The sequence below is a fragment of the Sylvia atricapilla genome, chromosome 3, assembly GCF_009819655.1.
Source record: "Sylvia atricapilla isolate bSylAtr1 chromosome 3, bSylAtr1.pri, whole genome shotgun sequence".
Classification (NCBI taxonomy): Eukaryota; Metazoa; Chordata; class Aves; order Passeriformes; family Sylviidae; genus Sylvia; species Sylvia atricapilla.
Genome location: NC_089142.1, coordinates 59,116,225 through 59,237,836, shown reverse-complemented (window position 1 = coordinate 59,237,836; position 121,612 = coordinate 59,116,225). Strand labels below are relative to the sequence as shown.

At 40.3% G+C, this 121,612-nt stretch overlaps 2 protein-coding genes across 3 annotated transcripts; one reads left to right on the top strand and one right to left on the bottom strand.

Moving 5' to 3' along the window:
- The first annotated feature begins 5,209 nt into the window (after nucleotides 1-5,209).
- On the top strand, nucleotides 5,210-83,132 carry IPCEF1 (interaction protein for cytohesin exchange factors 1). The gene is made up of 11 exons (XM_066315506.1): nucleotides 5,210-5,294; nucleotides 42,105-42,155; nucleotides 47,764-47,800; nucleotides 48,462-48,631; nucleotides 56,455-56,528; nucleotides 57,676-57,747; nucleotides 60,694-60,755; nucleotides 64,444-64,532; nucleotides 70,127-70,493; nucleotides 78,209-78,402; nucleotides 81,934-83,132. The coding sequence occupies exons 2-11, from the start codon at nucleotides 42,132-42,134 to the stop codon at nucleotides 82,132-82,134; spliced, it is 1,290 nt and encodes a 429-aa protein (XP_066171603.1). The 5' UTR covers nucleotides 5,210-5,294; nucleotides 42,105-42,131; the 3' UTR covers nucleotides 82,135-83,132.
- A 14,941-nt stretch (nucleotides 83,133-98,073) lies between these two features.
- Nucleotides 98,074-120,286, bottom strand: OPRM1 (opioid receptor mu 1). Of its 2 annotated transcripts, none has more exons than XM_066315502.1 (4): nucleotides 119,970-120,286; nucleotides 105,293-105,645; nucleotides 103,831-104,351; nucleotides 98,074-98,743 (listed from the first exon to the last, which is right to left on the bottom strand). In XM_066315502.1, the coding sequence occupies exons 1-4, from the start codon at nucleotides 120,284-120,286 to the stop codon at nucleotides 98,705-98,707; spliced, it is 1,230 nt and encodes a 409-aa protein (XP_066171599.1). In that variant the 3' UTR covers nucleotides 98,074-98,704. The 2 variants fall into 2 exon arrangements, with proteins under 2 accessions (XP_066171599.1, XP_066171601.1); XM_066315504.1 differs by having other exon boundaries at nucleotides 98,074-98,238.
- Nucleotides 120,287-121,612: the final 1,326 nt, after the last annotated feature.

The window sequence follows — 121,612 nt, the reverse complement described above, 5'->3', positions numbered from 1 at the left end:
AGAAATGCCTTTGCCAGCAGGATTGGTATCTCAGAGGAGTGTGAATGTTGGCTTCTGCTTGTGTTTTCTGCACTAAAATATTCATCCCCCAATTTCCACCGTACATCCTAGTGCACCATTTCAAAGTGTGAGATGGAAATGTTCATGGGCAATTCGAAAGAAGTGTTGTGTCCTTTGGAGTAACCTTGGTCCTGCTGTACAGCTGTGGCTTCTTTCTTCTCTGTAGCCTGAGCTTTACTTTGCTGTGGTTATGGAGCATGTGCTCTTTCTGGCTGTTACATGAGAATGCTTTTGTCTCCTTGCAGGCTGTAAGGTTTTTATAATGGACAAGAGCTCTTGAAGAAGCCACTGACTCAACTCAGCATATTCTGTGATTCACTTAAAATGTAGAAAGAGTGCTCAAATAAACCTCAGTTTGGAGAATGAAAAAGAGGGGTCAGGCTAAGCTAATTGTATGGGTCTGTGTTGTGTCAAATGCTGCTTCAGCTGTGTGGCAGTAACTGCAGACACCCCACACAACTGCAGTATGCACATTTGTTTCTACCACTACATTTGTATGATGCTAGAATATTAAAAAAGAGCAGTCTTTCAAAGCAGTTTTATATAGTTCCACAAATCACACTTGAGTTGTAAGATGTATGACAAAAGCAGTCAAGAGGTGCTGTCAGTGTGTCACTTCACCAAATTCTGCTGCCTCAGTTTAAAATAGTAACCTCTGTTTATCCTGTTGCCTGCACAATGCAAGTCCCTTAACCATCAGTCTTCCTTTGTGATAGTTAGCAACTGCTGGTAAGATTGTGTCCTTGCCACAGGGCCTTGTGCAGTGGTCCAAAAGCTCAGTTAGGCTGGGTTAGTCTGGACCTTATCCAAAAGTGGAAAGTCAAATTTAAAAATATTTCTGCTCCAACATCACTTAGAGTTGGGATTTTTTTTTTTTATACATACTAAATATGAAACAGGCAGGAGTTGTTTGTTGCACATATTTTGCTAGTGGAAGAAAAAAAGGAGGATTACATACTCAGTGGAGGAAAAACCCCAGAACTCTGGGTGTCCTCCAGTTCCTGCCAGTGGGAGAAATGTGTTTGTTTTAGCATGACATAGAATAGATGTAAACATTTCTTTTTAAACCTCCCTGTGTGGCCACCTCAGTTATTCAGGGTGATGTAAGCCACTGACTTTCTCCCTTAAGTGGTTATGGAGTTACTCAATATATTTTTTTGAGAGAGGACAAAGATGTCTTAGGCAATTACATGATTGATTAACAGAGTACGGAGACAGAGTAATTTAGCATAAAATAAGTGCCAGGGAGTGCAGAGTTGTAGGGAGAATCCTTGGGGTCAGTTTATGATTGTGGTTTTTGTTTGTTCTCTGGTGAGGGTGAATATTCACTGTTGCCAGACAGCAGCCAAGGAATCAGAGGACAAGAAGTCCAGTTTACTGTGCCATCTACCCATACCAGAGGGGTAGTTACTTGGGCTTTTTTTGGTTTGTTGGTTGGTTGTTTCTAACACCCCATACCCTCCTTGGTAAGTGTAGCCCTTTTTCAGTACAAGTGAGCCAGAGGAGGAATTGTTGAAACCTGTGGGGCAAACCTGACAAGATCCTGATGGGTCACTGAACTGTGCTGACTGATGGTGCTCAGCCACCACACGTTTAGCTGTGCTCTGGGAGTGCCTTTGCAGGTGAGGAGCCTCAGACCCTTGTGCCCTTTGCCTAGAGGCTTTTTTGTTTGGGTAATATTTACTGAGAGGCATAAAATATGCCTCAGTCTAAACTGGTGTTTAATGCTTTGGGTTTTTTCCCTCAAGTAATTGCATGCTTCTCAGTGCTGCTTATTAACGTGTTTTCCTCTTTCATCCCCATTAGCTGTTTTCAATGTTTCTAATGAAATCCTCCCATATTTCCAGTGACAATGTTCATAATGCCCAGTAGCCACAAATAAGCCATAAAATTTTAATCTAAACTGTAAAAGAACCCCAACCAAACAAAACTCCATTAGCAAAACACAAGAAAAAAACACTTTTTCTGCCTTGTGAATATCAACTTCATGAATGATAATGAATAATAATGAAACTAAGGATTTTCATCCAGATAAAAGATCAGCTGAACTTTAGTGGCAGCATCTTGGATGATTTTTTGATTTTATTATATGATAATAGAAAGTGAGGGCTGTCATTCAGGTCTTGTAGATTCTTGCAGAGCAACTGTGGTGTTTAAATGTGTCTCCACAGAACATGACCAAAGGCTTTCTTAGGTGTTACACAGTTTTAGCTGAAATTCTTTCCCACATCACTGAATGTCCTATTGAACATGCAGAAGTCTTAATATTGTCAGGCATAGTTCTTGACCAGTGGTTTCCAGGGGGAAGTTGCTATAAGTTCCTATAGTGAGTAGGATGAGAGCAAAATAAATGATGTCCTAAACTAATTATTTCCCTTTTCCTGTGTCCTTCTTCCTCTCTGACCTTTCCCTCCCTACATTAAGGCTAAGGCACTCTCCAAGAATTTATTTCACAAACAAATAGCTATAAATTCTTTAATATTTATAGCATAATCAATTTGTTTTGATGTCTCATAGTTCTGGCCAGAGCCTTCCAGCAAAAATAGTGCTGCCCACAGGACAACTTTTCTAAGTTCTTGATTTAAGAATTCCTCTCTGCTTAATAAGCTGTTGGCTTGGATTCCACCTTGAAGTTACTTAGACTATCACCCCAAGCAGTGCTTGGGTCTTTTAGGTCCAGACACATCAGCTTCTTATCATTGGGGAGGAAGAAAGGTCTGTTTTTTCTCCTCTTTCAGAGTTTTGTAAGCCTGGATTCAACAGTGGCTGCACTGGAGAGATGGTGTGGACCTCCTGCCCTTCCCTGCCTGCCCTCTACTGCTTTCTGTGCAGTGGCTGTGTGGGGTGCAGGGTCAAGAAGGTGAAGAGAAACCCATCAGCTAAAGCAGCAGCCCCTCTCTTCCCTCCATCGTGCTCAGGATATGAGTGACAGGCTTCCAAATGAAAGGCTAATGGGGCATGATGCGTGATTTGCAAAGTTTGTTTTCCTGTGGAAGCATGGGGACATTGTGGAGGGATGATGTGTCACACAGTGTTAGCACAGAGGTAATATGAGGGAGCCATTATCTAAAACCCAAAAAGGTTTGGCAGCAAATGAGCTCCTGGTATGGCACAGGGGTGTTTCACCTAGTGCTGCACAGAGAGGCCTTGATTAAAGCCAAGGGGACAAGTGAGCTGGGGCTGTCTGGGAGAGGCAGCTACCCCGGGGTGCTCACACATGGGTGAATCTGGCCACAAGAAATGCATTTGCCCTGCTGCTGACCGTGGCTGGCTGCTGTGCTTGGAATGTCTGTGGTCTGTGTGGGAAATCAGGCTTTTAAAAGGATGTGGAAGAGGCTCAGGTTTCGGCCTCGTGACTCATTTTCCCAGCGGTTGACCAAAGCGGGGGAGGTGTGATGGGTAGCTGTGATGAGCAGTACTCCTATCTTTCTCCCTGTCAAGAAATGTCAGGGAGTGAAAACATCAGCAGAAAATCTGAAGTTCAAAAAACCTGAATCAAGAATCCATGACTTCTTCCCATGAAGTCCATGACTTCACTCCTGCAACTGTGGATTTTTCATCTAGTTTGCAATGAAGTATTTGGTCTGTTTTCAAAATGCAAAAGATTTTGGACACCCTCTGGTCTCACACAGTGTTTGCTGTTCATGTGGCTGGCTGTGAAGAGAGGTATCTTGGCTAGAGAGGCTGACTCTGGCAGTGTTGTCTCAGGGCAGGAGCTGTAAGGTGAGAATTACATCACCCTGACTAGTTCAATACAAGCTTTTTAGGTTGGACGTACATAACATGCCTACATTTTAAAATGGAGTGGAAGTCAGTTATAAAATCACAAAAAAACATACAAAAGCCATTAGTGGGAGAAGAGATGCTGCCAAAGCATTGTCCTCTGGTTGCTTTCCAGTACTCTTGCCTAGTTTGCTCCCATAAGACAGAATTCCAGGTGCTGCCCTAGTGGGAAGTAGCACATTATGTGACCCCAAAGGCTCATTTCCATTGTTCAAAGCACAGGCTCAGCGACATTTCTGAGTGATTTCCAGTGATGCCAAGTCTATTCAGTCTGTTGCCACCTTCTCCCTTTGCTGAAGGTGCCTTTGCTGAGCACCTCAGGTAGTTCTGCTATTGTCATACTTGGGTGCCTGCTGAAGGTAGTGTTGTGTTCAACAGGCTTGTGCTGCTTTTCTACTAGAGCATAAATAAATTCTGCTGCTAAGTAAACATTTTTTTTTTTTTTTTTTTTTTTAGCAAGAGGTTCTGTCCTCAGCACTAGGTCTGATCGTTCCTTCTACTTTTTGTGTCAAATCTGATCGGTTGATTGGAGCTGTTTCTGATTTATGATTGAAAGGGTGAAATGAAAATAGGATCTTGTTGATGAAGATGATTCAAATGAACATTTGAACAAATTAATAAAGGCCAAAGAAACTAGAGAAGTAAAACCAGGCACTAATTCTTTATCTGAGCAGTGCTAAAAAAAATACACATAGTAAATGTGTATGCGTTTTGCATTTGTGTGGGATTTCATATCTCGGCCTACTGTCTGGAAACTTTTAATATTATTCTCCTACAAGTTTCTTGACAATGAGCTGCAGGTAACTGTGGGATGCTTATGATCAAGCTGCTGCTGTATTATTGTGCTGTTGTATTTTGGGAGAGCAGACTGCTTGCTACACCTGGGTTTTCTGTTCCTTCCCAGCCCTCCCACTCTAAAACCAATGCACATCACATCAAGTGGCTTTCAAAATTATAAGCTTGTCACTAGATCCTCTTTTCACTGTCCTACTCAGTTCAACTTTTGAGAACAATATGAAATGTATTTTTAAAGGCTGAAGATGCTGCAATACATAAGCACAGGTAGATGTAATTATTGATTGGTTTGAGAACTGGAGCCATTGTAAGGTAACAGATACGCTGCTGTGTTTAAGATGAAAAGTTGTTCTTCAAGTAGAAATTGTGTTATGTACTTGGACTATTAAATACACGCTTGATTCAGAAATGCACAAAGCACCATTTATGCCACTTAAAGTTCACATGGAAAAGCTGAATCATCCAAGCCAATTGAATGATGCACACTATTTGGTGGTTGTTTTCTTCAGCAGGCAGCTGGTGATCTCTCTTCCTGTATTCAGGGCTTGGGTGGGGGAGGAAAAGGAAGACAGAAAGGAGTCTCTGGGGTGGGGGGAGAAGTTATTTCTTCATGTGTGCAAACTTTATGATTTTCCTGAGATCTCCCTAAATTTTTGGTAAGTTAAAACTAAATTAAGAGGATTGGAGAGGCAATATATATTGCAACTAGGTTATAAAGTGTATTTATTTTAAAGTAATAATGTTTGATGAACATTTAGGCATGACTTATTTATTATATTTCAAGCAGTTCTTGATGGGAGAAGACATGGGATATATGCTAGGCCTGGGGGATTCTTGAGTCAGTAGCTTCTGTTCTGATCCCCTCTTGAAATAAGAAGGTGAACTGTGAGATTCCTTGCCTCAGTCACCAGCCAAAAAATGGTAACTCAATTTCTCTTGTGTTGCTCATGTTGTAACACCCAATTTACATGTTTGCCTACTAAAGCTCAGTGGTAATGAAGTGCTGACAAAACTCCCAGGTCAGGAGCTGGACAGACATGTGACGGGGCTGGGGGGAGCAGTAGTTTTGCAGAAAAGCCCACATGTACTCCCTGCAGCTACATCCTTAGTTTTCTACATTTAGGATGTATTTATTTTTCTGTGGGTATTTTCTTTATATTGACATTGTTGAAGAAGTTTTTTTTCTTCCTTTTTAATGACCTATCGATTTATTACACTCTGTCTTACCTATTTAGATGGTAAGATTTTCTTTTTTTTTAGAAAGCCTTGTCTTATAGTTTTAACTTCCTGAGTGTGCTGGGTTGGGGATTTAATTGTTCTCTCTTGTACTTTTTTAGTACAGTTGAAAGGGTCTAAAGAGAAGCAGAATGGAAAAAACAGTGCAGAGAGGCTTTGCTCAGCTCTTATTTGTTTGACTTTTCTTTGGGTTTTTTTTTCTTTTTTCCCAAAGCTGAAGAGGGGCACAGCCAGCAGACATTCAAATCTTTTGAATCTAAACCAAACTGTGTGTGTCTGTCAGTGTGAGTTATGATCTGCCTAGGAACTGATGGCAAATTACTTGTATTTCTAACCAACACAGAACAGGAAAAAAGGGCTTGGGCTCTGGTTCTCACATTCTTCGAGAGAGCCTCTCATTAACTGTGCAAGGGGGGCACTTCCATTCCTGTTGGTGACTGTCATTTTAGGGCTAGCAGTGCCTGCAATTACCACAGCAGGTAGTTTCAGTGAGGGGGCAACAGCCCCTCTTGCTTAGAAAACATTGGCCTTTGAGAAAATATTAAATGTTGCATAGTCTTAAGAAAAGATGACTTGCTTTGGTGTCATAAGGACAAACATTAAAAGACTTAAGTAAGAAATTTATAGGACAAGAGACAATAAGCTTAAATTACAGTACAGAGCTTGAGTTTGGTTGAAAAACTTGATGTCAAGGAGAATTAAGCATTGGTTTGAGATTCTGAAGGGAGTTGTGGAACCTCCACTGGTGTCTTAGAGAACGGGTTAGGTGGCCTCTGTCAGAAGTAGCCCAAGTATAATTGATCCTGCTGGGAGGAACAGACTTTATGATCGCTTGATGTCTCTACAAGCTCATGAATTTGCAGAGATGTGAGTAGGCTGTGTTTGATTGCATCCTGGTAGAGTTCATCAAGTGCTTTCAGGCCCTTCTGAGTAAAAGCCACCATGCACACTTCACCATAACCCTAGTGAAATTTGGAGGTTTAAGGGACCCTGAAGCAATCAAATGAATGCATGAGAAGATGCAGTTCAGGGATACCACACAGGAAAGAGAGACAGGGAGCAGTGACATTCAGAATCAGTAATTTTGCAGTTTTAGTACTTATCTAGAGCAAAATCATCATTGAAAATTACCATTGTTATTCCTTCAGTTGAGGCACTCACAAAACATTACAAAAACACCACTTTTTGTTTTGAAGAACTATGGGAGTTTTCCTCTTAATTGAAAGAAAATATTAGGGATTGTGATACACTTCTGACAAGGGAAAGCATATTGATAGCTCTAAAATATAGTTTGGAATTTTAAAATCAAGACAATAGACATACAAAATCTACTCTTTTATACTGCTTCCTGATTGAGTTGAAAGACATATTCCCACATCTGTGCCATTTCTAATGTAATTTTTAATTTTTAAGAAGGAAAATAACTTGCAGACAGGTAGGGCAGCTCTGTGCTCATGGAAATAACTTGTTTCTGAATATAAATTCCTTGTTATAACAAGCTGTGAAGGAAAAAAGTACCCACCTTCATCTTTAAACCAGTGGGTGGCCCGGGGTATGAACTTTATGGGGAGACACATGGGTGGCATGATATCAAGAAATTAATTTCTTATGCAGTGCACATTGTCTGTGGCCAGAGTCTCCAGAAAGCAGCACCAGATGTCCTGAATATTTTGACATTCAAGTCTGTAGAAAGCTCCAAAGAGGAGGAAGTGAAAGAATGGTGGCAAGTGTCTTGCAATCAATTTTAAGGATGTGGGACTTCATTTGCACATGTGTGTGACAGCTCTTTTCAGAAAAAAGCACGGGATAGACTTTGTCTTCACTACCACTCAAAGGGCTGAGCCATCTGCTTTTCCATGTCATCAAGGAACATTGTCTGGTCTAACCCTTTATCTCTTCTGTGGAATATTTACTATTTCCATAAGTAACACGTGCTTCTTCAGACCTGTCAGTATTGCCCTCACTATGATTCAGAGTGCACATAATGTCAGTAGTTATTTTAGGAAGCAATAGCTGAGTCTCTGCATCAGATTTCAAGATACATTTTTGGGCAAGTTTTCCGATAATCCATTTATATGCAGTTGAAGTGCTTTGAAGATATAAAGTGTCGTGTTACAGATAAGTACTGATTATTCATGCAAATAAATGGAGATACTTTAATTAGGGCAATTTCAACATGACTCGTACTGTGGAAAAGAGCCTATGTAAACATATTAAATAGATAATTTGTTAGTGGGAGCAACCTGTGATTCAGGGTGTTCTGTTTTGATTTTGGGGGGCAATGATATACTTTGCAAAGTAACAATGCAAGAGGGTAACAGCCTGATAAGCTAAAAAACAACGAATAGCCTCTGTTTTTCAAAGTATTCATAAAATTATAAATGAGATATTTGTGTCTCTTCCTGTCTGCTTAAGCCACAGTACAAATAAGCTGGGCATGCTTGAGTATGTACTGCATGAAATGTGGCAGTCTTGCCAGCTGGTCAGTCTGAGACTACTTACATATGCTGTGGTGCTATAGTAGCTTTGTTCTGGGACTTGCCGTCACTTTTCTGCCAGGACCCTATCTTGCAGTAAGTTTTTTTTTGAGTGTGTGATCTGTCAGCATCCTGACTGGGAATGGCAGCAAGTGACTGGGGTGCTTGCCACGAGGCTTTCTGGTGTTATGTAGGAGGTGTGTGAAGTGTTGCTGGTTCATTCTAAATCTACTTCAGAATCACTTTTGTGTGTGTGTACAATTATATGTAAGCTCAAGAGACATAGGGGTCAGGATGAAGGTACTGTTTTGCTATTCATGCTCAGGAAGGCTTCTGAGAATTAGAGCCAGACTTATCATGTTCTTAGAAATGGTTGCACACTGCTCTGTTCCTTTCCTTGGAATCAGGATTGGGTACCTTTGTGTGAGGAATGGAGCAGAAAATCAGACTGTTGTTATTGATATGTCTGTGTTTATCACCTTTGACAATATATCTGAGCAATGTAAGTGATGAATATTTGATGAACTATGGGAATACATCCATGAAATGATTCCTTGTCTCTTTGTTTTTAGTGCCAGGACTTGTTTATAGTGGAGTGTGCCAGAGTTAACCTCCAATTAAAAATCAGGAGAGGCAATAGTTTACCCCATGGTAAACGCCACGTAGTGGCTCAGTTTACTCTCTGTCAGTTAGTCACAACACCCACAGTCTTTTTAATTTATGACTAAAATGCAAAGGTGTAATGTAAGTGGATTTTCCAGTCTGGTTTCCTAGTTTCAGTGGAATTTGCCTGAGCTTTATATAAGTATAAAAGTATTTACATGTGTGTATGCCTGTGGGTGTATATACCCATGCACTGAATTCTGTTTAAACTACTCAACCATAATATTTGGGATGGAATGGCATGACTTGTCAGCTCTGTCTTTCTGATTCAGTCTTTTACCCTTGCTAAAAACCTTCCAAGGAGCTTAGACTTACAAACTATAGTCAAGGAACATGAGTCTGCTGTTGCCATATTTCCCTGTCCACACAGCCTCCTTACCTAGGAAGAGGATAAAACCAGGCTCAAGTGAAAGTTTAGTGTAACAGCTTATGTGTAACTTCTCACTTTATGCTTATATAAGAGGTGTATTTCTCTTTTTCTTTTTTTTTTTCTTTAAACTGAGAATATATAAGAATAAATTTTCACAATCATTGAGATTGTAATTCCTACTTAGTAGTATTTGAAGCACCTACAAAAGCTCAGTGCAAAACCTATTTTTAATCCTTGCTAGTCTCCCAGTGTAGAGGTTGCACTCCAAGTGCAGCTGTGTCTATCTCTGCCTTTTTAAAAAGAAGTCAAATTTCACTTAGAGTTGAGCTTTGAAAAAAACCTAAACAGCTGCTGTGACTTCATGACCTTTCTAAAATGTGTTCTCTGCCTTTTAAATAGGGACTTTCACTTGAAGGAATTTACAACAGATTTTCCTCTCAGTCTTTCACACTTAGATCTTGGCTTCATTTCGGAGTGTAGAAACTAAAATGGTAATTGCCGTATTTACTAGGTAGGGTTTCCCCTTCTCCTTGTTTGCGTAACTTGTCAGATTGAAGGCTATCAGGTGCCACTTAACCTTCTTAAAAAATGTTTTATTTCTATTCCTTTTCTGATAAATATCTGTTTGTTCTCCTGAAAAAAAACATCAGAATGAACAGAAAAATGGGTTGTTTGGAATTTGATTTGTAATATAAGAGACTGGCTTTAACAGAATGGAAGAAATTAGATAAAGTGGCCCTCAAATTGATTAGAAAATAATTTGACTTAAAATTCCTGTTGCATTTTTTCTCCCAAAAAATTATTGATTTTGATAAAATTTGGGTAAAACAGTGATCTGAAATTCCATTCCAGGCTTTAAACAAAGCTCAAGCACGGTAAATGTTTTGGGGAACAAAACCATTTTTTCCAGTGGCTTTTGGCTTGAGATGGTGGGATAATTATTTATTTTTACCATCAGTCTCTGCCTCCTGGGTACCTGGCTGAGTATCCTGGATACCCTGGCTGGGTATCTGGCTGGGTTATGCAGAACCAGCACAGGACACTTTTTGGGAGCACTTGTGCTTTCAGGACATCCTTGAGCCTTTCTCTCTCAAATGTGCCATCATGTGCCGTTTTGCTTCCTCACTATACAAAACAGGTCCTTGTCAGTACTTTACTCTTCCCAACGATCCTATCAGTAGGAAGAGAAAGTTAATGGGTGAGAGGTCCTGAGTGTGTTTTGGGACCAACAGTCCGTAAGAGAGATCCAGAGTGAGCTGTTTATCTTCCCATTGTCTTCTCCACTGGACTCCTCCCACTGCAGGAAAGGGCTGCAGCAGCTCCAGGTCGTGCTCACAGGGGTGTAGGCGGAGGAGGAATGATGCCTCTTCCTTGCCAAGGTAAGGCTGTGCCGTGGATCCATGCAGAAGGCTAGTCCTCATCTGGATTTTCTGGACAGTGTTTTGCTGCTGTGTTATATAACCTTTTTTCAAGTATCATTGTGTGAGCAGCTGGCACTTGCTGTCTGACTGGTGGTGCCATTAGGCTTTTATCTGTGTGACTCTGCTGTAGGAGAGCACCACAGGAATTACTCAACTGGTGGGGTTGATGAGGACTTGTCAGTGGTGACTAACCCTGTTAGATTTTCTAGTCCTCTCAGCCTCCTCTTTCTTCTTATCTCAAATAGATTGAGAAAACATTCTGAATGGTAAAAATTGACTTGTCCATAACAGTGCAACAAGCAGATTATGTATCGCAGCCTGGTGTACAAGTCCTTTGGAAATTGTTTGCCTGCTTGGTTTCCTATGTTGATTTTTTTGTGGCATTTGACTGCTTGGCTGAGCTGTGTGGGTCTCTGCTCCAGACAAACTTTTGCAGTGAGAGAAAGACGTTTTATTGTTCCTGTGGATGAATGCTGGTATTCATACAAAACACAGCCTGTCTAGCCATGCACATAAATAAAAATCCATTCAAGATAATGATGACAAAAAGGGAGCATACTTATGTCGGATAGATCATATTCTGTAAACACAGACAATAATGAGATTTGTAGGATCTACTTAACTTAGGTCTTGGTCTTGCAGGCAGTTATCAGCATGTGAATACATTTATGTAGCACTGTTGACTTTTAGGACTGCTCGAGTTTATAGGATTAGTGCAGAGGCTGTGGAACACACATAGTCATTTTGTTAAACTTATTTAGTTTAAAGTGTTACCGTCTTCAGGCTGTGGCCATATGTGTTTTGTATTTCCTCACTGGGGGAAGGCCACCCCAGAGGTGGCTGTAGCTGTTTATTGGGAACTGGCAAGTTGTGAGTGCAGGTCTCAGGGCTGCTGCAGTCTGCCTGCCTTCCCTTCTTGCATCTTGGCCTTAGGAAAAGGAAGGTCATGGTGGAGAAAGTAATATTTAACTCTCATACTCTCAAGTCTTAGAAGAGTGAATACTTTCAGAAATGTGGAGCCATCAAGAACCAACCATGGCTCTTTGTGTTTCCTATTTGAGGCCAATAGGGTGACTGACTTTTTATACTGCGTGTAGTTTACTGCAAGACTCAGGTGTGAAAATTCTTATAAATGCCTTCAAGTTTGACATCTGGAAGGAAACTTAGAATGGCTTGTTGGGCCTCATCTGCAAGCTAAAACAACCAAATTAAAAAAAAAAAAAAAAAAAAGACTTTGGAGCTAAAGCACTGTTAAAAACCATTAAAAACAAGACTAAATTTATTAGATTTACTCTTTTCTTTTTCTGTTTAGAGAAGACATTTAAAGCACATATATGTTCAATATGGTGACGGTGAGCACTGATATTGTTTTGTAACTATAATTTTTGATACTTTGAAGGCTTATGAGGTGTGGTCTCTCAGCAGGCATTGAGCTGAGCCTCATTCCCACACCATCACTGTTGTTGAATTGGCTGAAATGTGAAAGTCCAGATATCTCCCTAGGGGATAGTCTCATGCTTTATCATGTGCATGTGTGTTATCAGAATTCAGGTTTGATTGATTTCATGCCAGGAAAAAATAATGTGTAGCTGAGTGGTAATGGAAACCTGGATACAATGAATAGCAAGAGAAGAACTTAAAGGGGAAAGAATGAGAACAGGAAGCCTAATCTTCAGCTTTTCTATATATAGAAAACACCTCAAGGGTAAGCACATACTGTGTTATATAAATACATTTAAAATGTGTTTTGTAGGCACATATTTTCAATGTGTTGTCATGATCAGAAACACATGTAGACTCTGAAAAGTTATGTGAAGCATGCAGAACCCTTGCTCGTGCACGTAAGTAAAAGCTGTGCACCGTGTATATGTCTGTAAACACCCAGCTGGAGAAACAGCCACATAGGAACTATTTCAGAACCATCCCTAAGTCAGGAAGCCACAAATTATAGGTCTGAAATTTACCGCGCTGGCACGTCTACATAAATAAAACCAACTGCAAAGATAGGAGAGGGGAAAAACACATTTACAAATAGTATTAGGTTAGAGAAGAGGAAAAATGCTAAAGCCTTTTCTTGACTCCAGTCAGAAGGCAGGAAGATTATTACAGGCAGGAGCTTGCAGACTTTAGCTAAACAGCTTCCTAGTGCTGACTGTGAGTCTTGATTTTTATTTACGTATATGCATACAATCAGGGCTTTACACATAATCATTATTTTGATAGAGGCCAAGAGGGAACATGGTTGGATTTGTTTTTTCCCTTTCCAGGTACTTTGTCATCATCTTATTTTCTTTTTATCTTTGCCAAGTCTTTGGAATGGGATGATGTCATCATCTTTATCTACCTGGTATCTACCATGATGAGCCCTTGATCCTGACCAAGGGTGTTGGCTGTTTCACGAATGTTGAATTGAGAAGCAGCCATAGGAAAGCTGAATTTCTATTGCAGACAGTAACACTTGAGCTAGAGTAAATACAACTGATACTTGTAAAACCACTGAGTCAACTGCTAGTTTTCACAAAGCCTTATATAGGTCTCGTTACGTCAGTCCTCTTCCAGTCCTCCCAGCCTTAGCTTGTGCCAGAGCGAAATTCCCAGAGCTTCTCTCCTCACTCGGTTGTCACTCTTGCAACTTGGATTCTGCTGCAGCTGGGCTGATGGAGGCTTGTGAAAAGTAGCTGCTCTGAATGACTGGTCGCTTCTCAGCCCCAGATGTTCCTGGAACTGAAGTGCACTCGGCAGGTAAAACACAATTCTTGGAACTGAAGAGTAAGAAAAGGGGGTGTCAGTAGATCTGAAGAAAGAAAGCAAAGTCACCCTTTGTGTTTGTTTGGAGTTGTCTCTTCTTTCTGTCTCTCTGAAGAGACTTGCTGAGCAGAAGTGTAATTGACTCTGATGTAGAGCATCTCCACATAGTAGAGAAACTCTGTTGCTCACTTCATCTCCTGCTCGTGTCTGGGAGGTCTGTAGCACAACCGGTGAGAAGGTAGCAAGGATCACTGCTCCTCCTACTGCAGTCTTCTTGGAGCCCTGCTCGTGTCCTCTGCTTCATCAGCTTGGAGGATGTAAGGGAAGAGGAACAGAAGGGAAAGCATTATGTAAGTTGAGAAAACTTCCTTACTATCTAGCAATGTCTGAAATTTTTAAATGGTGGGGTAAAAGGAAGAATTTTCTTGAATTTGAATGTTATGAAACTAGAATTTAGCACACAAGTTCAGCTCCATCATCTGACTTCTCTGCAAAAAAAAAAAAAAAAAAAAAAAAAAAAAAAAAAAAAAAAAAAAGGAGGATGTTCCTCTCTAAGTGTCTGGAAACTGGAGGCTTTCTATAGGAGAAGGATGGGTATGTTTAAAGAATTTAGTTTTTCCTCAGGCTCTGCTGTCAGACATCGTAAGCAGATGTTGCACATAACCCTAAGGAAAATGAGTGCCAAGAATGCATCAGCATTAATGCTGTTATGTGAGGACTGGAGCACTGGTAGCCCCTGGACCAGAGTTGTTTCTGTGGGAGAGTCCCTCCTGCTCTTGTTCCGAGTGCTGACTTCTGTGTCATTGTAGCTATGGCATTGCCACCAGCTTCATTAACTTAAAATCATGAGAGTTTGCTCAGCAATTTTGAGTCTTTGCATATTTTTATTTGCTGTGTTGAAAGGCTAATTGCTGCTGTTAATGAGGTGGATAGATCTCAGGCAGCATTTATTAACAAGTCCTTGTTTTGGATGCTGACTGGGGACTGCAATCCCCACGTCTGGGGAGCAAAGTTCCCTAGTGTTTTGGGGATTTACATCTGCCCTTCACAACACTTCCATCTGCAGGAGAGAACAGCCATTGCTTTCTTTGGATGATCTGAGGAACTGAGAGGTAAACCAAGATTGCTCAGCATCACAAAGCAAATGGGGGAATGGAAAGGCCTTGAACTGTAAACCAGTGCTCTTCTGCAGCTGGACTATCTTCTCTGCTTTCATTCTCCTAACTATTTCTTTGGTGTGGATAATGCAGTAGTGCGTGGCAGTGGTCACCACTCCATTATTCAGTCTTTGAAATTGTGAACCTGTGCTTAATGGGGTTTCTGTTCCTGAAGAAGATTCAGCTGAACTGTATTTAGTGAAGAACTTAAAAAATTAAGTCTGCAAATTACCCTAAGGAAAAAATATGGTTGGGTATTTCTCTGTCCAGGATGAGTTTAAATTTTCTTTCAAGATTTTTAGCCCCACTCTGATCTGTTAGAAGTGATTCTACTTTTCTTTTTTTTTTTTTTTTTTTTTTTGGTAACAGAAATGGTCGATGTCTAAATCAAATTTTTTGAGTTCTTGTGGATTAGAATGCAGAGTTCTCATTACTGGAGAAGAGGGAAGAAAATGATTTGAGCTGTGGAATGGAAAAGTTGTGTAAAGAGAGGGTTTGTGTTTTCTGTTGTTTTCACTGCTCCATTGTGTATGCACAGAGTACCATGTCCTTGGGGACAAGATGCCCATACTGCTGTCACTTTCTGCAGCAGAAGGTTGAGCAAACAGCTGTGGGAAGGGGGAGCCTCTGATGGGTGTAATCATTGAAATGAACCTGTTATCTCTTACAGATTTTGGTACAGTCAGATCTATATGTGGCATTTCTTCTAAAATATCTTCATACCTAGTTCCTAAAAGCTTTTTAGCTATGTGTAATGTTCCCTTTGAGTTTCTCCAAAAAGAAGAGTAATATGTGATAAGGCAAGATTAGAAAAGTACATTTAAATATTTAATTTGACTATCATTTTTGGGATTAAAAATTGGGTGTAACTAGTGATTTATTTAATACCTTGTTTACTTGTAGTCTCTAACATTTTACTCAAATGAATGCAGTTCCACATTACCAACTTCCACCATGCTTTGGTTAGGTGGAGTTCCTGGATTCATGCACAGGAACTAGGTGTCTTTTTAGACTCTCCTTGTCTCCTCTCAGAAGATAAGATGTTCCAAGGAGCATCCTTAATGCCATGGCTGGACCAGGAAAAGTGCTGCTGATACAAATCTACTGTAATCCAACAAATAGTTAATGGTTAAACACTCCGTGGCCTAAGAAGGCTGGGTCACATTGGTTCAGATTTTTAATGTGGGGTTAGTCTGTAGAGAAACCTACAGCTGAGTGTTTCTGGCAGACAGCCTAAGGGGTGGGAAAGAAAGGCTTTTGCAAATTCACTGCTTTACAAATGTATGCTTAATGTGTGCATGAGACATAGTATTTATTAAACAAGTAGGTTTTCCTAGCAGGAGAGATGAGCAGATGTTCTGCATATGGCTGGGGCATGGTGCTGCTTCCCAGCAGAGCCTGACCCGTGTCCTCTCCTGTCAGGTGTCACCAGCCCCAGTGTCCTGCTGCCTCCTGCAGCCTCCCTGCCTTGGCTTTGGGGTAAAACTGTTATTGTTGCTTTTATTATTACTGTTAATTTTCCAGCTCAGGACTTCTGAGAAAACTAACATCAATACTTAATATGTAGGGATCTTCTTTTCATGATGGACAAAAACTTTTCTGTTATCAAAATTGTTTAGTAGGAAGTGCTTATAAGAAACTGAAAAGCAACATCCTGGATAAAATTTATATTCCATATGGCAGAGGTTAAGGGGAGTGCCAAAGAAAGTATTATAAATTGCATCTTAATTAGGTTAAACAAATGTAGGAACCACAGTGACTTCAAATTCAGCATCAATCTGGTAGCTCAGAAATCAAGTATAGTAACTTTAAAAAGTGGACCTAAATAATGTGACAGTGTGTGTTGAGAGAAAAATAAGATGAACAGCTAAAAGGACAAGCTGTTTGAAATGGCATCAAGTCTCTTTAATATTGTGCTATTAGTAGAAACTAAGAATAAATATGTATATGTCAAGGAAGACTTTAAAAATACCAATAATAACATGAAAAAGATGGTATGTGCAAACAGCAAGTTACAGCAGTCTGTTAAAAATAGGAAGGATTTTTTTCCAGAAATTGGGAGTCATATCCAGTAAAATAAAAATGGAAAAGACTGTAAATTCTGGTAAATATTTTTGTCTTTTTGATTTTATTGCTGATGTCATGAAAAATTGGGAGGAAGTCACTGCAAAATCCTTTCAGATTATTAGAAACAGAAACCAAAGAAAGATTTTGATCCTGTTTGAGCTGTAAAAGTAGGAAAAGGTGATAAGACTAAGAAACAGTATTATGTGAGCTTGTACTAGATATTTCTAGAGAAAAGATGTTTTTTTTTTTTTGGTGGAGGAAATCTAAGGAGCTATCCCAAAGTGAGCTACTACAAGAATGAATTTTAAAACAAATACGTAAAAAAAGGTTGTAAATCATGAGCACCCATTAGTGTTCATGGAGAATTCTAGAGCAACTGGGAAAAGGAAATGCTAAAATATACACTGAGGCCCTTAATTTATTGGCTGAATTAGTACTAGAGGAATAAGAAGAGGCAAATTAATAAACAGGTGGATTCATGTGTATCAAGGGAGACATGATTTTGGGGTTTTTTGAGGTAGAGATGATGCTCTTCATAAATCCAGCATTCTTTGGCATTACGAGCCTACCTGACTTGAAGGTGCATCCAGTTGGTAGGAGAGGTTTTGATGCAGGTGTGTTAATTCAGATAAGGAGTGCATTTCTGAAGCAAATCTCCAGATTATCCTCACTTATCTTGCTGTAGTTCACATGGCAGACAGATCTTGCATTATACAAAATGAGCATCCTTTGAATAAAATTAACCAGATGTGCGCCAGGAGTGCACTGCTGATCACTCCACAAGACTGGACTTCTGATACTTGTCTGCTTTTATTTGTGTGCATGGCAGATCCTTGGCACTTCACATTTTGCTCTATAGATTCATTGTTGGGAGCCTAGTGCACTGCTTGCCTGTGTGTGTATCACTGCAGCAGGCTTGGATTTCCAGACACCTTTTGGCAGGGCTGTAGCCAAAGGCCCGTGACAGCTAAGGCAGCTCTTTTGTGGGCTAACAGCTGATTAAATCATGGGAAACAAAGGCTGGAAACGAGCTATGGGAAAGAGGAACTTCAGTGCACTGGGGCTCCTCAGCTTGAAAAAAGAGGATTGGGAGGTAATGTGAGAGGTCTGAAAATTATGACGGCCACAGAGGTGGTTACAAAATGGCAGTGAATTCCCATTTTTTCCACAGGAAAACTAGTTTGCACCATTTATTAAAACAATACAAACAACAAGCCACAACCAATACCTCAAAAAAACTCAAACAAAAGACTCCAACAAAACTGGCAGTAAATTTAAAGGAATAAAAAATGCTTTTTCACACACTGCAAAATTAAATTGTGGGAGTTAGTGTAGATTTCATTTTGCTGAATGTATAAATGGGTTCAAAAAGCAAAAAGAAAAGTTTATGGAAGAACAAGCTCTTGAGAAATGAAGCTCTTCATACAATGAAGCTTTTCAAATCTTCCTTCATGATGTGCCCAGACTGTGGAATGGCAGAATTCCTCATGGAGACCTCACATTGTTTTTGTTTTTGACTTTTCCTGTACTCTGTTGATTTCCACTTTACATTTATTCTGACACAGTTTGAGGACCAAATAAAAATGCCACTCTTATTTCCTCTCAAAGTCTGGCACATAATTAAGTAAATAAGAAAAAGTAATAATCCATGAGATCAAATTTCTTCAGCTTGTTGCTGAAGATACAAATACTTCCTCTCTGCATCCCTTATCTGAATTAACACATCCAGATTATCCATACTTCTTCTTATGTAGCAGTCTTGAGTCGAGCTCTCTAGAAAGAGCTAAGGGTGAAATTGGCATGTGTACTTTATTCTCTAACAATATTGCATTGTCTTGCAATGCCAAAGGAAGCTTGCTTTAATTCTGGGGATGCTGCTGGGGCTGTGAGGGCTTGCACGGGGCCTTGTGCACCACCTGTGACCTCACTTGCAGAGTGCTGCTGTAGTTTCTAGCTTTGGGCAGTGGCCTGCACGTGCTGCTTCTGTGTCAGCCCTAGCAACAATGCTGATGTGGGTATTTGGGACAAAGCTCAATGGCAGCAGGGAGGTGGCATAGGGTGGGTGGAGGGGTGCTGTGGGACCAAGACAACTGAGAACACCCAAAGGGCATTCAGTGATTTCTAACTCTGAGAAGTTACAGATGTGGTTACAGATGTTGCAGCATGCTGTAATACAGCAAGGGAACTTCTTTTAAGTGATGACACTGGATAAAATGTAGGGATCTTCTTAGAGAACTGAAATTGTAAGACCAGGTGTCCTGGTAAGCAGAGACTGCCTGACAATCTGTGGAGAGCTCCTCAAGATGTGGTGCTCTCCTAAGTTTCAAAGGTCCTTTGAACTTTGCAGCCAAGAACTTGTGCAGGCTCTTGGAAGAAACATGTGTAGCAAAGTGGGAATCTGTGCCACTGGCTTTTCTAATCACATCTTCTCTCTTGCCTTCTCACTTGTTATTTTTCACTCTTTCTGTAATCATTCACCTTTGTTCCCCTCAGTTTTTTTTTTTTTGTTTTTTTTTTTTTTTTTTTTTTTTTTTTTTTTTAATAGACAGGGAATTCCTCTATAATGGGACCTGTAGGAACATTTAATACATGAGTGTGAAGAGATTGTTGCAGTGCTGTTAAGCCCAAGGCCTCACATAACAACTTTCTTGGGTTTCAGAAGCTGTTTATAGTGGTGGAACAAATGTGTACGAGTAGCAGTGGGGTTGGGGAGTTCCGAGCCCTTCTTGAAGTGTCAAAAGACATGTGTGGTAATGTCACTGAGTCATGTTGGCCACAGGGGTGGAGGACAGTGGGAGGGTTCTTTATCTGCTTTATTACCAAATAAAAACATTAAGGTTGGAAAAGACCTCCAAGACTGTTGAATCCTCTGTTCAACCAAATACCACGTTGTCAACTCAGCCACAGCATGAAGTACCGTGTCCAGTCACTTCTTGAACATCTCCAGGGGTAGTGACTCCACCACCTCCCTGGGCAGCCCATTCCAATGCTTAACCACCCTTTCTATGAAGGAATTCTTTCTGGTGTCCAACCTTAACATCCCCCGGTGCAGCTTGAGGAATTCCTCTTGTTCTATTGCTGGTTCCCTGGGAGAAGAGACCAATCCTCACCTGGCTACACCCTCCCTTCAGGGAGTTGTAGAGGCTGACCCTCAGCCTCCCTTTCTCCAGGCTATATACCCCCAGCTCTCTTAGCTGCTCTTCACAAGATTTGTGCTCAAGACCCTTCATCAGCTTCATTGCCCTCCTCTGGCCTCTCTCCAGCCCCTCAATGTCCTTCCTGTAGTGAGGGTCCCAGAACTGATCACAGCCCTCGAGGTGTGGCGTCACCAGTGCCGAGCACAGGGGGACAATCCCTGCCCTGCTCCTGCTGGCCACACCATTGCTGACCCAGGCCAGATGCCATCGGCCTTCTTGGCCACCTGGGCACAGCTGGCTCGTGTTCAGCTGCTGCTGAGCAGCACCCCCAGGTCTTTTTCTGCCAGGCCACTTCCCAGCCACTGTCCCCCAGCCTGTGGCACTGCCTGGGGTTGTTCTGACCCCAGTGCAGAACTTAGAACTTGGCCTTGTTGAACCTTATACCACTGGCCTCGGCCCACTGATCCAGCCTGCCCAGATCCCTCTGGAGAGCCTTCCTATTCTCCAGAAGATGAACACTCCAACCCAATCTGGTGTCACCTGTGAACTGTCTGAGGGTGCACTTGATGCCCTCATCCAGATTATTAATAAAGATATTAGACTGGCCCCAGCACTGAGCCCGGAGTGACAGCACCCATGACTGGCCTACAGCTGGATGAACTCCATTCACCACCACTCTCTGGGCCCAGCTTTCCAGACATCTACCCAGGGAAGAGTGCACTTGTCCAAGCCATGGGCTGGCAGTTCCTCCAAGAGAATTCTGTGGGAGAGAGGATCAAAGGCTTATGTCCAGGTGGTCCATATCCAGAGCTTTTCTCTTATCCAGCAGTTGGGTCACTTGGTCTTAAAAGGAGATCAGGTTCTTCAAGCAGGACATGCCTTTCCTATACCCCTTCTGCCTGGGCCTGATCCCCTGGTTTTCTTGTACTTGCTGTTTTTTCACTCAGGTTTATCTGTCTCATGACCTGCCTTTGCACCAAGGTCAGACTGACAAGCTGTAGTTCCCTGGATCCTCCTTCAAACCCTTCTTGTAGATGAGCATCACTTTTGTTGCTATCCAGTCATCTGGGGCCTCCCTGATTAAACAGGACTGAGGACGAATGTCAGAGAGTGGCTGGGCAAGTCCTTCCACCAGCCAGAATCCTCGGGTGAATCCTCTCCAGGCCTGTAGACTTGTGTCTAAGTGGCTCAGCTGGTTATTAACTACTTCTTCCTGGATTGCAGGCTTATTTCTCTGCTCCGTATCTGTCTACCAGCTTGGGGGACTGGTTGCTCTGAGGATTACTGGTCTTTCTGTTAAAGGCTGAGGCAAAGATGCATTAAGTACCTCAGGCTTTTCATTATCTTTGGTGACAATGTTCCCCTCTGTGTACAATAAAGGATGGATATTTTCCTTGACCCTCCTTTTGTTGTTCGCGTTTTTCTAAAACCCCTTTTTATCCTTTTTATTATCTTTCACAGCAGTGGCCAGACTGAGTTCTAGATGAGCTTCCTCCTTTCTCTCTACATGACCTAACAACATCCCTGTGTTCTTTCTGAGTCGCCTACCCCTTCTTCCAAAGGTCAATAACTTTCTTTTATTCCCTGAGTTCTTCCAAGAGCTCCCTTTCAAGGTTGCTTTCAGGGGTGCCAAACATTGGTCAGTTCTGACATAAAAGGAAAATAAATCATTGCTTGTAGTGATGAATTTAAAAATTAGAGTTGACAGTACCATAGATAATATTAACTTCTTAAGGATTTTTGGGAAGCCTTTCTGAGAGCTGGTTAAGCAATCACTCTTACTACAAAGGAGAACAAGGTGGGATATCCTCAGTCTGCATGGGAGGCTTCAGCACCTTTGCACAGAATTGCTGTCATTAGCAATGTAGAAGTGTTGGTAGATGTGTCACAAGTTCTCAGGCTTTTATGGTTTTTATTGAGTCAAGGTGCAATCTGGTCCTAACATTTTCACATTCCTCATGCATACTGTGGGCTTAACACTGAGCTGTTTTCCTTATGCTATTTGTGCTATTTGGAGTTTTCCAAGCTTTTGTTTTTACCAAGGTGAAATTCCCTGTAAATGAACATGTGAACTTAGGGAAAAAACCAAAACAAAACAACAAGCAAACAAACAGCTAGTCCCAAATGCATTTCTTTAAGCCTTGTGCTTAGGCGTTAACATAGGAGCCTATTCAAAATAGAGGGAGATTTGAACCACTAGACCACAGTGACTCAAACATTTACTGAGATGTATTGCAAAATGCTTTTATTCCCTTCTCTTGCTGCATTATTATGACTGCTGAGCATGAAAAATGCAAATAACCTGGGGGAGTTGAGTAAGGGTAAAAATGATAGCTGGGCAGAAAGGATGACTGGAGAGCAGCCTTCACTGTCCTCATCTGCTAAGTTTGTTGCTGGGCCTGGGACGAATGCTGTGGGGGAGGAAGAGAGAGAAAAAGAGGAGGCAGCAACTGTGAATGCTTTGCAACCTCAGCAGAAAATACTGATGAGAAACTGCAAACGTGCGGCTGATGTTGGTGTTCTTCCTAGAGAAGGTGTTGGCGTTGCTGTGTGACCTCCTTTGTCTCTCAGAGGTGTGAGAGCTCAGCAGTCAGCTCAGCCCAGAGGGAATGCCTGCAGGGAAAATGAGGGAGAGAATTTGTTTGGGCAAATTCAGTTAACCCAAATAAATTTAAATAATGTGCATATACCCCATGGTACTATAATTTGAAAAGCCACTATTTGATAAATAGATTTGCAAACAGCAAAAAACCCCAAACAACCAAAATATAGTACGACAGGCTTTTCTTACCAACATCTTAAAAACTGACCTTTTGCATGTTATGAATTCTCGAAGAGACTGAATTTCAGATGGGTATATCATGGCAGTATTTGAATTTGGGTGTAACTCATGTGACCCTATAGTATAATTGAATTCCATGCGCTCCCAATGACTTATATATGAAATAATTTAAGTTTATTGATGAATTACTGATGAATTGTTGACTTTAATAATATAAGTTAGTGGATGTATTGGGGTTTTATTTATTTATCTTGCAACTGGAACGGGACATCCTTCTTTTGGGTTCTTTAAGAGAGAGTAGATGGGCTAGCCTTAGTAATCTTAGAGCACAATCCTAGAATTACTTGAAAAAACAGATTTAAGATATGTGAAAATAATATGGGGTGTTTCAGAAGACTTTCAAACACTTTAAGATATTTTCATTTTCAAGAAATAAAATCAGTTTTTTCCTTTTAAGTTTTGCTTTTGCTAAATGACTTTGCAATCGGAATAGAAACGGTTGAGTGAGAATACAAAAAATGTGCATGTTGTTTGTAAGTTTTCCTTTTTAATTTTTTTCTTCTCAAGTAAGGTGTTATATCTGAAAACTCTCCTTTTTTCCTGAATAATTTTTAAAATACCAAATAGTTTGATAAAGGCCTTATCCCTTTTTTTGGAGTGAAAAAATATACTTTAAAAACTGTGGATGACTTGGCAGAAGAGCTGAAATATATGAGTTAAGGAGAAAAGATAACTTCTAAAGGAGCATATATTTTGAAATTGCATAGTCTTAGTTCATTATCTTATTCCTAACAGTGATATTTCATGACTGGATTTTAGCAGAGATTTTGAACGCATGTACAAGTCACAGATTGTCCTAAACTTGTGTTTGTGTTCATACATATCCTGCTTTTTGAAAATGTATGTGTTTTTCTTTTTCTCAGAAGACATTTTAATATTTTCTCTACAGGTTTTCATGTGATTTGCTGTTCAGACAAAGGTTTGGAGTTAACAAAGGGTGACAGGCTCCTTGCACCACCCTGGCAGGCAGCCTCAGTCCAGCCTCCAGCTCCCAGCAGGCTCAGCCATGAGCTCAAACCAACTCCCTCAGGGCTTTACCCCATCAGGACTTGGAAACCTCCAAGGACAGAGCCTGCACAACTTCTCTGAGTGACTGGTCCCACTGTCTTTGTAGGGATGGAGCTTTTCTTTTTATTCTGCCTGTAGGTCTCCTCTTTCAACTTCTGCTACTTGTGTCTCAGCCTTTTGCTGAGTACCACCAGTGAGAGCCCATCTCCGTAGTCTTGCTGGTCACCTCATAGGTGGTGGAGGGCTGCTGTTGGAGGGCCCCTGCAGCTGTCCCTGCTCCAGCCTGGAGGTGTCATAGTCGCCCAACTTTGCACAGACCCAATCACCCAGCTCCAACCATCTCAGTGTGCCCCGCTGAGCTTGTTTCAGTTTGACACCATTTCTCCTGTGTTGGGGTGTGTGCCCCAAACTGGATACAGCGTTTAGATGTGGTTCAAACCAAGCAGAGGGGTATAATCACATCCTCCAATCTCCTGGCTGTGCTTCCATCTCTAAAGCCTGCTGGCCATCTTGCAAGCCCACCACATTTCTAGTGCATCTGGAACACCCAGTTTCTGTCACTGGGTTACTGATAAAAGTGTCCATGTCAACATTTACAAATGGGAAGCTGTTGCAGGCTCTCTGGCAGGCATTTTAAACATATACAGCCACAACAAGCAGCAGTAGTGCTAACGTGACTGGAGCTGCTGAGGGCTTTTTATCAAAGATGAAAGGAAAGCACTGGCATAAGGTTGTGCAAGAAACGACTTTCAAGCAAAGAGTGGGTTTAGGATTCTGTACAGATGCTAAAGTCCTTGTTTAGTATAGTGCCACAATAAAACCAGTGTCTAATGCTTAACTTTGGCAACTGTTTCTTTTCAAGATGTTTAAGCAATTTTCTGGCCACTTAAAGGTGTTTTTTTCTTCTGATAATGCTGTCCTTACAAAAGCAAGTCATATGCTTCCTGCCTGTGAAGCTGTTTATCTAGAGCGGTCCAAATACTTTAGAGGACCTTATTTCTAAATTTTAATGACATTCCTCCGATATGGGTAATTATTGTGTAACTACCTCCTTTAAAAGTGTGGAGGTAAAGCTGTGGAAGAAGCGAGTTCCAAGTCAGGTGGTAAGTCAGTGCCAGGGTTAGGCCTGGAGCCCCTGGGAACTGATTCCCTGCTTGAAGGCTTTTAGTTTCATGTTGTCCATCAGCACTTTGTTTCCAAAATCTCACACTGGGACTTAGCCAAGTGGTAAAAGCAAATAGACAGCTGATTTCCTTCCCTTAGACTTTGCCAGTAATGCTCCCACAAGGGTGACTTGATCTCGGGTAGGGAGAAGTACAAAAATGAGGTGATATGTATAAACCCCCACTATTTTCTCAACACTGGAGCATTCAAAGATGGATTAATGCTCTCTGTTTCAAATTCACTCCATTAACTGAAACAAGGTGAAATAGCAAAGAAAGCTCACAGAGGAAGCTGGAGCATCTTTACTGCTTAGAAGGAAAACTTTATGGTTGTGCGAGTCATTGGCTTGCAATCATAAATGTTAAGTGCTGATAACACCTGGTTTGCCAGTAACAGGTGCATTTGGTAAATATGAATCATATTGGTTGACAGAGTCTCATCTCCTCCCACTTGTGGTCTCTACAGCCTGTGACAGGAGTCATGCAGCCAAGTGGTTTGTTGGTAGGTGGTATGTTTCAGCAGATTTCCCATACCTTTTGGTATATTCATTGGTTGGTTGTCTGAGTAGGCAAAGGAAAGTTCAGACCGTACCTTGCTTTCCTCTGTGGTAAGAAAAACACTCACAGAGCATTTTGAATTTAAAAAAACAGTGTCTAATGGGATTTTATTGCAAAAAAACTGCAAATTGGGGGACTTTTTTCCCCCTTTTTCTGTGACAACTGCTGTTCAGCTCAAGGAAAAAATAAAGACCATATGTCTTATATTTTTAACCAGGTAGAGATATTTTCTACTGTGCAATTCCCAACTCAAATGAAATCTGCTGTAGGAGCACAATGAGTAAAAAGTAGTTTGACCAACCTGCTTTCCCCAAGTGTCACTCATCTCTGTGAGCTGCCCTCATGTTCATATGTGCCCTCATACATATAATTCTGATTTTTCTGCTTACAACAATCCTTTATTTCCTCACAGGCAGCTTGCCACAGAAGCAGGAATTGGAAATTCCTAAATATTTTTGGTTCCCCCCAGCAAATTTTCCTGTGTCCTTGTAGCCATGTCGGCAGGAAATCCCTTCAGAAATCCTTTTTATGCTCCAGCCTTCCATAACTACCTGTGTGGAAACCTGGTGGTTTCTGCAGCCTGTATTTGCATAACTATATTAATAATTTCTTTTTACTCTCTGCAGCGCTGACCCTACTGCAATTGTATTTCTGAGTTGTGCATCTACCTCAAAAGTTAGTGACAGTCTCTGACTCTTTGCCATTGATGTGGTCATAAGAAGCTAGTAAAATATAGGAGAATAATGTTTTTATGCTGTGAAATTTGTCATGAATATTTTGACATAATATTCATGCAAATTACTTAATTTACTGCTCTCTATGTATATTGAATCACTATTTGCCCTGTTTCACAGAGTAATATTTTCAATTCTGTACCAAAGTTCCAAACACTGTGCTTGAATCCTCTCCCTTTTCTTCATTTTATCACATTCCATTGTTTGTTCCTTCCCTTTTTGTTTTACATGACTGAGAAAGAGCTGTGATTTTCCTATATAAATCATAATCTAAGCTATTTATGTTGAATCCCTTATCAGTCAAGCCACACTACAAAGCATTGTTTGTATTAAAATCCATGTTTGTCTTAGAATCTATCTTCCTACAAGAGTTTTTCCCCCTAGCAATTCTTGACCTTTCTTTTCACTGCCCTTGAATGTGTTGTACACCTCCTCTTTTAAAGTTCATTTGCAGCAAGAGAGTTATTAAGTAAATCAGTTGAGTATTTTCCACCTCAAATATTATTAATGGAAATTTAGCTACAAAGATACATCTACTTACTCTGGTCTTACCTTATGTCTTGAAATGATACATTGGAGAGAAACTTTGCAGACACTTGCCTTAGCTATGGGTTAGAAAAGTGGAAAATTACTCTCTTGGTAAAGAGGGGAAAAAGAAAAGGGAAACCAACACAAAATAAGTTTATTAATATAGTTTGAAGGATATATGAGTGCTTTTCAATGCTGGTACAAAGTAACATGGGAATGCAATGCAGATATTGGTCAATGAAAAGTGATGCACTGGGTTAAAATGGTCAGTAGTTAAAAACTAAATTGAGAGTGGATAAATTAAAAACAAACAAACAAACAAACAAACAAACAAAAAGTGTTCAGCCCCAATGGAAACTTTCCTTAGATTCAAGGGTGATGTCTCTCTTGGCTGGAAGTCGTTGAGGATGTGGCAGATCTCTCCTGCCTGCACTGGCACAAGCTCTGAAGTGGATGGACTATGAATGCATTGTGCTGGCACATCCTCCTTCCACAAAAGATTAATCTTTGCAGCAAAATATCCTCTTCTGGGTGTGCTGATGCATGTTGCTCTATGTGAACAAAGCTTTCAAGTAACTCCCTGTAGACTGACATGAGTCATCCATTTTTTATGTTCCTACACTTCTGCCAAGACTATTAGAAAGCCCTATAATTATAACTGGCGTTTGTGGCACCAGCAAGGCCCAAATTAATTTTTGTATGGATGTCCTACAGGTGGCACTGTAATTTCAGTGTCATGAATAGTAAAGCATGGAGATCTCTGTAGATCTCCTTTACCTGACTGTGGGCCCTGGAATTTTGCTGTGACAGGGAAAAAGATCTGAGAAAATGCAGGAGAATCCCAAAGCAGCAGTATCCCTCCATCCTGCTTTGAGGAAACTGGTCTGTAATATTCCAGTGAGTCAAAAAAGGAAAAAATAATTTCAAAGAATGTGATGGCCTGCCTTATTTTTAGCAATACTTATCACTTTGAAGAAGGATGAAATTTAACAGAGTGGATGCTCTGTCTAAAAAGACTAATGTGATACATGAAATAAGTAACGAGCTGTGTAGATGGAGCAATGAAAAGTTACTTGGATATTTGTGCTAGATGTTTATTCATTCTTGAAGTCCACATACCTTTAGCTAACTAAAACTTCTGGATACATAAGCCACAAAAGTACCCAAAATACTAGGTCCTGAATCTTCATTTCCTTTTTTCCATGAACCTTGCGAATATGTAACTTACAGAGACATCTGTCTCATATTTTTAACAGTTATTAATTTTGGCTTACCACTCTATCAGTTAGTTGGAAAGGAAATGTTGTAACTAAAGATGATTGATTTGAAACCATTAGATCCATGTGCTTGTCTGCAGATCTTGCTGTCATCCCTGCTTGGATGGGGTTTCCTGGGGCACACCTTACAGATGACCCAGAAAAACCAAACCGACAGCACTCCATGTCCCGTCTTTCCTCTTGTCCCAAGGGCTCCCTGGCCTTGATGTGGCTGGGTTCAGGCTCTACCACACCTTGGGGTTCAGGAGTGAACGCTGGGGCCCGCAGGAGACTGGGACTGGAGAGGTGCTCTGAGGAATGTGATAACAAGAGCAGCTGTGGTGAGGCTTGGGGAGTGCCATTTGTCATGGGGACTGTTGTATACTTTCTTCTGTCCCTCACAAGCCTCTGCTCAGGAATGTAGGAGAGTACACTTTTAAAACTAATTTCCATTTGGGAAACAAACAAAAATATTAAAAATTAGCTATCTGGGAATATTTCTAATATTTTATTTGTCTCTCCTACCCCATTTCCACATGTCTGGGTTCTAGGATTGACACTTCTGGCAGGCAAGGCTTTTATGCCTGACTTGTGGTTTGTGTAGTCATGGCTTATAAAAGAGACGTGAGTTTCCTCTTGGGCAATTTCAGCATTGCAACTGATTCCTGTAAGAGTTTCCTCTCTGCTTTGCAAAGTATATGGAGCTGACGGGACAAACGTGGCTATTCGTCAGAATTCCTTGTTGGTAAGGTTGTGGCTAATTTCTTTTTGCTTAAGTGACGAATGTTAGTTTTTTCTGTCTAGTCTCATCTATTTTCTTTTTCTTTTTAAAAGACAGTAGAGTTTTAGCTGATAAGAAACAATGTTCACTTGGTATGATAAAGGAAGTTCGCAGGGGAAAGTAGCTGCCTGTTTTTAAAGGCCTGTGTAAAAGATCTCATGTTCTCCCTTCCCCCTCTCTACTTTAGTTAAAAATGCAAATGGATCACCAAATATAATGAAATAAGTAGAAAAAAATATTTTTTGAGTGAGGAAAAAGGACAACATGTATATAAATTACTCTCTTCAGGATAAATTTAATTCACTTATGTTTTAAGATCCATCAAGGGACATGGTGACAATCTATTCATGACTTTCATGTAAATCTGATATTTGTGAAGACAAATATCTAATATAGAAATTGAAGCAATTCCCTTACTGATTTTGAGTTGCTAGAGAAAAATAGTGCATATGCACTATATGCAAATAGTGTTGTGTGAAGAGAATTTAGGGTGCAATATGACAGTAGATTTTACTGTGCTGTGGTGACAGTACTGAACAGAATTATTTCTGTTTTCAATGTGAAAAGAATTTTAGAGTACATTGATTTTAATGTTTCTCTCATACACATTAAATTGAATGAGTAAAGACATGGCTAAAGTACTGTGTGAATGGGCTTACCCATACAAAAGGACAGCTGGAATTAGAATCTCCTCTCTTCTGTGCTGAAACAGAAAACCCAAACTCCTGTCTTATCTCTGGATTCGAGTTTTCCTCAACAAAATGTGCCTCTGGAGAAAGTGGAGATTAGCATCTAGTTTAATTATTCACTTTCCTACTTTCTTTCAGCAAATTCTTTTTCAATTGTAGGGCTCAGTAGTATTAATTGGGTTTCTTGGAAGGTTTATTATCCCTGTGCAGGAACTGCAGTTCAGTTCAGCAGGATTTTCCCATCTGCCAGTTTTGCCAATGTTCAATAGTTTGCAACAATTCAAAAAGGAAAGAGAAATTGTTTTGTGACTTCTTACGGAATGGGCTTTCTGTACTCTCCCCTGTGGTGAAACTTTCTAGATGCAAAATCTACCTCTGTGGAAAGGAGATTCCCACAGTGCCCCCCTCTTGGTGTTGACTCTGGTGGCAGAGCAGCACACAATGTGACCAGGTGTGAATCCTGTGGCATGTGGGGGCTGTGTGCCTCAGGTGAGGCATGCTGAAGCTGTCTGCTTTTAAATGCTGCATCACCTTCACTTTACCCAGCATGCTGCCTCACTGCTGTCCGTGTTCCATCACAGGGTGGTGGAAGGCTCTCTTTTACTCTATAAATGACAAGAGCTATTAATGCCAGGCAGCTAATGTTCATGTGAACTTTGGGTTCTAGCTGTTTGCTTCTTGTCCCCATGCACACTGGGAGATTTGATTTCTTGCAGGGCTATCTAGCTGCCAGAACACAACATTTGCTTCTCATCTCTTTGAGTGTATTTCCTTGTGGATGCAGCAGCTGCCTGCTCAGCATGGCAAGCTCTCCACCAGCCCTGTGCAGTCCATGCAAGATGATGGGGGAAGGCACTAAGCCAATACAGGCTGAAGGGCTTCCTCATTTTTTAAGATGCTCTGTTTTATCCTTTTTGATTCCAGGTGTTTCCCCTTGCCCCAGAAATCCATCCCTTACACACTCCCCCATTATAGCTCTAAAGTAATACTGACTTGGTTGTGGGTTAGTGGGACAAGGTCTGCTGTGGATAAAGACACAGCTGCAGGGCACTGTACAGACAACAGTATTGTGCACTCGCTTGATTAAACAGCATGGATTTGCAGCCTGCTGCCCACCCTGTTGTTGTGGGGAGATCCTAGGAGATTCTCAGTTGCTGTTGGATCCTGTGGTAGGACCAGTAACAAAGGAAAGGGCTATCACTTAGTGATACGCTGAATAGTTTTAACTCTTTGTACACTCCTTGAAGAACTCCCTTCAAGGAATCTCTCAGCCCCTGTTAACTCAGGAGTGCTGTTTACAGGCCAGTGTAGCTGGTACTGGTTTCATGCCTGGAGATGTGCCTCCTGATGTGTCACTTAATGCTGACAAAAATCATGCTGGGCGTTGCACAATCACTAGACAGGGAGACGGGCACAGAGGTAATGTTGCATGTGAAACTATACCTATTACCCCTTTCTGCATCTCAGTTCCTTCTTGTCTGAAGGAGAGCCACATTTTTTTCTCTTAAGAATGTCTCTGGAAAGCAGTTAAAGACACAGCTCATCAAAGTGTGTGCACTGTGTTTATGCCTTAGCGACATGTGTTTCTAAAAATATTTCCCTTTTGCAGCCTCCTCTACTCTTTAATTGCTCACTTCTCTTTCCTATCATCAAGTTACAGTCTGGCTGTCCTCCAGTGTCTGTTTCTTTTGCTTTGGCTATGGGGCATCTCTGGCATAAATCTTGCGAATAGGCTGTGTCTGTCCTCCTCCAGCTCTATCCCCTGCATCTGGCTTAGCTGAGTCATGCTTTCCCTGTGCTTATGCTTGTCCCCATATTCTTGTGTCCTTTCTCTCCAAACAGCTCTTGTGGGTTGCTTCTAGGGGGAAAGAAAAAAATCAGCATCATGACATGGCCTTGACTCACCTACTACTTCTTTAACTTATTCTTCTGCAGACATGGCTTCCTCATCAGAGTAGAGATCATCTTCCTTTGATTTCTTTACCTTGCTTTTCTCCAAAACCTCCTCTAGTCTTTCTTTCTCAGCTAGCATGTTCTTATTTCTTCTACTGACTACAATTAATGAACAAAGTCATGTCCACTCTGCCTTCATTTCATCCTAGCATCTACCTTCAATTTTATCTGAAGATCTCTACTTAAAACCTTCCATCTGTGAATCTATCTGCCAATGGTTCTCCATCTGTTTTCTGAAACATGTAAAATGTCTTACAGAAGGTTCTGATATACCTCAGCATGCTGTTTATGATCTAATAAATGGTACTGTACTCTGGTCCATTCCTCTGCACATTGTGCCTAAGTGATTTTATTCACAAACATCCTCCTATGAACGATAGATATAATCCCAAACACAGAATTGTCTTTTTTATTTTTTTTTTTACTAAGTGTAGGGTTTGGCCTGTCTCTCTGGTATGTCATGGCTCAGCCTCTAGTTGAATCCAGCCAGAATGATCAGCTTCTACCATTCCTAAGTCATACTTCCTCATTACTGACCATGATACCATACTGATAATGCTATCACAGTTTAAGTACTTTTTTTAGTTCTCTGTCCTCATTTCCAAGCTATTGGTTAAATTTCAACCATAAACTTCCAAATGCCTTCACCCTTCATACACAGAAATATGCTGTTATCCAAGTGTTATTATCTAACATCACCTTTACTGAAAGCTCCTATTATCTGGCTTTGTCAAAAGTAATTTCATCACATTGTACCAGTTCAGAAACTCACTGCAAGGATAGTTTTCCTACTCTGGTTCATCGATGAATCTCGTATCTTATTTATTTATACTTCTGAACAGCATTAAACATACTGAGCCTGAACTCTCAGTTTGAACTCCCTGGGATTTGTCACTCCCCGGGATCCCTCTCAGTTTTACAAGCATTTGAATATATGCTATCTCATTATTTTTCAAGGCCGTTGTTCTGGTGCTAACACAAACCTTTGACAATGCCTGTCCCCAGGCTTTCTGAGATCCAAAATATGATCCTGGTGGTTATTGCCCCACTGTTACCTTGGAGTCTGTCTGATTCTTGCCTACATCCTCCTGCTGTATCTTGTCTTGAACCTGCCAAGAGCCGTTATCTTTTCTCCCCTGTTCCTACAGTTCACATGGTCCATTGTGGTGGAAGCAAGCATACTGCAATCCCTGTTGCTAATACTTCAGAGAAGTTTCTTCGAAAATACTTTGTGTGGTGATGCTATGAATCACTTTACATATTTCCCTGCTTTGTTACATTGTGTAGCTGTTTTGTTATCCTTGCTCCTTCTTGCAAGGTCTCAAGAGAGCTCATTCTCATATTCTGTGGTGCATCCAAATCTACCAGGCTTTTCTAGGAGCAGCTTCTGGGTATAAGCACCATCAAAATACTGTACCAGCTGAGTCATATTAATTGTGTTTATTTTCTCTTAATCTGAAGCTAAACAACGGCTAGGTAATTCAGTTTGCCTTAAAGCTCTTTTATAGTTTATGCGTCTCAGCTAATACACAGTAATTTGCTTATTGTCTGAGCTTTCTGCAGCTCCCTAATAGAGTCTTTAAATGATTTGTGTGGATCTTACAAAGGGCAAGGAGAAAGGAGATGATGTCAAATCGTCAAGTTTTCTCAGAAAGCAACAGCGTGAAGATGTTTTTATTTAGTAAGATACAGCATTTCCCAAATTGGTTGTTTAACATCTCTACAGATAAGAGCAAAATAGGGAATCTTGGGAGGGAAAGGAAGAGAGCTGAAATGGAGAACTAGAAAGTATCATCATTTATTTATTTTTTACTAGGGATTTAGTGTGCTGGAATTTTTTTTTCAGTTGTGATTTTTGTATTGTGTCTCTGCCTGGGGTCTTGTGGGTTTTGCCCAAGTGCTACCAGCACATTCAAAGCCATGCCGAGATGAATATGGAATCTATATTCTAAATTGCCATGAAGTACAGACTGTTGCAGGGGTAAGCAGAACCCTCCAGCAGTTTTCTGTGTTCTGGATGTGCTGTCTGTGCCTGGCATACACTTCATTTCCAAATGAAGTGAAAATGAAATGCAGATGTGTTGTGAAGATAAAACCCTAGAAACACAGTGAATCAGAGCAATTTCACTCTGGTCTTGGGTTCCCAAATCCACAGAAAAGACTTGATTTTGTACTGGTTAATTGCTGAGTCCATAGGGCTTTTTCCATTTTCTCTACTTTAGTGATTTCTGATCAGATAGACTTTCAGATGATGGTTGTGTTCTGGTCTGTTTCTCTCCTTGGTGGAAACTTTAACACAGCTTCAGGGACAGCTACTCAGCATGTGGATATCTGTTACTCCTATTTTTGGGCCATGTATAACTATATACTATGTCAGATGATATTATATTTGGGTTCTATACTGCTGCCTGTGGATGTGCAAGGACAGTGGGTGCTCAGTTGGAGCCCATAGCCTTCCTCTGCTGCTGCTTCTTCTTCTTTCTCTTTTAAGGACGTGACAAAGTAGGAACATATTGGTTGCACATGCAAGACATTATGAAATGTGCTGAAAACTTGATTGACATCCAGTTTAAACAGCTGCTCAGCTTCTGACCTCACTCTGTGGAGTTTTAGCCTTGGCTACCTTGAATTCAACTTTTTTAGCATCCTTTCATCCCATCCCTGTGGTCAGGTCTTCTTTTCCTGCTACGAGCTGGGGCGTAAATTCTAGAGTGGCAGACATTTAATAAAAAACCCAACACAATCATACTGTGAAAGTGAGTCCTCTGAAGTGGTTTGGAATAGCTTGCATTTTTTCGTCCCCATTGATCTCAATAAATCACAGACTGATGGTCAAAGGTCTGTCCAATTTATAAGAAGTAGGTTTCCTGTGACAACCCTCTTATGAATTTGGATTAATTTATTGCTTAATTGCATATAAGTTATAAAATTGACATTTAAGGGCTGTAATATAATTTGAAAAATAAATATTTTCAATCAGAACATGCTTAACTTTAGAAATTATGTTGTTATTGGCATAAATTAGAGCACTGCTGCAATGGGAAAAGTGCTATTGCTTTTCTTCAAGCACTTACCTCTTATTTATTACTTCTACTACCATGGGGGTTCTCTTTCCAATGAGAGGAAAAACTGAAGTAACAAGTTAAAAATAATTTATTTAAAGAGGATCATAAAAACAAGAGTAACTATTGAGGCTGCAATTACTGTGAGATATACAAATAGGTGGTCACACTAATTTTGTATTTTCTTGATCATTATTTTTTATAACTGAAAAGTCAATAATTTATTTTGACTATTTGCTTTTCCTTTATAAAGCTTCAAAAAACGTGTATAAGGATTATGAAAAAATGGGGCTCTCTGTATTGAAAGACACTCTTTTAAATATAAAAGGACATAAAGAGCTGGGAACATTTTAGAAGAAAAACAAAGAAGAGAGGAAGTCTCTCCTTAGATGAAAAACAAGTCATAGAGATTAACTTTGTATAGACTGTTGTGGTTCTGTGAGAACCATAGGATGGTAGAATAGAACTTCAAAAGTTTGGTGAAATAAAAAACATAAGACATAAAAAAATTCAGATCATCTAGGAAAACCTTGAAATTGTTCCTGTGAAAGAAAAAGTACAGTTTTTAGTTTTATGTAAGTAAATCTAACGTATGAGTTTCTCCTTTAGAAAAAGGCTCATTGCATTCATTTCAGATTTTACTACAGTGAGGGCAACACTACAGAAAGGGAGTGCAGAAAAGTGTTCATTCCTGTAGGATTCAAGAAGCGTCTGATGTAGTCAGATCTACATTTGCAGGAGCAGCAAATAGTTATCTCTAATGATTTATTTCTTTGTGCAGATGTTCTGGCAAAGGCTATGGTGGTTAAGAAACAAGAATCAGTAAATCCTGAATGCCTGCAGGCATTGAAGGCTGAAGAAAAGTACTGCAGTAATCATTTGCATGCAGCCATCATTTGCAAAAAGTCATAGGGGTTTTTTTAAATCTTATTGCAGCTCTCAGGGCCAACCAGATTGTTATGCTACCCACCTTAGACAAGACCTCCTTTCCACACTGGTGAGGGTCTGTACTTTAGCAGATGTTACTTACTGTGTTCTTCTTGTGTGGTGAAGAGGCTTTTTTCTCTTGCTTATTGCAAATATAAGTCAAAGTATGTGCGGCTGGTAGCAACTGAAGACGAGAATTAATCTGTTTAAAAGAAACACAGATCTGCTTCTGAAATAGTCTAAAAGCAGGCAAGCTACTTGATAATTAAACTTGATTTCAGGACAAAATGTTTCCAAGGGTATCTTCTCATCATAATCTTTGCGCTTTCATCCTAGAGATGATTTTTTCTGCCTCTCAGCAGTCCATATCTGGTCTAATTCAGACGTGCTGAGAACAGCCTTTGGCTCCCAGTTGCCTGCTCAGCTCACTGGCCTGCCTGTCCCAGACCTCGGAGAAATTCTATGCTATATATGAGCACATGGATGTCGAATGGAGGAATGGCTTCTGGTTGAATTTCTCTGGAGAAGCTGTGATGTCAGCAGTCCAGTTTTCTCCATTCCCTTGTTCTTGGGGAAATGCCTTTCAGCCATGGGGAAAAAGGAGGCCACTTGCAAATCTGCATGGCTCAGCAGATGACATTGTGAGCAGAAGCAGTTCCACCCTGCTCTGGCGAAACCTGCCGGGGCAGTTTATCCTTGCTATGCCACTCCCCACTGGGATTGCCCTATTGCAGAAGTGATGTTTGAGTGCAGCACAGGTGCTCTGATGTGTGGGAGGAGGATGACCTCTTCATTGCTCCTGATCTTTTAATGAAGAACCAGACAGGACTCTCGAGACTTCAGTTTCTTGAGAACTTTATGAATGTGGAGTGGAATTCTTTGATAGAAGAAGCGGCAGATATTTCTTACTTAATTCGTCCTCATGATCATCAGCATAATGATTTTGCCTAATTTTTTAAAATCTGTTCTCTTGAGATTCCCCTGGAAGTGTGAATGCGGGCCTTTTGTAAGTGCTGTTTATTCAGCAAATGTTTCCTTAGCAGAAGAAAGAAGACTTACATCTGGGCTTCAGAGGGTGCAAACACTAACAGTTTTTGCTGTCCTCTTGTTCTCAAATGCAGGTGTTGAAAGCTCCTGCAGTTTTATCTTCCATCGGATGAATAAACCTCCTGCAAAGCCATGGTAGTGAAGGTTATTCAGAACTGCCTTCCAGTGAGGATGTCTCAGGTTCTTGTCACTGCAATAATCCAAATTTGCAAGTAGAGCAGCATTTCTAAACCTCTGTGCTATGGTGAATCATGCCCTTATTCTCTCTTTATATACTGAACCTTGCAGTGTTCCCTCAAAACCGTCTTTGCTGAACAACTGATCTGAAAAAATAGAGGAGGGAATGATGGTCCCTTTCTCCTCATTTGTATCTTTTCACAAGGGACTTGCTTCAAGAGAAACCCCTTAGACTGTTGTCTCAGGAGGGTCTATAGGCTTTTTACCTTTTTCCCCTTCCTCTTCTCTGTGTTTCATCTTCTGGACTAGCAAAAACCTGTGCATCTTTGGAAGAGAGCAGAACATCAAGGAAGTGCATCTTTATCCCTGGAGTGTTTCCTTATCCCTTCAGTGCATTAACCCTTCATCCATTTTTGCAGCCAGTTTAACTTTGCCAGCTTTCATTGCTTGCCCCAGCAAAAACAAAAAGCCCCCTAAGGAGGTAGTAGGAATTGAAGCATTGCACTCAATATTTTTGCAAACTCTTCCTTGGCCTGCAAGCATAGCAGCACTAGGAGTCAGTTCAACAAGGAATTTGGGGCAGACACACTTCATTAAGCATGCCAATTTGTGTTCTCATTTTAGTCTGTGAGGCTATAGAGGCAGCTGGAGCACGTCTTCCTTTTGTTGAACCTCCTCTTTCTTTCCAGTCCTTCTCCTGAAGGCAGAGAGCACTGACTCCTGCAACTGCTTGCTCAGAGCTGTCAGCACATATAACCTGCTGCCCTTGGGCTTCCCAGCTGGGCTGACAGGACCTGGCCATGATCCAAGCAGGGCGATGTCTCCAGACCCTTTCTGTCTCCAACACAGGAGCAGTGAACTTTGTTCCAGTTTTTCCTGGCCTTCTCCCAAACAGAGTCAGAAGTCATCTTTTTGAATTGCTTTCACATGAGGGGATTGAGTAATTCCAAATGCATTTGAAAACAGTGTTATAACCAATGGTGTTGAAAAATATAAATATACTAGATACGAAAAATGCAGTTTCTTTCTGCTAAGCCTGTGAAAAGAGCCCTTTGGTCTTTTCAAAGCGTAGCACTTACTCAAAAGGCTAAAGTTATTGTGGACAAAGCTGAAGGTATACTCTGAAAATTATGTCTTTTTACTATATTTTCATAGCCCTGCTCTCACTCTGATACCAATGGTGAATCTGTAGTTTCATCTGCAATTGGAAACATGAAGTCATGGGGACCAAGGTGGATGGGGCAACCTTATCCAGGATGGGGCTGGTCCACGAACTTTTATGAAAATTTCCTTAGTGTGTCATTGCCCCAAGGCAAAGTACCACCTTAATATCCATCTTCCCTGGTGAGCCTGTGTGTGAGAGAAAATCTGCAGGCCAAGAAACTCCTTGTACAAGTTAGACAGTGAATTAAGATAGCTGATTAACCAGTTAAGTACCTGACTAGAGCTGACTAATTAGTGGTTGGTGGTAAGGTTCTGTCAGATTAAATTGATCTCTAGTAAGCCTAAGGACAATTAAGGGCTTGCATGATCACTGTGATCATTTTCCCCCTGCATGGCTGCAAGAACCCCAGTCAGAGGTAATGTGATAATTTAGGACTATTATGTAAGGCTGTCTCCTTGCCACAGGACAGTGCTTCAAGCATTGCTGTAAATTGGGGCAATGCTATTCCTAATGTCTGGTGAAATATGTGATTAAGTAATAATTGATTTTTGGAGGGGGAAGCTTTTGTAGCACTCTCACTAGTTTCATGTTGCCTGTCAATTCATTGCCCATTGAAGTGCAGATTGTTGCAGGCAGACAAATGAACGGAAAACAAGCACAGGGGTTAAAGTTGATGACCAGTGTGAGAAACGCAAGCAGAAGGCTCACAGCTTATTTTCCAGGTTACCTACAGCCCTGGCTTGGTGCTTGGTAAAACAGAAATTTTCTTTTGGAATAATCTGTGTCAATGCCACCTGAACAGGAGCCTAGCTATGCACATTTTCGGTGCTTCTGTGACACAAATAGTCTGAGTCATGTTGCATATATCAAATATTTTGCTCAGAAGCAGGAAGGCATATGTCCACTCTGGATGTCATCTGAGAGATGCCTGGAAGGCATGTCTGGCAGGCTTATGCCATGATCATTGCAGATTGACAGACTCACTGTAGCTTGTAATTGGCAGGAGACAGCATAAGGCCTCGTGGATTTTGATTTTCCCGAGAGGAATATTACTTAATGAATTAAGATTGATTTTTGCAATTAGAGTCACTGGAACCTCAGTGTTCTCTCTTTTTTTTTTTTTTCTTTTTTTTTTTTTTTTTCCTTTTTTCCACTTTTTCAAATTACATTTGATCTTCATAGAGATATTTCTATATATTTTAGGAAACGATGAGTCAAATAATAGACTACCTCTATTATTGCAAGATATTTCTGAAAAGTCACCTGTCACATTTCCACATTTTTTGCATCAGCTTATTGCTCACATACCTACTTGTTTATTACTCTTCTTGAAAAAGCAAGGGTGAAGTGAGACTAATAAAACTATGCACACTGGTACTTATAGTTTGGTTGTTAAACCAAAATTTAAAAAAAACCCTCAAGAACTTGATATAGAAATCTTTTAAAAGATGAAACCACATTTGACATTGTATTTAATTCAGACAGAAATGAAATCAGATGGTTCAGATAACTGCCAGAAAAGCCAAAAAAATATAATACAGTTTACCAACTGATAATGTAAATCCTTCTCCTTTGCCTTTATTGAGTACATCCATTGCAGTTTAGCCTCCAGAAAATGAGAGATCCAAGATTTTTTTAATGTTTCTGAAGCCATCTGAAGTGAGAGAGGGTTTATTGTGTTTGGTTTATCCCACATTTCAATTTTAGCAAATTGAGCACCCATTACAGCAGACTGCAATCCTGTTGCACAATTTCCCTGTAGGTACCTTAATCATGTGGGTACCTCCTACAGGCTGAAGGGTATTCCTCTCCTTCTGTTCCTAGAATTTATCTTGTTGCCAGTGGAGAGTTTTAGGAAGAGGGCTAGAATCCCATACTCACCTTTTGGGGTGACATCCCTCTTCAAATTCAAGGTTCGCCTAAGTCAAGACAAGGGTACACACAGGTCTTCAGGCTGTAACATAGCACTCGGAATGTTGTGAAATGGGCCGAGTCTTCTCCTGCTGCAGGTATTCCAGCTCGGAGTCAGGACACCTTCCTGGTGATGTGAACTGAAGGGGTGTCACTTAATAACTTCTCTCTGACTTGAGAAGCTCCTGAGCTCAGGTGTAGCTTCCATGGGCTGGGAAGCTTTTCTGTTGGCCAAGCTGCCACCCCTGAGCACGCCCCTGGGCTGCCATGGTGTGGCCACTGCCACCACACAGAGCAAAAACGTAAGGGCACTGCCCATCATGAGATCCCAGCTCCAGCTCGTGTGAGGGGCTTATTGAGGGGCAAGGGGCTCTGGTTCCCAGGGACAGCCCCTGCAGAGTCATGCTGGGCCATCCAGTAAGGTGCATATTGATTGGCTCTATTTGAGTGGTCACGTTTATGTAGCTCCTTGGCCTAATTCACCTGACTGTTTAGAAAGGAGAGACAATTTTCCCACAGTGCACCTGCACAAAATCAAAAATAATCACTTGTTTCGCTCTACTGCAGAGATAAGCAGGGTATGCCCTTCTGAAATGTTAGTTTTGAAACAGCTGAGTACACTTAATGTGTATAAAAATCCTAATGCCTTTTCACAGAGCAACTAATCTCACTAAGGTTGGGCTTTCTTAGGAGAAATGAACTCAGGTTAGGTGTCTAAAAGTTATTTCTGCGGTGACTGTGTGACTTTAAAAGTATCGCTCATTACACACAGACCAATAAATTATATTTTTTAACTAGAATGGGACAGAAGTCAATGCTGCTTTTGAACACTGGACGCTGGCTCAAAACTGCTTATCCAACTTCTGGAAACTAAACAAATGTTTGAGTTAAAGCCATTGAGAAAAGGGTTAGCTGAAATCCTTATCAGCTCCTTTGGCACAAAGCACGCAGGAGGAAACATTGCCTTGCCAGTTAACTAACTCTTCTCCTCTTGCTCCTGGTACTGTGTCTGGTTCAAAGCAGTGCAGTTCCTCCCCAAACCCTAGGCACACATGAAATTAAGAAATGACAGGAAAAAGACCACGTCACAATACTTACTGTGATATGGTCTGTTATTCCCTTTCTTTCTTGCTCAGTATTTGAGGCTCAGTGTTAATTTACTTGCATAACTCAAGGTGTTTCCTCTGCTTGTTTGTACTAGCTATGATTTCTAAACATCCTTGAAATTATTGGCTATAACAGCTCTCCACATCATGATATTACTTCAACTCGAGCTACTTATAGAAAGTGCTTCTTTCTACTTTTGAACAGAAATGGCTGGGAGCCAGAAAAATATGTATTTGTTTGCCACTCTATTTTTGGTTTGAAATTGCTGGAAGCCAGTAGGTGGGTTTTTATTTTCTTCTTTAAGATTTTATTTTCAAACTAAATACTATGTATGAGGAGTAGCACATATCTTAAATAACTGGTTCTAGTAACAGGAAAATGTTCTTGTTAGAAATTCTTCTGAAGTGTGCTCTATTTCTGGAAATCCTTTCTTGCTTGCTTCAGTAGAGTTTTGTATCCTCTCCCATTTTCCTCCATGATTCCTTCACATGCAGAGGGGTGAGTTTTGTAGGAACTTTTCTGGCACCAAAAACATTGGTACAATGCACCAATTCAACATCTGCCCATTCTACCGACCAAAAGAAACCACCCAGGGAGCTGACAAGTGCTCGTGTTAACCAAATGAAATCACCTCATCTGCCACCTAAATGGATACCTGCTAACCTGGTGTGCCTTTGGAAAATAGAATCCAGTGTCTGCTGTTGGACTGCTCAGATTTTGGTCTCTGGAAAGGAAAATTTCAATCAATTATGAAATGAGCAGTACGGTATGAGGCTTCATCCCATTCAGGAGAACCAGAAGGTTACTCAATTTTTTGTTCCCAAAAAAGCCTGAAAATTACTTAACCAAACCAGGAACCCAAATCCTATAGATTTCTTTCAAACTAAAGACCAAAAGGAACAAAAAATCCACTCTTAATTTTATTTATTTATTTGCATTTCCTTTTAAAACCCCCAAAACCTCCAATCCCACCCAGCTCCAAAACCCATCACAACCAAGCAAAAAGGAACTCTCTGGCCACATCCATGAGATTTGTTCTGTTTATTTCATAAAAATAACCTTGGCTGGTTTTGAGTTAATCTTACTGCTTGTTAATTTCTAAATAAGTAAAATTAGTCCACATAACATATGATTGTCTTTGGAAAAAAAGTTTTTAGGGGTTGGAAGAGGTCAGAGGGTAGAGTTAGAAGTACAAAATGTTCTAAAGCATTTTTTTACTCTACTTACGTTATATGAAAATATAATGCAGAGCTTAAGTACACAAAATTTTCTCTTTTCACAGCTTTTCCATTGAGCTTTGAAACCATTCATGGAAGCTGATGGCAATATTCTTGTAAGTATAACTGAAGTTATGCCAGAGTTATTGATCATCTGAAGGGGTCATATGTTGGGATTATATCCTTGTAGTCACCAAGACCATGAGCAGCATAAAGGAATAATAGCACATGTGAACACCATCAGTATCCAAACAAGATCTTTCCTAGGGGCCAGCCCAAGCAGAGAGGTTGCTCCAGTTCTGCTAGAAGGATAAAATGAAATCTACTGCACATGCCTGATGCTAGGGGTGCCCTCAGTTCCAAGTCCTAGCCTTCAGTGGATGAGATAACTGTAACCTAAGATACATGAGCTTAGCAAAGGATTTTCTTAGCCACACAGTCTAACTCTTAGGAAGCTTAAAGAAAACACAGCTCTGTAGAATATAATTGTTGATCACAGTTGCCTTTGGTGCCTTCACGGACTCATGCATTGTAAGTAGAACTTTGAGACATGAAGCCTGTTTTTTAGTATTAGCCCAATGACCCTGCTTTTCCACTTAGATATTTTTCCTTTCCCCTGAAGTAGCCTCATATACCTATTTCACCCCATTTTTATTCCTGGGAAGTTTGCAGGCTGCCCCTGACCCAGGACTCTTGGAGCCTTTGATGCAGCTCCCTCTGACTAGGAAGGATCAAGAGTCCTTTAACTGATGTTTGGGAGGGACCTACCCTGAGAGCAGCCAACGGAGCCATCAGTTTGTGCAGCAGGGTGTGAAGAAGGAGTGAAATAAGGGGGTCTTCATTGAAACTGTGGGGCTGTAACAGTCTTAGACATGGTGGTAAGAGGGCAGTTTCCCCAGAAGGTGTAGAAACAGCTGTCCCTGCTAGGACAGAGGTTTCCACACAGAGTGGCTGCAGCCCTCCAAGTCCCAGACTTCAGGGGGTGTCAGGAATCTTTCCCTGAAGCCAAGGGCTATGTGTCTAAGCCCTACAGCCCATCTTGGAGGAGCTGTGCTGGCAAGTGGAGGAGGTTAGGGAGGAAGCGTGCCAACAGTGCAGCATCAGAGAGAGTGGAAGGGAGAGAGATATAGAGCCTTTGAGACACAACAGCATGAAGACCATCAGTTCTCACCTGCAGTGGAGAAGCAGGCAGTGTCTATGCCTGTGATCAAAACAAGCAGAACCTCTGGAGAATTGAAGGATGGACGTTGATGACTTCTTGTATCAAGATGAAGCTCCTGCCTCATCTCAGAACAGGCTGACTGCCCTCATAATTGAAAAGGAGCTAGATGTGTCCCCAGCAAAGTACGTGGTTCACTTAAATGTAAACCATGCGGGTCTACCAGGAAGAAATGGTGACACCCTGCAGTGGGTGATTCCCTGCTGCAGGGGATAAAAAACCCGTCTATAGGCCTGACCAACAATTTAGAGATGTTTGCTGCCTGGGAGGGGCCAGGATCCAGGATGTTGTGCAGAGACTTCCAAAGCCTGTCCAGCCCTCTGACTTCTATCTCCTGTTGTTTTTCCATCTGAGCACAAATGATGCTAGGGGTAACCTGTACATGCTGAGGGCCATAGAGCTGGAAAGTAGCTTTGCAGAGAAGGACTCGGGAATCTTGGTGGACATCATGAGCTAGCAATGCTGCAAAGAAAGTAAATGGTATCTTTGACTACATTAGACAAAGTGTTGCCAGCAGGTCAAGGGAGCTCATAATTTATTCAGTGCTGCTGAGGACACCCCTGGAATGACTTCTCAATATAAGACATATGATGAACTGAAGGGGCCGATGAAGGGCCAGAAGAATAATTAAGGGACTGTAGCATCTAAGATATGAGGAAAGACTAAGGGAACTTGGACTGTTTAGCTTGGACAACAGACTCAGGGGAGCTCTTACCCACGTGCATAAACACCTGAAGGGAGGATGCAAAAAAGAAGACATGGTTTAATGGCCAGTATGGTGGTGGTGCTAAGCTGATGGTTGGGCTTGATGATTTTAAAGGTCTTTTCCAACCTTAATGATTCTATGATTCTTAGGCATGACTTAGGATGCCTGGGCACTGTCACAGGTTGCCCAGAGAGAGTGGGGTGTCTCCATGCTTGGTGAAATGCAAAAGCCATCTGGAAATAGTCCTGGAAAACCAGTTGCAGGTGGGGAGTGGACTTAGATGACCTCTTGAGGCCCTTCCACTCTTAATCATACTATGATTCTGTGGAATAATAGGACATCTAAACTGACAGAAGCTTCTGCTGAAGTTGTCACTTCTCTCATATGTTATTGCTCATCACTGGAGCCTGCCTGGCACAGAAGTGGCCATGAACAATGCACAGTTGAACAAGTTCCTTTGCAACTCAGTCATGGTGTGTTTGCCAAGTTGAGGAGTAATAGATAGCAAGTTTGAAGTCTGTGTTATTCTGCAGGATCACTATCCCACCCTGTTCAGCCCTTAGCAAGCCAAAGCCTACCGAAACAATTAAAACCTACTCTCTATTACCAGTCATGCACAAAAGTGTATGTTTTGCAGTTATCACAGAGCTTTCTGAGAATTATTGCTGTCATTTCCCTTGATAAAAAGAAATAGAAATACATCTATTATACATCTAATACATGATGTTCTTGGTTTGTTTTTCAGTTGAACCTGTGATAATGAAATAAATCAAATGAAAAATATAGTCAAATATAGTCAAAAATATAGTCAAAATATAGTCAATTGAAAAATATAGAAAAACATCCATCATTGTTAAAAGCAAAATCAGAACATTTGGTTTAGTTTCAGATTGTTTCAGTGGCTATGTCTGCTAGTTACAGTATGTTCACATCTGAAAGGGCTGTTAAACCCCGGTTTTATTGGTAACAACTCTGCCTTTCACAGTTTTTTCTTTGTTCTGCACTGGTAAGAATCTTGAGAAGAGTGAAATTTAAAAGTATCTCTTAATCAATGTTCACCCAGGTCCACTGGCATAAAAGATTATTGATCTTTTTATAAGAGTTTTCAGGGAAGGAAACTTTAATTTGCTTCTTGAAAGAAGGTTTGCCACTAGAGACTTGCTAATGTGTTGTATTCTCATGGAAAATTTAATCCAAACTGTGCTGGTGAGGCATTTTATGAATTTTGTGGTAGATTCATTTAAATATTGGTTTTCTATTGGTTTGGGATGAAAACAGTTTTAGTGAAAATTGTTTGTTTATTTCATAAAGTATCTATCTGACTCGAAACACTGTGCTTTGGAGGAAGAGATTGTTTTTATTTGTTTATAGATCAACAAAATTTGAGAAGGCAATTTTGTGAATCATGCCACATTTTATTGTTGCATTTGGGGATAAGAGCTTTCTCTTGTGTGGAGCAGAACACATATTTTTTAATAGCATGAAGCTGGGTTTCTGTACAGCACTAAAACACAACCAGAAGTTGCAGAATTCCAGACTTAGTGCTAATTTTTTGAAAATTTCCCTCAATTTTCAAGAATACTTGGAAAGATAATGAGAAATGTATCTTAATCTCAAAATTTTTATTCAGCAGTTATTTTTTTAGAAATTTACCACTGATTTTATCTGGGCAAACTAATTACAGTTCTGGCTGGAGAAACTGCTGTTACTTCCACCATTAACTTCCTAACTCCTCCCACAATATATGAAGAAAAGAGGTTTGGTTCATCACCCCAATCCACTTGCAGCAGGATACCACCATTGCCACAGAATACTGCACATAAATTTGTAAATTCTTTTAGCTAGCCCAAGCTCTTACTAGGTGATCATTTTTCACCTCAGTCTGAAATAAAATGGGCCCCAACAGATGACTTACATAACGTGGGTATTAACTCTTTCTGGAGAGATGAGCAATAGACCACTTTATCTTTCTTTCGATCATCAACAAGGTTAGTGGAAAGATTGCTTCCTCCCCAGCTGTGTAGAGAAAGAGCCACATCCTGTCTCAGCATTGCTCTTCTTTTTGTATGGCTTTATACTAGTTATAGATGAAATGACCCCAATATAGTGCCATGGCAAAGATGTGATGTTGCTTTACTACAGAGATTTTGGGCCAGGAGACCTGATTAATATTTGTTTTTCTTAATATCATTTTTGATAGTTCTGAAGGAAAGTAATTAGTTCATGTGACCCATTGATTCCCTGAGGCCATATGTTATTTCCAATGTCTTAAATAGGGCGCAAGTTTCTTTGGAATGAAGACATGAAGGGCGGCCTGTAAAGGACAGGGAAATAGCAGAGTCTCTAATACAGCTGATGTGTTTTCTTATTGCTTTTCTTTGTGTGTTGTCATGGAGAATAGTCTGAGAGAGAGAGGCAGTGGTAGAATAAAAAAAAAAAAATAAAGGAGAAAAAGGGAAAAAGAATATCAGTGAATAAGCTGGAGTCTGGGATTATTCATGCCTGGTAAAGCCTCCCACAAGAGTGTTCTTCAGGTCATATCAGATAGGCACCAGATAAGCACAGGGCTGTAATACATGGCTCTGTGCTCTGTGGTACATGCTGCAGAGATCCCTGTTTCAGAAAGTTGTAGCTTTTGTGCTCTTGTAAATACTGGTGGCAGTAGTTCTTCTATCGCTGTTTGCAGATGGTCTAGCTTTACTCACCTTTAATTTGCCTGTGAGAAGAGCCATCAAATGGTTCAAGAGTGATGTGTAATGGGGTTTTGTTTTCCTGGGAAGCTGTCTGGCAAGGCGGAGGGGCTACATTAGGTATGTTCATAGCATAGCTCTGCAGCGGATCAGGTAGCTGCTACCAGCTTTGCATAGCAACGTTGTGGCCAGCATATTAAATCATACGTCACTTTACCCAGCATTTGTCATCCGGAGCCTTCAAACCCTCCCTAAAAATAGAAAAAATGAATGCTTTAGTTCCCGCACTAGAGGAGGAAAGGTTGAGGTAAAGAGAAGTCAAGTACTTTGTCCACAATCACACAACCAATGAGACTGTCTGGGGATAATTTACTCCAAAAGCCATAGCTTCCATTTTCAATAACCTCCTTTTTTGTTCTACTGTCTTCTCTTTTAGTTTCATTTTCTGTATGTTTATGCAGGATTAAATATGTAGACTGCAAATGAGTAAATAAATTCAATTGTGTTATTTTTGCAGTGACTTAAATTTTCATATATTTTTTGTGATATTTTTCTCAAGAAATATTATGAAATTATTTCTTAGGGAAAAAATACATGTTCTGCATTAAATAAAATAAGGCAAAGGTGAAGAAAATTCTTTCTTTCTTTTTCAGGATTTCTCAGAATGAGCTAGATGACTCTGAGTCATCTGACATGTATTTTAATCTCCCCATGTTTGTAAATCCTCCTTGTGTAGCCTAATGAAGCATTAAAATGCTGGAGTTTTAACTTCTAATTTTTAACTTAAAAACACAGAATACAATTCAGGCAGGCAGAGAGGAGTAGAATCTGCCTGTGGATGTGAAACAGGAAGCAGTAGTAGATAGACACATGTGCAGTAGCGTTGTGTTTGCTCTTGCTCAACTAGATATACATCAATTTTAATTAACACGTTTTTTGCTTCAGCTGCTAACGTCCCTTCAGCAGTGAGTGGGTTATGTGTTTCCATCCTGCATATACCACCAGCATCACCACCACGTCCTTCTCTAGCTTCCCCCTCCCCTTTCTACACAAATGTTGCAACACAATCTGAAATTTCCTCTTTTCTTTCCTTCCTGCATTTCTTACAGGTTCCTTTGCGTCAGAAGGCAAAAAAGAAAAGTCAAGGTAATGAGAGATTGTTTTTATTTTCTCTCCTGGATTCCTCTTTTGTTATTTTCTTAGTATGTCTTATTCTTGGGAGGGTGAGGATTTTGTACTGCTACTCATCTGGTGAAAAGCTGCTTCTTAACTCCACTGATTCTTATACCGATTATTCTGAGAAAAATGACAACGGGCTGTTCCTTTGGACTAAATTCTTGTGGTATGTTAATTGAATCAAAGCTGGAAATCAGTGAGGAATCAGCTGCCTGCACAGACATACACACTAGTGGTTTTCATATACTTGGCATAATAGTTTTCTCTAGCTGACTTAAATAGATGTATTCTTTTCAGTGCAGCTGTGTGGAGGAAAAGATATGCATGCTTAGAAGGGTCAAGGGCTGTATTTTTAATTTATAAAAACTCGTGTATGGTTATCTTACCATTAATTAGTATCTGCATTATTTATAGCTTACTGTTTTATTTCTGAACAGCAGCAAGCCTTTCGAATTAATATGTGTTACTGTCACAGCCATTATAAAACTGAATGACTTCTAAGTATATTTTAAGATATGCTTGGATGACTTGCTGAGATTCCTAATTAAGGATTATATCCTTAATTAGCAGCAACATCTTTCCTGGTAATGCAGTTTTAAGCAAGCACAACGCTGTATTTTTAATGGCACAGGGTTCTTTATAATGAGCCGACGGAGGATATCGTGTAAAGAGCTGGGGCAAGCCGATTGCCAAGGATGGCTCTACAAAAAGAAGGAAAAAGGAGCTTTCATTGGCAACAAATGGAAAAAGTTCTGGTGCGTGCTAAAGGAGTCATCGCTGTATTGGTACAGCAGTCAGCTGGTGAGTACAGCAAACAGCCAGCTCTGGGTGCCAGACAAACAGCATCTGCTGGGACTGAAAGAAGGGAAGCTGGGGTCACGATTTAGGTGCACCTTGGAAGAGTACAACCAGCTGGGTTTATGTCTCAGCACTGACACTTCTTGTGATCTGGGCAGTGTCTATATGAATTTGAAATAGGCAGAAAACTATGTGTTTTCTTGTTCAGCAAGTACTGATGAAATGGTAACTTGATGTCTGTTTTTCCCTGTAAAGAGCTGTTCTTTTAAGGCTCTGGAGGCATTTGAATTTGAGGAATGTTTTCCTGGGTACAGGCAATTTGCAAACACTTGTTGTCAAGACTCAAAACATTAATGCTTCTTCACTTATTAATTTAATTTTCAGAAATGTCTCTCCTGTTTCTCTTTTCATCCCCTTCCACACTGAGATAATTCTTTTTCTGTGCTTGGTTTCTGTTTCTTTTTTTCTTCTATTTTTTTTATTTTATTCTTTTTCCTTTTTTATTCTTCCTTTTTTTTTTTTTTTTTCATTTTCAAATGGCAGAGGGCAGCTGGCCTTACTCTCGACTTGTTTGATTGGGCAGAGAGGGTGTCTTGCCCATCCTAGGAAAATTCAGATACAGTTATTCCCTTCACTTTACTGTCTGGCACTGCAGCCTTTAAAAAACTCTTACCACATTCAGATAATGGAGTGACAGAGCTAAGAATTAGGGTATGAAGAGAATTGGGCTGCCAGCAAAAAATGCCAGCAAAAACATAGGTTGAAACTCAGCAGCTTTAGTGTCCAACTGTGAATGGACATGAGGTTTCCTAAATGCAAAGTAGCTTCTTTTGAAATCAGTATGTTGCAGGCACAGCAAAGGATGAAAGATTAAAGGAACTCTTATTAATTCTTATGGCATTAAAAAAAAAAAAATCAAAGGCAATCTGGATGATTTCCACTTGTTTATTTCCACTGCAGTAATCCCCATCAAAAATTTTGCTAATTGTTTCAGGGAAAAAAAAGAAAATGATTTAAGCCATTAAAAAAATCCTCATACCCTAAACAAAGCTTTATTCATGTAGACTACTTCACATTCTCCCTTCAGTAGTGGGTATAGTGGTAGTGATTATTTGTGGGGTGTTTTTTGCTTGCGTGTGTGTGTGAGAGAGAGAAGGTTTTTTTGTTTGCTTTTTAAAAATCCAAATAAAAACTTTGATGTGTACTTCAAGATGACATTAACTATTTCTTTTTGGTGTAAAGGAAAGCAACTGAGATGGTCTTGGGCTGATGTTTTTTATGATGTTGTGTAGTCAGATATGGATTCCTTTCAAAACTATGTCAAATGCATGCATATTAGAAAGAAAAGAAATAGAAAAATTGAGAAAAAAAGTTTTAAAAAGGCACTTTTTTCCTAATGTTTACAATACGTCTGCTTGAAAGACATGGCCAGGCAGTAAGACTAATAAGCAGCATAAATAAGCAGCTTGCAAACCTTTATTAATATAAGGTTTTATAAATCTGTGTTTGCAGTTGTACTTCTGGCCTTTCAGTTTTAGGAAAGGTGGGCTGGCTGGCTGGCATGTCTTTTTAGACACAGAAAATGTCAGAAAGGAATTATCCTGAGGAGTAATCAAGATCTGAGAAAATAAAAAAGGCAAGACTAGGAAAAGTTTGTCTCTGGGAAGAGAAGAGTGATGGGGAGAGATGTAAATTCCTCCATGTCCTTCAGTTGTTCTGGCCTGGTTAAATCCCACTCCTGAGATCCAGAAAAACCATGATCATGTTGATTCCAGTGCTCCTAGACAGCACTCATCCTTTTAGTCCATGCCTGCTCCCTGTCTGTCATTGACTGCCCCCAAATGAACAAGGATGAAAAATAAGTGTCAGCCTCATTCCAATTTATTTCATTTCCTCTGAAGAGCTCATATGGCTTCAAAATACTTATGTCTTGTGTCAGCCCTGAGTTCTCACCTATCACAGTTGTGCTTTAAGCATGCTAGCTGGTAGTACCTCTTCGCTTTCAACTTCTGCCAACTCTCACACTATTTTATGTTAAAACCTCAAGGTTTCTTTTGGCAGCTTAAAGTGCAGCCTCTCGGTAACTATAGATTGAGTTTTTGCAGAACTGAGGAGTTTGGAAAGGAGAGGAGGTGTTCTTTGCTAAGGCCTGCTTTCTTGAATTCTTGAGACCAGAGGCATGCTCCATGTTGTGTGTAAGATCAATTAGACCCAGACATTCTCACTTCTAAACTGATGAAGGAGAAATCAGTGCCACAGTTGCTTGCTTGACAAGTCTCTGGCCTGGCATTAGGACTGCCTGCACTTCCACTGTCTCCAGTAAAGTTAATCCTTGGTCCCAAGGGGGTGTACAAGGTGACAGCTTAACGTTCTGTTGAAATGGGAGTGCTGCTTCTCACATGCCTGAGGCTTCCCGTGCCTGTGCCTTTTACAGAGGCTGATGCCAAAGGTGGTGGTGAAAGAGCAGGGCTGACTTCAAAGGGACTGGGGCACACTGGTTGCCTGTAGCTCTGCTTGACCAGTTTGGTTCTGGTGAGAAATGAGCATGGTTTGTTTGTGGCTGTGTGAAAACCAGACACTGGCAACTGTAGCATAGCAACAGGGTGCTGGACCTTTTTACTAATGGAGATGGAGAAAATAGAGAATAGAGAAAATAGGTGGAATTTGTATGGGAACAAGCATTATCCTGGATTTGGGTAGATACCCTCATCTGAATATCATCTTCTTGGTCAAGTTTGTCTTCATGTGCCTCTGAAGCTCTGAATGTTTCTGTCACTCTGGTTTATTTTTTCTTCAAGCCACTTTGGTTCTGGGTCTCTCATGAGAGGCAGATTTGGGTACATGATATAGTGTCACTTGTTGTGACATTTGCAGCTAATATTTCTTTCAATTTAGCATAAAATATTTTGTGAATGCCACAGGTCAAAAGAGTAAAAATAATAAACGGGTCAGCAATAGCAGACCAGACACCCCAAGAGTCAAGCTTCTCCTCCACTGAAAGAAAGCTGGAGAACACAGGCAAATCTGAGTAATTTTTCGATGAACTAGCTGAGGTTAGGGCCCAGTGGTCTCAGCAGGCTTGGGTAGGCTGCCCTGGAACCTCTTCCCACACACCCTTCTTCTTTCTATAAAATGTGAGGCAAGTAAACTTCTCTTTGCAGCATGGAAGCACTCCCAGTCTGGGGAGGGGAAGCTGTTTGGACTAGGAGGAAGCACAGAAAGGTTGGTTTTGCAATGAAAACACAGGAAATGTCATCATGTATCTGGGCAGTCAGACTTTCTGGGTGCATTCAAGAACACCAGACTCCTTGGACAACTGCTCTCCATTAGTGTTAGTTTTTGGTGGTGGGTTTATATATATTTTTTCTTTTTTTTTTTTTCTTTTTAGTACTGCTCTCTGTAGGCAGCTGCCTTGAAGACAAGTGTTTAAATAGTAGTTTGTGATCCTGCCTGACCCTTTAGCTGTTTCAATTCTCATACTGAAACCCCAGAGGGAATTAGTACTCCTACATAGGAAGAGAGGTGGTGGGGGAGGATTGTCACATGCAATCCCAGGCTCCTGGCTCTTTGTGCTTGTTTCGACTGTGTTGGATGATGTTGGCTGGAATGGGGCTAAGGACTGAAATGCCTCTGTCTGGTGGGTCTTTAGGGTAGCTTGACCCATTTTCCAAATCAAGTTGAAATTGATTGTTGCAGAATGTGTTAACGGTGGTTGTCATGGGGATTCAGCTGAAAAGAAATATAAATATAAAATTAAAGAGTTGCAGGCTGTGATCTACTGTCACTATTTATCTTTGTGCTTTTTTTTTTTTTTCCCTCATTCACTGTATTTAAATTAGTCCTCACTTCAACAGCTTTGCTGGAAGCTGATAATTGCGGTCTTTTAAAAGAAAAATCTTTCACCTTTGAGTAGTAATGGCTGCTTACGTGGATGAGAAAAAGTCATTGATGTCAGCTGGTTGAGCTGAGAGCCTTAGGGACCTATGGCCCAATATCTTACACAGATTATTCACAGTTCTCTAGGATGCCTCATTGATGTACTTGGTGGAGAGGAAAAGTCTCAAATTCTGAATTGCTCCTCCAGCATCCATAGGGTCTTCTGGGGGCAGTGCTGAAACACTGATGAAGCCATGAGGACTGTCCTGATTTGCAGATTGGAGCTGTTCCACAAAACCAAGATATTTTATTTTCTAGCACTAGTTTTTAAAATCTTGCTGCAACATTACACTCACTTTAGATGACTTACTAAATCTCCTAAAGCCACAACATTGAGATAACAAATTGAGGCAAGCTCAAAAGGACATTAGCCTCTTTCATTGGATTCATGCATTGTGTTTCATAAATATTTTTTTTTGAGTGCAAAGCTTTTTCTGTGAAAAAATGGATACTTTCTTTTTTGCCACAAGAATTTTCAGAGACTGTTGTTATTAATGAAATTATTTTTCTACAACTTGGAATAGCAAATGCATAGATTTATGTTAGGCTAACATCTATAAAACCCACAAGAGATAACAGCTTATTCTTTTAAACATCCTGATTAAGTAGAAAACAGGTCAAGGTCCTTTTTATCTGAGTTTTTTAGGGCTATTTTACAGCTTTGCATCAAGATCTGAAGGAATCTTGAGTGAAATGTGTGAATAAAATAATAGCATGCTAAAGTCATGTTAGAGATAACATTTTGGAAGAAAGAAAGCATTTAGGATTTCTATATGCTTTAAATGATTTAAAATGTCATTTTTATCCCAAGAATGACTGAAAAGATGACTTCCACATGTTCTGTTCCTAGGGTTTGTTTGGAATTCTGTTTGCTGACTGAAATAACCCCTTTAAGATTTTAAGTGACTTCTTTTCCTTTCTTTTTTTCCTATTATAAAGCTACATACCCATCAAAGCCCTCTTTTCTCTTACGTAGATGGCACATTTTAGATGTGCACAAATAGTGTATTTCACTCATGCATAGAATGCAACATAATTTTTTTTTAAATGAACAAATATGAAATCACGGGCAGAATTAGTATAAAATCTGAATCCATTGAGAGAGAATGTGTATGTGAGAACATAATCTTTTACCAACTGGAACAGGCCAAATAATGCATAAGAAGTCAAGGGTTTCTCTGTTGTCCAACTGTCAAAATTAAAGTGCTGAAATCAAAGCCTACAGAGTTTTAGTAATTCATTAGTAATTCATTAGTAATTTAGAAGGAGCTCCCCTAATTTAGATAGAGGAATCTATCTAAATTACTAATGGATTAAGTCAGTGGTTCAAGCCCGAGCTCCATTTCTGCACAGGTGGGAGTAATCCAGGTGAGTGTCTCCACACTGGCTTATGGGCTGCTGGTAATTCACTAGTCCTCTACAAAATCCTAACGCTCAAATACTTTTATACATTGACAGTAGAGACACTGACTTATCTAATGGCATTTCATGGACTTAATCCCCTCAGGAGTGCATTTGCAGCATTCTAAATTGTTTATTAGGGTGCAGTCTAGACCAATGGTCACTGCACTGATAGAACTGGCTGAGCTGTAATTGCATTTGGAACATGGAAGGAAGGGCAAACCTGTCCCAGACCCAACTCACCCATTCACCCACCTGATGGCTTATCCAGCTCAGGCCATGGATTTATTGCTGCATGGCTACCTGGGCAACAAGATTCTTCACCCAGGCTCTCGTGGATACCTTTTTCTTAAACTGGGAATATTGATTGACACTGCAGAGAAGCAACTGGCATCATATGCATTTCTCATCCAGCAATGTTTGCAGTAGTGATTGTTGTACTTCATGGACAGCTTTTTTGAGATTGGTCTGTGATATTCTCAGGTTGGTCTTGAGAACTAAACAGGAAATTCGGTGTTCCAGATCCAGTAAGTGATCTTTTTTTCTGGAACAGAAATGCTGGATAATACAATCTCTACTTTTAGTACAGTGCAGCCCAAGAATAGTGCTCCTTTGTTACTCACCACTATTTATTTGCTCTTCCCAATATACTTAATATACTATGGATCTGGGATGGTAATACTAGGTTTAGTTAGTTGTTATTCTATCATAATGACTTTAGCCTCACGAAATTCCAACCTGTGGAATGTAAACAAAAGCTCTTCAAGCTAGTCAATAAACAAGTTTTTCAGATACAAATACAATCAGGGAGTGTTAAAAGCCCACAGTAGCAAATAAGCACTTTCTCATACAAATTACAAATTGAGAGTTTTTCAGCCTAGATGTAAAAGAACCAATTTTTTCTCCTGTATTAAAAGAAAATATGATAAATCCCTTCCACTGATGCTGTGTGTCTGTGTGAGTATGTCTTGGAGCAACAAAACCATTTAATAGGGAGGATGTAAAATATAAATTTCTCACATGAATATTTAGTACATATAAATGACAGGAATGATGGTTAGGTCATGATTTGGTATACATTATTGTATACCAAAGGACTGATATGCAGATGCGAGGGGAAGCCTGAAGTATCTGAAGCCTGAAGCCTCACTGAAGTATCCATTCTGTATCCATATTTCAGTTCTTGGAGATTCATACTTCCAAGCATTAAACCTCAAAGACTTGTCTTGATGAACATCTTTTTATAGTCTCGTCATATTCATGCATAATGAGACTTGAGATACTGTCAGACATCTTCATTTATCCTCTGCCTTTGTAATTGTTGTGTGTATTTTACCTGCTTTAACTCAGTGTACATTTTCAGAATTTTAATGTGTCTAAGAGCAGTGGCTGGGAGCAGCAAAAATGTAACTCAGGAATGAGCACTCTGTGTTTTGGAAAGTGCTGTTTTTTTCCTGACATTATGTTCTACAGACTTTTGTCTACATTACAAACAAAAATGTAGATGAATCTTTTTTTTTTGGTCATCTTTTGCTCATCTTAGGAGGACTCCTAATCTTATTGCAGATGACCAGGTGTATGTAGATAAATGTAGTAAGGAAAATATTTCTGCTTCAGATGTTTCAGTTTCAGGCAGCACAAACAGGGATCTGAGGCTTGTCACTTCTGTTTTGCTGGAGCAACACTCTGACTCAGAGTCCTGCTGACTGAGAACAGAGACGTCAATGCTCAGCAAACCTCCTCACATGCAGAAAGGGCTGACTGGATAAAAACAGGGTACTGTAAATGTAAATGTCTGCCTGGATTTTGCTACCTCTTGTACCACGCCTGCAAATTTCTGTGGGGAGTGATAGATGGGTGACCAAAGCCCTCTGAGGCAGGTTTGCACTGTTTAACCACAGAACTCAGCTGCGTGGGACGATCCCCTTGCACCTTGTGGGATGGAAACAGCCTGCATTGCCTCTGCCTTGCTTGTGTACAGCTGACCCTGCAAAACGGTCCATGCCGCTATTACACAGGGGACACCCTTCTCCATTTCTGCTTACAATCAACTTGAGGCACTTTTGGATTGTATTTTTCAGCTATACATGGGTTATTTTATGTACTGCTGTTACACGTCTGTGTAAGATGCACGTATGCTGTATCATGGCGCAAACCCGCCTTTAAGATTGTAAGCACCATCCAGACCTGAACAGATGATATAACCCTTGTTCATTTTTACTGGTCAACAAAATCTATGCTTACACTCTGCCACTTGCACCCACAGGAGTTATAGCTTTCCAGCACCCCAGATTTGCACAAATATAGCTGGTATAGAAATATTTTATCAGGCGTTAATGTGTCCCCATGGTGATGAGCATATATTTTCACAGCATAAAAAGCTGTCAAAAACAAGCACTTGCATGTTAAATATTATTCAGCATTGGAGTCTACTAGCTTACCAGTTGGTTGATGTGATGATATATTGATTTTCTTTTCTTTTATGGAAGGCTGAAAAAGCAGAAGGATTTATAAGACTTCCAGACTTCAGTGTGGATCGTGCAATTGAATGTAAAAAAAAGCAGTAAGTTTATCTCTTGTTCCCAGTTTTGCATGATTTTTACAATGTTGCAAGGAATAGTAGTCTTTAACAGTGAAGCTGTGGGGAGTTCTTTTGTGTTGTATAAATAATGAGATATTGATTGAGGTACTGAAAGAAAACGATATTGCAAAAATATTTTTGAAAAATCTTTGTCAGATGTGCTCTGCTAAAACCACAAACAAAACAAACAAACAAAAAAAAAACCAAGAGGATCTTGCCGAATGCTTTTCTTCTGTTTTTTCATTCCCTAATTATGAGTAGACTGTAGTTCTCAGATGCCCCTTAGCTGAGGAGGTCAGCAGTGGTGCAAAAAATGCTGCATCCCTCCAAGCCTGGACTATTCTTTAGGCTGCTGTGGTGCAACTGAACTTAGGTTGCACTTGAAGCCTTTGGTTGTGCAGGGAATAAATACTTTCTTTAGCAGGGTTCGCATGAAAAATATTATCTCCAAACTCCACATGCAGCACTGACTTCCAGACGCTTCTGAGCACACTTCAAATGTTTGCAGGGGTGTTGCTGTTGTTCAAAGTTATAAAGTGTAGCATGGTTTTAATTGCATCCCTCAAGAGAAAGCCTTCATTCTTCTGATGGAGCAGTCAGAAATTCAGTCACTGTTCACCCACTGTGTGCTGCTTCTGACTTTACTGTGTCACATGCCCCTTCCCTCAGCCATCAGTTTTCCTTGCTTTGAGGTCTTAGCCTGATCGACCACAGAACATGGAAGCTGTTTCATGTCTTGGGTCACTAGTGGTGCTTTCTTCCAACGTTTTTCAAGTCTGCTTTACATCTCAGAGCCGAAGTAAGCAAAACTGCACATAGTATTTGAGGTATGGGAACGCAACAGGTTATGTATTGAAATAATGGAAGATTATGTTTTATTCTTTATTCCTTCCTTTCAAGTTCCTGTAGTTTATACTGTCTGAATAATGTGTGGCCTAGGAAATGAGCTAAAAATAGACTAGATTTTTAAAGGAAGAGCTGTATTGATGGGCAAGCTAATCTAGATTAATAGAGAGGAATGGATAAATATTTTAAATAATTCATTCAGCTATTATTTTTTCTTTCTTATGGTAACTAGCTTTCTTCATATCTCTTTTTTTTTTTCTTTTTTTTTTTTCTTTTCTTAAAGTGCTATTAAGATCAGCCACCCACAGATCAAGACATTTTATTTTGCGGCAGAAAATGTTCTGGAAATGAACACGTGAGTAGGAGCGACTGGTCATGTTTCATCCTGTCTCATGCATGAGAACACCCTTTGAAAATTCAGTCTTTCACTGTCAGGCAGTCGTTGACAAAGTTATTTGGGGAATTACTGAATCTACTTTTTCTGGTCACTAAATGGAAGAAAACTACTGCTCTTTGTTCACTAATTATGGTTGAAATCAGAATTGTATAACTGGCCCAATTTTGATACTTATCTTCCCAATACTTGCTGGTATAAATCCCTTTCCATCAGAGTAGTGCTAAGATTTAATGGCAAGTACAGCACCCACAAAGGAGTGAGGGGAGAACGGAAAGAGAGGGAGAAGTCCCAGAAGTGATCTAGGACTAGAATATAACAGCTTCTGATTTCAGAGTATCGTATCAGCTAACAAGGAGGGTTAGAGGGATAGAAAGGTTGGTTTCTTAAATGTAAATTAGCATTAACTTAGCATCAAACTATGCTGTAATTGAATGATCCTCATGATAGGTCAAAATTTTTTTTTTTTTCACAAATATCCAGATGATTAGCAATCAAATGTTTCTCACTGGAAGAAGTAAAAATGGACATGAATGTTGCCATTTTAGAAACTACTGAGCTATCAGAAAGACATTATATTCTATTAATCAAATTTTGGCTGATTTTAGATATATCTCATATCTTTGCCCTTTTTACTTCAGATCGCAGTTTGTTGTCTATGCTGTTGCATTAAAGGGCCAAATATTGGATACAAAGCAGTACATTTTAAATGGGAGGAGAGCTTCTACAACAGTCAGGTCAGGATTTTAATCATGGCTCTACTGGCCATCTTTATACGATTTTTCACTGGGCAATGACTACTCATTCCCTCTATAAATGAGAGACCTCATACATATTTAATACAACAGAAAAAGAGAGAGGTTGAAAGAAGGTGTGTGACCTTCTGAAAGATATATAGATACAGAAATGTACAATATTAAAGTAGTGGTGTACATAGATATGTATTAATAAATCTGTACTTCACAGATACCTACAAATATATATAGATGAAAAGAACCTGTTGCCATTTGCAAGCTGGAGCATCATGGAGCATTCTGGTGGGGAGATAACCATCCATTTTGGTGTTCCTGAATTTCCCACCAGAGCTTCTGAATGCAGTGACAAGTTCCTGAGGCAGATAGGATGAGGTTGGCTGAGAATCAGAGACAGCTGGACAGGAATGTTTCAGTAGAGAGGGTGACCCTGGTTAAGAAAGAAGAGATGGAAGGGCGTATGGGGAAGGAAAATTAGAGCTAATGGAGGATATTAGTAAGTGCTAACAGCTAGTTTCGAGCCCAGATGGAAATTCTCATGTGAAAAAATGTTTAGTCTCCTGTGAGTGAGTGATTAAAATCTATGCAGGTGTCTTAGCTCTTATGCCCCCAGAATGATTTTGTTCAAACTCCACTTCTTGAGTAAATTTCATTTTGGCTTAAAGCTAGGTAGCTTAGTATTAAAGCAGCCTGCACTATGCTGTACTAACTCCCCACTGTTGCAACTGATGATGTTTTCCTTGGCAAAGTATAAAATACTTGCATTTAATACATAAAGTACACGCATACTCACGCATATGTCGAAACAGACTAAAAGACATCTGTTCTCTTGGCTCCAGTCCTGCAAATACACATCTGAATGGTTCCACTGAACTCACTGGAGCATTTGTGTGTGTCGAGTTCCTGGTGTACATAAATGCTTGATGGATCATGACCTTTTGTAACTCTTCATGCATATATCAATACATGTCTATAATTGTACATAGATCTCTATTAAATCAACAGTGGATTTATTAATCACTTAGTCATTTGTTTCACTATTTTATCATGTATTTGCTATTATCATGCACACATGAAAAGTAAAGGCCTGCTGACTAGCTGCATGCATTTAGCTGGCCAGTTGTACATAGTTAGTAGTGAACCTGTTTGCCCTTGTCATTAATGAAGTCCTAGAAATTTTTTAGCAAATATTTTCCTTGTGAAGGTGGATTTTCATTTAAAAAATCATTCTGTTAGAATTAGTTGTCAGAAAAGAGTCAAGGGGCCACTCTTATAGAAATGAGACTTTGTTGCTCTGAATTGTCTGTGGCTCTATTGCTCTATAGCAGTGTAGTGCAGTTACTTTGATGCTAATCTTACTAGCAAATTCCCTATTGCTTTAGTAGAACCAAAATCAAAAAAAATGACTTTTTTCAGGAATTCCTGTCCTTCATGCCTTCTCTATATATGCCTTGAGTTTTAATCTTAAAAGCTTGAGCTGTTTCAGTTGTTAGTTACTTAAAAGGTGGCTAGATCTGAATGACCTACAGGCAAATATAACATACAAAAAGTATAACTAGGGAATGTTTCTAGCGCTAGTAAAATACAGCTTCCTAAGAAGATAAGTGAAAAACACCCCAGTTAATAACTTAAAGCAACACAGGAAGTGAGACTTACAAAAGCCAAAAGTGCATAGCAAGTTGAAAAATATGATATGTAATGACCAAAAAGTTTGGTTTCAAGTAGCGCAGACTGTGCTGCAATAGTTTTGGCCAGGGCAACTGATAGAATCTTCTATGGCTCCTATACCTTTTACTTCATGTCAGGTGAAACATGACACCTCAACAGCTGGACTAATTCACTGACATGGTGTTATAGCACAAAGACTTTTTCTTTAGATTACACAAATATGACTCCTGGGTCATCAGTAGTGCCTTTTTGTTTTCAGTATCAGGGAAAGATGTCCCAGGCAACTAATCCTGTTCACTACAGGGAATATTAATCTGGAGGTAACTGGTGCCTTTCTAGAAGATGATCCAAGAAATTGAAACTTTGACATTTAGTCTTCAGGCTAATGAAAACAGATGTGATGAGGTAGAACAAAACTGAAAGGAACAAAACTAATCTGAAGAGCGTGCGAGTGTCCCTGACTCTGTGTTCCCTCTGTCTCAAACAGGTGGCTAAGTAAGCTGGGAATGGCTGTAGACCCTCTGGCACCAAACAGGAAGAACGAGGAAGGTATGTTCCTAACTGGTTTCAGTGTATAACTACATTGTGTTCTTCAGAGTTTTTGAGTGGCCAATTTTTTGTCATCTATTTTCTTTCTATAGAACTGTTGTCTTGGGTCTGTCTACTGTCTGAGCTCAGAGAAACCACATTATCACAGTGCAGAGTAATCACAAGAAAAGGAAAAATGGTGAGAAACAGTGAGTGATAGACGCTAGGTGATCTTGTGAGAGGTGTGTAACTACTTTCTGGCAGTTTGCTGGCTTGCCAAGCCTACCCAGTGTGAAGAGGAACAGCTATGCTGCTCTGGGTTTTGAGCTGGTGAGTTATATTACAGGAGTTGTTCTGCAGCAAGGCAGTTTGCATGCCTGGAAGTACCTTGTGCTCTGCAGACTCATCCCTACTGTATCCTTCAGGCCTGGGGATTTCAACAATTGCAGTGTTGGGGCATGAGGGGATTCTGCTGTTCTGGAGCCTGCAATTTGTTTCAGAGCCAAGCCCAAGTTCATTATGGAATGAGAAACTTTAAAAGTTCTAAACTATTAATATATTGTCTTAATTTGTACACCGACCTAATATAACTCTTTGGTGGGAGGATACCAACACTCAAATCACAAATCTGGGCAGAGGAGCTGGTTTAGAATAAGTGCTCTGGAGCTGGTTTAGAATGAGAATTGCTCTGAATATTATGTTATCAAGCCAGGAATGGACTCTAACTCGAGGAATATGTGTCATCACCTGGGCTTTTAAGTCTCCACTTTTAGACTACTGGTAGCCAGGCCCTTTTTAGAACTGCTGAGCTTGTGAAGGAGCTGTCATTATGAAGAAGAAACTGGTATTTGCAATAGTATGAACACTTAGGTGATGCAGCCTGTTTTGTCTAAGCAATGAAGTGTTCCTTTCTGCATTCCTTCTGCTTTATTCAAGATTGTGGTTTATGTCCAGGCTTGGGACATGTAATTACATTATTGATTTATTTGATCTGGCTCCATTTATGCTCTATCATTAAAAGCAGTTTTGGAGTTGGTAAACACAGATAATACTGATTCCTGGAACATTCATCAAGTCTCATCAGTTTCTTTGTTTTCAGTTCACAATTGTTTCTTTTCAGGAAACTTGTTAATTCATACACGACCTAATTCCTCCTGCCTGTATCCCATTTGAAGGCAACTTTATCAAAACTCTTTAGGATAAAGGGACTATATTGAATATTAGGCTGCGTAGCAAGAACTGCAAGATACTTGTACTCAGGGAGGAAGTGTGCAAATATATTGTCCATCTTTTTATGAAGGGAAGAGTTCAATGGAAAATGGGAATGGCCAAAATTTTATACATTAAACCAATCTTTTTAAACCTCAAAAAATGTGATACTGGTTGAATCAAGAATTATGAATCAATAAAAAATTAGTCATTCCACCAATTTTAATATAAAAAAAAGAAGTCCAAAAGGGATAAAATATTCCACTCAATAACCTCTGCAACAGGTTTTCTAATAACTTTACAATAGCAGAACACAGCCAATATTTCTTTAGCTTTTAAAGATAGTCCCATTTGCCCCTCAGGAATAGGCCTTCTGATTCTGGTATCAAACACCTCCTTGTCTTTTCATGCATGTTTTGTCACAGGTTATCTAGCAGCTACCTTCAGTGTGGGTGGAGCACCCACTGGGGCCTGGGTGAACGTGTCGTAACAGAAACATTGCTGTTTTTCATAAAAACACTGTCACTACGCACAGTCACTTCTGTTCCTGCTGACCAATTCTTCCTCTTTGTATCACACACAATTCTTCAGAAATCTTGGCTCTTTTTATGGCATTTCTTGTGCATTCAAGTACTTTCTGTGCATTTTAACACCACTCCCCCATGCCATTTGCTTGTTTAGAGTATCAGAAACAGCTAATGATTCTTTTCCAGTTCTTCTGTGTGCCTAAAAAGGGAGCTGTAGAAAGCATAAGCTTTTTACTCAATTACTCAAAAAGGCATTAATAGAGTCCTAGAATTTGATATAGGCCTTATTGCAGCCAGTTTCAGTTCTTTATGCTTATATAAGCCAGCATGTACTTCCAGTAAACAGACTGGCATCTATGCTACTCAAAACCTTAGAGTTCTGCAAAGAATACAGGGAGAAAAAATAAGGAACCTCTTTAAGTTTCTGTTTGTTAACATGTTAGAAAATTCTCTCTCATGCACAGAATTCTTCTTTCTTACAACTTTATTCCCCTCACTCTGTGCTTATTAAAACCCATCCTCCCCCCACAATGACATGCAGAAAAATAAAGCATGTGGGTATTAAATGGGTTAAGTTTAAATGAAATAATCTAAGGTGACTGTCCAGAGACCATGCTAACACACTGCTTTCTAGTAGTGTGAGCACCTGAAGTCCAGCTCTGATCAGACCTGGATTTAGCTATCCCTGCTCTCTGGGGCAGAGCTGGACAGAGGCCCTTGGACAGCACAGGCTGCTGAGTGCAGGTGACCAGCAAAGGGCAGTGCTGGATCCCATGGACACCACAGGGGCAGCGTCTGCTCTGTGACCCTTGGCAGTCCTCACCAAGCTCTGACTTTGCCTCTGCAAACTCTCATGTCCCCAGCTCAGTGGGGTGGGGCTGAGTGCTGTCACCCTGCTCAAGTGCTGCAGGGCAGGAAGCAAGCACTTGCTCCTGTAAAGGTTGAATTTCTGTTGGGAGATTTAGCAAAAGTGATCCTCGTGGCCTTTCAGTGGACCAAGAGGACATGTAAGAAAAATGGGGCAAATATTTTAGCAGGGTATGCTGGAAAAGGGGTAATGGTTTTAAACTAAGAAAGAGCCAGTCTAGACTAGATAAAAAGATGCAATTTTTTACAGTGAGGTTGGCAAAACACTGAAACAGGTGGCCCAGAGAGGTGGCAGAAACTCCATCCCTGGAAACATTCAAGGTCAGGCTGGACAAGCAGCTTGGTCCAGTTGAAGGTGTCCTTACTCATTGCAGAGAGGTTGGACTATGTAACCTTTTACAGTCCCTCCCAAACCAAACTGTTCTGTGATTCTATCATTTATCCAATGTTTATTATTGCCAGGTCCTGGGCATAAGAATTGGCAACATTCTGCCTTCCTTTTTCTGTGTCTAATTTTACCGATGATTTTCACTTCATTTAATCTGAATTTGTGGAATATGTTTTCCCCTGCTGCACAGATAGTTGAAAGAAATAACAGCATGACTGCCTCTGCCACATGCCAAGAGATATTGAGGCTCCTATGAGTTTGTGTTTGTTTAAAAAAAAAAAAAAAAAGAGAGAGAGAGACAATTAGGGTAGTCCTAGAGTATTGTGTTTAGTTTTAGTATTACCTTTTCATATCTACTGCCATACTGTATGGTGTGCCTCTATGAGATTCCTGTGTGACAAAAGATTCTCACAAGGCCACTAATATAGTCTCCAAAGCATGATATGAACAATCTGTTTACCCCAAAATTGCAGAAAAACCCCCAGTGCCTGTTGCTAACTCCAGGAAAATTTATTGATTACAGGGATTAAGGGATTATCCCTGCTACGTGCTACAGCTCTCCAGCATTACCACAATTGGATTAGGAGACACTGACTTGTTGAAGTGTAGTCCTGAGTCCAGAACACCCTGCTTCATGATCTTTGGTTACCACAGTGTTGTAAAGAATAATGTGTCCATCTAACTCTTTATTTTCGCTCATTTTCCATGTCTGCCTCAGAATGCTACAGTGAAAGTGAACATGATGATCCAGAAATAACAGACACGCCACCTCCACCCTACAGAGTCCAGACACCACCTCCTCCTTCGGTAAGTGTGCCAGTTATTACCTTGCTTCTTGTTGCAGGCAGGTGGAACAAAACTCTCCTGTGGTGGTGGACCTTTAGGTATAACCTAAAACATTGTCTGGAAATGTTCACACTGTATTCCTGTGAAACCTTTATGCACAGGCTGCCTACCCTGTGGCAGAGCACACAGCTGTCACATCCTACACCACAGTGAGCTGTAGAAGATAGCTTCTTCCTATTTATCTTGCTGGAGAAAGGAAGCTGATGTTCTGCCTCATACGCAAACCATGTATTTTCTTTACAAGATTTTTAATACACTGCTATAAGCTGTTTTTTCATACTAGTCTCTCTTTTTTAAAAAAATCATCCAGAAACCTCTTTCTTTTTTTGTGACCTTGGTAACATATCCAACAGCTTTATATTTATTTATTTGAGTGAGCTGTTTTTAAGACTGCGGAATTTGAAGCTGCTTTTGTGTCAGTGAACAGAAGTAAAGGGAATTTTATCTCTATTTGCACAGAGATAAAAATCTGGGGTTTTTTTCTACCTCTGAAAAATATACATGAAAAAAGAAAATAGGCAGTCTTCCAAGATCTATGTAGCATATTGCCCCAGAATATTCCTTCCTGTCTCACTTCATTTAATAGATTAGAATAAGTACTATGAGCCCTCATGAGTGTCATCAAATTGGCTTGCCTAATTATTATCTGCTTCTTGCCCTATTAATCTTGTTTCTATTTAATTGTTTTTCCCAGTGATCTCATTGTTCTTACATGTGATTTAAATGGATTTTTAAAAAATCTTTGAATTATATATATATATATATATATTTAAGCAAAGAAAGAAAGGTTGTTTATTTGCTAGGACAGGTAGCTTCACTAGTAAGTTTGGGGTGGGTTTTTTTTCTTCTCTTTGCAGCCTTTAAAAGAAAAGTTTCATCTGTAGTAGAAGTCAGGGAGCGCTGTTGCAAGTAGCAGGGGCAATCCCTTAATGTCTGTAACCAGTAAGTTTTCTTGGAGCTGGCAACAGGCATTGGGGGTTTGTCTGCAATTTAGGAGTAAACAGATTGTTCATATCATGCTTTGGAAAATATAGAGCAGCCTTATGAGAGTCTTCTGTCACCACATTTTTTTTTTTTAATTTATTTTTTCCATTAAAATGAAAAGTCAAATTTACTTAATTCTGTGTTTAGAAATGAGTGATCTGGTTTGGGCTGGTAATAACGAATCCTGATTCAAGTCTTTCCCTCCACTACCTGAAAGTTAACACTGAGAAGTGTACAGTAATATACTTGGTACTAAATATTCTCATGGCATCTCATGGAAGAGAAGTGTCTGCTGCCTCACTGTTGCGGTACAAGTTCTCTGTGGTATACTGAAATGACATCCAGCAGCTTGGGTGGGCACAGGAGCAGCAAAGCAGGAGCAAATCTGAAATATACAGATGAGCTAGAGAAGCTTGTGTAATCACAGGCATTAATAAAAGGAGATGTCATGGACAGGGTTGCCTGTCTGGCAATCTCTAATTAGCTCACATAAAGCTGGGAGTACGTCACACGGCCACCCACTTACCCCCTCATTTTCAGTCAGATAAGTCAGTCTTCACTTCCTCTCCTGAAACAGGCAACGTTTCCTGGCATCTGCCTGGCACCCGGGGGTGTGAGGCGTTCACTGCTGTAGAACATGATCCTTTATTGCCTGTATTAACTGGAAGTTCAATGTGACTGAGTGGCTATAAATATGGGAGAGGAGAGGAGAGGAGAGGAGAGGAGAGGAGAGGAGAGGAGAGGAGAGGAGAGGAGAGGAGAGGAGAGGAGAGGAGAGGAGAGGAGAGGAGAGGAGAGGAGAGGAGAGGAGAGGAGAGGAGAGGAGAGGAGAGGAGAGGAGAGGAGAGGAGAGGAGAGGAGAGGAGAGGAGAGGAGAGGAGAGGAGAGGAGAGGAGAGGAGAGGAGAGGAGAGGAGAGGAGAGGAGAGGAGAGGAGAGGAGAACTTTGGCAATATGCTTCCCACAGTTATTCAGGGCCATGGGTCAGTTAATGAAGCGTCTTGAATTTTATGCTTCAGTGTCTTGCCTTTAGGAGGCTGAAGATGTGTTTTCCGTCTGCTCACCTCTGAGTGAATGCCCGTGTTTTTCCAGATGATGAGTTTTAAGCAGGTGCTGTTTTTAGTTTTCTGTTTTCCTGGTTTCCTGCTGCTTGTTGGACTGTTGCTGCAGAGGCGATCTCCAGTTGTCTCCTTCCCATATGCTCGTCTTGACTGCTCCTTCCCACATGCTCCACATTTTGGCAGGGAACGCATGGGAGGCAGGCAGTGGTGCAGATGCTGAGGGTTCCTGCTTTCTCAAGCTTTCCCTTAAAGGGTATCTATCTTCCTTTAAGCCTTTACCTTTGTCCATGGATTTCCCTTCTTCTTATACCTTAAAATCCCTTCCCTTGTGGACAAAGGTTAGTGCCTTCTGAGCAAAGGTGTCATCTTTTCGCCCCAGAACTGGCCACTAGAATAAGCTCCATTTGTTGTGGGTCTGCCCCATGCTCAGCTTGCTTACACAGTGAGCAGGAGCAGCTCTGTTTGACTGCAAGTCAGAGTCTTCTTTTAAATACTGTATTTAATAACCCTTTCCCTTCTGGACAAGTGCTGAAACAAGAAAAACACTGGAAGGACTGAGACAGTGCAGCTTCTACTAAAAACTCAGTTCTAGGTTTGGAGCCTGTGGTTGTCTCAGGGAGGGCTGGTTAAACACGGCTCTCTACCTGTTTATTTTTTGCAGAGTTCTTGAACCAAGCTGTGAAGTCTCAAAACTATGGTGGATTTGGGTTCATATTCTGTGGGTGCAGCACTTGGCATACTTCAATTTTCTCAAATTGCTACTGGAAGTGACATCCTGTCAACTCAGCTCAGTGTCAAGAATACTACAGCCATGGACTGGAGTTAATTTCTTTCCATTTTTTAAAGCAGAAAGGCCTACAAACTTCTTGAAATCAACTCCAAACCAAAAACTATTAGTCTGGAAACTAATAGAAACCCAGGTGTAGCCTCTCTTATATTTTAGAGCAGCAAACACTTCGCTGTACTTCTAGCACAAAGTTTGTACTTGCTGTTCTATTCTCTGCTGACTCAAAGTGTTTTGAAACTTGTAGAAGAAAAAGTAGTGGGCATGATGTACCATGTGTATGCACGGGTATGGGTACTGTGCAGGAAAAAAGCAAATGAGGAACAAGTAAATTATAACATCTGTAGGACAAAAGTTAAACTGACCACCTGCATTAATTTATCCATGTGTGAATGGATATATAGTTAAAAAATCAGCAGATATGTTGAGACAATAGATTGCAGCAGCAGCCAAAAAAGCAGTTGAAGAGTTTCATGGTCATAATTTTTCTCTAAAAAATACCTAGGGACTCATTAATTTCCAGTGAAATCCATATTATCTGCTTTTTAAAACATCCCCAAATGGAAAATTATTATCATACGCATGATTGCAGAACTTCCAAAGGAGTCACTCAAATAAGTTAGGTAAACATTTGTCATGCCAAAGAAAAAACAAAACACAAGACATATGCAGAGAAAAAGAAACATAGAAACACCTTCTGGCAGTCATATTTATACTCACTCATATTTTTAAATTAACACACAATGAAAATGAAAACAAAAATATAGTCCATTCAGTGAGGCACAGTCCTAATTTCACTAACACTTTTTTTTTATATGGACAAATGCCAGAAAAATAGAGATGAGATCTAATATCTTCCTTTCCTAGCTTTGAACAACTGAAGCTAGACCATCTACAACATGTGGGCAAGAGCTGTTACTGTTCAGTTTTTCTGCTTGACTTTAGAAATGCTTCAACAATTTGTCTTTGTGATAGGAGCTCTTAGGTGAAATGCTTCATATCACCTGTGTTCCCAAGGGCACTTTTAGTACTAGTAGTTTACTACAGGATCTCTTTGTTCTTTGCTTGAGGATGCATATGTGAAGGTTTCTATTTTAGAAACAAAAACACACCTGAAACACAGTGCTGTACTTTCATATGGGAATAAAAATGTCTGGGTCCTGCAATATTTGGCACAGTCTTACAGGAATCATGAAAGGACCAGAGAACATGTCTTATGAGGAATGGCTGAGAGAGCTGAGTTTGTTTAGTCTCAAGAAGAGGGGGCTCAGGGGAGACCTCATGGCCCTCTACAATTCCTTGAGAGGAGGTTGTAGCCAGGTGGAGGCTCTGTCTACAGTGACAGGACAGGAGGAAGTGGCCTTAAGTGGGGCACTTAATAGCATATTCAGATTAGATATAAGACAAATTTATTTCACCATTAGGTTGGTGAAATCAGGGTTTGGTGAAGAGGTGGTGAAGTCACCAGAGAGGTGGTGAAGTCACCATCCCTGGAAGAGTTCAAGAGGGATCCAAATCTAGTGCTGGATGATGTGGTTTAGGGGTTGCAGTGGTAGTGCTGTGTGGATGGCTAGACTCAATGATCTTGAGAGTCTTTTCCAGCCTTAACAATTCAATGATTCTATGAATGACTTTGAAAATTTCCAAAAGCGAAGAAGCTGCTATAAAGAGATAGTGCTCACAGTCTGATATAGGTCCTCCTCATTCTCTTTATTAATTAATTGCTTGTTATGTGATGCAGCTGTATTAGAAGTACAGGAAGGCTTTACTGTGTTAATATAAGAAGGAAGTAGTACACATTACAGTATACAACACTGAATTGCAAATTTTAAAAACCATAATTATAAAATTATTACTCTTTGTTTGGTTTATTTGAATAAAACTTATTTCTAGTTTACTGGGTTATAGTTATCCCAGGCCAGCCCCTCTACTGTGTTTTTAGCTTTTCAGGTTTCCCTAGCAGCACCTTCTCAGTAAGTTTCAATATTCTCAGTCTAGTTATCATCTCTTTTAATCCTTACACAGATCTATTCTACAGAAATATTGAGGACAGAAACTTGCCAGAATTGTGGTACATCAAGTCTCGTATTCTGATGCTGGCATTGGCCAGCAGGAGAGGATATGCAGAAGGAGTAAACTTCTGCAGTAGCAAGAAATCTGGCTTTCATATAATGATGATCTCATCACAATTTCTGATAGTTTCTGCTAAGCCTTCTTGCCCTGGTAAATGATTATCCCTCGAATGGACTAGGAAAAATACTTCTTTACTGTACTTCAGTGCTTGAGACCCATTCTGTCTACCTCTGGTTATTCCACTGGCGGAACTGTTGAGTGCTTCATGTTCAATGGCTAATCTGGAGTTTCTCTTCTTCACTCTTGATTAGGCCAATAGAGTGAAGACAAGGTAAAGAAAGAGAGTGAGTGTGAGACCTACCACAGAAGACTACATTCAGCATAATAGTTTTCTTTGGTCTTTGTTTCTAGGCATGGTCAGGTTTATATCTCTTTTGCCTTTGGCTTCCTGGTAGCTTGGTTTCTGAAGTTACTGCTCTGAAGTTACACCACAGGCTTATTTGGATAAATAAGTAACCAGATTAAATCAATTATTGGTCATTTAGCATTTCAGCTGCATATCAATATATCATGTAGAACCTATAAAGAGGAGTAATTTGCAAATAATTTTTCTTTTTTCTTCCTCTCCTCCCTGGTTTTGTTTCTGGAAAGCAGGATCAGCAGAAGTCATCATTCACCTCAACTCTGTCAAGTGAAGCCTCTTGTTCTCTCTCCTCTCCTGAAAGCACTTTCAACTCCCAAGAATCATCGTCTTCCTTGACATCCAAAGTGGTTTGTTCCGAGAGGCAGTCCTGGCTGGACCTGGTGACCACCTCTGCCACGGAGGAGGGTGATCAGCCTTTGACGTTCTGTGTACAGATTCACTCTGAGGAGCCACCAGAACGGGTCTGTGGAGACGCAGCAGAAAGCCAGGAAGGCCAGCTTTCTCAACCCAATGGTGTACCCCAAACCTCTCACTTAAGTGCAGATACACATTGTCTGTCTGTGCCAGATGCAACAGGACAGCGACCACTAGCCAAAGGTGAGCTAATGAGAGAGGAGATTTTTGATGCAGAGCCATACAATATAAGAATTACGTGTTTCCTTAACTTCCTTTCCGCTTCCTTCCTCTATATTCTTCACTGGAAAATTTTCCAGTAGCACATCATTTATAACATTTAATTTGTTGCATATTAAATATATAACTGAGTATCTGGTTGGTAGATACCTTTACAACTTTTCTCAAATTGTATCTATATGTTAGATCATAACCTCTGTATATAAATTTAGCATAGACATAATTTTATTAACAGTCTTTATTCCAATGAAAATATCTTTTATTAGTTAGGATAGAATCAAAATCTTAACAGTGTGTCACAGAAGGGACACTGTAACAAAACTAATATGCAGGGTTAAGTCAGTGTACACAGGGTTAAGTCAGTCCAATTTTACAAATACGTGCTGTTGCATTTACTCAAAGTGCATACACCCTATTTGCTTCATTAAGCTTCATTGTAATCAAGAGAAAACAACTGAAGTTCTCAATCAGAAAGTCTATTAAGACTAGATTTTGTTTAAGCAAATAGGTATCTGCACGGTACCCTCCTACTGAAATGTACTGTTAATGGAAAAAGGTGGCATGGTTCCAGAATTTGATCATTGTTACTGTTAATAACTCCCCTGTGTAGTGAGGAAATATCTCCTGCCTTTTGAGCAAAGCTTCTTCTTTCTGAATTAAAAGCAGTTGAAGCCTAAGAGTTGTTCCTGGCATACGATTATTCTGCATAGAGGGGCAATACATAAGGGAACAACAGCATTCCTGTGCCTCAGTTCTTCCCATGATTACAAGTCCTTGTAAAGATTTGGAGTGAGTACTTAGATGCACCTTTCTTTGGCATTATGCTGAGACAACCCTTCTCTTTCAGCAGCAAAGAGCTTAGGCGGAAGGTAAGGCAGTGGTGGAAAGAAACAGCACTGGAATTGTTTGGAACTCAGGGTATTTCTCTGTAGATGAACTTGACACTGAAAGATGATAATATGAGGCACATGAGTTACCTTGTCACTCCCCCCCCATTTTATAAATATCAGCACTTAGAAAATTGGCCACTCTTTAAGTTGTCATACATTTTCTGATTTTACACAAAAAAAAGGACATTAAGAAAAGTACAGTTTTCATCAAAACTGAAAATTAACCCAGTGTTTTATGCTTACCTACCTTATCCATTTTGTAGGCTCTTCTGCTAGAAAATTCTGCAGAAATGATGATCAGAATCAATTAAAATCCAGCATATGTGCTGTTTCTATGTATTGGAAAAGAGTGCTGTGCTTTGAGTTACTGTGGAATCTACATCCCCTAATTCTGGCCTTGCAAGTTGAGAAAAGGCTGGGGCTGGCAGAAATGGAGTCCCTAATGAAAATGTCACAAAGACATATTAAATATATTGTTTTCTGTAATTTTAACCTCTGGGCTAAATTTGATAAAATAATGTCTTTGGAAAACAGAACTAGGGACATTCAAGTGGATTGTTGGAATGTAAGTCATAGATGGCATAGTGGCTTATAGATCTTGTTGACAAAGATTCAGTGGTTGCTCTTCAGAAATCTAAACTGTTGCTTAGATTATATTCCTCTGCTATTGTCAGAAATCCTGCAATAATGCGTAGGTTACTGCTTTCCATTTAGGGTGACAAATACTTTAATGGGTGTCATAGAATTAGCATGACACATTCATAATCACTTAAAGTATAGTTTGATAGGCTCAATCATACTAACCAATAAAATGGGATTAAAATGTAAATCAAGGCATATTTTGGTATACTCCTGCAGTGTGCAAGATGGTTTAATTTTGATACCATTATTCCTGGGAAAATAAATTCTTCTGTTGCTCATTGAGTAGTTGCCTCATCAAGGCAACCATGGTGGCAGAACACAGAACCCTTCCATCCTAACCACAGTGGTGATTGCTGAGAGAATTCCAGAAATAGATAATTTCACCAAACAGTCACTATGGAAACTGTATAACCTCACTAGTTCTTGTCTGCATCACGACTCATTGCTGACTAAGTAAAACGTACACCATCCACAGGTTTCTCTTTCCTTTATCAGTCTGCATATTATGTGCTGGATATGGAGAGTGCTGCTGTGTGGAGCCCTCCCCTGCAATGGTCAGTGAAAACATTAAGGAAATATTTTGCAAGGAGTTTAAGATACTTCAATTTGAGGATGAGGTAGGAAAAGAACGATAAATGTAAAATAACAATTCAGTTCCAAATGAAAGTTATCAAAAAGGATGCAATTCTGGTTCTGTGGCTTATCCCCCCAAGAATTTCTCTCTCCAGCTAGTTGATAAGCATGTGCACAAATACCGTGAGATATATTCAAGTAGTTGGGTAAAATCTAGCTGCAAATTTTCCTGATTTGCAATAACTGGTAAGAACGCTCTTGTTATCTGATGCAAAACAAGAAGGCATGCCTCAGTGCAGTCAGTATTACTTGCTTTACAGTGCTTCTGAATAGTGCATTTCTGACATGTTTCAGAGTCATTAGACTGCATCCAGGAGGACACAAGTCTGTCTTTTGTCAACATTTGTCCTAAAGCACATGTTCCCTGTGCATAAAGATGGCCCTGCTGTCATCAGAACAGCCATGTTCTTTGATAGTCTTTGATTCCAGTCCCCCACAGAACCTAAGGGTGTGGTTGTGCTCTCTTTCTCCTGGTGAGGATAAAAAAACCCTGCCACACTTTTTTCTGGCCAAATTATTCAAAGTAAAACCACAAATTGACATATTGGTTGTAGCTGATAAGAGCCTAGAGTTGAGGTGAATATTTTTTAGAACTGAAGAACACTTTTGCTGGACAAAGTCTAGAAATGGAGACCAGTGTGAGAAAATCTGGTACCTAGCAGGAAGAAAGGGTAGCTGTGAATTTGTGAGAAGAACCTACCAAGAAAAAGTACAAAAACAGTGAAGATACCTTGGTGATGAGTTAAACAATGAAACATTTTTCAGAAATGAATGGATGAATCTCCATAAGAAAAGCTACCAATTCAGCTAAATGATGATGGATTATTTTTTTCTACAGTGATTATTTATTGAAGTCTGCTAAGCAACTGTGAGTATCTGGTGCAAGCAGCCGTATATCATAACACATGATATTTTTGACAATCTTTCTAACCACTCTGAGTGACATTATGAACATTGTCAGCATTAATTCTCTGCACCAGTTACTGGGGAGATGTTACATCCCAGAGAGCGATACAAAGAAGGGGAATTTATCAGTTTACTCTTTTGAAAGGAGACCAACCTTATGCATCCACTTACTTCTTGGGAATGTTTAAGACTTTGGTGATCCAGCTTGCTACATGCAATGTGACAAAGGATTCTAAGCTGCTTGTGATGTAAAGAAACTGAAAGGTAAACAAGAAACAGCTGAGAATACAAACAGTTGTCTGACTACGTGTGCTGTATCCAGAAGCTGGCCTTGCCCCCTCCAGGATGGATAGACTTGTTCTCCATCCTTCGTGTTTCTTCTGGCAACCACTGGAAGAAAAGGTGGTTGACTCTGATACACCACCATTATGATCAAAACCGTAACAGCTAAAGGAAGCCACAGGAATGGAGAGGTTATATAAGAAAATAGGAATGTATATTTAGGGATCTACTACTATAGCAGTAAGATCCCTCTTCCTTGCAATTTCTGAGGGTTTCATAATCATATCTCAATGCATCTTGGCAAGGCATTATTATTTTACCACTTCTGGTTTATTTTACCTTAATTCATAGTAGCTGTGGAAGATCTGGTGTGTGCTGGTATTTTCAAACCTGGGCAGCTGTTCAAATACCTCTTGGATTTTATCTGGGTTGGTTTTGTGGGAAGGAATTGGTTAAATAGGAGCTGGACTCATTCAATTCCTTCTGCTCCCGCTACTGACATCCTCTTCCTCTCTGGAGTCTGCATGTGCCAGTAATGGTCAGAACAGATCCTCTGATGTACTCTGGCCCCTTTGTTCCCTCTGCAAAAGTTATAACAAATAGCTAGACCATGGCTGAGACTAGCCTAGAAATGTGCCTATGGTGAGAACAACTGTGTAGAGAAACAACTTGAATAATTATTTTGTTTCTCTTCAAAAAAGCTTTAGAAGTCACAGTGAAAACTATGGTGCTATGGTTTTCTGAACCCTCTGAAAAAGAGATGCTTTTTTATGTTTTTTTTCCAGTTCAGTCTGTTTATTAAAATTCTGCCCCTAACTGCTGAGTCCACTATACTGTCAGACAACATCATCTAATTTTTTGTGGTAACACAGTTTTCCTATTATTTTCTTCTAATCTTTCTTCCTTTAGTCCTACATTTGCCAATGAGGAGTTTGACTGAATTATGCTCACCTAATTGAATTTTTTCCTGTATTTTCTGTTCCATAATTATGTGGGAAATGTGATTTCCCTGAGGTGACTTTCCCATTGAAAATCTACTACCATTGTGGGTAAGAGCTAGGGGGTAGATAAGGAAAAAATAATTTATGACTTTTTTTCATCTGCATTTCCCAGCCTTGGGTGCATGTGTTCTCTCCCACTGGCATTAAAATTTTAGCAGAATCCGAAACCAAGGTGCTAGAAAAGCTTACAAGAAGCTCATAAGAGTAGCAAGAACAAGAGGAAGAAGCAGGTTTTTTTCCCTGGGATTAATACACAACTGGAGGTCTGTGAGATCTCAGTTACAGAGTGGAAGAACAAATATTTACATTACAGATAAATTTAGTCAGATATGTTCTGTTGGAGGTGATTTTCAATGCAAAATGCTCTTTCTGCCAAATATTTCCAGTTTCTATATCTTTACCACTGGGAAACAATAAACTTTATTTTTCACAGCTGCTTTTTGAAAGTTCTGGATAATTTCATTTATCTAGACCTAAAGAGCATTAAAGTTGAGATTTCTGACAGGCTCCTGTACTGATGCTTCAAGAAGGGGAGTCTCAATGTCTCCAGCCTGTGGCAAGTTGGCTGACAGGAGAGCAGAAGCTGAAAGTTGAGGAGGTGAAGAATAGGCATGTTGAACCTCTGGGAGATTGTTCCTGTCTGTGATACCTCCTGTCAGAGAGAAATTCCAGATAAATGGCATCAAGCCTCAGAGTTGTGTTTTATATAAAGAAAAGAATATATAAGAATTGTTCAGTTCCTCCATTACCTCTCCCCCTTTCAGATTTACAGCATCAATCTAGTGCATTCTGTGGCAGCATCAACCCTAGAAAACATAGTCTTTTTCTTTCTGAACTTGGCTCAGGGGTACTCAGGACAACGAAGGTAGAATTCCAGATAGGTAACAGATACTCTGGCCTCAGTTTATAGAGATATATTGGCAGACATATCCTTTGTCAACAGCAAGAGTGTTCTACACAAATGAGCAATATTAGGACAATCTTTTGTTTTTAACTGTTGTTGAAATTCATCAAAGATGGAGACAAAAGTACTATGTAACTCATACCTGGCTCTACACAACCTGTAAGTTCCACTCACCCTTGTTTTCCAGCAGTTTGTTGAAATTCTATTCAGTTGCTTTACTGCCACTTCCTTTATTCAGATATGAAGAATCTGACATGTTTCTTTCCCTTTGAAATTACCTGGCCCTGGTTTATTTCTTGGAGTACGAGACTGGTGGAAGAATAAGAAATAGGAAAGGAGTTTCAGTTAGCGGTCTTGAAAGTCTGCAGGAGCTGAGTAGACTTTGCTGAGCAAGTACATAATCTGGGAGCCTTCTCCTGGGCTTTTCTGACTCTTGCTCCATCTTTTTCTGTGCTGAGTATTCTGTGCTGAGTTAATCTGCTCCTTACAGTTACCCACAAGGGCACGGAATATAGTGGAATATTTAGCATGGAAGAAGAGTGCTCAGTGGGGGTGTTTTCTAAGGCTTGTTGTTTTGTAACCCTTTTAGGACACTGAGGAAAGTCATGAATTAGTCTCAAAAGGTGTCTGGAGCAGGGACCTTAAGTCCCCTGTGGGTTGACTTTATGTAAAAGTTGCTGAACAGGATTGAAGTATCTTTTTTTTTCTTCTTACACAGTCTTTCTTGGATAGCTGATAAAAATCAATTCATCTCTCAAAGTACTACTGTGTACAGTCCTGACGGGTGATGTCTACAGCATAGTTGAGCCAGTCCTGTGCAGAAGCTGGCTAATGAAACAAACAGCTGTTTCATCCCAAGAAATTAGGCAGGAAACTAGTTATTACAAGCCTCATGGCATGTGCCAGCAGCTTTCAGGAAATACTACTGCCGTGTATTATGCCTTACACTTCCATTTTTTTTCTGTTTCCTGCAGCTTGTTAATTATACAACCGTTCTCCTTTTCCTCCCCCAGCAATGTACCAATGTTGGAAGTTATATTTAGCTTTTGTCAAGTTACAGTAGGCTTTTTATAATAGCACAGTAGTGAAGAATAGGCCAGAAACACAGTGAAGGCAAATATTTGCAACATATCATAAACCTTTCTTGTAACCTAAATATTTAGAAAGAACAGAGATGGAGGAGGATGCTGTACTTTATAAAACATGGAAAAGATAAGAAGCAGCCTCCTCAGCGGGCTGACATATTGCAGAAGTCTTTTCTCAGCAGCATGAGTGAGCAGAAGGACTTGTTCAGAATGTGTTTGCTGACTGCAGATAATTTAGAAAAGTAAATGTTTATCTTTAGAAGAAAAAGTGCCCAGCCAGTTCAATGGGAATAGGAAGGACTGCAGTTGAGAACCAGCACCACTACTGCCAGTGATATAAAACCAAGTATTATTCAAAGTGGATCTTGAGGGATTCATTAGCACCCTGAAAACAGCAATAGCTGTAAGATTTTGCTTTAGAGATCACTGAAGCCATGTGGACTGGAGGACAAGAAGCGAGTTGTGCAGTCTGTTGCTAAAAATAGCCTTCTGCTAAAATACCCCTACATATGCCTGGCACATTTTTGGTTTCTGTCTGTTCATTTTTAGATGGTTTTATTCTGAGAAGTGCCTTTGCTTCAATTTTCATCTTATTTTATGCTATTCTCGGCTGTTTACTTGCTTTTCCTTTCATGTACTCTCTTTCTTGGAATATGGTCCCACAGCTTGGGAGCCATCAGAATAATTAAGGTGGAGATAATCAAGGTTTTGTTGTGAGGCATTATGAGTAAATTCTCTGCTGCAATCTATGAAACACAGGGGCAAGACATTGGATGCCCCAAGGGTTCCTGCTTTAATCTGTTTTCTAGGGACCTTCTCTTGGGGCCTCTGAAATGTTTATGTGTTTCTTTTAATTGCTCATTTTTTAAAAAAAACTCTGTTCTCAATAATTACCAAAATCTGGTCATGAATTAGCACATCAAGGTGAATTTGTCCTGTGAGTTGCCAGGTAGAAACATAATTCAATGTGTGTAGCATGCAGAGATGGGTGAATAGGTGTAGATGCTATCAGAGTTGTTTCAGTCCAACATAGAGCTACTGACAGTTGTTCAAAGTCTGTGATATATTCAGAGCATTAAAGCAGCACTGCATTAGAGGAGATACAGGCTCACATCTGTTTGGATCATTACCTGATCCTTAACAACTTGTGAGTTTGGAAGTATGCCTTTCTCTCAGGCATTATTACCCTAGAAATTACCCTAATGGCCCTCAGTTTTAACTCTAATACCATTATTTTTTGAGTTGGTTGAGAGCCTTCTTGGTGGCTGAACATAACTTTTCTGTTATCTGCTGCCACGTTCACATTCTCATACCCAGTTTATCCTTTTCTTTGCAGACCAGGAAAAATGTGATGATGATGATGAGATGGAGAGACTTTACAAGTCATTGGAGCAAGCAAGCCTGTCTCCCATTGGAGATCGTCGACTGTCAACTAAGAAGGAGCTTAGGAAGTCATTTATCAAGCGCAGCAAAAACCCCTCCATTAATGAGAAACTCCACAAAATTCGAATGCTGAACAGTACATTAAAGGTGAGTTTGCAGATCTTGCCAAAGAAAAGCTTGAGAGAAAAAAAGAATTTGGCTGAAAAAGAAGCAGTATAGACTTCAGCCAAATTCTAATTACATATTTAGTGAAATCCCCAGAGAATTTTGTTAAGTTTTTGAATTCTGTTTTTCTGCTTCATTGTGAACACTGATCTGCGTTATGTTGTTCAGTTTGAACTGGAAGCAGAGGCAATACTCAGGAGGGACTCTTCTTGCAGAAGTTCCAGTCCATTTGGAAAATTTAATAAAGAAAACTCTTAGTTAACTGGAAAACTTGCAAGCATAGCTAAATGCAATAAACAGGGGAGCCTTAAAAAAGGAAGAGCCGACAAAGTACATTGATGATAAAGCACATGAAAATGACCCTGAGCCAAAAAAAGTTTTCCTTATGTGATTATCAGAGAATGTACAGGATGTGCCAAAGCTATTGTAAAGACCTCCTGTAACTAAAATATTTTTAATAACTAAAGCATCCTGCTTTTATGTTGGAAATATATCACGAAATGGAGGGGTACAGAGGTTCAGGAGATGTTCTATGAAAGGGCCGGTAAATCTGTCTGGAATATGGGAATTTATGAAGTGGTTTACTTGCCAGCATCAAGTATCATGGGATTTCAAAGCGTGCTTCTGAATGATACTGAGGGAAACAAAAAGCTTAACCATAGCATTTATATTGTGAGGAGAAGAAAAAACAAATGCAAACTCGGGACTTCACTTGTTTCTTCTCATATGCATTAGAAACAGGAATTGAGTGTCTTGTTTCAAATGGACGTATTTGGCTTCAGGCACTGTAAGCTGGAGAAATGCACATAAAATGGTTGGACTTGATGATCTTAGACGTTTTGTCCAACCTTAGCAGTTCTATGATTCTAAAACACTTATATTGTCAGCGGAATCATTGGTTTATTAGTTGCAATGGGAGCCTTGGGTTTGGCACCTCAGCCTGTATTGAAATTCCTCAAAAGTACAATTGTCGAGGGGACTGGGAAGAGAGGTATTCTTCTTGGCTGCATATGAGACCTTGTGAAGTCTCTCCTTTGTATCAAGGAGTTTTCGGTGATGTGGCAGTGACTACAGAAGTAGCCTTTCATTTGCACCAGCAACAAAGTGAGTCCCCCACCCAGCAGAAAGTTAGTTTAAAAAGAATGCCTATTTTATAGGATAGGAAGGTGCATACAGAAACATTCTGCAAGGCTTTCTTTGACAGGAGCCTCACTAATAAATCTAAGAACCAGTTAGGGCAAAACAGAGTTGTATTTTGTGGGACAGTCACTTTCACTGGTATGGAGCTGAATGGAAGCATTAAAGTCAGACATGAGCAAGGAGGACAACAGTGTATTGATTTAGCATGGGAGTATCATATAAGTTGTGATTAACTTAGGCTTGTCTAACATTGGTATTTAATATGGAAAATAAGTTTTGGAGTGTTCATAACATATAAAATTTGTTGATCTCTTTGGTTTTATTTATTTATTTTTCCTTTCTTCATACTAAGGAATTGGACTATTGACGAGACAAGTAAAAAAGCACAAACACTTTCTCATAGACACAGAGTTCTGTACACAGCAGTGTTTAAGTCAGCCTGTCTGAAAGTCAAGTGCCTGCAGTGGGAAAGTGCCATATTCTTTATATCAGTGGAATTATGTGCTTCTAAAGTTAATTTTCTTAATGTTTAACATAAGACATAAGATAATGGGAAATTATCTACTGAAAATTTAAAAATCAGGATTTTTTTTGCTTCTGATCCATATGTACTTTGCTTTAATTAAAAACCTTTTAGTTTGAGAAGTGATTTATTCAAGTCTTAATGTAATTTTAACTTTAGACTTTTGACTCCACATTTAACAACAGATTAATGTTGCTGGCACAATATATCATTAACAAAACATGCTTTGAATACTTCGGGAAAGAGGGAAGCTCTGTGCAAATGCATCACAGTCTTAGTGAATGTGGGAAATAGTTTTAGTGCTACAGGAGACATTCCATGACATGACTTTTTGTTGCCAAGTTTGTCCAATAGAAATACTCCTCTCCCTTCCACCCCCCTATTTCCTCTCTTCTTCTCTTAAGCTAACTGTATATGTCCCTGCATCAATGCCAGAAGTGTTCCTAAAAGGGCTGGCACTGGGTCTTGGGGGTAGGATGTGTGCAAAATACTGCTGAACAAGGTTTTGGGTTTAAAAAGCAGCTAAGGCACTGCAGAGATTGGAGCAGTTGAAGGTTCATTAGAGTAGTAGTGGGATATGGATATATAAACAGCTGATTGCTGCTATCAGATGGTGAAATGAATGTGTAGGAGTACTTTCAAGGTATTTTCAAGGCAGTCACCAGTACAGGGTTTCCTTGGGTGTGATGAATGTGTGGCAGCAGGAGAAAATGGTTAGAATTTCCATCGCTTTCACACACAGACTGGAGGGAGGAAGCCTGGCAAAAGTAATCAAGTTTTGTTGGTGCAGCATGGAACATCCATTAAGAAATTATACATGCTAACAGGGGCTTCTTTATCCTGTGGTCCATTGCATGGATAGGCAATATGGGCTGGAAAAGCAAAGTGGTTTGTTATGCCACAACACGTCAGGACATCAAAGAACATCTGTGTGTGAAAGGAGGATGTAACAAAGACAGAGCAAGGCTATTTTCAGTGCTGCCCAGCGACAGGTCCAGAAGTGATGGGTTCAAACTGAAACATAGCTTTCCCCTGGATATCAAGAAACCCTTTTTTACTGTGACCAAGCACAGGTTGTCCAGGGAAGCTGTTGAGTCTCTATCCTTGGAGATATTCCAGAGTCATCTGCACACAATCCTAGGCAGCCTGCAAGTAGGTGGCTCTATTTGAGGGAGGGTTTTGGACCAGATGACTTCCAGAAGTTCCTCCCAAGCTTAACTATTCCGTAGTTCTGTGACACAGAGAGTCTCAGTGTCCCTGCATCAGTCACTACTCACATCTTACAAGTGAACCAGGGTGCCTACAATATATGGTCTGAGCTGCTCTTGCCTAAAGGTAGATACTAGATTTATTAGCAGTAGCTGGTGTTAGATGGCAGCCACATGCACTGTAGCCACTCTATTGCCAGTGCACATATTATGTCCAAAATTATGTTCAGTCCAGCTCCCAGAGAAGAGACATTTATTACATGGAATAAGTGGTTTTTTTGAGAAAGTTAGACCTGTTGTGAATTACAGAAATAAATGCTGTTGTGTCTAGTTTTATACAAGTACTGTCTTGTTGAGAGACAGCATAACAATGTGTAATTTTCACATGAATTTTCTCTCATCAAGTTTTGCTAAGAAGCCTATAAAAAATCTATATGAAATCATAACTTATCTTTAACTGGGAAGAATTTTTCTGTAGACATAACTTTGGTGACCTATGCTCTAAAAATGGAAACAGGCTGCCAGGAGGATGGGTAATTTGCCATCTCCTTGTGACATGAGTCTAATGTTCTCAGAGTGTTTTTGTTAGGGGACAATTGTCTTGACATTTTCTGTGGAAATAACCACTTGTTCTCTTCCTAGTGTAAGGAACATGACCTGGCCACAATTAACCAGTTGCTAGAAGACCCAAAGTTGACAGCAGCGAAGTACAGAGAGTGGAGGAGCACAAACATCATGCTGGTCCAAGATATTTATCAGCAGCAGGAGGTCCAGGACATGTCCACTGAGAATAGTGAGGAGCAAGAGATAACTCCACAGCCAATCACTGAAAGTGCTATTTGATTAATGGCACATGGCAAGATTTTTCTCCACGGATCTTCATATATGAGCAATTTAAGCTGCTGTATCTTGAGATTTATTTTTTGCAAGTGTGCTTCAGAAGGAAAACAACCTGTTCTCCAAAGTTTTGAATGGCCTTGCAGAACTCATTTAATGTCATAAAGGCAAGTTTCTTGCCCAAGTTCCCCAAAAAGCACACCTGATTGTGGCCTGCATACATAAGAAGACTATTTAACAAAGCAGCAAAGAACCATTTTTCAGTTTTTGGAGAAGAAAATTTTAAGTGTCCAGCTCCTGGAGGACACAGAACTATGTAATATGTACTGTTTAAATATGAGAACCTTGGGACTGTTTTAACCATACAACTTACCTTGAAATGAAGCTAACTGATACCAACAGGATGTTGTCTACTCTACCTTTTTACCCTCTAAGATGACCTGATGTATATATTTTTATCTCTGTACCCATTAACTTTCACCACTCTACCAGTTTAAACTGAGAGAGATTGAAGAGTAATTATGCATGAGTTGATGCTGTAGACAGCTGCCAGGCACCCAGTTTGGGCTCTGCCTGATGTTTTAAATCTATTTATGGTCCAGACCAAGTAGGTACTGTCTTTTTACATGAAGAAGAGTCCTCTCAGTTTTTGCTAACATGTAATTTACTCTTCAGTGAGACAAGTCTCAACTTTTCTTATGGATTTGGCTGAATTTCTTGGAAGATTATGTTCTTTCTTATTTTTGACAGTTGGGAGTATATAAGGTACAAGTACATCCCAGAGTCCAGCTCAAGGAAGCTGATCATATTCACAAGCCAGAAGCTAAATAACTGTCCTCCTAACGTGGACCTAGAAATGTAAAACAAAGCTGCAAATATTTTTTGTAAATATATGTAATTTTATGGCTTATATGAATGTGACTATGTACTGTATAGATGTTTTATTTATATATTTATATATGCTGAATTTCCTAATATAAACAGGCACATGTGGACCAAGCCTACCCAGCTGTGAGTGCTTACAGATTGACTTGAAATGTCTCTTTATTTTGTGTTCCACTATAGACCACAGTAATGGCTCTACAGCTGAGACTACTTCGAGACATCTGCTGTGACTCTTTCTTCTGCTTTTCTAGCTTTGAGTTTTAGATGAAGATTTTAGGGCCTGAAAAAAATTTTCTAGAAAGTTTCAAGATTTCTCTTCGGGAAAAAAAAAAAAAAAAAAAGGGTTTTTTTTTCTGCAGGATCATGATTTTTTGGCTTCATTGTCCTCAGTACAAGGTTCTGGGCTTTTGCCTTTCCTTCTTCTGCAGTATCAGGAATTTTTTGAAGTGCTGAATTTTAAAAAGCAAGAATTAGTTCACAATTCCCCAATTAATGCCTACAGGAACTGCAGCAATCTGCACTTCTGTTGCTATTTCATAAAGATATTCTCTGCCGTTACTTTTCAATACAGTTTATCTTTTAAAGCAAAATACACTATAGAGAGGTAGCCATGTTCATTTGTCTTTATACATTTTATGTTTTATCATAGCTTGATTAAGAAAACAAAAGATAGTGGGAACATTTGAAATTTTTTCCACCTGCAGAATAGTTTGACTGTTGCTATTGCGTTTTTAATTCTCAGCAGATTTTCTTTTAAAATAGAGGCAAGGAAAGAGATGAAAAATGACTAAATGGGGAAGCAGACACAAACCCCTGGACATTTTAAAAGATATTCTTTACAGGAAATCATCATATAAGTGGTGATTTCATCACTTCAGTAATTCTAACTAGAAGTTAAGCAAGCTTAATACCTGATGCAATTTGGATTGGAGTTACTGCATCTTAAAAAGCCCATTTTTAGTTGTTTTTTTTCTTTTTTTAAATTTTTTTCCACCATTCCTATCAAAACGATGTCAATTGACTGGTGACAGGTTTGTGTTTTGTTTTTTTTTTTCCCCACCATGTTTTTCCACCATTTTTTTCTTTTATTTTTTTTTTCCACCATTCCCATCGAAATTATGTCAATTGACTGGTGAGAGCACCCTGACAATTAGGAGCATTAGGATTAATCTCCTTGGTCCATTTCATTTTTAACTACCTGGTGATAATTGATTGATAAATATTGGAGGTCAAATTGCATTTTCTATCACACATGCGAGTTTCTCATGAAACAAAGCATATAAACACCATTTTTCTTCAAATGCATCTTCACTTAGATGCTGAAAAGAAGAACATGCTTAGAACACGTCCTGTTGAGCTGAGCCAGACAAGTCAGTGCCTTGCAGTTCTGAGCAAAGTCTGAGTCAACTCCCTTTGCTCAAGAAGATTTGCAGTATACAAAGAAAAGCCTATGTGGCCTGTACATGCTCTGTTGGCTCTTGTCACACTGCACGTGTATAAGCATATACAAAACAGCTTTCCCAAATCTAGAGACAAAGAGATGCCCTTGGACTGCCCAAACTATTGGTTCTGACAGATTGCATAGCCTAAAATTCCTTTTAAATTGCTCTCTTTCAAATGGTCACTAGACACTTATTGTTAAACTATTGAGGTTTTGGAGACCTGCTGAGAATGGGCTCTATGACTGCTTAGAAAAGAACAGAAAATTCTTGAATGGGGTTACTTTAATCCCAGCTATAATTTTAACAAATTTATTTGTTCAGGAAAACAAATGCATGTGTTTTATGCAAGTACTGTGGCGGTAGTTTAACTCCACTCTGTTGCTATTTAGACTCAAAATAATGGAAAGCATGGAAAATGTGAAGTGAAAATTTCAGTGAAACAGGATTGATTTTCTGGCATTGCTAATTACTGTGACAGTTTTTGCCTGGGTTTATCACAAGGGGCTGCCCAGCAGCGTGAAAGCCATAATTGGAGACAGAATTACGCACAAGCTGACAGCTACAGCAGGAAGCCACCTCAACAGGAGAAATTTGGACAAGTGTCTGCTCTGCTCAGTGATGCTTGGAGTAACTGGTATTTCTTGGTCTGGATTTGGAAGACCTGCACTATTGACTCATTGCATAGGGAGCTGCACATCCCTAGTGTGTGAATCTCAATCTAGCCATCTGCCTCAAGGGACATGTTTTATATAGTTTTTTGGGAGAGGTACATGTGTGTGGATATGTGCACATGCACAATTTTTCCTCTGGCAGCAAAGCCACTTGGTGCAGCAAGTACAGCAATGAAACTTTTGGAATTCCTTGTAACTATATCTAATTTAAATTGTTTCTGCAGCTTTTCTGGAAATCAAATCTCTCTGTTCTGGTGGTCTGCATCTCATGAGATACCAGAATGAGGCGGGATCACATTTCCTTTCCTATGATGGAAGAGATTTCTTGTGGGGATTGTGAATAATTTTTACATCTAGCTCTGATGATTCAATCAATACTAGGGTTTCACCTTGTCATGGTTTTAAGTGCAGCTGGAGATGAAACACGATGCTGTTATTTGTCCCTCTCTTTTCCTTCCCAAACCCTGTGTAATGGGGGAGCAGAATTGAAGTAAAACTTGTATGCTGAAAAAAGAACAGTTTTATAATTTAAAATAAAGTAAAATACAACAATAATAGTAAATTATAATAATGATAATAAAAAGGAAAGAAACCCAAGCAAGTGATGTACAATGCAATTGTTCACCACCCACTGACCTGCCTGACCCCTCTTCCCAAACCCAGATCAGGCCCCCCTTCCAGGTAGCTGCCCCTGGTTTATATACCTGGCATGATGTTCTGCAGTGTGGAATATTCCTTTGGTCAGTTGGAGTCACCTGTCCCAGCTATGCTCCCTGCCAGTTTGATTTTTTGTGTATTTCCTCACTGGCAGAGCAGTAGACAAGGAAAAATATCCTTGGCTTAGGATAAACGTGGTTTAGCAAAAAATCAAAACATCAGTTTTATCAATACCTCGTTTTGAATCCAAAACACAACACTGTAACAGCTACTGAAGAAGAAATTAACTCTACCCTAACTGACACCAAGAATAAACAGGAATAAATAATGTACTACTTCTCTTTTTATTGCAAATATTTTGAATTTTGGAGGAAAACATCATATTGAGAGAAAAGGTTGTTTTGGGACGGTCAAGGACAGAGGGGATGAAAAAATGTGGCATTTGATTTAAAACTCTGTGGAAATTCAGAATTTAAAATTATTTCTAACTTGGAAAAATAATGGGTGTATTACATCTATCGAGTAAGTCTGTAAGCTCACATGTCTATTACAGATTTAAGAAGAAAACCTGTATTTTTAAACTTTTCAAGTAGCAAAGGAGCCCATGTAAACATATTTTTATGAGGGGAATTCCATGTACTGTGATTGGGTTTTGGGCTTTGAGCCTTTTTTTACTCTTTTGCTTGTTAAGTCATTCAAAAGTAAGCAGTTGTAACCAACCAAGTGAGGGCACAAATTTACTTCATTTATATGAGGCATGTCTTTCTGCTAACAGGAAGCCAAAGTGGTTTTCTTATAGTAGTAGAGCCAAAGTAGAGCTTCCTGTTTTGTGTGGGGCTTTTCAAAGCAGCAGACATTTTAAGATGTCAGTGAGCGTGTCTTTGATGCTTGAAGATTTATCCCACTTTGGTTTTCTTCAAGCTTCAACATCATTGCATTTTTTAAAAACTGCCCTCATTCTGAACTGAAATAAAATTTGAGGTGAAAAAAGGAAAATAGAACAGAAAAAGCTTGGAGCTAAGATCATGCTGGATTTCACATCTCTGCATAGGATAGTAGGAGCTGAGCTTGCCAAAAGCTAAGCATTTCAACACTGAAAAAAAATTGTCAGGTGTTGAAAAGAGTACTACATTCCTTGAAGTTTGCTACGGGAGAAGTTCCAAGACCTGTCTGCTCTGGAAAAATGAATATTTTCCTAGTTTATTTCCTCCTGATAAAAATCCAAAGGGAGTGGTTAATAAGACGGCAGCACGTTAAAGATGAAATATGCATGTAATTCATTGATAGCTCAACAACCTTGATGTATGATCTGGAAATGGTTGACTTTAGATGACTCAGCCTGTAACACAGAAAATCCATTTCTTTGGGAAAGCATTGTAGCTACCAGTGTCTGAAGCTTATGCTTCTGACAGTCTAGTATCTGGTCCACATGAGGTCCACTTTGAAGATGTAGGTGAATGGCCTTTCTTTAGGGGAAATAGTTTGTGTCATCATACCATAGCTTAGGAGCCACTCCCTGTATCTTAGATGCCTTAGGACCCGCCCAAATTATTCTGACTCTTGAAGTTTCTTATGGCAGTTTTATCTTCTCCCAACTAAAAATAAAAAGAGGATATGAAAACACATCTCCTACTCCCACATGAAGAAAAGCTAGCACCAGTCTAGCAGAGATTAAGGTAAGTCACCTTATTTATGAATGCTTAGCAAAACAACTCACCTGGTGTACAAATAGCAGTGTTCCTGTGCCAAGGTTTCAGTGCTGAGGACTGGCCCAAAGGAAGAATGGGCGTGTCTATCCCACTGTGCTCTGTGTAGAGAGGAAAAGTCATGCACAGAGGAATATTTGCAAGGACTTCTATCAGGCAGTGACAGGCCTGCAGCACCATGAAAGTAAAAGGAATTCAAATTTGGTATTTTATGTGCTGAGTCTTTTTTTTTTTTTTTCTCCGCTGGTTTAAAACTCACAGCACAATGTTGGCACTCAGCGCTGCCTTTTTACTGCTTGTTGCCTACACGTGTGAATTGATTTTCATGGAATCATACACACATCTTGCAGAATGAGAGCCTTATGTTTGCACTTGTCAATTAAACACTGAAATGAGAGAATATTCCGCTCAGCCTTTTTTTTTTTTTTTCTATTTTCACTGCAGATTTTTCAGTTTACTGCCATAAAATAAAATAATTTTTTGCTGTTTCTTTAAACAAGCAATTTCCCTGTGGGACTAATATTATTATTAAGTTGTATAATCTGGAACCAGGAAGGCTCAATGAATGGTTTGACTGAGGAATGCTCTCTACTAGTTTGCAACGTGATGTTTGAAACTGCTTTTAAATTAGTTAACTCTATTTAATTGGTTATTGTAGGCACCCTTTAGGAAGATTAGTCTCTTCTGACAGACATGGAATATTACTAGATTTTTTTAAAGCTCACAGAGCGGCGTGTTTCAATTAAAAGAATATAGGTAATTTTGTCAAAATGGTTTCAGTTTAGCTGGATAGGCCAGCCAGGTAGCAGTAGGGTGAAGGTGTGTTTCCTAGGAAATGAGCTTGTCCTAAGGGCTCAGCTGAAAAAAGAATGTCCCTGTCTCTGTCACTTCTTGTCCCCCAACCTCCTGCATGCTCCCACTGCTTGCCTTGGGCTAATCAGCTCGACATTGGGCACCTCTGTCAGCTCAGCCAAGTCAGGCAGCAGGGAACAGACAAAGCAAGTTGGATACTCATCTACAGTGACGATAACTAAAATTGCCTTATGGAGAGGCAATGTGCCTGACAGAGTCCTCAGAAGGGATGCAGCTGGATTCTGTAGGCAGAAGCAGAAGGAAGAAGAGCTGCGTAAGTGGAAGGGAAGAGGGGGACTTTTTCCTTTTCAGAAGCAGAGCATTAGCTTGGCTCAGGCTCCCACAGAGTTCTACCTTTGCTTCCACCAAGCAATGATTTATCTTTTTTCCCCCTACTAGACAGGGAGTCGTGAAGACAACCTGAGGAAACAGTTTTCATGTGATAGCCTGTGCTCTTGCTTTCAGTGCTTAATGCACCCCCAAACATTTGGGTTCTGGGCCTGAAAAGAAAACTACCAAAAAAGGCATTCAATTATATCTTTCTTTAGAATCGTTCCTGGCATGCTTGCTGTGGGAATGCTGACAGGACAGGCAGTGGGGCACCATATGTCCACCCTTAAGCCTGCTGTAGGACCTCGCCTCACTGGCTTGGGCTGCTTCTCGTTTGGTTCTTTTGCTTTACACCCTTCTTGTGGTGGTATGAAACATAAGCTGTTCCAAAGTTTTATAAAGGTATAATTGAGTTGCTCATTATGATTTGGACATTCGTCTTTTGTCTGCTTAAGAAAACCAGTTGGGCATTATAGGACTTGCTTCCTGGGAGCCTGGGATGAGCATGATCCCTGCAACACAGAGGGAAAAGGCACCGTCCCTGGCATCTGACCCTATTCCATCACTGCTTATTTTTGGCATGGCTCAGTCATCGTTCTTCTTATAAGTGTGTCTTTTTCTTATTGCTGGAAGAAAGTTCCTACTGTCAGTGAGAAAGTTGCTGTATAATCTTCCGGTTCCCAAGAAATATCCTCGTTGTCACTAGGGATTGTTTCAAATTGTCCAACAGAAGCCTTGGCAGTACATGGCAGATACAGTGTACAGTGACGAACTGCTCTGTTATTTTGATGGGGAAACTGTATCTTTCCCCTTTCCACTCCTTGAGAAAGTGCTTTCAGTCTTGGGCAGACAAACAAGTTCTCGTCCGGCCGATGGGAGAGCACGGCTTCTGCGAACGGGGCTCGGCGTGCTCCTGAAGGAGAAAGCTGATCCCTGAGCGCGGACTGCTGGCTGCCGGCAGCACGACAAGCCGCGGGGAATCGGGTTCGGATGTAAGAGGGGAAACAAAAACGAGAGGATTTGCAGCAGGATCATGATTTTTTGGCTTTATTATCCTCAGTATACAAGGCTCTAGGTTTTTTGCCTTCCCCTCCTCTGCATGTGTACAAGTGTGTGATGGTCTCAGCCCACATTTGAGGAGGTTTTGCAGAGAGGTGACAGCATTAACTGCAGGTGTGGAAATGAAGATGCTGTCTTTGACACTGACCCTCTGCAGACCTGATACAGAAGCAGTAAAATGAAACTGAGGTCGGTCTGGAGATAAAGATGCTCTGTGAGAAAGAGCAAGTGAACACCTGAGCAGCAAAGGCAGACACAAAGTAAAAATTGCTGGTAAATCGGGGAGTGTGGGAAAGGGGCAATTATTGTCTGATGAAAAATGGTTGGCCATCCAATGGATGGGGATGATTTTTAGTACCTGGCTATTTAATATCCATATATCTTATCCAGCAATTTGTTAAAGTTGTTTTGCAGAGCACCCTGAAAGTTGAGGATTCAGATGTCAGAGACCGTTCTGTGGAAAATGCACTTAAGGACCTTGATGTGTTTCTGTCCCTTGTGAAAGGTTCTATGCATACCTGGTGAAACCTCAAAGCCACTATCATGGTGTGTCACAAGAAAATAGCTGAAATGTCAGTGGCATTTCCAATGTCCCCAGCCCATGCAAAGGCAGCCATGTCCTGGTAGTTGACAGGCCTGCTTGTGCTCTTGCACTCCAGTTGCTGAGGTAGAATCTTTGTTTCTAAGGTGCATTTTCTTAAATCTTATTTTTTTTACAGGCAGTAGATTCAGTTCACCTTGGCTAGAACTTAAGTTCATATGTTACAGCAGCTATGAAGATGACTCTGATCATTTGCTGTGAAATTTGAAGTTTTCTCTACAAATGTCAGGAGGAGCTTCAAATCAGATTTCATACTGTTGTAAAACACACATATCACCTGCCCAGATAGATGTGATATTTCATCATGAGCAAAATTTCTTTTCTGTGAAACAATTTGTTCTGTTCATTTTGCTGCTGATGACGTGAGGCAATTCAGGCGACTGTGTTGTTTCTGAAATACGTTTTCTAACACAAGAAAAAGAATGACTTATAGTGCTGGTATTATTTGGAAGAAGCAGATGAGAGCCTCAGGACTGAGGCAGCAAGCAAAGCTCAGCACTTGGGAGACAGTGACACAATTGACATCTTCAGAAGAAGATTGGGAATTTCACTTACTGAAGAGAGAAAGGAAGCCAATCCCATAAGGAATCAGAGAAATGATGAAGGCAGAATTTGTGTGACAGTGCTATTCACACAAAAAATCAGTGTGTGAAGTAGCCCCTGGGAATAAAGTTCAGATGCAAGAAGGTATGGACTGGTTTAGGAGCATAGCTGCCCTGGACAATTGTAGGGTGACCTGTATGGGCCACAGTCCAGGCAGGACTGGAGACCACATCAGCTGGCATCTGGAACTAGCTTAATGACACAAGGCAAGAGGATCCCATGGAGAGAAAAAAGAGGATGAAAACCAGCCTTAGTTCCCAAGTTCCATTTGTTTCATAGACACCACCTGGCAAGGTAAGTAGAGCATCCAGACATAGCAAACCATGTCTTGGTGTCAAGACAGGATGGGAAGGTGACACGAGAGAAACTGCAGTAGGTTTATTCCCAAAGACATATTTGTACATGAGAGGCAGCTGCAATAGGTCAGCACCCTGGGCCTGAACTTTGGAGTGTGGCCTGAACCATGATGCCACTTCTGGCAATCTTCACAATCCAGTTTCTCCAGCCTTCAGTCTTCCAGTTATTTGTTGCTTTGGAAGATAATGAAATCCTATTGTGTGGATTTATACCTTCCCTGATATACTATCTACCTCCTGGACAGGAAACAGTGATAAATTCTGTTTAGAGCTCAAGGGAAGCTACAGAGACGTTGCACAACTGCCTAGAAAGACATAAGTATCTCTGGGATCTTATGCCACCTGCAGCCTCATAGAGTTTCACAGTAAAATGACTTTGGATGAGGGTCTTTGCAACAATTTTGTGCTTCTACTTTGTCTGCTAAAATTTACAATGAGGAACAGAAAAATAACTATACAAAAACCTGTATTCAGTTCTTAATGTAGCATCCAATTAATTCCAATGCACCAAATTCACCTTTGGCATTACCTGAAGAAAGAGATTTGGTTTTTTCTTTGATTCAGTGGAGGTTTTGGAATAATTTGTAGCTGGAGTATCAGGCTAAATTCCTAAGTGCTATATTAGTGAGGAATATAAAAGCAGTACAGATCAAGATGAAAGAGAGACATTTATTCTGTACTGCTCCAATTAATCCTTTTTAATCCAGCAGCCTTTTCTGGAGTACACATAAATTTGCACATACCCACAGATTCACAGATGAAGGTGTTTATACTGGTTGCAACAAAAAATCCTGAGGTTGAAAAAAACCTGCACATTATTGAACAATCAAAATACTTTTTTCTTCATAATACTTTTTACATAACATTTTATTTCGCTGTTCTTTTTATCATAAACTTAAAAAAGTAATACTTCTTCTAACACTCTCATTGACATCTCTGCTAAAAACCCAGCTGCAGCCATCAAATACATGATCAGAAACTATGCACTTAAAAAGAAGAATCGTTTCTACAAAAGAATAGGACAAGAAAGAGGATTGGGGCTGTGTTGGAGAAGAGGCAGCAGTAGTTCCACTGAGCTTCCATCAGGCAGGAGGTAAAACAGCAACGACAAAGAAGATGCAGTAATGTTAAAGGGAAAGGGGTGGAAGAGTGGAAAAGGGAAGCCTTGGTAAGACATCCTGTGGAGATGTCACTTATGTGACATTTAAAATTTGCCCTAGGTTTTATCCCGTTATAGGTAATACTGATTTCACTGAATTTTCCTGCATAATAATTTTACTTATGCAGTTTGTTTTCTTCTTCTCACTCAATTCTAGACTGTAGATGTGTGTTATTTTAAGGCCTGGGAAGAGATTTGCTGAAGTTTTGCCATTGTTACCTAAAAATCTGCTGTAATTAGTGACCTGTATTACTACTTTCAAACCAAAACATGGTGAGGATTTCTTTAGATGGTTTTGCTCATCCCTCACAGGCAAATTCACCAATCCAGAGTTTGAAAGCCAAACCCATAAGCTGCAACCTTCTGTTCAGACTTTCTACACAAGCATTCTGCTAGTCTTTTACCAAGTCCAAGTGATGCCAACATGTGATGTTTTGTTTAAGCGTGGAGGGACAGTATTCTTGGTTTGGTAAGCTAAAATCCCCTTACATCTTCATGGTACTTCTGTCTAAAATGTCTCTAGTACATATGCATACAGGGGAGTCACCTGAGTTGGACATTGCTTCACTTCCTGCTGATTGCAATTCCTTTTCTGACTGTTTGAAGACCCTCTGCTATAAAAGGGACTAAAACTTCTAGCTGGTGAAGAGTTTGGAGCACAAGTCTTAAGAGAAATGGCTGACGGAGCTTATGGGTTTAGCCTAGAGGAAAGGAAGCTCACGGGAGGTCTTATTGCTCTTTATGACTGCCAGGGGAGGGTTAGTCTCCTCTCCCAGGTAACAAAGGGTGGGATGAGAGGAAATCAAGCTGCACCAGGAGAGATTTATATTGGTTATTAGGAAAACTTGCTTCATGCAAAGGCTGGTCAATCACTGGAACAGGATGCCCAGGGAAGTGGTTGAGTTCCCTGGCGATATTTAAAAGACGTGTAGATACGGCCCTTGGAGACTTGGTTTAGTGGCTGGACTTGATGATCTTAGAACTCTAAGAGTGGTCTAAGATCACTCTAAAAGTGATTCTATGATTCTGTGATTCTACTTCAGCTCAACCAACAGGCAGAAGCACCGGTAGTGTGTACAGTTACAAGTACCTGTGTGATTCCACTGTAACTTCTTCTTTCACACAGTTCACAGGGGGTTTCTCTGCCGCATCTAGTGCGTGGTTTTATTGGGAGAGAAGAAAAGCTTTCCTATGAACTATTACCCCATGTTCAACTTCCAAATTACAGAAATGATGATGGCATTATAAAATGTAACATAAATGCTCTATCAAATGCTTTAAAAAAATAATCTTCTGTTGCTCTGCAATGAACTGCATTAAACCAGAGACCATTAGCACAGAGGGAGGCTACAGTTATTAGCAACACCAATAGGAAGCCGCCCATTCAGAGTTAATCTGGTGATGAAATTCATCTTCTCTGTCACCAAGAACTAATGTCAATGCATGCAATTTTGATCCATCATAAGTGGATACTATGATACAGTCTGATCCTCTGTTGAAAATAAAAGTCTCATAAACATTGTAAAATAACTTTTGTGTTAGTCAGTGTTACGATGCTACCATTCTGTTTTTATCTAATTGTTTTCTGACATACGGAAGCAATCTTGATTTGCAAATCTTTCAGAGCAAGAAATTTTGTCTGCCTTCATCATCAGACCCCTTATCACATCTGGATTCACCAGGTTGTATTTATCCCTCTGACTCAATGTACAGGACTCTTGAAAGGAATGAGTTCCTCTGATGCTGCCTACTGACAGCATTACAAGGGAAAAATTAAATAGATATTTACAGAAAAAGACTGTGACAGTAAATTGATGTGCAGAAACAATGTGATGCATCATATACATGTGAACAGTGTATGCCTGGAGCCTGCCTGTTCCCTGTTCTTTTGTTTTCTCTTTGGAACATCAGTGACAAGAAACTATTCCAGTGAAGAAATACAAAAAAGGCAATTAAATTTGAACAGCCTGTATCATCTCTGCACTATTGAGTAAACCAAGCAAACACTTAATATTAGAGGTTTGAATATGTACGTTTGCAGAATCATAAGAAGTGAGAGAAAATTCAGATGATCCTGAACTAAACTGAATCCTTCTCACAAATATATTGCTTCTTTGAAGAACTCAAAAGAAAAGAACTAGTTGTTGGAAATCTGTATGGGGGGAAAAAGGAGAAGAATATGAACCTGTGTCAGGTAAAAAAAGTTCAGCCAAAAAATATATGAAAGTCCAAGCACTTTTGCCTTCACTTTATTTGAAAAAATCTAGTACATGGAATCACTAATCAAGAGAAAAAATTTAAAAGATCAGGAGAAACAGCAGCTGGTCAAATTAGGAACTGGACACCAGTAGCAAGTGAAGTGCTGACCTTACCACCTGGTTTGGAGATTTCAGTACTGGCAATTCCCAGATGATATTCCCAGGTGATTTTCCAGGCAGTTAACAGTCCTGACACAAAAGTCATCACTTTGATTCTACATGTTGAAGAAAATGTTTGATGTAAAGCAAAAGCTGAAAGAAAGTATTTTTGTTTGTACAAAAAGGCTTTCAAGAGAACATGATCTTAAAAACATAGTTCTGAGAAAATCAAGTAACACAGAAGTAGGTCACTTAAAAAAAAAATCATTGAATGGTCTCCGGAAAATCAGAGCTAAACTGTTTTTTTTTTGTAAACTTGGCAAAATACTGATCTTATACAGAAAACTTCATTGATCAAAAAGACCCCAACACACTGAAAACTGTGGAAAATAAGTAGCAGGAGGACTGTGTCTGCAGGTAACCCACACTGGGGCAGAGATCCACAGGAGGCCACCAAATTAGCAAGAATTAGTTGAGACTGTTTTGCCCAGGCCACAATCTAAGTGACCTATTTTTTTTTTTATTAATTTGGAGATACTGAAGGGCATGATACAGACTTCTGAGGTTTATTCTCAATATTCAAAATGAGAGTCAGATGCCCATAGCACAGGTAAGCCTTTATTAACAATAAAGTCAAGAAGATGGAGAGCTCAGCTGTTGAGCTCTCCCTTCCCTTTGTTAGTTGAGTGAACTGGCACAAGTCAGCTCAAAGCCAACTCAGCTGCATATTTCTTCTGCTAAAGCATCTGCAATTACACTCTGCTACATTCCAGCTTCAAGACAGACAAACTCATGCAATGAGACTTGGGTTCATGGAGTCTGTATCTGCAGTGGAAAATGTCAACTCCAGGATGGAGCAGCACCTCGTGTTGAGGGGACATTTAAATAGAAAATCTCTTCAATTTTCTTCTAGAGTCCTATAGAGACTCCTTCAAGTAACTAGGGAATTGTCTGATGTAATTGTCAAGATATTCTCCATCATATTTCAAAAGTCATGGCAGCCAGGTGTAGTCCCAAGTGACTGGAAACAGGGAAACATTGCACCTATCTTTAAAATGGGTAGAAAGGAGGTTCCTGGGGACCAACATACTAGCCTCACCTCTGTGTCTGGGAACATCACAGAACTCCTAGAAGTTGTATCAATGCACATGGGGGACAGGGAGGTGATTTGGGATGGCCTGTATGGTTTCAACAAGGACAAATCCTGTCTGACCAACCTTGTGCATCAGTGGATTAGAGAAGGGCCTTGGGTGTTGTCTGTCTGGACATAGGTAAGACTTGGATATGGTCTCCCACAATATCTTTCTCTCTAAACTGTGCACATATGGCTTTGATGGGTGGACTGTTCAATAGATGAGAAACAGCTTGGACAGCCACACCCAAAGAGTAGTATGTGAGTAAGGCTCAGTGTCCACATGGGCATCAGTGACAAATGGTCTCCCTCAGGGGTCTCTTTGGGATCACTGCTATTTAATGTTTTCACCACAAACACGTCGGACAATGGGGTTGAGCGCAAATCCACAAGAAACAGACATTTTTATTAAAGGTTTACAATTAAGATACAGAAGTTGTGTAATAACATGCTACTTACTGCAAAGCACTACCAATGGACATTCAAGCCTCATGGAAAAACCTCATTTTTCTTACTTTTTGCTAGTGCTCCGCTAATAAAATTTACTTCCCCGTATCCTTAAACCATCAAGGCTACAACATTATTACTGCTAAACATATTTACATTCAGGTTTCTCAATTGCTGGACTGCAGAAACAGAAAATGTCCTTAAAAGTATTTGGCTGTCTGCTAGCAAGTCACAGCATTTTGCCTGTGTGCTTCATGCAAAGTAAAGAAATAATGGCTTCCATTAATTATGTAAATTTTGTGAAAGCTGAACTTTTGACTCACAAAACCATGATCTTAAGTTTACTTAAACATGTTTTTGGTCTATCACTTTGGACTTTCCAAATATTCATTCAATATTTTAAAAATTTTTGATTTTATTATGTGAGCATGTTAGACTACTCTGAATCCATCAGGTAGTAATGATGTCATAGGATGCTAGTCCATTAAAATCTAGTGCACTCTGTGTTGGTTTTGTTATTTAAATAATACTGCTGTGTGGTGCAGAACAATGTATCGACTTCTTCCAAGTGCCTATCTTACGCTATTTAAAAATCAGATGCAAAACTTCTTAGAATGGTGATGACTCTGGTTTAAACTTTAATGATGACTATGAGGTGATACACCCAAACTAACAGAAAATTAAACAGAAATCCATATGACCACAGAATGGAATTTTCAACAGAAAGAGAAAGAAAATTAAGGCACTTCTGTTATACCTAGCTTCATATTCTGCTGATATATAGGCTACATATTTAGCTGCAACACAGTGATGAAACTCAAATAATCCTTTAATTTACAACTTGCAAGGATTTGGTCTTCAATCTTTATTATGCTGTCTATAGCAGAAACAAACAATTTCACATTATAACCTTATTGTAAGACAGACTTTAACAATGAAAATAAGAAATACGTTTTGGCAGGAGAAAAAAAAGACAAAAAACCCCCGTTTGATATAGCTGTATTTCAGAATACACTTAAATACATCAAAGCACATTTTCCCCTGGTTAACTACTGATGATTTATTTACAAAGCAAGTAAGAAACAATATCTAGAAAATACCATTGCACCACAAATTATCTACATGGATATTTCTAATTTTCATACTAGAAAACAGCTAAGGTGGCATTTGCTGCAGCACAATGTTTCTTCCTGAAATCTTAATGTGTTTTAGCAGCTATTAAAAAATGCAGATGCGGACTGTACTATGTTAATTAGAAAAGCAAACATACTATGTATGGGTTTGGTTAAGAAAAAATAGATGTCTAGCAAATTGTTTAAAATTCATTCTTATAAAAGGTCTAACGCATTAACTGCTCATAGTACTTCACACAGGGGTTGTTGTTTACTTACAAATTGAAAATGCTGCTGACAGAGCAGCTGAAATTTGAGAAACTACTTGAAAGAGAAGACATCATCAGCCTGTGCAAGCTCTGACAGGCTTATAGCTACATTTTTATTCACAAAGAAATTTATGTTAATATATGCTTTTTTGGGGACCATTTGACAATCAATAACAATATAGAATACTTTCATTTACTCACCTCTTTTAGAAAAAGTGATAGCTCATTGTATTGATTTTGAAGTCTTTTTTAAATATATGTGAAATGGAAGCAAAAAATGAAGCTTGGAGGGCTTTTTTTTTGGGTCTTGGGTGGTTTTTTTTTTAATTAAGAGATCACTGAAAAAGATATTTTCCTTTCAAACTGCAGAACATGCAACCCTCGCAAGAGAAGACCTCTTGAACTACAAATATGTTTTTCTACATGACCTCATGAGACTTCAGCACGCAAATAACCAGCACAGAAAACACCTCTACAAATAAATTTTAAGAGCAAACAGTGTACCCAACAATATTACAACTTCATATTCCATTATTTTCTATCTTCAAACGCTCACCTTATTTTTCAAACTACAGCTGTCTAGCCTTTGAATTTGTGTTTCCAACCTGTTTTAACACCACTGTAACTTACCAAGAGCATGTCAGGTTGCTATAGGTGGAGTAGCTTTGTTTTAGACTAATGTATGTGCTCCTGGTAAACAGGACTGCTTTGAACACTGGAGCCTGGAAGGCCCCACATCTCCTGGCTCTGCTTGCTGTTACACTTCATGCTTCTGTTATGTGCAATGCAGATGTGCTGCAGAAGCAATTTTTGACAGACTGGAAAAGCAGGCACTTTCCTCTGTGGTATTTTTTTGAGGGAAAGCATATCCTACATGCTGCCACTAGCACGCTGTGGCAGTGGCAACTGCTGTGAGAGCCATGCAGCAGGAGACCCTGTCACGGCAGTGGAGTAGTTTCAGCTTCTTGAAGTTCCAACTGAAAGGAAAGAAATTGCAAATACAATGAACAATTGCTTGATATCTTCCCACCCACAAGTTTGTGTGTGCGTGTTTTTTTTAGGAGGAATTTATTTCTCATTTACAGCTACTGTCCTGATGTATAGAGCTAAGCACATAGCCCAGAGTAAGGCAAGACTATGCTTTTGCTGTGAAGCAACAGAGGAAACGATCACAAAGAAACATCAGTAGGTCTGAAATTTGAATTAGAATATACTTCGTATCAAGCCAGTTGTTCTATTTCTAGGGTGGAACTCTCCATGAATTTCACAAGCATGGAAAAATTTCACTCCCTTTATGTATTCTTTCTGTAGCAGTTACAGGGGAATTAGTGTTTTAGTCAAACACATTCTGTGCTCATATCAGAACAGTGTCTAACTTTTGGATTTTCAGTTACAGCTTAGTTTCAATTCTGTGTGAGGTGGGCTTACATCAGCAAGAAAACCCAAGAAGCTCTCAGCCCTGTGTGTCCACAGTCTGCATGCTGAGTCCTACTTGCACGCAGGCACAGCAGCACTACAGATGTTTTCATCAAGAAAACCTGCCTACTGCATGGCAAGCCCTGAAAGGCTGCAACCCCTTTTTGCTCTGCAAATTTTGTACCAGAACCTGTTGAGAGCTGGGTGGGAGACTCTGCAAATTGAGAGTTTATGGAATGGAAAGCAGAGACACAGATCAAGCCTGGAGATTCACAAACAGCTCAAGTCAACGCATACCAGCTACAAAAGAAAGCCCAGTTTTAAGGATCATTGAACTTGGACAAGTGTTTTATAGATGTCACTATCTCACCAGAAATGGTCTTTTTAAGAAACCAGCACTTGAAAATTATTATGAAATACAGCAGAATTCACAAAGGAGACATATTAATTTTCTAAAAATACACAGGAAGGCCATTCTTTGTTAATACAGGCAGGCATGAATCTGCCAAGAAGTCACCCAATTTTTTCATGTTTCTGCAACAGGAATCACCAGCATTCCCTCTATTTGTTCACAGTGGGTCATATAGCACAAGGAAAATCAGGAATTAAGAAAACTTTCTTCATTTAGTCAAAGTGAAACTGGCTTTCAATTATTCCTTGTTTTAACTTAAAAACTTTTTTCTTGAATCCAATGTCCTTTTCATTTCTATATGTGGCTGCCAACCCAGGCAGTAAAGGCAAAGTTTTCAGGGTTGAGCCTTTTGTTATTGTATGTATCTGGGGCCTCATTTTCATAATATGGGCATGATTTACAGTTTCCATTAGGGCATTTAGACATTTCAGCAGTTGACAAGAAACCATCAGAAGCTAAAATTGAAGAGTTACACATAGGATGACTAAATAGTCCTGAAGATGTGCCTATACATAATTTGCTTAGTTGCTTGGATACATACAGGTGAAGCTGCTATGAAAGAAGCTATAAAAATGGGTCACAAAGAAACTAATCCACTGAAGCAAATTAGATTTCTCAGATTTCTGTAACTATTAATAATCCAGTTCCATAATTATTTAGAATTTTTTGTTATTAACACATAGGTAACAGCAAAAACTTCATTTTCAGGGGAAAACAGCTATCAATTGATTTTGCATTTAAAAAAAATTAAACCTTCTTTTAATCTCAGAGATAAATTTTTGCAGTGAGTCTCTGAGCATCTGAAGTAAAAACTATTTCAATATAGTTGCCAAGATTTTGATACGAATTAGCTAATGTCGTCAACATCAAAAACCTTCAGCCATTTGCAAAAGCTTCTGTTTGGTTCTTCATTCCCCTCCCCTGCCAATACTTGGTCATAGGGAAAAGTTCAAAGAAAGCAGTTTTGCTTTTCAAGCATTTTTCCTCTCAGGGTTGCATCACTCCCTCTCCATGAAATGCACTTATGAGATTGCATGAACCCTCCTGAAAACTGTAAGCATTTAAAATCTAGACCTTTTTGGTAATGCCAGTGAGCCACAGAGTAGGCCAAAGGCCAGTCTATTAACTCAGAATAAAATGAATATTGATGATGTTTCCTGTTGGTGCTTTTAAACTGATAGAAGACACTGCTGTTCCTTCCAAGAACTTAAATACTTAAGAGTGCTAATTCTAAATGCTCTTAAATGATTTAAGAGTGTTAGACTTTATGAGATTGAGCCTTGCAGTTCTCATTAACTTTAACAGAAGAAAACAATTCTCACCTGGCAAAAAAGCAACTTGTAGAACATCTGTTTCACAGAAAATTATGAGAAGTGTGCCAAATACTACACAGCCTTGCAATTAGAATTCATACCAAATGCTCTCCAAGGCCTTGTCTATACAAGAAAGAGCTTGTCAGTATACTTCAATCAACAGATACACAAGCTAGACTTTCTTTTACAGAAAGCACTTACCTGGAAAAAGAATACCCTGTCTATAGAATTTACAGAATCTCACTGTCTGAGCAAATATTGGTTTGTCAGGGGGGTTATTTTTTTCTTCCTTTTCTGAGAGCTAAAGCTACATTCACTCTAGGGTTTTTTGTGTTTAAAATAATAATATAAAAATACTAGTATTACACTTGTAGTTGCTATTCCAGAAAACCTTTTTAGTGTAATTAGTTCAACAATCTTGTCTCTCATTCTGATAAAAGCAGACATCAAAAAATGTCTCTTAAAGAAATGTTTGCTGGAGAAAATGGCTTGCTGTGAATGTATTCTGTAGACATTATAGAGAGTGAGAAAGACTGTACCAAATAGCTGCTGAGCTGAATTCCAGGGGGCAGGTCAGCATTCAGAGAGCATCAGCAGCTGCCAAAGCAAGGACTGCAGGGATGGTGGTGAGGGAAGTGGAGCTGGCCACTGCAGGGTCCTTCAAATACGCGGATATGTGAAGACCTATCCACCCACCTATGAAGACCTGAGCTACCAAGTGCTGTCTTCTTCTCCCTGGCTCTGAGGCACACTGATGTTTAATTGCTAGGAAGAGCTACCAAAGTATTCAAACAATTTCTTCCAGCTCTGCATATGCCTTTTTTGTTCCATCCAGATTGGCTCTTTGCTTCAGTTTCTATCCTTACTGCCTCAACTCGAACCTCATTCCTTATGTTATTTTCCCCTCAGCATTCTTCCTCTCACCTCCCTTTCCTTTCAGCATCCTTTCCTTCCCTTTCCTTTACATATGCTTTATTTCTTCATAACTGATTTATTTCATCACTATCCCCTGCAGGAAAAAACCAGACCCTAACCAGCAAAGAACCCAACTACAGGACTAGCTTCCTCCTTACTGCCACTCCCAGGACCACTTCACTGGCTTGCTCCATCCCTGCCCCAGCAGGCTGTCTCTCTTGGTGGTGTAGGCTGAAACATCTCTCTGGGAAACATCATCTTCTATTCTGTGCTTCCTCAGTGCTCAGGGAAATAGATTTTATTTCCCTCAGCCTCCAAGCAGTACCACATTAATCTTTTCCATGGGTAGAAGTTTAGAAGGCTACAGCTCTCCTGGAAGTAATATAAAGATATATAACCAAATGTAGAAAATGGGTGCATACACACTGTACTCCAAAAAGCTGGAATTGTACTAGACAGAAATACAATCTCATTGTCAGACACATGCACAAAATTGACTCCACTGATGATTATAAATGCATTATTAACAGATGAATGTAGTAATTTGCTACACCTAGTAAATACTACACATATATACATATATATATATATATGTGCCTATGCCAAGTTTGGCAGTTCTGCTTCACCACCAGACTGAGCAGGTGCCAATTTCACAGGCCACAGTTTAGCATGTATGAATCAGACACTGGTGAGCAATACCAATTGTTGATGCTTAACAAAGCTTCTCGCTTTAGCCCTTCTCCATTTAGACTTCCCTCCTCTTTTCTGGTGCAATTACTCTTAAGTCTCCTTGGAGATGGGAATATTCTTATCTGGGCTATGTGGCAGCAGCTGAGGGTCAGGCAGGTAGCTGCTTTCACAAGAAGCACTGAGTTCTGCACCTCGAGGAGGCAGCCAGCTTGTGGCTGAAGTGGCAGCAGTGAGAAACTATTGCATGAGCAACCTAAGTATATTGCTGAAAGGTGATATGGCCAGAAATGAACCAGGCTTATGCCTTTTGTTCTTATTTTTTTAGGGAATTACAGAGACAACTCAAACTTCTAGTGCTTGCAATGCTCTTGAATTACTTGCATGAATGTTTCATGTTTTCCTGAGAGATGGAGCTTGGAAATTCTCAAGACTAAGCACAGGACCATGGATACTGAACATGCATAAAAGAGCAAAAACTATGCAAAAATAGGCTGAATAAAAAAAAAAATCCCAAAACAACTCTTGTTATCTGATGTGCCATAAAATCCCTACTTCTTAAAGGCTTTTTCTACATGGAAAAGGTATTTTCTTCGTATACCTGAAATGGCAGAATGGCACATTAGTATTTAACATGTGTGTATATATTTTCATATATATATATATATATATATATATATATACAAACACACACATATATATATACATACACACACACATATATATACATATATATATATATATACACACACATATCTAGCCCCACCTTATTCACCACATAATTATCTGACACAAGAACTGCATGTAGACAAGTCTTGGTCTATCTCTTGCATGACTTTCAGGACAAACAAGGCCAGGCAGGCCTTCTTTGTTCATCAATGAAAAGTGAACAAGCACAGGTTTTTATCTTTTTATTCACTGCTGCAATGGGACAAAAAGAGAGATCTGTGTTCTGTCCCACTCCTGTCTCCATCAGCAGACAGAGTATGAACAGGGAAATGTGTGAATAATTCTCAACCTGTTGCAAACATCCTGCAAAGGGAAACATGGTTTTATGCACTTTGCACATGCATGCACACTGGACCCAGTCACTCAAGGTACCCTTTAGAAACCTTGGCTTCTGAGCATCAAGCAGCGCAGAGAAATAGCATCATGCAGGACTGGGGTCTCTATGTATGCATACACCAGTCCCAAATATAACCTTGAAGGTGTTCAGACCTTCCAACAGCTACAGATCAGTGTAAGTGGTAACTTCAGAACACATGTCATCTCCAAGCGGGTGGCCTGGATCCAGAGATGACATCTCCACTGCTAGTCATACCTGATGGTTAGTCCTATCCACAGTGTTGGCAGTGGAAGCATGGTCACGAGTGTTTTGTCGGACTCGGGTGGAGTTTTGCTGCTCAATGGTTGAGGAAGTGGGGATGCAGAACTCTCTGAAACACCTTTTGAAATTCTCATCTAGAAATGCATAAAGGACTGGATTAAGGCAGCTATTTGTGTACCCTAGAGCAATACAGAAGTGCCAGGAGACAGTCTGGAAAGTAGTTTCTGGGATGTTGACCAGGGCTTTAATGATAACATAGATATGGATAGGAGTCCAGCAGACAATAAACACTGCCACCACTACGAGAACCATCCTTGTGATTCTCCGCAGGTTCCTGTCCTTCTCCTTGGAGCCGGATAACATACGAACGCTCTTCAGGCGTAAAATCATCAGCCCGTAACACACGGTAATGATCAGCACTGGCATGATGAAGGCAAAGATGAACACACAGATTTTGAGAAGGTTCTCCCAGTACCAGGCAGGGTGGGAGAATGTAAGTGTGCAGTCAATTGAGCCTGAGGAAAAGGAAAACAGCAGAGAAGAACATGCTGGTCAGTTTTTTGTTTGCTTTTCTTTAAACTTATCTTTAATTAAATATCACAGGCAATTATATGAAGACTTTATACCTAAGTAAACACGTAAAATGAAGCAATCTGTGACCTGTCATTGGCACAGACACTGGTAGGATTGAGTGCTGCAAAACATGCATGAAGTGTGAGTTAGGAAAACAAAACCAAATTAACATGTTCTCTCTTTGCATTTTGAATTTAATGAAACAATGTTTAAACTAAACAATGAAAAGAGCTGAATTGTCATAAATGCTTAAATCTTAAATCATTTTCCCTTTCAGTACAAAGCACGGTGGAAGGAAAGATTGTTAAGCCACCACATACGCTGAGAGTTTGGGAATTTCAGGGCAGTGGGGAGGAGAACGACACAACACTTGGTAACTATGCACTGGATTTACATTGAAATGCTGTCACTGTCCCTTTTTGGAAGATCTGAAGGCACCAGTGGTCCAGAATGTGCCCTCTGCTCTGTGTCATGTCCTCCTAGACAGGGTGTAACGTATCTATGACAGCCAGCTTCCCAGTGGGAGCATCCTGGGTAAAACACAGGCTCTGGTGCCGTAGGGCAATGCAGAACTGCCCCATAGCAGAAGGCAGGCAAGCACAAGTGCTTTCCTAAACACTACAGTAAACTGAGTGGTACAGCAAGACTTGTGGACCCACAGAAGGAGCTGGAGCTCCTTGTTGTAAAGGACAGATCACATGCACTGATTGTCCAGTCAACTACAGCCAGATGCAAATCTGTTAAAGGGACTCGTTTGCACCGATACTTGCTTTACACAGGTTGGAGGTCAGAAGTGAATTCAATGTCTCTACACTACAGTGAAACAATGCAGAAAGGAGTTTAAATGTTGAGTTCTCAGTTTAGGAATGAAAGCCAGACTTACCATGCCTGTATTTAGTAGTTGCCATGAACATAACTGGCAGGCCAATGGCAGAGGAAAGAATCCAGTTGCAGACATTGACAATTTTGGCATTTCGGGGGGTACGGAAATCAAGGGCCTTAACTGGGTGGCAAACAGCCACGTAGCGATCCACACTCATGGTGCAGAGAGTGAAGATACTGGTGAACATGTTGTAGTAGTCTATGGATATAACAATCTTACAAAGGATGGTACCGAAAGGCCAGGTTCCCATCAAGTAATTCACACTCTGGAAGGGCAAAGTACTTGTTGCTAGGGCATCTGCCAACGCAAGATTGAAAATATAGATGTTGGTGGCAGTCTTCATTTTTGTGTACCTAGAAAAAAAAATTGGCAGAGCATGTGAATGACCACAGCTGACACTGTTAAATAAAACTGAATTCAGTTTTAATGCATCATCTATAAGAAGCTTCTGTAAAATAATGTACTAAATATTGCCAAAGATCACATTTTCTGCTTTAAACCGAATGACCATGTTATGATTCACCTACACAATGGCAGTTCAGTGAGACATCAGCTACAGCATGCAAGGAAGAAAAGATTAATTTGACTTGCGCAGATGGAAAAGACACACATAGAGGAAACAATATTACAGATGCTAAAAATTGAGAAGCTGAAAAAATTTTATGCTTACAGATCAGATACTGTACTACATGGGACAGATTTTCTGTACCTGCTGATGCCATGACAAATATCATAAATATGTTCTGTAGAAATAGAGAATTCATTTGTAGGTTGTGAAGTAGTAATGATGTCTTTCAAAAGAGCAGCACTTGAGACCTGCTTTTTATATGGATACTGTACTTTTGCAGTGGTACAAAAAATGTTTCAATTTAAGTAATGTTCCCGGCCATGCTGCCCTGACTGCTGCTAAGGTTGCTGAGCCCTGTGGCTGCTTGGATTTGGGGGGGTCATATGGCTTGTTCTTTTGATGAAACTTCCTTCCATTTCTGCAAAATTAATAAGCAGAGTGTTTGATCAAATATTTTACAATCTATTGAGTACTTTTCAAGAGGAACAGCTCATTTCAAAAGTCCTGTTGGGGAACCTGCTAGAGAACACAAAATGTAAAATACACTATTTTGTAGGTTTTATCTCTGAGTTAGATCTCTTTAGAACATGAATCAGTTGCAAAAAATCCCAATGAAAGGATTGTGTAGGGAATGTGCATTTGGAACTTTGGTAGGCTGTGCAGAAATGCAGACTTCATGTTGAATGGACATAGAAAGCTTTTATGATGAACATTTGAAGTCATTGGTACTGGAACTGTTCTCTCATTTTTAGCACTGTGCATGAGAAGACACTAACAATCCTAATTTCAATTTAGGCTGTTTTTTAAAAACAGATTTTCAAGTAGATCCAAACTCTATCTTGACTGCTGCCTTGAGAAAGTATGATCTGAATATGATACTTTCAAGTTGTAAATAAACTTGATATTCTGAAAGTCATGTAAAAACGTTTCTTACTCCATTTATATAACAAGTTTGTTACTAACATAGGAGGAGGTAGATGCTGCAAGCATCTACAACTCTCTCTCCTGGAAACTGGAAAAAACATACAGGATTGCAGTGGGGGAGAGGTACACAATAAAAGCTACAGCTCTGAAAACTGTTTGAAGGGAGGAGAAAATATTTCTTGGGCAATTTGCTGGAGAATCTTCCAGATGAGAATGAAAGCGGCAACATTTATATTTTGCTTTTACTATTATCCAGTACAAAGCCCTGTGGTTTATCAAAACGAATATCACTCCAAAGGTGTGTCCAGAGCTAGCCTGAAGGTTTGACTGTGTTGTGAGCAGACATACCCAGCTTGCTCCTGCCTGATCTGCTCAGGTAGGGACAGTGACAGAGGGGCAGTGGCTCTGCACAAATAGGCAAAGGGGGTGAGGATTCTGTGCCCTCACCCAGGCTGCTGATCCCTGCTCAGACCTCAGATGATTGCCTGCCTCCTTTGCAGCTGGACAAGAAAGGACACTTGGGAATGCTGCTCAGTGCTGCTGCCATCACACGTGATTCCGGGACAGGTCTGTCTGAAGAGTGCATTGCCAGATAATAATGACAACGCTTTGTTATCAGTAATTAAAGTCATTAAATCATAATTAAATCATTTAAATCAGAAGTAATTATGATTTAAAATGAATGCTTGACACAGCAAAAAAGTCCAAACCATCAACCAATATGTAAATGACTTTCAGGTTAGCATGACAGAGGATGGACAGAAAAATATTCAAAATAAATAGAACAGAACAAATAGAATAAAGTTTCTTCACGGGCCATGGACCTCATCCCACTTAAATGCTATAAATTTTAAGTTCTGCTATCTAATTTTCCTTCTCAGTTTAAGTTTAAAAGTTCTTGGACTTAGTTTAATGGCCTCTATAGACCATTAGTGAAGGGTTTTGCTTGATGTACTCTGTAATCTTTGTAATCATGCTGTTCTTACAATGAATAGAAGCAGAGCTCTTATGGTGATAGAAAGTATTTACCTCCACAACAGCCTAATCAACAAAAGCCTATTTAAATTTACAATATTCTTCTCAGTGAATTCTATGGGATTTGGGCATTTCCCTGTATGAAATATTTAAAGATTTTAAAAAGGGCTTATTTCTGCCAGGTACATTTTGTAAAACATGTATTTTTCAAAATAAGTAGATTATCAGTGTCCCCGGGAATTTTTTTTTTGCATGAATAAATAAATACCAAAGCAAGTGATTAAACGTAATTTTAACAGCATGAAAAGTAACAGTCGATCAAATGGAGCTTTTCAAAGTCTTGATCTTAGCTGTTATTATACTGTTTGCTAAGGTATCAGTCTCCCTATTTGAACAAGCAGAACAAACATTTCCATTATCCAGACATAGATGTATATGTGATGTGATTTCTACAGTTGAGAGGGACTTAGTAATACCAAAATTTATAATGAAACATCAAAATTTATAAAGGCAATCTTTTAAGGTACTGCTTTCACACTTTCATTGAAACTCACTAAAGAATCTAAAAATTAATAGATGAGTAGAGAAAAAAATCCTAATTGCAAACTCATGAAAATCTGAATACTGGTATTTCAATTACATTACAATTTCAGCATCTAAAACATCAAGTGTATTAAATTTTGCATGACAATGAGCAAGGTTGCAAGTGAAGACAGAAGTTGGCTTTGGGTGGCCTTACTTTTATTTTACAACGCTGCAATGAAAAGACTAATAGAACGTGATGATTCAGGGGCTTCTTGTGAATATTTAGCACAATACTGCCCTTCTTACATACCCAAATTAATTATGCTCATTATAGTACTGGCACCTACTAGTATACCACTCTTAACTCCTCAGTGCAGGTTTTGTATCATAAAATAAATGTTTATCAACTGTTGTTTTGTTGGTAATAGTAGATGATAAATCAGGTTTACAACAGTAAGAATACACTTTATGTCTGTCTAATTTTTTAGGGAAAGCTCAGCCTTATCTTCAATTCTACAAAGCTTTAAAGTAGACTTCAAGTTTGAAGACCTGAGCTGCACAGTCAACTCAACTGAGATTTACTTGGAATAACAAAATGCAATGGAGAAAAGAGTGAGAATTCACCTCAGATAGTCATCAAGTTCCTAGTATTCAAGGATTATTAGAAAGCCTTGAAATGGACCCCTCAACCATCTGCCAATGGGCCACTTGTAGACTGTAAACCAAATAAAACCAGATTAACCTCAGAGAGACACCAGCTCCCAAGTGTAACAGCAGCTTGGACAAGAGCCAGAAGCACATTCCCTTCCACTTCTCATGCAACAGGAGAGATGTGACCATGTTTGCGACTCTCTGCAAAAATACCTGTCATGGCCCCGTTTCTGGCCTGTCCACTCCAATAGTTTAGTTACCATCTTCAAATATTTTTTAAGAGTCTCTTCTTTTAAGCTTCTTAAAATTTAATGACATCTTTAGTTTGCATCATTTATTTAAGCCTCACGGAGTTTGTATACTGCTATGCAGTAGCATACTACCTACAAACTAAGGTAGTCATGTCCCTACTGCTCCTTGGTCAAGTGGCTTACATCCATGTGGATCGTTGAGATAATCCCTCCCCCAAAGCCTTTTGCCCTTCTGGACCAGATCAGCTTTACAGAATCCTTGGACCACTGGGCTGGTGCAAAGAAGCTAGAGAGGTCCACATTTAGCTCAGTGTAATACAGAGTATAATAATAATATTTCAGATTATTATTATTATTATTATTATTATCACCATCACCATAATTGCCATTATTATTATTATTATTATTAATGATTATGAAGCTCAGAGTAATTAATAACATTAAAAATTAACCTGAAAAATTTAATCTCTGAATAACATCAATGAGGAGGAAAGCAGAAACACTCTTTTGCACTTAGGAAATGGGCTGGTCGATGACAGACTGGTAATAATTGCTTTCAGCAGCACAAAGGCATGCAAGGTTTTGCCTACAGAATGCCAGTTTGGAGACAAAGACTATTCCAAGATCTGTGCTTAAGTTCAGCACAAAATACATGAAACACTGGACAAAATCACTGGAGATTCACTGCAGAAAGCAGTCACTCTCAAAATGGTTTGGCTGCTGAAAGAAACAACAGCCAACAGTTAGGTCTTGCATAAAGACAACCTGACACAACACTTCTTGATGCTGGAGATCAGGTTAGCATCCCAAATTCAAGTTCTTCTTGCATAAATGACTTGTTAAACAAATGAAGAATCATTATGTGCATACATTAGATTAGCTGAGGTTGCCATGGATGGGAAGATTAAAAACATGTGAAGTATGCCTAGTTGAATCAATTTAAATTAACTTTTTTTTTCCCCATGATTGTTTTGGTGCACCTTGTATATGCAACTAAAAAACAGTAGGAATCTGGGATTTTTTGTCATGTTTTCTTGAGCTATCAGGTACTCTCAGTTTTTCTTAAGCCCTTAAAGCTTTGAACGGTAATGACATACTCAAGGCGGTCTGCAAAAACCCTCAAAAGTTTTTCTGTCTGCCAATCTAGTTTTAATATTTGACACTGAAATGAAGTATCTCAAGCCACATTCTGGAAAGTACCTTTGAGCTAAAGGGTCTCAAATTATGGACTTTAGTGATGTCCATCGATTTTATTTTCTTTTTCTTTTCTTCCCATTATAATGAGTCTCTACAGAGTGAAAGGCCCATATTGTATCTCAGCCACTGCTGTGACGTGTGCTGTGGCAGGCTGTAACCTATTGAAAGTTTTTGGAGTCATATATATTCTGGATAGGTCTGACCTTCCTGTCTGCAAGCATATGATTTAATCAGTTGGAAAACCTAAGTCTTTGATTTTTCTGCTCATGGGTACTTCGGAATGCTTATTCCTTAAGCCATTAAATTTCATCTCTAGCTACAAGCACCATAAATTTGTGCACAATCCTGATAGGTTATTAGGCAGTAAGGACACCCAGATTGCAGGTGCCATCTTGTGGTTAAAAACCTCTGCATCCTTTTGATGTTCTGCTGAAGGGATCTACAAGGCTGTAATTTAAGCACAGTAAGCCCTGAGTGAAACCAAACCAACAACAAACTGAAAAACTAAATAAACCCCTGAGCAGGTACAACACTAGAGTGGAAAGCGTTTACACTTGGTTGCAAAGAAATTGTGCAATTTGCATCACATTCACTTACTGTATCCATCCCGAGTTTGGGGGTAAAAGCTGAAATGGGGAAGTAAGGAAGGTTTTACTGCCTTTAAAAAAGACAGAGGCAGTTGCTGTTCCCTCCTGTTAAAGCCTTGCATCCTGACTCCCAGCACAGCAGTACCCAGTCACTGCTCTGACCTATCATAGTGATTTAATTAGAAATAAACTTTTTTAGGCATCACTTAGATGTCAAGGCATGACATACTGAGGGAGTGCAGTAAATCTAAAATCAAAGAGTTTAGTTATTTGACATACTCAGTCATACTTCACATACATTGTTCTGGAGCAGCTTTCTCTCCTTTCTTCACTCACTGGCAAGGGGATGTCTATTTTCTGAAGGAGTCTGAGTGTATGTGTGCTCAGTGTGGGCCTGAGCACAGGACAGGGAGCTGCTGGACTGTAGTTGCTTTAGTTGCTACCTCTTTTCTCCCTAAGAATTTGTTTTCCTACTGCTTTGTCACTTTATTCTCCTCCACAGTACAAATGAGATTTGGCCAGAATGTCACCAAAGCTTACTTTCCCTCAGGTTACATCTGTTGTTAGCATCTCTGACTTCCCAGCTTATCACTTCCTCTCATCAGGACAGTGCCATATGTGCAGATCCAGCAGTATTTGCTTATGGGATGCAGGTGAAGCAAGCAGAGCACATCACCTCCTGGGAAGCAGCACCAGCTCAGGGTCATTTTTCTTTTACTCAGAGCCCATCAGGAATTTATCTCACACCTCAATTTTGGGAGAGGGTGAGCTAAACAAAAGCCTTTTAGGCAGAGATACCTTTAGACTTCAGTGCCAGTCTTTTGGGAAATGATGTGTCATCAAGAGAGTTGTGAGGGCATCTGACTCATCCTGTTTTCCTGTGTTGGATGATGGACTAAAAAAGACTTGCTGCTTTGTGGCTCTTCCTGATTTTTTTTTTTTCTACTGAAAAGCATCATATAGAAGTCCTCTTTCTCCTATTTAGTTTGAGCCAGTGAGTTTACGCCCTACCTGGAGAAAATAAGCTTTTTTCTTTGGGGAAAAATATTTGTTTTCAGGAGGAAGGCTGATCCTTTCCTGTGATGTCTGAGAGGATTAACAAGCAGGGAGATTACTTCAGACAGAACACACAGACTTCCCAGTAGTCATAATAGGTAATTATTTTATGATTTCTTATTATTTTATGCCCTTTTAAGTTACATAAATGTGAAAAATATCCTGGCAGAAATCCATAGAAAATAAAACTGATGTGATGCATTATTTTCTTCCAAAAAATAATGGTTCTCTGGGTGGAGAACCAGACAAGAACAAGTATAGGTATATCACTTGCCACAAAAATATTTAAGATGCTGCCATGTCTTGCAACTCCTAATTTCCTCTCCTTTTCCCAGACATCATAAAAAGCCACTTAATGATAAAACCTAAATGACAGTAATAAGTATGCTTCACTGCCCTAACAGTCATCTGCTGGTACACTTCCTTGCCTTCCGGCCTAGTTGAACGGGGGGAAGATTACCTGCCAATTATTTCAGAACTTAATCTGGCCTGTTTGTCAAACCACTTTTATTTGAGTCTCTGTTTGCCTGGCGCTGAGGCATATATGGGTCTCCAGTAAAGGTTGCTGCTTTCATGGTTATTGTGTAGCATATCTCTCTGAAATAAATCAATGGTGCTAAAAAGGCTAACTTCAATATATTGCCATTATCCAGCAGCAGGTGCTTATTGTTGAAGGTTTGGCTTTGCTAGTTAGACATATAAAGGAAAACTGTCAGTATATTCAATTTGACTTTTTCCCCTCTGCCTTCAGGGAAGTGTGACTGAGAGTAAAACTGCTGACTACACCTCTGATAACTGTGGTGACATTTTTCTAGAGGGGACAAGTTATCAACAGCTTTGTCTGGTTTCCAGGTGCTGGTACCCTCCTCCTGATCTGTAGACTGATCACCTGAGATAAGGACTGTACATGAAATATCCCTGGTGAGCAGGGAAGCTGGCAGGGAAGCCTTTGAAGTCAGTTTTATTGCTAGTAGATGTGAGATCCCTAAAAGTGTGGTAGGGAACAGCAGGTAATCAATGCCCCTGGTCAGAGGGTAGCAGGGAGATACGGCAGGGGGCTGGAGGCCAGACCATACACAGACTGTAGAGACCAAAGTAACACTACAAAATAACACACAAGGTATGGCCTCTTGCGTATACAATACACAAATGTTTAAAAAATAAATCACTTAGTCGGCAAATTGTACAAAATTCCTAATTACATTATTTCTAAATTTTTTTCAGATAATTCATTTACTCCTTTTCACAGTAGAAAATCCCAAACATGGGAACTGACAAGAGAATTAAGCAGCCTCTATTCCAGGAGACTGGAATCTTCTGGTGAAGCTGTTGAGTGTGGTCTGGAAAGGAGCGACAGAGGTGAGACAAAGGAACTAGAGAGAGAAGAAATGCAGAGGAAAGCTTGCCTATGATGTGTGGAGAAGGGGAAAGCAGGCAATGGTGGAAGCTGGCAGGACAGGAAGAAGGAGCAAGGTTGTGTGTTATGTGAGCACAATTATGTGTTATGTGAGAGGACCAGATCAAAAGTACTGGAAATCATGGACTCAAGTCTTCACATGACAAGGATGAGATTGTGTCTGAAACTGAGTCTCTGAGGGTGTTACCACAGTCTTATGAGAATGAGTTGGGTAATTGGCTCCTTAGATGATTTTTCTATAGGGGCAGCACATCCCAGGGCTGAAGATTAGCACAGTGACAACTGCTGCTCCCTGTTCCCCCCTAAAAAAGGAGACTTCACTCAGTTGGAACTGCTCCACACAACATGACAAGGAGGAGATGTTCCATTTTACACGAACACTTTTGTTCTGAAGTTTTATTCCTGATCTGAGATACAAGATCTTATAGCTGATAATTGAACACTTCTCAGTAAGAAGGTGGAAAGAATTTATTTCATGTCCTTCACAGTTATTTGATTAGCTATGGTGTGTCATCCCTACCTTTTTTCATCATGTAAATTCAAAGGGAAATATAAATAAAATTTAGAAGTGTTTAACATTAAATGGATGAATGAGAATGCTTATCACAGCTCGGCTAAGCTGTGGAACTCCTTGACAGTGAACACCATTAAAAGCCCACTTCCAAAAGGGATTAGGGGTCTTTGAAAGATAATTATAATATTCCCACTTTCAATACCATAAACCAAAACTTCCTGATATAAACCAAAGAAGACACAGATGGTTATAAAATCAGCTTTCTTTGAAATCAGCTTATGAACAACAATTCAGAAAATAGTTGCTTTTGGATTTTTTAAAAATATAATTACAAGAGTGGATCTGTATTTTGAAGAGACTTAGCAAGCATTGAAAACTTGTTTTCACTTGGAATCATCATGAAAAGAAATAATTTTTTGAAAACATCTGTTAATAAAGATGTCTACAACAACCATCTTAGAACACCTAAGCTTAAAAATAACTGAAATAGAATCAGTAAAAATGCTTCAAATGTTTGTTTTGAAGCACCTTTGTTTAGTAATGGCAATCTTTTTGACCTTCTTCTTTTCTTCTTATTTTTGATCCCCATTTTTTTGGGGAATGCTGCATGTTAAAAATGTCCACAAAAAGGTACTGAATAAATGCTGATGCAAACTGCAGCTCAGAAAGTCTCTCTGCAGTCTAAAAATCTATTAGAAGGATACTTACACAGTGTTGCCACTGTTTTTCCACTCTGTGACTGAACACCAGCTGCTGGCAATGGCTGGGAAAGAGGTTGGTAAGCTAAATTATGATTCTGAAACATTTGGACGTGCATCATGTTACGCTTGAGGCTTTTGTAAATTTGTCACCTTTTAATCTAGAATATTTACAAAAGCTTATCCACAGTGTTCAGCAAAAGTTATGCTTGATGGTTTGGGGAAACACTGTAAATGGAAATGAAATAAAGCAGTGCTTCAGGATTATGTTAGCTAAATAGCTCATTAGTCATTAGCTTGCTAGCAATTATGTAATATAAGCAATATGTGCATGCCATATTTTCTACCCTTACTGAAGCCTTGAAAAGTTGGTAACTTTTGATTTTTTTTTAATAAAGAAATGGAAAAAAAAATCATTAAGTGCTTAACACTATTTTTTCATGGGAGCCATTAACATAATGTCACTCCAGGAAAAGCACAGTGAGATCAAACAGCTTTTTACAGGCAAATGGAGTGAGAAGGGTTGTTTTCTGCCCAGAAACACTTGGTGGTAGATGCTAGCAGAGCCAGAGCGTCCGTGCACTCCCGCACACAGGAAAGCATGCCAGGCCCAGGGTCTGGAGATGAGTCTGGGGCTGCAGAGCTGCCACTCATCCCTCAGATGCCTCTGCTTGCTCAGTGAGATGGGTGTTACACTCACGCTGCAGCCTTATGTATTTTTGGTCAAATTTTCATCACGTCTATAAAAACATAATAATAATAATAATAATATAATATAAAGGTATACATTCCATTTATCTGTCTGCTTTCCTTCATCTTGGAGAAGGCAGGGGAGCCGCTTGCTAGTTAAACATTTACCCACCAGCAAAGATTGGTAAACTCTGCCACAAACAGTATGCAAACAGGGACACCTGCCTTTCTGTAAAGCAGGATGCTGAGGGTCACCCCCTTGCTATGCTGCTGATTTAATCCAGCTCCTCTACTGCTCCTGCCCAACAGTGCTCCCTCAGTCCTGTCCCCAGGCCTTCTCTGGCTGCTGCTGTGAGCTGTATTAATTCATAATTGACATGACTGGATAAGGCTGATGAAGCTTTCAGCTCTTAGCACAGGGGTGCAACCCTTGCAGCCAGAGGAACAGGCAGGACACACACTCACACAAGCAATGCTGTGCAAATGCAGAGAGATTATTGAGGCTGTGGACAGGAGAGAAAAGCAGGAATTTTATGCACTTTTTGGTTTTTAAGCTCCCTGGATCTATGCTGCTACAAAAGACACTGAAGGTCACCTTGCATATTGCATCCACGACATCATGTCACTTTGCAAAGAACCTGATTTTTAGAAATACTTGTTTTGCTTCACCCACTTTCAAGCTTGTGACAATTTTCAGATTTTTTTCTCTAAAAAGACACCACACTTTGTGCACATGTATGAGAATATTTTTCCACTGATGATATCAATTATTTCTACAATTGAAATTTCAACTGTAAGTCTGTTCTACTTAACAGAACAGTTTTTCTGAATTGTGAGTGAGCTCGGCTGAACTAACCAGAGTTTTCAGTGCTGCACAGTCTTTCCAGATTAGATGGTGCTTCAATCACAGCTCTTTTTTTTTTTTTTTTTTCCAAAACACTATTAAGAGGCTGTTTTGAGACACATGGAAAGATTTCTCCTAATTTCACAGAGAGGACTTCTTCAACTTCTTTTCCATTTGCCTTTTTTTTTTTTTCCTTTAAAGCAGTGTAAAAGTAATTTACTCCATGAAACAAGACATTTCCTTCCTCTACAAAGGACTGTGAAGAACCTGAGACCCCTTTGTTTATGACATGTGAGAAATTAACAGCAAAACAATTGAGGAATCACTCTGAATTTGAGTAACTTCAGCGGCTGTTGGTGGAATTACAGTTCCCCCAGAGCATTTGGATTGTGGACTAGGGTCTCTGTGAGCTATTCCTCTCTTCCAGACCTGTAGTGCTTAAGATTTTCATCTAGGATCTATTGCAGCTTTCCAGCGTATTGCCTTTATCACAAGGCATATTCTTATTTCCACTCTAATTGTGAGACTAATATTCCACCAACTTGGTGAGAAAGCTGGAAAAGCTTTTGGATTACTGTGAAAATTAATTCAATGCCACATGGCACTAATTGTACACTGTCTTGTACTCTGCAGCAGCTAGAAGTAGCATTTGCTGTTGATATAGCCATAACAACATTGTGTTCATATTAGTAATTTACACTTACACAAAGCACATGAAGAAAACAGATAATAAAAATTATTTACAGATTTTTAAGATTGCAGGAAATTCACAGCTGGCAGTAAAACCTACGCAACTACTACTGCTGTCACTTGAAGGCATTTTTTTGGTACTTGAGAAAGGAAACAGCTCAGTGTTAGTAACATGAGGTTAAGCCTCACACACTGCATATAAAACACGTAAATCCTAATTCAAGGATGAAAACATTCAGCTGAACAGGAACCATCTGGAAGAATGAGGAGGGTGGATGAGAATGCATTAATTATAACTGATGTGTATAAATCGGAAATCCATGGACCTACTTTGCATGAAGTCTTCTTTTCACATTGATAATCACAATACATTTCTAACTCCTTCTTGACCTATCTGCTTTCTGACCTCTGTTTGCCCCAGCAGGGACAGCAAGGTGGCATTTTGGTGTGATAGTGACAGTTCCCTGTCAGGTCAGATCTTGCACAGCTCTGGCTCCAAACCCCTGGATTGGCCTCATGTGGAAAAACTTCAAGAGTAATAATGTTTATAAGAATGATATAATTATTTTAAAGATATTTCCAAAGAAACCAAGCATGAGACATTAGCATGCAGCACTCGATCTGAAATCACTGTTGCTTTCACTGGGGCTAGACCCTAAAAGGTGAATAGGACAGTTTCAAATATCTAAGCACCTACCTCCCAACTCCTAGCAATTTCAAGACAAACTAGGTACCAATACTACTTAAAAATTTTATTTTTTAGTACACTCAACTCCTCTCACAATTAATTTGAAGTTCAATGGCTTTTTTCTTCATGAGCAGGCATGATGGGAAAGGCAGATATAGAATGGGAGTTTAACGTGATGACAAATTGAATCCAGAGAAACTTTGGCTTCTTATGTGTAGTTGGATGCAAGGAGGTATGAATGACATAGGGTCATCATTTCATAGGTTCATAACACTCTCAAGCTAGGATAGCTTGAACAGGAATTAAATCACTAAGTTCCCTGTTGCTAACCAGATACACTACACGTATAGAGAAGCACAGGAAAAGAATGTATTTTTATGCTGCTTAAGCCACAGATTTTATTCCGCCATTAGCATGTAAATTCCTTGTCATCCCAATTGTTAAACAGCTGCGTGGTATTAATTGGGAAGGAATTCTGTCATACCAAAAGCTGTTCTTCCACAGGAGATGTAGGGTTTGCCATAAAATTCCTGATGGTTTTGGACAAGTCATTTAATCTGTGTTTTCCTTGGTAAAATGAAAATATATTTTTGCTTTTTCCTATTGCTTCTGGCTTTTGTTTTTAAGATGTCGTCTCAGGGAAAGATGCTTTCTTTAGATAGAAATCTAAATACAAGTGCCTCATTCGATTTGGCTTTGTGGTCCAAGCGTAATTCAATTAATTACTATAAGAAATATGAACCTAGTAAGGGTTATGCCCAGGATAATAAATACATAATTCCAGGCAGGGACAACCTGTGGCATATTTCTCTGCTGACAGCTATCCTGTGTCTGTTACACTGTGCATCTGCTTTTCCTCCCAGAGGAATGCATTCAACACTGCTACGGTGATTGCAGTCATGCCCCCACTCAGAAGCCTTTCTGCAGATGTATCTTCACACGGACAGCTTGAGTTTCAGGCTGACCAAAACCACAAGACAGAAGACAATCTCCCCAGCTCTGTGCATGCAGCCTCTTAAGTACAGTTAAACCCACAAGGAACTGCTCCTGAACCACGAACGGATACTGTGTTCCCACTAGGTCTACCAGACGCACCGGCTTTGCAGTGACATCCCTAACAGGTGCCGAAAGAATCATCCTCCATCCTGCTGCAACACCCCACCGTGACCGCGACCCTCACCCCCGGCTTTCTTCACAGCTGGCACTGCTTGCGCTGCGCCCACGCACCACAAAGCATCACTGCCGCGGGTTTGCCAGTGATGCCAAGAGACAACCCCAGCTCCTGCGGCCCCGACCCCTCGGGAAACGCAGAGCTCAAAGGGAGACGGGGGGAAATTGGAAATGCTGGGGCTGCCTCCATAGGAACGGAGCGCACCCCTGGGCCATGCCCGTCTCCCCCCATCAAAAGCGCCCGCTGGGCTCTCCAGGGCTCAGTGGATGCTTGGAAACGACGAGCAGCCACGAAAGGAGACGAGCTCGGTCGGCCCCGTCCTGTCGCGCCCCTCCGCCCCGCTCCCGGCCGTGGCTCCCGGGAGGTGGCAGTGTTCCCCCACGGAAGCCACCCGCCCAGCCCCGCTCCGCCGCCAGGCCGGCTAGGGAGCCTCTTTCATCTCCCCCTCACTCGTTTTCCTCTCATTTACGGGCAATCAGTTATCGCGCGTGATCTGACCCGCAACAGCCCCACGGGGGCTTTTTCTCTTGCGGGCGAGAAAGCTGCGAAGTGCCGCAGCACAGCCGGAACGCCGGGATTACGGAAAGCCGTCGCGATCACGGCATACGTATTTATACACGTGTATACGCATGTTTACTTATACACAAATATAAATGCACTTCAGCATACACAGATAGATCTAGACATGAGGCAGAGGAAGTCCAAACACCGCCACAGAGAATCGTTTAGCCGCGGTGCCATTTACATCTTGTTCGTGCTTTTGGGAGAGGTGAGAAGACAGGTACATGCCGGCTATGCGCGTAGCACCCCGTACCCATACACGCTAACAGGCAGTGGCTACAGTCCCTTTAAATCCTCGCTCCTTCGGGGTCAGCTGCGGGATTCAGGCCCCTTGGCTAGAGCCGCTCGCAGAAGTGCCGCAGCTCGGAGGGTCCTTAGAACATCCTCGGACGCGCAGCGGTGTCCGACGGACCGGCCGCCCCCCACGGTTCCCACCGCAACTTTCTCTTCCCTATCACCCCCTCCGGCTCTTTGTCAAAAGCCTTCTTCCCTTTCCCGCGGGGGCCGGCGCCCGTCCGCACCCCGCACTGTGCCCCTTTGCGCGCTGCCCGGCGGAGGGGGACCGCAGCATCCCCGCCGGGACACCGTCCCGCATCCCGGCTCCTGGCGACGGGGTTCCGCCCCGACGGCAGCGGCCGTGGGCAGCGGGGCGGGGCAGGGCGGCACTCACCTGACGATGACATACATGACCAAGAAGTTGCCGAAGAGCCCCACGACGCAGACCACGGAGTAGAGGGCCATGATCGCGATGGCGGTGACCACGGAGGGCCCGCCGCCCGCGGGCGCGCAGGGCCCGCCGCCCGCGCTGCCATTGCCGCCGCCGCAGGGCTCGGAGCGGTTCCAGCCCAGCGCCGCCGAGGCGTTGCCCCAGGCCGGGCAGGGCGGCCCGGGCGGGCGGCAGCCGGAGGCGTTGGCGGCGAAGGGGACCTCCAGAGCGCCGGCGAGGAGCGGCGCGGACCCGTTCCCCAGCAGGTAGGCGACAGCCATGGCGCGCAGCGGCGTCAGCGCGGCCACCCGCTCCCCGCGCCCAGGGACGCCCGGCGCGCCGCGATGCCGGCGCGGTGTCGGGGAGGCGACGGCTCCCGCCCGCCCCGACGGCGCGCCCCGCCGCTGGGCGCGGGCACATGTGTGCGGCGGGCGGGGCGGGCCGGGAGGAGGGGCCGTGTCCGCAGGAGCGGCGGGAGCCGCCTCCCCGCGCCCGCTGCCCGCCGCCGCTCCTCCCAGCCCGGCGGGACGCGGCGGCGGCCGCCCCCAGCGGCCAGCGCGGAGCACCTGCGGCGGCCAGCGGGCGGCGCGCCGGCGGTGTTCTCCTGCCCGCCGGCTGCCGCTCGGAGGCAAAGCCCCTAAAATGTCCCCTTCCCCAGCGCCGCAGGCATCGGTGGCGAACACCGGAGAGAGAGAGAGTGCCGGGGGAGACTGACTTGGCCAGATAAAGGCCAGTGCAGAGATCAGTGAGCTATTGATTATCGTAGTGAGTCGGGGATCTTGGCGAAAAGATGTCTTCAGTGATTATAGAGATAACAGAACCTTGTAAAAAGTGTGATGAACTTTACGGCAACACAGTTTGGGAAAGGTGGTTGTGAACAGAATTGTCCTTTGGAAACGACTCGGATCTCAGGGATCCTCAGGATTTCCAGAGGACCTTCTGTTCAGAGCTCCAAGGATGTTCTCCCCTACATCTTGGTGTGATTGTTATTGGATGTGATAACACAGATTGGAACGACATCAAAACCGTTCTCTTGAGACATACACTTATGGTTACTGGGTGCTTAATTCGCACAATGCTTGTTTGCAACAGCACCTTTTCGTGATCAGTTGTTCCAAATGGGTACAGAGGTGCAGGACTGCCTGATGGCTGATTATTAGGACTTAGCTCATTTACTGCCTCACTAATGAAATCAGAAGAGATCCCTGGTAAGGCAGAAAAAAAAAATTCCTGGTGAACAGGGAAGTGGCAGAGTAGCAGTGATTGCTCCCGCTGCCTCATCATGGATGCAAACTTATCCGGCTCACCCTGTGCAGAGCACCTCCCGCTATTTCAAGAGTGGTAATGACAAAAGTGGGGAAGAGAAGAGTTGCAACTTAAGAGAAAGATGCAGAATCCCAGGCATTTTACTGTCATTTTATCTGTGAAGATTACCTATGTGCTTGTACCACAAGCAATGGGAACCAGTGCTGCTCAGGGCAGCTAACAGTAGCGGAATTGACCACAAACTCTTTTGATGTATATCTGATAATTTGTGGGGAGGAAGAAGAGGGAATGGGAAAGGGGTGTCACTGGACTTTGAGAGGGATATAGATCTGTAGAATTTG

Excerpts from the sequence above, each read along its gene's own strand:
- IPCEF1 (XM_066315506.1), top strand. The coding sequence starts at position 42,132 with ATGGAAGCTGATGGCAATATTCTT. Across the intron at positions 56,529-57,675 it reads ATTGAATGTAAAAAAAAGCA|TGCTATTAAGATCAGCCACC; the intron begins GTAAGTTTATCT and ends CTTTTCTTAAAG. Across the intron at positions 60,756-64,443 it reads AAACAGGAAGAACGAGGAAG|AATGCTACAGTGAAAGTGAA; the intron begins GTATGTTCCTAA and ends TGTCTGCCTCAG.
- OPRM1 (XM_066315502.1), bottom strand. The coding sequence starts at position 120,286 with ATGGCTGTCGCCTACCTGCTGGGGAACGGGTCCGCGCCGCTCCTCGCC. Across the intron at positions 105,646-119,969 it reads GTCATGTATGTCATCGTCAG|GTACACAAAAATGAAGACTG; the intron begins GTGAGTGCCGCC and ends TTTTTTTTCTAG. Across the intron at positions 104,352-105,292 it reads AACTACTAAATACAGGCATG|GCTCAATTGACTGCACACTT; the intron begins GTAAGTCTGGCT and ends CCTTTTCCTCAG.